The 144,179-nt window shown below is 40.3% G+C and overlaps 2 protein-coding genes across 9 annotated transcripts; both read right to left on the minus strand.

Annotated features, from left to right (window-relative positions):
• Positions 1-6,806: 6,806 nt before the first annotated feature.
• Positions 6,807-38,033, minus strand: SLC17A6 (solute carrier family 17 member 6). Of its 2 annotated transcripts, XM_059848153.1 has the most exons (13): positions 37,942-38,027; positions 37,864-37,866; positions 34,700-34,952; positions 33,707-33,825; positions 18,039-18,153; positions 14,921-15,008; positions 14,730-14,816; positions 13,694-13,836; positions 11,580-11,729; positions 10,178-10,310; positions 9,382-9,492; positions 7,821-7,948; positions 6,807-7,139 (listed from the first exon to the last, which is right to left on the minus strand). In XM_059848153.1, the coding sequence occupies exons 1-13, from the start codon at positions 38,025-38,027 to the stop codon at positions 6,807-6,809; spliced, it is 1,749 nt and encodes a 582-aa protein (XP_059704136.1). The 2 variants fall into 2 exon arrangements, with proteins under 2 accessions (XP_059704136.1, XP_059704138.1); XM_059848155.1 differs by lacking the exon at positions 37,864-37,866 and having other exon boundaries at positions 37,942-38,033.
• Positions 38,034-57,641: 19,608 nt separating this feature from the next.
• Positions 57,642-120,854, minus strand: ANO5 (anoctamin 5). 7 transcript variants are annotated; one of them, XM_059848295.1, is made up of 23 exons: positions 120,574-120,854; positions 109,558-109,602; positions 107,201-107,265; positions 100,771-100,818; positions 94,801-94,845; positions 93,672-93,785; positions 87,448-87,516; positions 86,193-86,477; positions 85,724-85,837; positions 83,209-83,324; positions 81,630-81,764; positions 80,281-80,386; positions 80,131-80,191; positions 76,961-77,112; positions 73,763-73,837; positions 72,093-72,315; positions 69,600-69,769; positions 68,923-69,020; positions 66,177-66,307; positions 64,422-64,627; positions 63,386-63,567; positions 62,240-62,345; positions 57,642-61,387 (listed from the first exon to the last, which is right to left on the minus strand). In XM_059848295.1, the coding sequence occupies exons 1-23, from the start codon at positions 120,716-120,718 to the stop codon at positions 61,166-61,168; spliced, it is 2,913 nt and encodes a 970-aa protein (XP_059704278.1). In that variant the 5' UTR covers positions 120,719-120,854; the 3' UTR covers positions 57,642-61,165. The 7 variants fall into 7 exon arrangements, with proteins under 7 accessions (XP_059704278.1, XP_059704280.1, XP_059704279.1 ...); XM_059848297.1 differs by lacking the exon at positions 109,558-109,602; XM_059848296.1 differs by lacking the exon at positions 94,801-94,845.
• Positions 120,855-144,179: the final 23,325 nt, after the last annotated feature.

Raw genomic sequence — 144,179 nt, forward strand, 5'->3', positions numbered from 1 at the left:
TGGAAAAACCCCATACATACATGTGTGTGCCAACCAGCATCTTCTATACATGCATTCATCAGATATATGTATACACACAATACATGTATATGTATACATATATACACACACAATATATACATATGTACACACACAATATATACACATATACACACACATATATATACACACACTATATATATATATATATGTACACACACAATATATACATATATATGCACACACATATATATATACAAAGCATATATACATATATATACACACATATATATACACACACAATATATACATATATATACACATATATGTACACAATATATACATATATATGTACACACATATATATACACACACTATATACATATATCTATATATACACTTATATACACACACAATATACACATATATATACACAATATATACCTATATATGTACACACAATATATACATATACATACACAGATATATATACTGATATATATACAGATATATATATATCTGTGTATATATAGACATATATATATACACACAGATATATATACACACTATATACATATATATACATATATATATACATATATATACACACACAATATGTACATGAATACACACATATATATACACACACACATATATATATATATATATACAATGAATACATATATAGACACACATATATACACACACAATATATACATATATATACATATATATACACACAATATATACATAATAATATACACATATCTATACACACAATATATACATGTATATATACACATATATGTATACACACAATATATACATATATACACACATATATATACACACAATATATCTTTTTATATATATATATATACACACACACACATATACATATATATATACACACAATATATCCTTATATATATATGCACATATACACACACAATTTATCCTTTTATATATATATACACATACACACATATACACCCTATATATACATATATATACACAATATATCCTTATATATATATACACATATACACACACAATATATACATATATATATACATATATATACACACCATATATGCATATTTATATATACATACATATACACACAATATATACATATATATATATGCATATATGCACACAATATATACATATATATACACACATATATACATACAATATATACATATATATACATATATATGTATATATACACACAAAATATACATATATACACACATATATATACACAGAATATGTACATATATATACATATGTATACACATGTATACACACACAATATATGCATATATATACACACATATATATACACACACAATATATACATATATATACATATATATACACAGAAAATATACATATATATACATATATACACACACAATATATACATATATACATATATACACACACAAACACTATATATATATATATATACAATATATATACATAAACATATACACACACACACACTATATATATATACATATATATGTGTGTGTGTGTGTGTGTGTATATATGTGTGTATATATATATATATATTGCACACCACATGCATCTCAGTTCATTTGGTGTTTCCCCCATGCAGGGTAAACTCCTTGTGCTTTATTGACTCTATGATCTGACATAATACCCCAAAAAACCACAACTGAGTAGAAAGTTGGCCTCACCTTTATTTGATTCAATTTTAATTCCACAAAGCAACGTTTACAAAAAAAGGAAAATATTGGAATTTTCTCGATTAAAAAACAAAAAAAGTTTTGTTGACTGCTCTGATGTTTACCTTGAAGGAAATCACCATGTTCTCCTCACAAACTCTTTTATTGCAGGCCCATTGGTGGCACCTAGCCAGTGTTGGCACACTCCATGGATTATACAATACAAACTCTAATTAAATGGCAACAATCCAATCTTAACAATGCAACACTTTAGCTTTTTGGTGCTTTCTCATCATTCATTTTCTCCTTCCAGGCATCATTTTTGAAGAGGGTGCAAGTGCAAAATGCCCAGGGCCCTGGCAGAGAAATGTGTCAGACACAAGGCTGGGTGCCACAGAATGTGGCAACTTCTGAGCCCACCTTAGCCTCAGGAGAGAGTGACCAGATATTTAAAACTCAACTTTTTTTCTCCTCACCGTCCCTTCATTCCAAACCATTCTGTGATTCTCTGTGGAAAAGTGAGGAATTTTTTCAGCTCTCCTGTAAGCTTCTCCTCAAGTTTCCTACAATGCTTTATTTCCTGTAATTTCTAATTTTTCTGTCTGACTTTAAGTCTGTTTCATATTTATTCTTCACCTGATTTCTTACAGATGAGAGCCTGTCACAGGTTAAACCCTTGCTAAAAATGGAATTTTGTATTGTTTTCTAACCTCTCACCTGTGGTGTTTGAAAGAAGTTGTTTTACCTGAAACAAAAATTGCAAGGATTATATGTTTCTAATGTTAAAATTTTACCCAGGAGACATTTGCCAACAATCTTTTTGAACATTAATTCCCAAAGATGGCAGATTTTATCTGAGCACTTGACTTAGTATAACTAAGCATGCAGGCTTCTCTAGGGGCTCAAAGAGAAAATAAATGTTATTCTTTGCTGTGCTTGGGGTTACAGCTGAGTGAAGAGCTAGAATAGACACACTAGCTGGATAGAGATCCATAGATAACTAATTAAAATATCTGATGGTAGTTCTAGGTCCTTTGATTATTTACTCTTAAATCTCCCAGCACAATGAAAATGATTAATGCAAAAGACGCAGATAAATTTCAAATAAGTACAGAAGCAGCTGCTGTTAAGGAGTGAATCTAGACTTATACCAGCCTTTAAACTGCTTCACAGCTTAGCAAGAAAGGAACAAAGCACTTCATCTCTCAGCAAGGCAGCAACTGAGGCTGTGATGTTATCTTTCTCACGGTACAGCTTTGAACTGTGACATTTATTCTGACTTTCACCCTCATTCCTATTCCTGGCTTCATGCTGAAAGAGAATTTAATTCATATTTGCAGATATTCTTTTGTAACTTTTATTCAACCTTTACCTTGAGGCTTTCTTTTTCCCTTTAGGCAAGTTTTTTTTACCATTTGATCAATTGAATTTCATGATCACTTTTGAAAGTAAAGAACACTTTATGATAGCTTTATCTCTGCAACAAAGAGTGTGTGTTCACAGAGGGATCCCACTGAGGGAGATTCAAATATTTTAAGACTTGTCAATTTGACTGATACTGTCTATATGGAATCATTTGAGGACATGAAGATGAACATCTGAGGTGTTATTCCAGCCCATCTAAATGCAAAGTTTCCTAACAATTGAAATGGAGCCTGGATTCCACCCTTTCCTTTTACTTACCTCCTTGAAAAGATAACCAAACAATAAATTAAAATGTGAGTAACAATTCTTTTTTTTTTCTTTTTTTCAATATAGTAAGTGAGCAAGGAGTACTAGATGGGGACCAGAACAAAATTGGTGACAAGACAAAACCATGAAGTGACTGTGAACATGGTCTGGTTGACAAACTGAGGTGATCCAAGGTTCTGAGACTTCCAGGAGGGGAGCACTACACCACACCTGTGCAACAGGCCTGCAGAGCAGCTCTCTGAACCTCTGCAGAAGAGAAACCTCTGAGAGCACAGCTCAGAAGAGGCTAAAGAGGTGTATTTTAGCAATGCTGCCTAATAAAAAATGAAACAGCAAGAGAAAAACATAAACCTATTTACTGGGAAGGAATACAGGGGTTTGGATGAAGGGTCATGTCCCCTCAACTCTCCTTTTCCCTGAAGCAGACAGAGCTGCTGATGCTTGTCTTTGAAGAACCCAATTATTTTCTCCATTTCCCCCTTTCTTCCTCCTCTGTCATGTTCCTGACAATTCCTCCCGTATTTTCACATGAACAGGAGTCTGTGAAGAAGCAAAAACCTTCAGACCTATCCTGCTCCTTCTTCTTCCCAAAGGAATGGATTCTTCTGCTCTACCATTGAAAGAGGAAGAGAAGGAGACAAAGCAGAAGCAGAGAGCTGAAATAAGAATGTGGAGATTCCCTGAGTGATGTAGCATTCATAGGCAATTTCTGGGTCCTTACTGAGGTGTAGCTGGCTGAACAGGGCAGTATCTAATGCCTGGATTAAAGTCTCTGTTCTACATAATTCAAAGGTCTCAAGCTAAGAAAAACACCCTACCTGTGTTTAATGAAAGGAATTTATTTAAATAATTCCAGGATAGAGAACCTGCAAGATTCTGAAAATTAAGAAGAATTGATTTTTATTTGAGCTGTCCATTCACCAGAATAAATCCAACATTAATTTTGAAGCCCTTACTTCTCCTCCTTTTGAATCTTTCAGGTGAGAAGCACTGGGCCTTCTGCTCTAGTTAGTGCTCTGAAGCCTCTTGCTCAGTTTGATGTTTCTGCTTTTCTGATTATTCTACTTGGTGAAAGAAAATTATTGACAGTAAATTTTCAATTTTGACCAGTAAATTTTGACCAGCAAATTTTCAATAATTTTCTAATAAAAATTTTATTAGAAAAATACTTATTATTTAATATAGGGTTACTGATTGCTGTGGGGTTTATCTAAAAAGTGGATGGAAAGGAGTATGTTTTCTTTAAGGATCCTTAAACAAAGGATCCTTCCACAAACAGCAATGTGTACCTTTTAATTTTCTGTCATCTGTGCCATTTTTTTCACTAGCACAGATTAATCTGTCTTTCCTGGGTTCACTGCATGTCTCACAGTGATCCTCCTGCTCCTTTCCCTGGCACACCTATGCCAGCCATCCTCTGAGAGCACAAACACCTTGAGACAGATGCCTCTCCCACCTCCCACCTGGAGGCAAGGACAGACAGTGTGAGAGGCTGGGTGTGGAGCAGAGCTCCCAGCTGGGAGACTCTCTCCATGTCAACAGCAGAATCTGTTCTGCAGTCACTGTAATTTTAGTCATCTACATTAAAACACGTCTAAAAATTACAAGAAAACTCTAGTGGTCCTTTTTATATAAAAGGATAAATAGAGCATTTTATTAACACTTTTTGCAGCAACAAAAGTGACACAGTCCACATCTTTTTCATTAAACACAGCAGAAGCTATGGTCACATTTTACATCACTTTGAGGCACAAAGCAAAATACTTCTTTTCTTAAGGTCAAGGTATGATTTGCATTAAAAAAAAAGGAGAAAAAAACAATCCTCAAGTTGTATATTGCGGTAGCAGGGTTTCCAATCACTAGCACAATACAATGAACAGACCAAGAATCCAGAATGGATTATTACATACAATAATATTCATTGGATTGAATTAAGAAATGGATCATTGTTGTCATTTTAGAGTATTAAGAAGTGGTCTGGTGTTGCTAACTTCAGTTGGTTCCGTTTGGTTCAATCCCAACCACCCCAAGTATATACAACAAGCTAAATGTTAAGAGTTAATATATCATCTAGAAGGTTTGCACTTCATAATGCATTGCACTTATTGCTTGGTACACTAATGTTGCAGTCACTGTTGAGTTATGCTCAAAGGACAAGCGTGGTGCTTGTTGGCTTCTTCCAACCCAACACTAGTTATTTACCACTTTGGTTTATTGTGAGATTTTATGTTGCTCATATTCAGCGTCCATTATTATTATTATTATTATTATTAGGTTTGATTGAAAGACAAATACATCTTTTATTTCAGGGATTTCTAAAATAACAACATTTTCTATAATTACAGTATCTTCAATAAACATATCTATGTATACAACTGTGGCACAATGTGTAAAAATATGAAAGCTATTAAGGGAAGAAATAGGGTTAAATTATTCTCTGTTTCTTCTATTGGTTTCAAAATATCCTGCAAAACAAATGCATCCTTTTTATAGGGATATTTGCTCATAGTAAACTTCTCTTTGGAATTTTGTAAAAGACTATATTCTTTTCTATGTTATATTGGGGTATTTTTTCTCTTTCTAAAGACACCAGTGCAAATTCAGAATATACTGCAAAGAATAGAATAATAAAGCTTGTATTTTGATAAAGGGGTATGCCAGGCTGCCTGAAAAGCCAGACTCAATATTTTATATCGTTTTTATATTAGTTGATAAATGCAGGGAAGAACATGACAATGTCTATAATTTAATGAGATTCTGTAAAAGCTAGAAATAAGGATTTGTGCCCAAACATTCAGTATAAAACTCCTAAATAATTCCTTTATTTATCACAGAGTAGCCTGCAGCATGTAATCACCATAAACATACAATATGCCCTATTTGTTCTTTGGGCTTGATACAATTACCAGCAAGGGAACTGGATCAATCCTCATCATCAATGCCTGGGACTCAGCCTTCCTTCCTCAAGGAAGCTCTTGTCCTAGGCTAAACACCCAACTCCTACATTGCACTGAGTAAATGTGTGTCTCCAACACAGCCTCAATACAGTGTAACAAATATATAAGTGCATTTTTAATGATCAAGTAATTTTGGCTTTCTAAAAAGAGCATTAGATGTGCCAACTCGGTCGCTTAGTTGTGCTTTAATCTGTAATTATGAGTCTTAGCTCTTGTATGCTGTAAAGTATCTACTTGCCTCTATAGTTTTGACCAGTAAACCCTTAAAACTCTAATGTTTATAGAACAAATATAACCTAATGAAAGTGATAACGTCACAACTCATACAGATTGCACTTTGATGTATTTTTTTTTTTTTTACAGTAAGACCTTCCTGTTTGATATGTGTTTACATGTTTATACCACATTTTATTTCTGTGTGCAAACAATCACAATGAATTGAATCACAAACACTACAAAATATACCAAATATTTAGGTTTGTTATGAATAATCTCTTTCCTTGTAGTTGTATGAGTCTTGTACTTCCTCTTGTACAAATTCCTCTTTTTTCTCCCAGCCATTAGGCCAGCCACCATTGACCTGGGTCGTAGCACCGTAAGACTTGGTGGTACCATAATTTACATAATTCTGAGTAATGTCCCCTGTCTCCTCAGCAAGTTCATCTTCATGAATAAAGCCACATTTCTCTTCACTTGTCTGTTCAGGGTCTGCCCAGGGCTGCTTCTCTCCTGAAGCAAATATGCCATAGAAGATCACACCTCCATAGTGCACCAGAGCAGCAATGAGGAAGACATACTGCCATTCTTCACGTGTCTGTAAAGAAGAAATTAAAGCAACAATGAGGAAGACATACTGCCATTCTTCATATGTCTGTAAACAAGAAATTAAAGCAACAGTGAGGAAGACATACTGCCATTCTTCACGTGTCTGTAAACAAGAAATTAAAGCAACAATGAGGAAGACATACTGCCATTCTTCACGTGTCTGTAAAGAAGAAATTAAAGAAACAGTGAGGAAGACATACTGCCATTCTTCACGTGTCTGTAAACAAGAAATTAAAGCAGCAATGAGGAAGACAATACTGCCATTCTTCACGTGTCTGTAAACAAGAAGTTAAAGCAACAATGAGGAAGACATACTGCCATTCTCCACATGTCTGTAAACAAGAAATTTGCCCAATCAGAGTAGCACATAGATTTGCCTAATTCTTCTGAGCTGCAAGATTTAAATCAGGGATTGAGGTTGTGATAGCACAGCTAAAACAGTCAGGGGTCCATTTCAGAAATGTTTATATCCATCTTTCTTTGAAAAATTTGTCAGCCCACAAAAGCACCAACCTAATGGGCATACAGTGAAGCATGCCTCAAATTTGCATCCCTGGATGCAAGTCCCAGACTCCAGCATGGATATCCTGCAAGTTGTATTATAGAAAGGTCTTTCTCCTTAAAGCAGTTGTATCAAACTGGAAGATTTGAAAATGGTGTTTCCATTTACCTTGTTCTTTGTCATTGCTCCAACAATTATAGGGCAAACCATTCCAGACAAGGTCCCGACTCCATTAGAAATGCCCATTAAAATGCTAGCATACCTTGGGGCAATGTCTAAGTGGTTGACATTGAATCCTGCAATAGAAAGGTCAGTGAGTGTTCACACCCAGAGCAGAGCAGCACTTCAGTTGAGAAAAGTGACATGACATTTTTACTCTAACGTATTTGGGCTGCTTAATTGCATTTCTTTATCCCTAAAAGACTTACAAGGCTTAAATATTCCTAGAGAGACTCTGGGGTTTCATTTCCTTGTAAAATATTTTAAAGGGATACCAGGTAAATTTTCTCCCAAAACTGCAGTTTAAGAAAACCCCAAAACCTCCCAGCAGTGTCTCTGTGGAGTAGGAGAACCCAGAAAATATTTAGGCAGGGAAAGCACTTGCATTTCACAGTCCCTTCCATGACCATTTCATGCTGAAAATAACATCTCTTATCTTCTCCCAGTACATAACATGTTCTTTTCCTATTGCCCACATTTTTCTCTCACATAGATCAGAAGTAGGGGGTTATTTTCTATTCTTCAGTGTTAAAATTGAGAAAAAATCAGTATCTATAACTGAATTACTAATTAATTTTGAAAGATAGTTACTTGTCCTCTTGCATTTTCAGCAGCACAATTCTGTTGAAAATGTATGCAGCAACTATTTAAATAATCTAAAGAGACAGAAGGAATTGTTTCCAAAATGAGTACTTAAATAAGTGAGAACAGAACCCAAATCTTAGGATACAGAGAGTATAATGGAAAGGTGATATGGTCAGCTGGGGGAAAGAGCAACACCCTTCCCAAATTGTACAAAACAAGAATGATTCCTTGCAGAATGCATGAGATTAAGGGCAGATTTACTGGAGGAGATTTTAGGTGTTTAGGTGTTTTTTTCATTTAGGCACCAAATGAAAGAGAGCCTGTCTGAGCCATAAGGAACCAGCATGGGAGAGGATACTGAAATCACAGTGGGAACACAAGGGGAGGCCAGGTGACTTGTGCTTGGGAAGGGGAAAGGGCTGATGAATCAGCAGGAAAGGGGGATAGCTGAACTTTTAATTCAGAAAAGAAATTCTAACAGTTAGGCCCCAAAATAATATAATACTAACAGGCTCCAGATTAATAAAATAATACAATATTAGCAAAGAAATAACCAGCATACAGTGGGAAAAAAATAAAATATTTGTATTTAAACAAAGATGTGTAAATTTAAGTATCATTATGTAATACCAATCTATTTGTCTTCTATGCTTGATTTCAAGAAGAATCTGTAATGTACATTAGCATCTTAATGAGAAGAGAGCCTAATTTGCTGCAATGGACATGGAAAAGATTGAACTATTTGAACAGAAATAATCTAATATAAAATCTGTAATACCAAGTGTACATTCCCTTATAATGATCATAAATAATGGGAATTCCAAAGTGAGTGGGCTTTTTAATTACTATGCATGAACAAAAGCAAAGATGGATGCTTTGTCTCCTTAGATAAAATAGTTTAGTGTCAATAGTAATATAATCTTACCAGATATGGCAAATCCACTAAAGCCCACAGCAAGCACTAAGAATGAAATAGCCACTCCTTTGCTGTGTGAATATCCCACCACGAGGAGAAGAGTTGCTTCCATCCCAAAACCTGGTGAAATAATAAATAAAACCAGACACTGAGTTACATTCCCTCTCAAGCACTGCAGGCCTTGGAATGCCATGATATTTCATAGGAACACAAATAAAACATTGCCTCAGAGTGGGATACAATCAGGTCTAAAAAAACCTCATGTTATTCCTCTCAAATAATATTTTTACTCTTTATATGCTAATTTATTGCCACTTTCTGTCATTTGTAGGATGAAAATAAATATTTGTGAAGTGGTTAGGTCATTCCAGTCAGCTCTCAGGGGTAACCTGCTGGTGAATTTTCCAGCCCTCACCACAGCTAATGTGGCTTTAACACCTCAGAAGTCAAGGATGTCATGTCAGGTAGTGGTCTGGGCTCTCTTAGTGAAGAGGGTGTTTAGAAGAGCAGCTAAGGCTGAGTAAATAGCTAAGAGTAGGCAAATTCCCCTCCAAGACCTCTAAATTATTATTATTATTATTAGTTATTTGGTATTTGGTTTTTCAAACACCAAATAACTCCATGGCCAATGAGAGCACCTGTGTTTTCTTTTATTTAGTGACTACATCTGCATTGCATAAAAAGTGCAGAAAGCATTGCCTCCTAAGAACACACAGCTGTGCAGTTTGTCTCTTTATTCTACACAGAACACAATAGGAGCATCAAATCCCTTCAAGAAACTTCTAAATAAAATAGAAAGGCTTACCTCCACAGTTCATTATCTTTCTCACATTGGTGGTTGAAACAATCTGCCTGCTTCTTAAAAAGTCAGCAATTTGTCCCCCAATAGGAACAATAATTGTCATCACTAAATGTGGCACAGCAGATAAGATACCCACCTAAAATTAAAATTAGAATTAGCAAAGTATAAACCATAAGAAAATTTTGATTCTTCATTTTCTGAAGCATTCAGCAGCTAATTAATTATTTTTGTTCAATGTCACATTCTGTGTTAAAACTTAAAGCCTTGGGTTGTGAAATGAACAAAACTAGTGAGCTGAAGTTTTTATTTTATTTTTTTAAATTTTATTTTATGAAGTGCAGTGAGAATTTTTAAGAACTTCTGATGCCATGACCCTTGTTGTTTATAGATTGTTTTCATAGTTTATATTTAAGCTAAAGCTTTATAGTGCCCATGTCAGAATCTTCAGGAAATTCCTGCTCAAAGGTGTAAAACTGAATTGCTGCATTTCTTTCAGTCTTTAGTGCAGCTTTGCAGCAAGCCTCACATGCCCAGAGAGGTTCCCTGTGGATCATCATCACGTGCACAATTTGCCTTTGGTTTCTTTGGACCAAGCTGCAAAGTGTATGTGGGCAAAAGATATGTCTGAAAAGCTTTGTATGCAGGGAAAGATAAAATACTGACTATCCCCTGGTGGTACTCAAAGTGCTCTGCACACATGGCAGAATCAGAGCAGTTCTCTTGTGGTGGCTCCAATGGATTCTGTGTGTTATTCTTATTTACCTGGCAGGTCTGATGCAAACTCCACACGAATCCCAGGGAGCCTCAGCACCCCTGCAGCTCACACTTTGCCTTTGCTCCTTTCTGGATGAGAAAGGGGGAGCAGCTCTCACCACATTAGGGGTGCATAGAGGAAGGTGACAAATTTATTACACTGTCCTGCCTGGAGCAAGATGGCCCTGCTTCGTGAAAGGCACCTGGAAAAATCCATCTGCCAGTGTTTTCTGTGAGCTTTGGTGGGATTCTGCAACCCCTGGGGCATCAGGGACAGGGTGTGGTGGGTCTGCTGGCACCTTTCTGACACCAAGCATGATCTGGTTTGGAGCCCTCAGCTTGCAGTGCAGCCCCAAGCAAATCATCACTAAATCCCACCCTGCCTGCACCTTTCCCTATCCCATCCTTTGTCATAGCTGTTACTTCACTTCTTCCTGCTGGTCAAGGAAACAGGAACTGGGATGAGTAAGATTTAAGGTGTAAATCCATTGGAAAGATTTGTAACACTTTCCTTTCCTATTCTTAATAAATCCTACAATGCTTTATTGTAGTAATACTACAACACTTAATACAATAATTCTTAATAAATACTGCAAATGTAGCTCTGATATTTACATAGTTAAGATAAAAGCGTCACATTCTTTTTACATACCTTGCTTATTTCAAATCCAAACACTTCCTCAAAGTAAGCAGGCTGACTAATTAGCAGCAAGTAAAAAGTCCAGCTTCTACAGAAGTTTGCAACTATTATTGCATAGACTGGCATAGATGTAAAAAATTTCCTCCATGGTGTTTTGTATTTCTGAAACACAGAAAGGGGATCCAGTTACCATGCTGGTCATTACCAACCATCCATCTTCCCTTTCCTCACCCTTTTGTTTTAGCTGTGGTTGGTCCAACAAGCACAACCATGCCCAGCATATAAAAGTTACCACAAAATGGAGAACCTCAGTGATGCTTAATTGTACCACAGCACTCAGGTACAAGTGCTTTTATGTCAGAGATATAAATATGTACATGGCCATAAGACAAAAACAGTCCTGCCTTTAAATAATAATGTCTTTAAAAGACAGTGTTGCTGTATGCAAGGAAACAGATTTGACACTAACTGCATGATTTCTTTCAGATTTACTGCAAACAGATATTTAAATCTGAATTGCAGTAGTCTACTTTTTTTTTTTTTTTTTTAATCAAGCCCCAGCTGAATCTGCTTGGTCAGTATATTTTTTTTGTTTGTATTATTGTATTTTTTAAATAAATTGCAGGAAAAAGAAAGACAGATGGAGAGCCCTGCTGAGTGCCAGCACCTGTCCACTAGCCCAGGCTTCCACCCATCTGTGTTGATCCAAACACAGGATTCATATCCAGATAAGGGCTTGAAAATCATTTCAGCAAGAATTCAGGCTGAATTCTTCTCCTGTTGATTTGAATACTGGTTTTTCTTCAAGAAAAAACAGCCTATAGATAGATATGTGCAACACCTTGTATACCTATTAAATTACACTTAAGTGACAGGTATGGATTAGGTGACTTAATTAATGAGAAGCCAGCCAGAAAATCTGACTTGATGGTATGGGAAGAATTTCAGCTTAAATGTTTTAGAGGCAACTAAACTATTGATACAAGATAATCACTTTGGAAAAAAGTGTTTAATTAAAAAGCTGTGGTAAAAAATAGAAATTGTACAGTCCAAATTAGAATTGTGTGGGCATCCTTCAAAGTAACTCGTTTCACATCAGGTTTTCAAAAGCATGAGCCCCACTGAAGGCTGCTGAATATCAACTGAGACAGGCCCTCAACAGCACCCAAAAATTTCAGCTATCAAAAAATGACTCTGTCATATTTTCAGTTCCGTATTTAATACTAAATCAAGTTTTTGCTAAGTTAAAAATTGTTAATTCCTGAGTTCCATGAGGAACCAGTGTTCTGACCAAATAGGAAATATAATGAGGGTCTGCTGGGAATGGATGCTGTATAAAATTTAGGCACATGAAGTGAGGCTTAAACAATTTTTTTTATTTTGCTGAGTGAGTGAGCAAACATGGAAATAGCTTCTTTAAAACTTTCCAGCAGTTACAGAAATAAGATGATTATTAGTTAGCACAATTGGAATGGTAAGTGGCTGGAAAATTCAGAGTTCATACATGGTTTTAGGTCATTCATGGCTCTTGAGAGCTAAACCAGTACAGAACTAAGATTGTGAGAGGCTTGATAACAAGTCTCCAGCAAAATGACTGCAATGATAGGAAATGCTCTGATGGATCTCAAAGCATGCTCTATTGCACCTTGCAGTTTTTCTGGCAGACAAAACATAAAATAATAAGGATGGGCATTTTCTGATGTTCTGGGGACCTCAAAAGACACAGAGCAGTGCTTTTCCTGCAGTTTGTTTTTAGGAAGAGGAAAACCTTCCAGAAATTACTATACAGGAATTAAACTGACTTTTTCAGTTCAATATAGAAGAAAAGTCTAAATAAAGTTGCAGTTTCAAATGTAGCTGTACCTCTTTTTTATCATTTGAAGCAGACAAAGAGGCACAAATTCCATTCCAGAAAAGCAGCAGCCACCCAGAAACCCACCAGCAGATTTAAGATCTTCCCATCCCCCAGGAACACACTGGTTCAAATTGCTCAAAATGCACTTTTCAGTCTTAAAGTGAGCGTTTGATTTTTTTTTTTTTTTTTTGTTCTTGTCTTTATTTGGTTGCTGGGATGTTTATTTTTTTTACTGTCTCATTGGAAAGCAGTGTGTGGGTAATATTCTTACTTCCATTGCACCTAGGAGGTTGGCACTCTCTCCAATGCTCTCTTCTATGTATCTCCTCTCTTCATCTGTGATTGTAGGATGCTTTGCAGGACTCTCATAGGAAACCAAAAGCCAAAACATGTACCAGACTATACCAAAGCTCCCTTTGGAACAGAAAGAAAGACTTTGAAAAGAAATGCACAATAAAGCAGCAAACAAGGAAGAAAAATCTGTGAATTGCAACAAATTTAAGTGGCAGTTGTTGCCCCTGAGTTCTCTCAGTAGAGATAACTCTGCAACAGAGAGTTTGGTCCTGTGAATAATACTTGTGCAAAATACCTGCAGAACTACAGCACAGTGAAGTAGTCTCTGCTTTGTTTGCAGAATTATTTCACTGCAAGTGAATATTCACTGATCTCAACATCAATTTGCACCATAAAACAGCTTCCATTTCATTTCACCAAACTGTAAGTGAGGGCACATCCAGCTTTAAGATGCTGATGTTTGATTACTGCACTAATATTTTTACCTGGAGAATAGAAGACCCTGGCAACTTTTTCAACACAGCAATGCACTTCCTGACTAGTTTATTAAATAATGCTTCCCCTAAAGTCACATAAATGCAGAATGAATTCCCTTGGGACATTCTTTTCTGTCAGTGTAGGTTAACATAACTGGTGGGAATAAAGTCAGGTAGGTCTTCAGATAAAAATCAGGACAACTAATTCAGGGCAGGCACTCTAAATCTGCAGTTTTATCAGTGTGAGAGGTGTTCATGTGAGCAGAGATACTACAGATCTGCCCAGAAGTCTGCATTGTGCTAAAAGTAATGAAGGTTTCAATGTGAGCTAGCTTTTCTTGTTTTATTCTCTTGCTTCCTTACACTCTCCTCTCTTTAAATTCAGTTCTCTCACAGTTCTTTCACCTAGACTGTATTTTTAGATTAGAAGTCCCACCTCTCTGGGGTTTTTTGTCCTCTCAACAGTAGCTTTTGCATGTTTAGAAAGGGTAGAGGAAGGGCACACCATCCTGGAGTGAGATGAGCAGAAATGCCTACCATACACATAGAACACAGAAGACCACCCCGTGTACTGCACCAGAATCCCAGCTAAAGGCATTGCAATCACAGCTCCTGCATAGGAACCTACAAAACAAGACATGGGGGTGAGCAGGGAGGGCAAAAAAAATCAGTTTGAGAACAATCATGCATTACAAATAGAAGGAAGAGAAAAATGCAGGGCTACTCACCACAAAAGGAAGTGGTTGCTAACCTACTTCTCTCTAGTGGGGGGGCCCACTTGCTCCAAATGCCATGGCAGGCAGGGTAGGTGACCCCCTGGGGAAGGGGGTGCCACAGGTTAGCTAAAGCTGGTCAGTCACTCAGTTAATTGTCTTTGCATGAGCTTCTGTCTTTAATTGCTATAAACAAGAGGTTGAGAATGCTCTGCAGCCTTACAGCAAAATCTGAGCACAGCCACTGAAAAACGCCAATATCTACTCAGGCTGGGTTTTGTGAATCCCTTCAAATCATTAGAGAGACTGCATGGAACAGATATAAAACATGTTTCCTTCTCAAATCATTAGAGAGACTGCATGGAACAGATATAAAACATGTTTCCTTTTCAAATCATTAAAGACACTGCATGAAACAGATATGAAACGTTTCCTTCTCAAATCATTAAGAGAGACAGTATGAAACAGATATAAAACATGTTTCCTTCTCAAATCATTAGAGAGACTGCATGAAACAAATATAAAACATGTTTCCTTCTCAAATCATTAGAGAGACAGTATGAAACAGATATAAAACATGTTTCCTTCTCAAATCATTAAAGAGACAGTATGAAACAGATATAAAACATGTTTCCATCTCAAATAATTAAAATGACTGTATGAAACAGATATGAAACATGTTTCCTTCTCAAATCATTAAAGAGACAGTGTGAAACAAATATAAAACGTTTCCTTCTCAAATCATTAGAGAGACTGCATGAAACAGATATGAAACATGTTTCCTTCTCAAATCATTAAAGAAACTGCATGAAACAGATATGAAACATGTTTCCTTTTCAAATCATTAGAGAGACAGTATGAAACAGATATAAAACATGTTTCCTTCTCAAATAATTAAACAGACTGTATGAAACAAATATAAAACCTGTTTCCTTTTCAAATCATTAGAGAGACTGCATGAAACAGATATGAAACATGTTTCCTTCTCAAATCATTAAACAGACTGTATGAAACAAATATAAAACATGTTTCCTTCTCAAATCATTAATCAGACTGTATGAAACAAATATAAAACCTGTTTCCTTCTCAAATCATTAAAGAGACAGTGTGAAACAGATATAAAACATGTTTCCTTTTGCTCCCCCTCCCCCTTCCAGGAAAGAATTCCAAATAATTGAAGAGTGTTAGTGCACAAGAACCAGAGTCAAAGGAAGGATGACAGCACAGATTCTCTCAAGTCTTTCTAATGCAGGACCCATTTATCCAACCCTTATTTTTTTTACCTAGCATTTAAAGCAAAATTTAGGAAATACTGTTTAAAGTGACACTGCTCTAAAACTAGAAAATAAGATCTATACCCACTTAGAAGTATGCTCCTAAGAGAAGTTTTTCACTCTGTCTTTAATGAACCTACTTGAGCATATAAAGTAAGTATTTAAATGATATTATTTGACTTGGTTTTAAACCAGCTACCTTTTAGGTCTCTCTTCAAAACCAGCCTTTAACTTAGCAATAGAAAAATGAAACATGCAGCGTTGAAATTTTCAAGGATGTTATACGAAATGTACAGTAATTCCTGACTAACATGTACAAATGTACACAGATTTGTGATCCAAAATTGTGGTATATGCATATACACCATATATGTGTTATATAAAAAAACCTGTATAAAGGTGAAAGGAAAGGGAAAGGGAAAAGGAAAAGGAAAGGGAAAAGAAGAAGGAAAAGGAAAAAAAGGAAAGGAAAAAAGGAAAGGAAAAGGAAAAGGAAAAGGAAAAGGAAAAGGAAAAGGAAAAGGAAAAGGAAAAGGAAAAGGAAAAGGAAAAGGAAAAGGAAAGTAAAAAGGAGAGGAAAAAGGAGGAAAGGAAAGGAAAGGAAAGGAAAGGAAAGGAAAGGAAAGGAAAGGAAAGGAAAGGAAAGGAAAGGAAAGGAAAGGAAAGGAAAGGAAAGGAAAGGAAAGGAAAGGAAAGGAAAGGAAAGGAAAGGAAAGGAAAGGAAAGGAAAGGAAAGGAAAGGAAAGGAAAGGAAAGGAAAGGAAAGGAAAGGAAAGGAAAGGAAAGGAAAGGAAAGGAAAGGAAAGGAAAGGAAAGGAAAGGAAAGGAAAGGAAAGGAAAGGAAAGGAAAGGAAAGGAAAGGAAAGGAAAGGAAAGGAAAGGAAAGGAGGGGAGGGGAGGGGAGGGGGGGAGGGGAGGGGAGGGGGAGGGGAGGGGAGGGGAGGGGAGGGGGAGGGGAGGGGAGGGGAGGGGAGGGGAGGGGAGGGGAGGGGAGGGGAGGGGAGGGGAGGGGAGGGGAGGGGAGGGGAGGGGAGGGAGGGGGAGGGGAGGGGAGGAGAGGGGAGGGAGAGGAGAGGAGAGGAGAGGAGAGGAGAGGAGAGGAGAGGAGAGGAGAGGAGAGGAGAGGAGAGGAGAGGAGAGGAGAGGAGAGGAGAGGAGAGGAGAGGAGAGGAGAGGAGAGGAGAGGAGAGGAGAGGAGAGGAGAGGAGAGGAGAGGAGAGGAGAGGAGGAGAGGAGAGGAGAGGAGAGGAGAGGAGAGGAGAGGGAGAGGAGAGGAGAGGAGAGGAGAGGAGAGGAGAGGAGAGGAGAGGAGAGGAGAGGAGAGGGAGAGGGAGAGGAGAGGGAGAGGGAGAGGAGAGGGAGAGGGAGAGGGAGAGGGAAAGGAGAGGGAAAGGGAAAGGGAAAGGGAAAGGGAAAGGGAAAGGGAAAGGGAAAGGGAAAGGGAAAGGAAAGGGAAAGGGAAAGGGCTCAATTATTTTTTTCCTCTATTAAATTATGGCAAATCTCTTATTCATTCCAATAAAAACATGGCATGGTCAGGACTTAAGATACAACCTTATGTTTTTGTTAAATATTTATTCTGTGATGCTGACCAACAAGTAACTGCTGAGAATTACACCAGCATAAGCCTCATGCAGTGTAGGAGTTCAGTGAAACATCAGTGCTAAATGCAGATCTCCTTTTGCCATGACACTTTACAGCTGAAGGAAAATCAAACAGCAATAATTCATACATTGAAATCCTTTCTCCTCAACATCAGTAATAGATTTAAAAGCATTTCTATCCTCCTTCCAGAGCTACAGTTGCTAGCTAAAGGCTACCAAACCCCATGGCATTGACTAGTTTTGCATTTTCCATACCTCCACAAGGCCCTGCAGGATCCTGACGAAGATGACACATCCATAGTGCACCCTGGCTGCAGATGGGATCAGCATGTTGAGGGAAGATGTCAGCAGGATAGCAGCACCAAACACTCTGCAAAGGTGGCAAAAAGGGCAAAGTGAGTGACTGCTGTGCTCTCCCAACTGATTTGTTCTGCATATGCTCATCTATCAATGTAGGTGTTCCCTGCATGTGTTCTTGATATGGGGAATAGTCTGACTGCACTGGAAAGTGTCTGTTCCATCCAGTGTAATAATCTGTCTGGTGAGACCCACACCTAACATGGATGTGTTCATCTGTTTAGCATCATTAACTAAAGAAATATATCACAGGAATAGATATTATAATGTTCTTTATATGGGGAATAGACTGACTGCACTGGAAAAGTGTCTGTGTAATAATCTGCCTGGTGAAACCCACACCTAACATGGATGTGTTCATCTGTTTAGCATCATTAACGAAGGAAACATGTCTTATGCAATCACAGGTATAGATATTATTCTGTTCTTTATATGGGGAATAGACTGACTGCACTGGAAAGTGTCTGCTTCCATCCAGTGTAATAATCTGTCTGGTGAGACCCACACCTAACATGGATGTGTTCATCTGTTTGGCATCATTAACTAAGGAAATATATCACAGAATAGATATTATTCTGTTCTTGATATGGGGAATAGACTGACTGCACTGGAAAGTGTCTGCTTCCATCCAGTGTAACAATCTGTCTGGTGAAACCCACACCAAACATGGATGTGTTCATCTATTTGGCATCATTAACTAAGGAAATATATCACAGAATAGATATTATACTGTTCTTGATATGGGGAATAGACTGACTGCACTGGAAAAGTGTCTGTTCCATCCAGTGTAATAATCTGTCTGGTGAGACCCACACCAAACATGGATGTGTTCATCTACTTAGCATCATTAATTAAGGAAATATATCACAGGAATAGACATTATAATGTTCTTGATATGGGGAATAGTCTGACTGCACTGGAAATGTGTCTGCTTCCATCCAGTGTAACAATCTGTCTGGTGAAACCCACACCAAACATGGATGTGTTCATCTATTTGGCATCATTAATTAAGGAAATATATCACAGGAATAGATATTATACTGTTCTTTATATGGGGAATAGACTGACTGCACTGGAAAAGTGTCTGCTTCCATCCAGTGTAATAATCTGTCTGGTGAGACCCACACCAAACATGGATGTGTTCATCTACTTAGCATCATTAATTAAGGAAATATATCACAGGAATAGATATTATACTGTTCTTGATATGGGGAATAGACTGACTGCACTGGAAAGTGTCTGTTCCACCCAGTGTAATAATTTGTCTGGGAAGACCCAGACCAAACATGGATGTGTTCATCTATTTGGCATCATTAACTAAGGAAATATATCACAGGAATAGATATTATTCTGTTCTTGATATGGGGAATAGACTGACTGCACTGGAAAATGTCTGTTCCATCCAGTGTAATAATCTGTCTGGTGAGACCCACACCAAACATGGATGTGTTCATCTACTTAGCATCATTAACTAAGGAAATATATCTTATGCAATCACAGGTATAGATAGTATTCTGTTCTTTATATGGGGAACAGACTGACTGCACTGGAAAGTGTCTGTTTCCATCCAGTGTAATAATCTGTCTGGTGAGACCCACACCAAACATGGATGTGTTCATCTATTTAGCATCATTAACTAAGGAAATATATCACAGAATAGATATTATTCTGTTCTTGATATGGGGAATAGACTGACTGCACTGGAAAAGTGTCTGTTCCATCCAGTGTAATAATCTGTCTGGTGAAACCCACACCAAACATGGATGTGTTCATCTATTTGGCATCATTAACTAAAGAAATATATCACAGGAATAGATATTATACTGTTCTTTATATGGGGAATAGACTGACTGCACTGGAAAAGTGTCTGTGTAATAATCTGCCTGGAGAAACCCACACCAAACATGGATGTGTTCATCTGTTAAGCATCATTAACTAAAGAAATATATCACAGGAATAGATATTATAATGTTCTTTATATGGGGAATAGACTGACTGCACTGGAAAGTGTCTGTTCCACCCAGTGTAATAATCTGTCTGGTGAGACCCACACCAAACATGGATGTGTTCATCTATTTAGCATCATTAACTAAGGAAATATATCACAGGAATAGATATTATACTGTTCTTTATATGGGGAATAGACTGACTGCACTGGAAATGTGTCTGCTTCCATCCAGTGTAACAATCTGTCTGGTGAGACCCACACCAAACATGGATGTGTTCATCTACTTAGCATCATTAATTAAGGAAATATATCACAGGAATAGATATTATAATTTTCTTTATATGGGGAATAGACTGACTGCACTGGAAAATGTCTGCTTCCATCCAGTGTAATAATCTGTCTGGTGAAACCCACACCAAACATGGATGTGTTCATCTGTTTAGCATCATTAACTAAGGAAATATATCACAGAATAGATATTATACTGTTCTTGATATGGGGAATAGACTGACTGCACTGGAAAGTGTCTGTTCCACCCAGTGTAATAATCTGTCTGGTGAGACCCACACCTAACATGGATGTGTTCATCTATTTAGCATCATTAACTAAGGAAACATGTCTTATTTAATCATATATATTTAATTTAATCATAATAATTTTCCTAGAAACACCCACTTTAATTTTCACACTAATTTCAACCAAATCTGATTGAATTCTCCACCCTCTAGAAACAAAATTAGAGTTTATCTCCAAAGGGAGTGAGATGGTCAGTAAAAGAGTTTCCTATGTGCTTTAATTGTAAGGAAGTGACACCATACACTTGCTCCTTATAAAGCCAAACAGAACTCACTTTCATACAGGCCAAAAGCATGGGGAAGAATTTTAGAGCTGGGGCTTTCTTAGAGACAAGGGATAATCAATCTGGAAACATACATCTGTAGAAACCAGATAATCCTTACTGCTGTTTTTTCAGAGACCACTCACTACAAAATTCTCATTTTGATTCCACAGCCCCCTAATTTGAACTAAAGCACATTACAAAGTCTAAATAAATGCATGAAGTGGTGATTCATGTTCAATTCCACTGATTTGACTGAATTTTTATTTGATTCAAATAATATCCACCTCTGGTAAGAGGAAACCTTTTCCCCAGCATTACTGTGTCTTTTTTTGTGTCTACAGCTACATAATGCAAATATAAATCTGATGACACATGACATCACAGTATCTGATGTGGAACTGATTTGACAGCAACCTCTGACCTCCACTTGTGTTCCTCAGAAACTGCTACAGTGCCAGAAGTCATGGAGAAACAGACCTTGGGCTAAAGATGCAGGGTGAAAACCCTCCTCAAAGTCACAAAATTCCACACTCTGTGTTTAGAATCACAAAATCTTCAGATGGCCAGCTGAGCTCGTGCCACTCTTATCTGACCCATATTAAAGGGCTTGGTGAGGAATCTTTGCTCTAGAGCCCCAAATCTCCTCTCCTCATTTGATCTCCTGCTCAAGTTAAACAACATTCAGCTGTCTGCACAGCACATTTCTGGCTTTGCTTGTCACCACGTTCAATACATTTGCTGGGACTGATTGTGCTGCACTGTGAGGACTGTTTTGATCTAAATTGTCTTCTACTCTTGATTTCTTTAAGCTGCTACTCCAAAACTACATGCACTTCATTTCCTCACAATTTCAAACCTCCTGGTGCTCACACAAACTCCAGTGGTGTCCTGTCCTGGTAGAATCCTGTGAAGATAGAATATTAAAAAATGCCATCTCTCCACAAGGATGAGATTTACAGAATTGTTGCAGTAGGTGAATGTTCCTTCAAGGAAATTCCCTCGAGTTTTTTAATCCTGTGGCTGCAATCAGCTTCTGCCTGCACCCAGCTGAAAGCTGTTTCCCAGAACTGCCTCTGCTCTCATGATTACTGAGAAGCTTTTCCTTGGTTCTGCTCCTTCTGGAGGACAAAGGAAGCTGGGACTGGAGGAATGATCAGAGAATTGCTTCTTCCAGATTCAGACCTTGTGTTTAGACACACAGCACTGGTGAATATTCAGTTACACCAGGGTGTAGATGATGAAATAATCCTGCAGCATCACTCGTGAGCCAATTCTCTCTCTGAACTGTGCTTTATAAGAATGATTTCCTCTCTCTCCCCCAAATTCTAAGGATTTAAAAGCAGAATAAGTTGGAGTTAAATTATGGTTCTTGCAAGAAATGGCTATTTTATACTTTCTGTGAGTCCCTATTAAAAGTGATGTCAGGCCTGGCTATTCTAGTGAGTCCATTTCCTCTATAACTCTTCATCAAGAGCAGATAAATCTTCCTATATTTGCTTTGTATCTCTCAGCACACAATCATAAATATCATAGGCATTTCTCCTTTGGGCTCTTTAATCTTCTTAGGTTTATTTCCATAAATACTAAATTCTACCTAACAAAATATTGTGATATAATGCTGTTTTTTTGTAAAACCTTCCTGGTTTATTGCTTTTAATATCTCACTTAAATATATTTATTATTATTTAGATCAAATAAAAATTATTTTGAGCTACAGTCAATCAAAATATATTTGAAGGCAGCTCACATTTGAATATATTTAGTTGGGAAATGGAACATTCTGATTGTTCCTAGGGCATTTCAAAACTATTTTGCTGACTCACACATCAAACCCTCAAATTGTGAAATTGTGCAATCCTTTTTTTTTTTTTATTTTCGCTTACATTTTTTTCTGTCTATTAAGCTAGTGATTTATGATCCTTTATGTCTAATTTCTGCACCTTGCTCAATTTTTCTACAAGGCCAACTCCAGCAATGGGTTGGAAAGCTCAGATTTCTGATGCTCTCATGGCAAATTCAATGTGTGTGTGGTTCCATTGCTGTAGCACTGGTGGTTAATGCTCATCCTCAGGCATGAGACACATGAAAACACAGTTTCCAGCTGGTTTAGGAGTGCTCCTTCCCCTCCACACCCCACTGCAGTTTTGCTGCTGTGCCCTTGGTGCCTCTCTCCAGCTGTGCTTGCACAGCTGGGCTCTGGGGTGAGCCCAGCCTTGCTGCAGGTTCAGCCTTGGAAACCCATGGGGCTGCACGTGCATTCTGAGGTATCCCTGAAAATCCATTTCATTCTGGAAAAGGCTTTAATGCCATGGCACAGAGTAGGAGCTTCAGCAGATTGGAGGTAAGCTCTGGGAAAAGGGAATTGCAGCACAGAGATAGAGCAGGTGAGACCAGTGGCACTGCCATAATTCTTGGTCCTTGCATGAGGATGGGATTAAAATGTCTCCAGCAGCCCCTAGCCTCACAAAAAAATTCCTTTCTGACTCAAAATTAGCAACTGTGCAACTACATCTGGAGGAAAATAAACACATACAGGAGAAGACAATAAATACAGCAGTAGTACATCAAGGAGAGGAGGAAAACCCCAAAAAATTCTGGTCCTCAAAAGTGACCAGAAGCAGTCCTGAAACAAAAAATTATGCTGTGTTTATCTATTTCTATTTCTATTTCTAGACTGAGTAGACTCAGCCCCAAAAATCAGAATCTGTGACTGATCTTCAGGGTTTTTGCTGACACTGGCCTCAAAGGTCATGAACTGTGACTTAATCCTCCTGCAATATAAGGAGTAATAACAGCAAAATTGTATTTGAATGAGAGACATTTGGGATGGGAGAAGAGAAAGGAAATTTGACAGCTCAGGAGAAGTGCTTGGAATGAGGTTGCAAGGGGAATGAATCTGTTTGGGTTCCAAGGCGTTTGGCTCATTTTTCTCTTTTAAACAGAAGAAAAAGAAGAGTATTTATAGATTTCTAATCTCTGCATCTGTGCAGCAGCACTGTTGCCATCCCCCCTTGTCAGGAGATTCCCATTCCATGAGCATTCTGCAGGGGGACAGATGTTGTTACACAGCTGGGAGCAGAGGCAGCTGCAGAAGGGAGCTGGGCACAGAGCACTGCAGGTGCTGAGTGCCACAGATGGATGGCATATCCAGTTACACACAGGACAGCTGAAAGTCCTCACCAGAGGCATCCTGCTACCCCAGGGACTGGAAATTGCTGCAAAAGATTCATCCAACCCCTTTAGGTGGGTATGTGGTGCAATCAATTCCTCATCTGAGCCTCCTGTATTTTTATTTATGTCAATTTTTAATGTATTTGATAAGTTCCACAGTTATTGATGTCTCTGTTCTCTGAATAAGCAAAGTCACCTTGAGAAAATGAAACTTGTAGAATTTGAATGAGTCTTTTCTAAAGCATATGAAGTACCTTAATTAAATTTTTCCTTTAAAAAAGGTTGAAAAGTCACTCTGTATATTTAAAGTTAATTTTTAAACATTTTTTTTAAATGAGAAAATGCTGTAGTTTGAAGACGTGTAAATATATGCTCTAGCAGTGAACTACTAACACAATTTCATTAAAATTCAAAATAATTAAAGAACAGTAAGTCTTGGTCACTTAAGACTACAAAACACCATTGCATGTATTTAAACAGATTTACACTGAAAAGTACAAAATATAGAAAGTATTCAATGGCTTCCATAGAAAATTAACTGAAAATTAATTCAGGACTGTAACTGAACAGTTTTTCCCTCCAAAGTGCCACTGATCATCTTGTCATGGAAGATCTATCTACTGAATAGGGAAGTTTGATTGTTTTTTAGTTTTCTAGGGAATTGTAGGGTGTGGGTGGGTGTGTGGGGATGTGTGTGAAAGCATTTTGCACCACTACAATGAATTAAATTCAAAATATTTCAAATTGGTTTATTCTGACTGTGAACAGGAACCTCTGGGAAATGTAACCCATGGTCTTTTGTGAAAAACCTCTGCTTTGACAATTTCCCATGAATATTGCTCATATTCTAGAGGATATTATTTCCATTGGATGAAGGATGTGGATTGATCAAATGCTTGATTTGTAAACAGTGATAAAACATTTTCCTGGTCAGAGCTACAAATTCATCAGGTAAATTTGTTGGGCAAATAGGGTGGAAAATAGAGAGGATTGAAAACACAAGCTTTCTTCTGAGGTTTTCCCAACCTCCTTTAAAGATTAGATTAAAAAATCCTGCCATCATAAAAGAAATGAAATTTATTTGTATTCAGGTTGGTGAGCTGGTTTGCCAATTTCCTCACAGAAATCACCAGAAATATGCTGAAGAAAGACTTTTACTTTGATTTTACCTACTTTCACCTGTGACACACCTGCAATGGGCAGCAGCACCACGTAGTCATGGTTATGTTGTGTTTTCACACAATCCAAACAATATTTTGCCTGAGAAGAACTGCAAGGCTCAGTGCTCTATTAAATGCTGCATTTTTCCCAGTAAAACACTTTTTTCCAGTAAAACACAATGTCTAGGAAGAAGCAAGACAGGACCTAACTGGAATGTCTGTGGGCTTGCAGCAGCTCTTCAGAATCTTTTCTTCTGTGAATGTTGCTGGCAGTGAGAGCTTGTGACCCTCTCCTTAACTTAGATTTTTCTTTCAATACAAAGAAATTTCAAGGCTTAACTGGCACATTTCCCTCCTGACAAAGCCTATCTCTACCTGCATCAGGTGTGATGAGGGCCTTCTAAGACTTTGATACAGAACATGGGCATTTTGATGACCTGAATTTCCTAGAGTTTGATCTGCCAGGTTGGAAGATTAAAAAATCCCAAAAGATTCATGAGACTTTTAGCAAAACAGAGGATTCCAGGGGCTGGATCAAGCACTGACTGAAATGCCATGCAAAGATTAAATCCAGGTGTATCAGCAAGCCAGAGGAAGAAGTCCTTCACATTTCTGCCTTCCTCAAACCCCACTGCTGCCACTGACTCTTACCAAACCCACAGTTTTCAGGCTGTGCCTTCCATTGCTTGCTCCCAGACCTGCTCTTTGATGTGTCAATGTGCATTTTATAAAAACTTGGGCACTGCTGGATGGCAGCATCACTGGAGGGGATGCTAAATGTAGAAGGGTCATTAAATACAAATGGTTGTTCTTAGCAGCAAGTGCATTACATTGTCCTTTCAGCAACAGATCAGTTTCCATCTGAGAAGTTACAAGCATTTGGCCTACTCAGTGGTTTTTCTTTTCCAACTTTTTATTTCATATTCCCAGTATATATCTTCTATATAGAGAAGACACACACATATATATATATAAGATATATACCCAGCATTTGTCTTCTACCCATGTTGTTTCATTTTAATGGTTTTAATCTCTTCAGTTTGCACAGCCTCAATCCTATTTTCTTTCTTTTGCATCACTAAGCAAATCAGGTCCTCTAGACCTTGCCCTGCTTTTTTCCTTCATTCATCTGCTCACCCTCCCAATCCTCTCTCTTTCCTGTCTGAATTCAGCTGGGGAATCTCCCAACCTGCAGTTTTCTTTTACACCTCATTATACCTGTATATGTCTAGATAAAGCTCTGACTCATTCCTTCTAGCTCATCAGCTTTGGGACAGCTTCCTCTTTAAATATGGAATCTGCTAAATAATGTTTCAGACCAGGACTGTCTCATTTAAACCACCTCACCAGCAGGCTGTTCTTCATCTGCCTCTGCTGATTTACAGATACAGAACAGCCTTGTCACAGCAATCATCTGTAGGTTTAATTTGAAAGTGTTTTCTGGAGGATAACTGCACTCAAAAGCTGGATATCTGTGCTGCTTTTTGGAGTGTTTTCTGATTTATGGGGCACATGTCCCAGCTGATTGTGCCAGGACTGCTCAGAGGCAGGGCAGATTCCTTCACAGCAAAATGACAGTGACATCAGTGTTTGTATGCAACCAACCTAAATAACATTTTAGTGCAACAAACCCAGTGTAGAAATTGTTTTGGACTGAAGCAACAAAGCCAATAGAAGTGATTAAGGATACCTGTTGCACAGAGTGTGTGCAGTTAAAGCTCAGGAGCATCCCTGGGGTTTGTTTCAGAGACAGTTTTATTTATTTATTCATTCATTCATTTGTTATTTTTATTTTTATGTATCTTTATATTTATATTTATGTTTCTGTACATTATATATTATATTATATTATATTATATTATATTATATTATATTATATTATATTATATTATATTATATTATATTATATTATATTATATTATATTATATTATATTATATTATATTATATTATATTATATTATATTATATTATATTATATTATATTATACTATATTATATTATATTATATTATACCATATTATACCATATAGTATCATATCATTATAGTTATTATAATATGTTTATTTTATTATATTTATTATATTTATTATATTATATTTATTTTATATTATTATTATTATTACTACTACTACTACTATTACTCTTGTTCTCGTTCTTGCTGTTTTTTATTTATTAGTTACCACTGTTTATGCAGTAAGGATTTGTGGAAACTCAGGACTAGAAGAGAACTGGAGGTGAAGTTTTTTGGCAGCATTGGCATATCTGATATAATCCTAATAAATAATAAGTTTTTTACCAGCTGGTTCTGAAAGGGGTGTCCTGATATGGGGGTTGGAATTGGGGGATCTTTAAAGTCTCTTCCAACCCAAACCATTCTAGGATTTTCTGAAGGTATCTGGTAATTTTATGAAAACTGTGTAGTGGATTTTATACAGATAATTTGAGCTTATTTTTTACATTCCTTCCTCCTCATCAATGGAGGAAAGATTTTAAAAAATAAGCTCAAATTTCAAACATAACCCTACTCCAGTAGTTATATCTCAACAAATTTGGAAAATTTTAGATTTAGTCCTGAAAAAAACAGTCAAGGATAAATTTGTTTCTCTGCATTTTGTGTCCTGAGGATTAATTCCCTCCTGTATTTAACTAGTTCCAAAATTCCTCATTTGCCAATGCTGTGTTATACAGCTGCTTCTCAGTACCAGAGAAAATAACACTTTAGCCTACCAGAATCTAGCAGGAGGGGCCTTGAAAGCTAAAAGTTAAGCAGAATTAATGATGGTGCTTCCAGTGTGGGCAAACATGAACTGTGCTCTGAGTGACTCTGAAAAGATAATTTTTGCTTGATAATAGTGGGATTTTTTTTCTTTTTTTTTTTTTCTTCAGCTGTTCCACATGAATTTTCAGCTGTCCTTTGTATTCATCTCCTTGACTGCAAGCTGTGAGGAGCCACTCCTTTGGAAGACTCACACTACCTGGATTGATTTTTTAAAAATTATAAACCTATCCTCTCACTTGTTCACTTCCTTTGTAACCTAAATACTCCTGATAATATTTCTCTTAGTCTAGTTGTCTTTTTCAGTCGGTAATCACTCTGAGAACCCTGTGGCCATCACACTTCCTGTGAACAGAGACACAGCTGTGCCAGGATTCTCCTGGGAAGCTGTGAGAAAGCTCAGAGAGAGAATTTAAAAGCAGTGAGTATCTCTCTTTCTGTAAGTGTTGCTGGTAGATATCATTCTGCAGAGTGTGCTATCTATCCACAGCTCACCAATAGTGTGAGAGAAGATTCCAGTCAGGTCTCAAATCCACCACAGTTTCTATAAAACTGCAGATTTCTAATAATAAAGTGCCTTTTCATGCCTCCTGATGGTGGAGTCTCTGTATCACCTCTGGCTGTCCTGATACCTCTTCAGTGATAATAACCCTGCTTGGGATGACTTTTACCCATGTTTAGATTTCAAATTAACTTAGCAGAACTGAAGCCATCCTGGGGAGACACTGTTTGGCTGTCCTGTGGCACAGACAGCCATTCTGACTTATGTCCAGTGCAGGCTCTTTCCTGATGACTCTGTTGACCCCTCTGCTGTGAACATCTCCCTGTGAAATGCTCATCCTGGCAATTGAAGTTTTCCTAAATGACAGACAGAATGCAGTGTTTTATTCTGAACTGGGTCTTTGATTTGCATAAAACAGCACAAAACTGGGGTTGTGCCATGAGTATTGGAGAGGTAGGTGAACTCAGCCACCCAAACCACCAGAGACAATGATCCACCTCTGCCATTAGAGAGGAACACCTCTTCCCAAGCAGCACTCCTTGGCTGAGCATGCCCCATAGCAGAATTGCTTCAATCTGAGCCTCTTTAACAACAGCCTGTGGCCAGAAGCCATAGTATAGCAGCTTTATTTGGCTTCCTTAAATCAAGATAGAGCAGGTTATTTTCATTCACATGTGTGTATGGGAGGAGGGGGATGTGTCTCTGTGCTCCCCACACTAAATCCTATTATGAGCCCTTCATGAAGCATTAATATGGAAGAGCTGACCTCCTGCCATCTAATCCAGTATAATAAGGGCTTGGATACATTATTAATTTTTGTCACACATCTGAGGCCCCCTTTTATCCAGCAAACCCCCCCCCCTCCCACCTAAATCCCTCGTTGCATCATTAAATGGTGAAAACAGCTTCATCATTCCTGACAGAAAAATGGAAGGACCCTGAACCATATGGCAGAGGGAGCAGCAGCACCAGTTCCCCCAGTCCCCTTGCTGGGAGGACTGGGACTCAAAGGAGTCTGCAGTGCAGCAGGGTGACAGAATCATCCTGGGGGTTCTGTGCAATATTGGCTTCTCTGCCTGGGAGCAGATGAGACCCACAGCAGTGCCAGGGAGCAGAGACCTGCTCAGCCTGCTGGCTTTGGGGCTGAATGGGAGCAGTGGGGTTGGCAAGTGCAGCTCTGGGGGGTTCCCCTGGCAGGGCAAGGTCAGCCCAAGTGCTCAGAAGTTCACAAGTTGGCACTGGTTTAATTATCCACTAATCCCCTGCTCGTGCTGTGAATTAATCATTGTTTGCAAATCAGAAAGCAGGCAATGTTCTAAAAGAATGGGACAATTTCTCTTTTTGCAATAGGGAAATGCAAAGAGGAGGACTTCTGGACATCTTTCCATTTGTATTTCTAAACCAATCCTTTACCTTGAATTTTTATGCTTGTTGTAATTAAGGCAGAGTCAGAGATTGTGATTTCACTGACGTGCTAATGACAGTTTCAGTGAAAATCTGTGGAGCTCTGGGACAGGATGCACTGACAGTTGTCTGAAATACCATTCATTTTATCCACACAAATAACCCTATCAGATTACTTGCTGGGAAGAAGGACTGAGCCTTTAATAACAAGAAGAATGGCACTTGAGAAACAAAGATTAATTTGAAGCGAAACATTAATTTGTATAATTTCCTTCATAATAGAATGACAATGATTGAGAGCTCAGCACAGATGAGAGATAATTACATTGCAGAGAAATGTAGTACAGTCATGTAGTTACATTTTTTAATGTGAGCACTGCCAGGATTTGAGCTTTGACAGATAATAGGAAATATATGTCATTACCACAGGGGATTTTAATTTTTAAAAAACTGGCATTCTACTCTGCCCTTTGGGTCTCTCTGGGTCAGAAGGTTCTAATGTTTGAGTGTGCACAAATGAGCTAAAATGGTTACTCAGCTTCATTGTATAAAAACCAGCCTGTGATTATTGCAGATTTACTTTTGAAAAACTGCTTGGCACATTCAGTCAAACCTGGTATTTCTGTTTTAAATATGTAACTGCATTGGGAATTGATTCTCTATTGCATAGTCTAACAATGCCCTGAATTTCAAAGAATCTTTCCTGATTTACAGTAAATGTTTAAACAGTTCACTTAAGAAATCAGTGAGGAAATGCTGCCACAGCATTTTAGGACTGCTTGTGGTAGGGCAAGGGGTTTGTTACAGATTTCCAGCATAAAGGATATTTAAAGGGTGTATCAGAAGTTTAAAATATAAGGATATTTAAATTATCTTAAATTATCTTGATATTTAAATTATCTCCCATACACACATGTGAATGAAATTTAATGATATTTAAATTATCTGAGTACAGTCTGACACCTTTCCATGTGTGTGTGACAGCACAGCAGGTAGTTTATGCAGACAGCTGCAATAGCATGAATGTGAAAGAGGGAATATGATTTCAATTTATTAAATTTCTAGATTATAAACAAAACATGTGCTTACTTATGGGACCATGCAGCCTAAAATTCACTATGGCAACAGCCCCTAACACTTGCTTATCCCTTATATTTTGCTTAATTATCCCTCCACTGCAAACATTTCACAATAGCTAAAACACAACTTCCATTATAGGAATTTAAAACCCAATGAGAAAGACTACAACATCATTTCTCTGGCTGGGCCAGTGGTGGGCAGCCATTATTGTCCCTATTCAAGCTTTTTTTCATTTGTATAGGTGTCAGTTGCTGATTTTTGTCATCTCTTTCCAGAGGACTGAAGCATACACTTACACCAAGCAATTTTTCCAGAGGAATTAGGATGCATACTTACAATCAGATCACCTCCTAATAATCTTTTTATAGACATGTATCCTGAATATACAGTTCTGGCTGTTTATTTCACAGGGCATCACTTTATGCTGTCATTTTTGAGGCAATTAAAGATCTCTGAAGCAATCTCTAATTTTTCTCACCCATACTACTACTGTATACTGTTTCTACTGTAGGTCTGTCTGAAAGTTATTTATCCTGAGGTGACCATTTTTTTCTTCAGCCACACTCTCTCCTTCCTCTCAGTCTCAAGCACACATAAGCCATTTTCTGTAGCAATTAAAGATCTCTAAAGCAATCTCTAATTTTTCAACACCCACACTGACATGAATGTGTCCAAATTACCCACAAAAATCCAAGGTCAACATCATTGGCTTAAATAAAGAAAAATACACATTCTGGGATGAATGTGAATTACTTTAGTAGAGCATCATGCTGGAAGCCTGTGATTGTTTCTAGTCCCACATGGCTCAAGATCCCTCTCACTGAGGCTCCTTTTCAGAGGGCTCTGATGTTACCTTGCCCTCCAGTGTCATCTATTGAACAGAATTCAGTCAACCAAAAGTTGATATTTCATCTGATTGCCTGCATCCTTTGGTACCCACAGGTTTATCAGCATTTCTGCATACTCCCCAAATGACTGATGAGATGTGAAGACCACAGCAAGTATCAGCAGTGTCCTCGTGGTGTCTGCATCTTTGAGAGGCTCATAAACACTGAAAAACATCACTAGTCCAGTGACAGACACTGGCTTGGTTGTGGAGAACACAAAAAGAAGAGAAGGTGTTTCATCACACCAGGTGGGGCAGACACCCCAGGTGAGCTGGGCTCCCCCCAGGATACCTGGGCAGTGAGATGCCCGGGAATGACACAGCACACCTGAGTCCTGGAGTGCTTCCACAGCAATAACATCTAACTTCACACACTACCCCTGCCTTAACTGGAGTCCTCCTCAGTTATTGTCATACATGGAAACGTTTGTGAAGAAGAGAAAAATCTGATTGCATATGGCAACTTGTGTGCTTCTACTACTGACTTTTCCTGGCGGTGTCCCTGCCATTGTCTTGCAAATCTCTGCAGTTGCATCCCTTTACTTCTGAATTGCTTCAAATGGCTTTGCTGATCTTGTTTGGGTGAATGAAGACAGCTTTTGATTCTTTGGGTCAGATTCTGCAGCCTTTACTCGACCAAAACTCCAATTAATCCTGAGGAGTTACAGACTGTGTAAGGATGCAAAAATTATTAAAGCAGGAAGAAAAGGTAAATTACCCTTTAAATGTCTGTTAATGGCTATCTGAAAAAGTCTTTTAGATTTCTGAACCATTTTCCTGTACACAGAAAGACAATGGACACCCCAGCTTAAAAATTATATGTTTTGATTTATTTGTTTTTAAGGGTAGGATATCAGTGCTTCCTCAGTTACAGAGCACCTCTCTGTTTGCAAATACTCCTTTCTACTGTAGATCTGTCTAAAAGCTATTTATTTATTTATATTTATTTATTTAGGAGAGCCTTTTTTTGCTTTGGCCCCACTCTCTCCTTCCTCTCAGTCTCAAGCACACACAAACCCTCCTGTTCATGAGCCTCTCTGCCCTTCCAGCCGACCTTTCATGCTGCCCACTCCTGAGAAGAGCTAAAGCTGTACCTGGCTGAGCCTAGCATCCATTTGCACTCAGTGCCGTGCTGGTTTGAAGAGTGGCACTAGGACCTCTGCTGCTTCTGCAAACCATGAGCCTGTGGCATTAAGCGGGGATGTGAAAGCCTCGTGTGTCTCGAATACTCAGTGGATCTAATTAACAGGTAGAATCGCACCCTGGGTGCTTGAAAAAATGCCGGACACCATAGAAACGAGTCCTTAAGTCCCCGGACCATCTGCACTTTCTTTTCATTGTGGAAGTCTCATTGAAGCATGTTTTTCGACCATTCTAAATTCATTTAAGCTTTAATTTAAAAAATCCCGCTGACGGTTTTCCTTTTCATTAAAACAAAAATCACAAAATTCTTTAATTCAGTGAGAGGAAAAAAAAAAAATAAAACCTCTCAGAGCTTTGATGAAATAATGACTCTTTGAATTTGCCTCTGAATGGATGTTGTTTGAATATCGTTGCCACAACCTCCTTAAGTGACTGCCTAAAGGAAAAGGAAACCAACAGGAGCTCTGCCCCGCAAGGCCGGGGGGGTGCTGGAAGGAGCACTGAGCAATATTGCTGAAATGTGAAGCATTACACCACCACAGCGGAGCTCCCGGATCCCTTAGGGCAGGCTTAGGTCCTTCCCTCCCTAAGCCGAGCCTTGGCAGGGGTTAAGTCGGGGGTGCGGGCCCAGCCCCTGGCCCCAGGTGCTGTTACCTGTTCGCTGCCAGCCGGGATGAGATGTACCCTCCGGGGATCTGCGTGATGATGTACCCCCAGAAAAAAGAGCCGTGGATCATGCCAACCGTTTCAGGATCCCAATTAAACTTCGCTTTCTTCCAAGGCGAGGCAGCGGGACAGAAGGAGAGACAGACAAGAGGAAGCTGTAATTGTGCCCCTGAGGAGCTTTCAGCCGCTGCGCCCTCCGAGGGCTCCCAGCCCCCCACGGCAAACGCCCGCCAGATCCACAGAAAAAACCCAGGACAGCGATGGAACCAGCACTGCCCGGGACCCGGAGGGGACACCGGAGGGGACACCGGAGGGGACACCGGAGGGGCCCGTGAGCCCCGAGCCGCTCGGGGCCGGGCAGAGCCGGGCAGGGCAGCGCAGACCCCGCGGGCTCGCAGGCACAGCCCGCACTCACCTCCTGCCCGTGCGGGCTGCCAGCCCTGAGCGATTTGGGCGTTTAAGACTCATCTGTGTTTGCCGCAGCTTTCTCACCACTCATTAAGTCGCTTTTAAACGGCTCTGGTCGTTTAACGCCTTTTGTCAAAGCCAATTCGACAAAAGGTGTTGTCAGACATTCCTGCAAAACCTCCCCGCCTCCTTCAGGACGAGGTGCAGCCGCTAACAGCCCCTTATTCGATGCCCTCCTTCTCCCATCCCCTAGGTTTATTTTAGGAGATATCTGGGTTTTTCAAGGCTGCGTGGGAAAGACACGGAGGGGGGCGAATTGTCCGCACAATAATACCGCAAACTGGGGCGAGGAAGTGAAATGGAAAAGTAGAAATAATCGGTAGAAATTGTTTCTGCCTCAGGAACGGGATTTCCGTCCTTGGAGGGGCCGGGCAGGGGGAGGGACCGGGGAGCATCGGGCTCAGGTGGGGGAATTGCGGCGGGACCATCCAGAGCCCGTCCCACCTGTGCTGAGGTGTTTGACTGCGAGTTGTACTGGGGAGGATGTGGGATTCACGAGGGAGAAGTTCCCACCTCTTTTATAATTTTTCCTCCTCGGTGTATGGTGCTGTTATTGACCATATCCACGATGGCCACTCCCAAGTTACACCGGATCCCGAAGGAAATGCAGAATCCCAGTCCGCTCATGATGGCAATGATGTACCTCCGGGGCAGCCCGAAGCAGGTACAGTCGCACAACGGGGCTTTCTTTTCGGGCACTTCCATGGGCTTCCCATCTTCGGTCAGCTCGATGGTGTCCCCGGGCTTCTGCCTCTTCTCTAGGACTCTGCCCGACACAAGAAGGGAAAGTCAAGGCCTGGCCGCCTGAAGGCACAACAATTTCGGGGAGCCGGAGGCTTAAAATTCACCGTTCCCCTCTCTCCTTTGGCTCGGAGATGGATTTGAGGATTTATTCCTCGCTTCCCATTCACCTTCAACTGTTCTTTAGCAATGACCTGTGGGAGTCTCGATTAGTCATCCCCAGCTCCCTCCGCAGCAGCCCAGGGAGGAGCTCTAGCTGGGAATTGCTCATCTATCATTAAAGACTTCTGCTGGAATATGTAGGGCGCACCAAGAAGACATCATCTGTAACCACTGCAGAGGCGCCATGTTGGGCAGCCAGGGGCACAGACACAGAAAAAAAAGGAGGTTTTCTTGCCTCCTGGAGGTTTTTTATTGCCTCCCGGAGGTTTTGTCCCCCCCTCGCTGTGCTAGAAGCACACCGAGGGGGTGATCTTGGTGAAGCGCACCTCGCTTCAGGTCTGCGAACAAAAGAAATGTCAAGAGAGAAAGACGGGAGGGAGGAGCGAGGAGGAGAGGGCGATATTGCTATTTATTTTAGATTTGCAAAATGGCTGTCACATGCAGGGAAAGGGAACACCAGCCATCCCCGGAGAAAGGCTTCCCCCAAGATCTCCGTGCTCACTCTGGGAGCGTGTGAGCGCCCAGCAGGTTTAACCATCCCCGAGCAGCTTTAAGCATCACCGCCTTGCCCTCGGTTTTACTGGGAAATTGTGTCTCCTAGAGAGCAACCTGAAGGAATCTGAAGGGAAATGGTTGTTCGCAGCCATTCCCAATCAGCTGAAAAATACCACGGAAGGTGATTTAGAACATTCAGATTTTTTTTTTTTTTTAATCTTTTTAAATGCAGCGTCGGTAGCAAGAAAAATCAGGTTTATAGAGCAGGTGTCCCGTACTGAATCCCTAAACCTTCTTCTGAAATCACTGAGATATTTAATAACCAGAAAAGCTAACCAATTTTGTCGTCTCGAGGAGCAAATACGTGACCACTTGCCGACACTCTGGACTCTACAACAGCTGCCTCCCAACTCGGTGTAGAAGTGTTTTCTCACTCGGAGGAGCATCTCTTTCAGGTTAACTCATCCGGCTGATAGGGCAGTAACGATTGGCAGAATAAGGCTTAAAAGGTTATCCGTGTTCGGGAGAAAATACAGGGGTTTTCCCCAAAAACTACTCCGCTGAAATTCTCCCGATTTTTCTTTTCTTGGCGTTTTATTTCCACGCTTAAAGATCGCGGCATTAAGAAATGTGTTAAAATTGTGAATAAAATAAACTACCGTGGGTTTGCGTTCAAAATTCGTTCGTGTGGATAAAGGGTAGGAGTGTTTTCTCCCTGAATGGGCGTCTTGTCTTCGGAAATAGACTGGAAATCAATGTGTAAGAGGCAAGAAAATGGTTTAGATTCTAAGAAAAGTAAACAAAGTACTTAATTGCCGTGAGGTGAAAAAGATTGTCAAATCACGCGTTTGTTAGTCGAGGTGTGAATTCAAACGGGGTTTTGCTGGAAAATACAAACACCGTTTCTCCATTATTCACTGTGTGAATTATTCACTATCATCTCTACAAGTCGCAGAAATAATAGTTTTATTTAAATGTTGTAGAGTTTTTAAGAACGAAAAAAACCGGCGTATTTCCTAAATTATATTTTAAGCAGTTATTCTGGATTATAATTTTTTATTATTATTAAATTTCAGCTATTGAAAGTGACTCAAATATGACCAAAAACCGTAGGAAATTGATTGCATTGTCGATGGCTTTAATTTTGCTTTTGGCTTTTCTTAATGGTACACTTCCTATGAAAATGGAAGCCTTAATTTTGTCTAGATCACTTCACTGATATGTCCCCTTCCCTTAAAATGGCAGCAGGAGTTGTGACTCATGCTGTGAAACAGCCTGGTGTCTGTGCCCAGCACTGCCGCATAGGTATGGAAAAAAGATTTTTACGTGACCTACCCTGGGCAGACAAATCCGCAGTTACCTTATAGCTGCAATTCGGGGAAAATAAAAAAACCAAGCAAAAACAAACCAAAAAACCAAACAAACATAAAAAAAAACCCAAACTAAAACAAAACAAAACAAAAAATCCAAACGAACAACCTCAACCCAAACCAAACTAACAGAACAGCCCAAGCCAAACCGAATATTTCGGGGTAATTTCTGGCCGACGGAACAATCGAAAATCGTTGGAATTTCACAGGCTATTCTCAAACACTGTGGCGATCACTAAAGTCACCAGATTGGATGGAGAACGGTGTGTGAACTTTAGTGCATGCACTTCATAGGTGTGCAAGAATCTAGGTTTATTTGTCTGTGCACAGGGCTCGACGACGATGGAAATGTTTGTTCTTTACACAAATAAATATACAGGAGTGATGTTTTTGAGTTGGCAATTGCAGCTGTATATAATTTATATGACAAGCAGATGCTGCTAAAGGCGGGTGGATAAATAATTAAAGACATTCCTCTATATGTTTCAGCTTCAGGAGAAAAAAAAATCGTTCGGATATCAATTATTTATACATCTCCATGTTTACCTTCATCTGAGGACGAATTTCACAAAGGACAAGACTAATCAAAACCAGAAATATTTTTAAAAATATATTTGTTAAGGACAGGGGGCAAGATCCTGCGAGTGCGTTGGGAAATTAAGATGGAACAAAAAAATACAGGTTGCTGCTCTCTCCTGATTAGGATTTCAAGATGGGATCCTGTTTTTGTGGAAGAAAGGTGGGGTAATCTTTTGCTGCATCTTTACTGACACCATCTACGAGTCAGATAGGGAAGTTACGAGGGTGCCATATTGAGCAGCTTCAGCACTAGTTTCCAGGCTCTAGATTATATCCAGCAGAATCAGAACAGCTCCCAGCCCTGCCACCGCTAAGCTCAAAGCATTCCACCTCCTGCAGCAACGGGCGCTTACGAAAAGCCTCCAAATTTTTCTGGCGAGTAGAACCCGTAAGAGATATCGGTCTTACCTGTAGAGTTGACCAAGCGATTTTCCAGCAAAATTCTTCAGTCCCTCCTTGCCGGGAGTCAAAATCCTTTGTTTTACCGACTCCATTCCTTTGGGGATGCTCGCTGGATAATGCTCTGCTCTGGATACGGCACCGCTACGAGCAACGATGGTTCATATTGGTTTAACCTCTTAACTTTTCGTCCTCATTCGGCGGCTATCGGTTCACCTACGGGTAAAGGGAGAGCGAGAGGCAGAGCGCGCGTGTGTGAGTGTGTGTGTGTGAGCGAGGTGGAGACGGCGTGCGGAGCAGGGGGGGGCGAGGGCGAGGAGCGCGCCTGTGTGCGGCAGCGACAGGGGCGGCGGGGCGAGCGCGCTGCGGGCGGCCCCGGGGGTTCCGCCGGCGCGGAGCTGCCAGGCACGGTCAGAAACTCTCCTCGGGCCGGCAGGGCTCGGCGGCGGCGGGCGGAGGCAGAGCCATGCCCGGCGCGGAGCGTTGCGAGGCGGTGCGTGTCCCCGGCGGGGGCGGGGTGCGCTCGCCGCCCTGGGCAGGCGCTGCCAACTCCCGGGAGCCGCGGCCGAGCCCCGGGCGGCGCCGAGCGGAGCCGCGGCGTTCCCGCTGCCCCCGCCCGCCACCCCTCCTTCCCTCGGTTCCTCCGTCCGTCAGTCCGTCCCTCCGCTCAGCGCGGCCGCGGCTCCGCTCCCCGGGCGCTCCGGCCCTTCAGCACCGCGGGCAGCGCCGCGCCCGCCCCGCTGCGCGCCTGGGACTGCGCGGGGCGCGGGAGGAACCGGGCCTGGCGCGGCCAGCCCCGCTCCCGGCACGGCGGGCACCGCCGCTGCAGCGCTGCTGGAGCGCCCTGAACACATCACACCCGCCATCTGCTCGGTACAGGTGCGGGTTTGTATAGGCACAGGTGTAGGTTTATATAGGGACGGGTTTATATAGGTATATAAAACAGGTATAGGTTTGTATAGATATAGCTTTATATAGGTATACAGATACAGGTGTAGGTTTATCTAGTTATAGGTTTATATAGGTATATAAAACAGGTATAGGTTTATATAGGTACAGGTTTATATAGGTATATAAAACAGGTATAGGTTTATATAGGTACGGGTTTATATAGGTATATAAAACAAGAATAGGTTTATATAGGTACGGGTTTATATAGGTATATAAAACAGGTATAGGTTTATATAGGTACAGGTTTATATAGGTATAGCTTTATATAGGTATACAGATACAGGTATAGGTTTGTATAGGCACAGGTGTAGGTTTATATAGGTACAGGTTTATATAGGTATATAAAACAGGTATAGGTTTATATAGATATAGCTTTATATAGGTATTCAGATACAGGTATAGGTTTGTATAGGCACAGGTGTAGGTTTATATAGGTACAGGTTTATATAGGTATATAAAACAGGTATAGGTTTATATAGATATAGCTTTGTATAGGTATTCAGATACAGGTATAGGTTTGTATAGGCACAGGTGTGGGTTTATATAGGTACAGGTTTACATATGTGTATAAAACAAGAATAGGTTTATATAGGTACGGGTTTATATAGGTATATAAAACAGGTGTAGGTTTATATAGGTACAGGTTTATATAGGTATATAAAACAAGAATAGGTTTATATAGGTACGGGTTTATATAGGTATACAGATGCAGGTATAGGTTTGTATAGGCACAGGTGTAGGTTTATCTAGTTATAGGTTTATATAGGTATATAAAACAGGTATAGGTTTATATAGGTACAGGTTTATATAGGTATATAAAACAGGTGTAGGTTTATATGGGTGCAGGTTTATATAGGTATATAAAATAGGTATAGGTTTATATAGATATAGCTTTATATAGGTATACAGATACAGGTATAGGTTTGTATAGATATAGCTTTATATAGGTATACAGATACAGGTATAGGTTTGTATAGGCACAGGTATAGGTTTATCTAGTTATAGGTTTATATAGGTATGTAGATACAGGTCTAGGTATGGGTTTATATAGATACAGGTGTATGTTTATATAGGTATAGGTATAGGTTTGTATAGGTTTATACAGTTATAGGTTTATGTAGGTATATGGATACAGGTACAGATTTATATAGGTATAGGTTTATATAGTTATAGGTTTATATAAGTATATAGATATAAGTATATATATAAACCAACACCTATAGGTTTATATAGATATAGGTATAGATTTATATAGGCATATAGATACAGGTATAGGTTTATATAGATACAGGTATAGGTTTATATAGGTTTATATAGTTAAAGGTTTACATAGGTATATAGATACAGGTATAGGTTTGTATAGGTATAGGTTTATATAGTTATAGGCTTATATAAGTATATAGATACAGGTGTAGGTTTATATAGGTATATAGATACAGGTAGAGGTTTATATAGATGCAGGTTTAGATTTATATAGGTATATAGACACAGGTATAGGTTATATAGATACAGGTATGGATTTATATAGGTATATAGATACAGGTTTAGGTTTATATAGGAACAGGTAGAGGTTTATATAGATACAGGTGTATGTTTATATAGGTATATAGATACAGGTAAAAGTTTATATAGATAAAGGTGTATGTTTATATAGGTATAGGTTTATATAGGTATATAGATACAGTTTATATGGGTGTATTTACCTCCATACCCACCTTTACTCACACAGCTTATTCCAGGCCATGTTAGGAATCCATTAGTGGAATCCTTCCACTGCTTTCTGGAAGGCATTTCATATTTTCCACCTCTTCTTTGGTCCTCTGGTTTCACACCTCTGGGCAGGCCCCTGGAACACTCAGTCTTGGTTCGTGTTGTTTGCAGCACTGGAATGAACTGAGCATATTCTGAAGAGAATTATTTTTCCTTTCAGAACCTAATAATAATAAACTTTTATCTCTTTGAAGAGAAGGGAAGATGCAAAAATCGGTATTTTTAAGTTGTAGCCATTATATGTCCCTTATTTCATTCTAAAGTTTCTGTAATGTGCTACTTAAAAAATAAAAATTGTGTTTTAAGCGAGTCCTTCTAATATTATTAAGCTCTTTCACTTGCCCAATGGGTAGCCAAATGCAATCTGTATTTTCAAAGGAAGATTCCCTGATGAAAACACGTGTTGTAGTTGCAGTATCCAAAAGGGAGCTGCTCTTTGGGTTTACAGATATATTTCTTTCAGATGTTGCCCTCTGCTGGGGGGTGAATGAAGTTTTACAGTGCCAAAGCACATTTAGACGAGACCAATTATTTTAATGTTGAAATTCCCATAATGACCCATCCACGTAGAATTTCAATAATTCCTTTCAACATTGTAAAAGAATTACAGAGTGCTAGAAAATAATTCATAGTAGTAGAAAAAAAATTATAAATAAACCACACGAAATGGAAATGTTGCTAATTAGCATCACACCACAGCCCTGATTTCTGCACCCCAGCAGCTGCTGGATGTGGTTTGCAGCACTGGCACTGCCATTGCAACCCTGGAAGGTTTTTTTTCCCAGAAGAGGAAAAGCTGCACAGTTACATAAGCACCTCTTCCCCGTGCCTCATGGCTCCACTGTGCCATTGCAGATGCTCAAAGGAAACCCACATTAATAGATTTTTCTGAGAGGCAGCAGGAACAGAATATTGTTTTGCAGGGGTGCATTAAACGGGATTGGATTGTGTAATTCAAGCCTTTCAGAAAGGCACTGAGTCCTTTTCTGAGCTGGAATTCGAGGCTCTAAAGCCTGCTGGGCTTTGTTTATTTATGCTGTGCAAGGAGCTCTGGCCCTTTTTTTGGAAAGCTCATCCCTGGCATGGCTTTGATGCTATGGCTGCTAAGTAGCAGCAATAGGTACGAGCAAAATAATGGCATTTAATAAAGAAATGATGACTGACTTGAAAAAGAGAAATCATTTATCACATCACACCAAAAGGGAGAAGAAAAGTCCAGATGGCACATTCCTGGTTGTTTCTCTTCCTAGAGCAGAATTAGATAGTCCTTAATTGCATAAATATGCAAAACAGCAAGCAACCCTGATACAGTGAAATTCTATAGTGACCAGGCTCTGCTGCTGAAGCAGTCTGAAATAGAGATTTTTTGTCTATCAGATGGCACATCCAGATATTACTGAGTCATGTCCTGATCAATCTCAGCTGGTTGGGCTTCACATGACAGCAGTGAACCAATCTCATCAGTTCCACAAGGCTTGTGCAGTCCTCTCAGCTTTTTAAACATCATATATTGAGTATTTAACCTTGGTAGAATGAGCCATTTCTGCAAGAAACAGCACATAACTTTAATCAAAATTGTTTATTGATAGTTATTTTTATAACCAACACCTGTCCTAGACAGACCACTCACAAAAGTGCACACAAACTTCAGGGAAATCACAATCAGCTCCTTCCTTCCACTGGTGTCAGAGGTAAAGGGAAGTAGGAAGTTATGCAGAATATATAAAAATATATTTATGTATTTATAAATATATAAATGTGTATATTAGATTTTTATATAATAAATAAATATATATTGGCAAAGATATAAATATAAAATATATTATAAATATATAAATATATATATAAATAGGAAGTTGTGTTCCAGTCCAGATAATCACTGCTAAATGTTCACATATTGACCAGGAGGAAAGAGATTCAGCCAAAAGTTGCTAAGTAAAAACTGTGGCTCTGAAATGGCTCTAACAATACCTGGGGATGAGATGGTGGAGTCCAAGGTGCTGCAGATGTCTGTGTTCTCCACACAGAACTGCAAACTTGTTGTTTCATCTGAAATCCTGCAATTAAATACAATTTTCTTCATGTCATTGGATTTTCTTTGGAGTGAATCTTTACCTGTCTTTTTATTTCTAGAGATAGTTCATTTTTACAAATTTTGAACTGAATTATTTCAAGAATTTTTTTTCAAGAATTTTTTTCAAGAATTTAACCTCTTTCAGTGGTGAAGAATTACAGGTGTGATTCTTGGCTCGTTTTTTCTCATTGCTCTGTATCTAATCCCAAAATTTTCTACAATAACCCTCAGAACAGTGCCTAAATATTGTATAGCTCTCTTAGAGAAGTTCAAAGTCAATACCCCAATATAAATCCCTTCTCTTTAAGTTTTAGTTTTCCTGAAGAAAACTACACAGTAAGCGAAAATTTTCATCATGGTACCTACCAGTGATTAAAAGATAGTAATTATTTAAATTCTATTTTTGACCTTATCTTTGCTGTTGATTCACTGCAAAATGAATTTTCTCTTTCCCAAGTGTCATGTAAGCAGAATTTATGAATGGACTTTTATATAGGTATATAGATACAGGTATAGGTTTATATAGATACAGATTTAGATTTATTGAATTTTATGATTCATTTGGAAAAAATCAGCAAAGATGTGTAACTTTAACTTCACAGGGTCATACATACAAAGCCTAAGAGATTTTGTCATTCCTGTTTACAGAAAGGTGACAGAACACTGCTCTCAATAATACAGTGCCATCTTCAGGGAAAAAATCATGTGCTCAAAATCTCAGTTATGCCATGAAACCCCTGTGTGTAACACAGACCTCTGGTACTGAGGATAGCATAAACATGCCTCAAAAATATGAATTATGATCTAATTATTGCTCCTGTTTATGGCAGCTGTCCACTAAACCCACTGGAATTTGATGTCACCTAAGAACAAAGCAATTTTTTACCTTCTTTGGGACTGTGGAACTGCAAAATCACACAGCAATGCCAAAATAATCATCTTGTTTACCAGGCCACCAGAAAGAAGGTTTTCTGGAAGAAGCAAGAGCTTTGTAAACTCTTTTTTTAGCAAACAGTTTATTGGAAAAAAAAAATCTATCATTAAAAGAAAAGATTGAAATAAAATCTTGTGCAGAATCTTGACTTGAGAGGCAGAAAAACGTGTCCAAAAGTTTGGTTTAAATCAGGAATTTTCTCATTCTCCCTGCAAATTTGCAAGGATCACTTCCTGAACAACTTTGGTGGGATTTCTCTTGTTCTCCTGAGTCAGGATGATTCTCTGCTGGACAATCCCTTGAAAAACTGCACAACAGATCACTTGAGGATTTAGAGAAAACTGCACAACAGATCATTTGAAGATTTAGAGAAAACTGCACAACAGATCACTTGAGGATTTAGAGAAAACTGCACAACACATCATTTGAGGATTTAGAGAAAACTGCACAATAGGTCACTTGAAGATTTAGATGTTGTGTCCATGAGCTGACACATTCAAGATGTGTCTATGCTGAATTTTGCATGCCCAGCTGTAAAGATTCCTGAATCCAAGTTGGGTTGACACCACTTTACAGATAATTTTGCCTTTTGGAGTCCTATCCATCAGTGTCCAAAGCTGTATTTCATGCCATGGGCTGTGCCTGTGGCTCCAGAGCCAGGCTGGGAGCACAGGTGGCTCTGATGTCCTGCTGGGGAAGGTTTTCCACCACGGTGTCCAAAGGAAGAGCTGTCACCTGCTGCAGAACTCACAGAACTTACTTCTGCTTCCTCCCAACCTGTGATATTCACATCTTTAATCCCCTGAACTGCAGGCCAGGTTGGTGACTGGTGTGTCACACAACACCCATGGCAGAAGTTGAACTGCTGGATCAGATGTTGGCTCTGCATTTCTTCAGCAGCACAATTATCCTTCTTATTCTGTGCCTGAAAGGGAACGTGCTTTGTGACACCCTTCACAGGGGGCCCAGGGTGAGGGAAGAGATGAGAATGTTGGCTCCATGATTCAGAAGGCTGATTTAATACTTTATGATATATATTGTGTTAAAATTATACTAAAAGAAGAGAAGAAAGGATTTCATCAGAAGGCTGGCTAAGAATAGAAAAGGAATGGATAACAAAGGTTTGTGACTGACAGAGACAGTCCAGACAGCTGGACTGGGATTGGCCATTAATTAGAAACAACCAGAGACCAATGTTGGCTCCATGTTCAGAAGGCTGATTTATTATTTTATGATATATATTGTGTTAAAACTATACTAAAAGAATAGAAGAAAGGATTTCATCAGAAGGCTTAGCTAAGAATAGAAAAGGAATGAATAACAAAGGTTTGTCTCTGACTGAGACAGTCTGGACAGCTGGACTGTGATTGGCCATTAATTAGAAACAACCACATGAGACCAATCCCAGACCCACCTGTTGCATCCCACAGCAGCAGAGAATCATTGTTTGCATTTTGTTCCTGAGGCCTCTCAGCTTCTCAGGAGGAAAAATCCCAAGGAAAGGATTTTTCATAGAACGTTGGTGACAGTGCTTGGACTGAAGCACGCTAAAGAATGGATGTGTCTGGGCAGAGCTCACACATTCACAGGCCCCCTCTCAACCAGATTGTGCATTTTTGAAATAAAAATCTGGAACTTCAGGGCCCCCATCACAGGGAAAAATGGGAAAATCCAGCAGGAAGCTGGATTTGCCAATATGAAAGTGGCTGTGGACTTTGCAAAGCAAAGCAGCTCTTCCACTGCTCCAGCTGTGGTTGATATTTGGCAGCTCAGTGCTTGCCAGTGGGGCTACTCCTTCCAATGCCCTTATTCAGGTGCTAGAATGTTCTTTCACTGCTTTGCCAGTGGTCTGACAGGCACCAGAAATGAAATGTGGTAGGGCACAGGAGTTTCACACATTTTCCAGGGCAGTTTCTAGTTTTAAACCAAACTGGAGGTAATTTGCCCAGGGATCTCTGCACCAACATAGATGATGAAATATTCTAAAGACATGCAACAAACTCCAGTCTTTGGGGTTTTTTTTTTTGTTGTTTGTTTGTTTTTTTAATGTAGGAGTATCTTGTGTCTAAGAGTGTAAATTCTTAGTGTTCATTCTAACAGAGCCTGGTTATCAGACATTCTAGCTCACCTTGAAACTGTTCCTTCAGCCCTCTAGTGGTAAAAGGACTAGGTAAACGACTAGAACTGCAGTCAGTTTTATGTTCTGTTGGTATTATTTCACTGTGGAAAAAAAAATCACTGGATGATTTGCTGCTACTATATAGGACTGCTCCACGGCTGGAAATTTTGCTGTTGTGTTCCAAAAAGATTAATTTATTTCCTCCATCCTGCCTTCCTTGTCTAAAACCTAGCTCATTTTTAGTATAAACAGATAGATTTTTAAAAACACCCCAACAAACTGATAAAAATCCACCCAGCAGCAAATGCCTTTTAAATCATGGATGTAATTATTTTCTCTTTTTTTTCTTTGTTTTTGGGGTTTTTTTTCTGTAGAGAAATTTAACAGCATTGAATACATTTCTCTTAAAAGTAAATGGAGGCTCCTATATTCTTCCCACATATTCCAGGAACATCTGTTCCCCTGAATTCCAGTGCTGCTCCATGAGTTGCCTGCAGAGGATCCCAAAGGACTGGGAGCCATCTGTCATGCTGCACAGACAGAAATGCACCCACCTCTGGGGCTCAGGCACAGCTCCCTCAGTACCCAGGGCAGCCCTGCAACACTTGGTGAGTGGGGTGCAATCACCCATCACAAAATTCAGCCAAGCATTTGTGACTGCAGCACGTTATCTATTTTTTATTAAGGATTAATATCATGAATCTGTCATTACATTATTATTATTATTCCGGGGTAGCCATCACTGGGTTGTTTAACAGCTTTTAGGCAAGAGTCAGTTTGGTCTCAGTGACAGTCAGGTCTCTGTTCACTGCATGAGAAACCTTGTGAGAAATGTAAAAATTGAAGACTATCATGGTGGCTTTTTATTGCAAGAGTTAGAAAATCAGAAGCAGTTTTATAAGGCTGGAGTAATCCTTCATTTTCTGTTGACTTGTCTCTTAGCAGTGTTTTAAAATGTATTAAGAAAAGTCTGGGGAGGAATTTCCATTGATTCAGATCAGAAACTGCTCTGATCTGAACAGGGCTTAAATCCACTGTGTGCTTTCAATTGCCAGAGCACTCAAAGAGATACCAAAAGCAGCATCAGATGGATCATTGGATCAGGGAACTATTCCTGGTGGGGGAAAACAACCCAAGAAAACTCACAACAGATATTTGGGAATAATTGTGCTTAGTACAACAGCTACTGCTGTCTGAGGTGGTGGAGCAGGTTCTGGGCTCCCATGTTGGGTCTGAGACTGATATTGCAACCCAATTTTGTCATTTAGCTTCAATGTGCCTCAATTTTGGGGGTTTATTCTTCTTTAGGATAAATATTGGTTTTTCAGTAGACTAACACAAAATAGAGTAAATGCTGTGTAACTGCATGTGGATTCTTTTATACAGAAAGTTGTTTCCCTGAGGAGACAGACTGACATATTAGAATCTACATCCACAAAAACAATTTACTGGTGGACCATTGTGTATTTTCATGTGCTAAGCCATAGCTTTTCTCTGTGGGAGGATACTGAGACAATGAGTAGAGCTCATTGTGGCTAAAAGTAAATAAGAATGTGTTTAGTTGATGCTTGGGGTTAGTGGAGTCTGTAGAAAGTAATTGTCATGCTTTCCCAGGAAAGAAATCTGAGGGAGACTTTCATCCATCCCATTTTTTCTTCTTTGGTTTCATCTCCTGACAGGCTGACAGTCATCACACGAATTCAAGGCTGAATGGAATTCATTTATTCTCTTGAATTTTCTTGGAATTAGCATCAAATTATTGTCTCCAGTATGGACCCAAACCAGGAGGATCTGAAATCTGTGCAGATTTCCCATGCCATGCTTTTACACCTGCATTAGATGACACTACCCCACGTTAGCAGTGCTGGCATGCCTTCAAATGACTGATGCCTTCATAAAAACACTCCCATCCTTGTGTTCATAATATAAAATCAGATCCTGCCTGTTCTGGGAGCACAGAAACATGGAATCATGGAATCATTGGGGTTGGAAAAGATCTCTGAGGTAACTGAGTGCAACTCAGAATGCATCTGACTCTCTGAGACCTCCTGTCCTCAGCAGCCCTGGTTTTCTGCTGTCCTGTCCTCACATCAGGAGCTGTGAGAACTCAGCCCTCCCCTGCAAGTTCTCCAAGGCTTTCTTGTCAGCAAACTTCATTTCTGTCACGTCACCAACATGCCTTTTCCTTCTTCCTTGTTGTGCCTCTTGTATTGTCCTTTAGAATCCTGCTTTTGGTAAAGGATTGTTTTGAAAATTGTAGGGAGCTTGTAAGGCTGGCATGTTCACATTTCTGCCAAATGGGACCAAAAGGGGTTCAAAAGTGCTCATGAAAGGAAATGAACACACACACACACACAAATGAGAATTGTAAGTCTCATTTTGTTAGAAAACAGGGCTGAACCCACCAGAGTTAGATGCTGCTGTGCTGATCTCATGTTTCATGAACAGCAGAAGTTATCTCTGATATTGCTGCAACTTTTGAGGGACATTAACAGCAGAAGCTGTCTCTGGTATTGCTGCATCTCTGGAGGGACAATGTGTGTGTCTTCTCTAATCCACAAGGCCTTACCTCTCTCAGAAATACTTCAGAAGTGCTGGGAACCTTCTTTGGAGAGCATGGCTGTGGGTTTGAAGGTAGAAATGTCCAAGTGTTCCTGTTCTTGCAAAGACTGTAGAAGATTTTGTGGGAACCAAAAGACATAAATGCTATTCTTGTTGACATGTGGAATGCTTCAGGTGTTCCTTCTCCCCCAGAAACATTAGAGCAGCAGATAAATTAGGAGGACAGGAAAATATCTGCTTTATTTAAGGGCTCTGCTGATGACCTCAAAGGTGGTTGCATTGAGGGAGAGAGGGAAGATGAGGATGTCACACAGACAGATTACTTCAGGACAAAGCACTCAACCCATCCTTTTAAAAATACCTGTGAGCTCTAAATGGAACTAAAAATATCAAGTTCTTGGTTCAGACACCTTTTCTAAAAGTCAGCATTGAGCTCAGATTTCATACACATTTCATTTTATAATCTGCTGTTTAAGTGTAAATATTTTACATCTATTTTTTTCTTCTTACTTGTTATAAATAAATCATCACAGATCTGGAAGATCAACTAACTGATTCCCCTGGAGAAAGTCTGCTGATTTTTTGTGTGACTCAGTCTCTGTGTGACCAGTTTAGGCATTTTTAGCTATTCCAGTGTTTCTTCTGTGGGGGAGGTGAATTTTAATTACCCTGTTTGCAAGACTTGGAAGTCCAGAAATTCAAGAGACTTGTGCTGAACCTTTGTCCCTCACCAGGCTCAAGGTTTCCTTGTCTGGAGCTGCTCTTTTCATCCTGAAAACCAGGACAAGCAATTCTATCTCTTGGTTTTCTTTCCAACAGCCCTCACCTTAACAGCTGACATCTGCTGGGCCTTTTATTGAATTTTGTCTGATTATTACAACTCATTCTGCAGTTGAGTCACTTTGTGACTCCTCTTGGGCCAAAGATTTGCTGTTGCTTCCCTTTCCTCCTCTTTTATGGGCAGTTCTTCCCTGGCTTTGTTTCTTTCCAGAGCTGGAGGAGTGACCAGCAGCAGCTCTTGGGCTGTCCCTGTGTGCTGTGAGGAGTGATCAGAATTCCCCTCAGTGCTGTCTTTGTCTGCTGGGAGTGTGATCCAGGGATCCCACTCTGTTTGCCTAAGCCAAATACTAAAGTGCAGGCAGAAAGCTCTTGCAAGACAATGCTATTTATTCTGTTTCAGTGCCACAGAAACTTCTCAATCTGTCAGAGAAACACCTGCTGGAAGGGGGAAAGAGATAAATGCCAAAGTCTCTGCTGTGTGTTCCTGCCTGGTGGAGCAAGAGGCACATCTCTGCATGATATTCAGAGGAATATGCCAAGGAATAATGTGCAAAGGAATTCGGGATCTGCCCATCTGTATGGAACTAATTTCAATGTGCCCGTGGCATTCTGCCAGCTGAGAAAGACTCCACAGAATTCTCACATCCTCTACTGCTCTCCTTTCAGAAGTAATGCCAGCTCCTCCAAAAATTGTCTTACCATGGGTTTGTCCTGAAGCCCTGCTGAGGTATTTCTTAGCTGCTTTATCCATGGAAAATGTCCATCATGCTCCAGCCAAGCAGAGATCAAGACTGAGACATGAATAAAAATGGAAGAAAAGGGAGGTTGCAAGCACAGTTTTGTTGCTCTTTGCAAGATGTCCTGAGCTCACACCTCAGGTAATTAATGCCTGCAACACCTGAGATGTTGAATTTAATTGTTTTCTTGTTCTCTCACTTAATATTTTCCTGCATTTCCACATTATATGTCTTGCTTTTTACATAATTCCAATAAAATCACAGAAAAAAGGACCCAAATTTTATGGCAGTGATTTGAATGGTTTTTTGCAAACATCATTTTTTTTCTCCTTATCATGATGGACTGAATTTTAGGTACTAGTTTTCCCTAGTTTTGTTTTGTTTTGATGTGTCTAGTAATTGGTCTGAGACTGCCAATTCATCCACAATTCACACCTGCCATGATGTTACATATATATATATTTTTTTTTTTTTTATTTTTTTTTCTGTGGATATGTTCTGGCTTCTGAAGTGCTGAACACATCAGAAGAATTACAAAGTCTAGATTTAGTGCCTTTACAACAGCAGACTTAATAGTTTTTGGCTTCCTGTTTGGAATAATCATGTAATAATTGTGGTGTTTGTGAGGGTCTCCAGGAGGAGGTGAGAGATGAGAATCTGACTCCTTGTTCTCAGAAGGCTGATTCATATTATTATATTATATTATATTATATTATATTATATTATATTATATTATATTATATTATATTATATTATATTATATTATATTATATTATATTATATTATATTATATTATATTATATTATATTATATTATGCTATACTAAAACTATACTAAAGAAAGAAAAAGGAGACATCAGAAGGTTTTACAAGAATGAAAAATAAAAGCTCATGACTGACTCAGAGTCTGACACAGCTGATGGTGATTGGCCATTAATTTAAAACAATTCACATGTTTGGCTAAACGATCTCCAGCCCACATTCCAGAGCAGCAAAACATGGAGGAGCTGAGGCTTCTCATCCTCCCAGGAGAAGAAATCCTGGGAGTTTTTCAGAAAATATCACAGTGACAAACTACCAAAGCTCTGAAATAAATGCATATCCCCAAAGTGAATGGCTGGAAAGCAAGTCATCCCAAAAAATCCATTCTGTCTGTCCTGTTCTCTTTCCTTCCAAATCCTTTTTTACTATGAGGCCTCACTGGCTCATGAAAACACCTTTCCCTGGAGGAATCCTATCTTAAATAAAAGTCTCCACTGAATCCATGTGTTAAATCAGTCTCATGTAACTGAGTCACTCCTGGTGCATTGAGATGTTCTGCTTTCACAGACACATTTCCTTGGCAGGATTCCCTCCTCTTTCCATTTGTGACAAGAATATGAATCCCTCTCCATCACCAGGACACACCATAAATCTTTGGGAGGCACTTTGGGAGCTGCTTAGCCTTGCACCTGAGTGCTTTTCCCATCTTTCCTTCTCTCATCTCTTGTAACTCGTGTAGAGGTCTCCAAAGGGTCCCATGAGTTGTTGGCTTGCCTTTCAAAAGCTGCCCTGTGCTCTCCAGCACTCCTAACAGATTTCAAGATGATCCTCATGAATCCTGATCCACTGAAAGGGTGGGTGACCAGTCACAGAGCCTGAGGGAGGTGGAAAAATATCACCAGGGAGGGATGAGAGAGGAGGATCCTCTCTTCAATCTCTCTGAGGCACAGAGGTGGTCAGAGAGTGCAACAAACCAGCCAAGAAATATGACTTTAAATACAGGACTGTCTCCTGAGTGCCAGCACTTTGGCAGGAAATCTCACAAACTATTCACCTTCAGGAATTCCTCTCCCATACCACAGGCAGGTTATCAGCCTGAGAGCAGACCCCCCCTGAGCTTTTTGGAGGGGGCTGGAGGCAATTTCTGTTTCACATATGTGTTCCTGTTCTTTCAAAGTGCTCCATGCTTCATCCACCCCCCTCCCCTGCAGCAGGATAAAAAGCAGTTCAGAGACCCCAGCAGGTGAGGAATGTCCCTTTCTCAGCACAAGTGGGATGGCAGATGTCCCTGTCAGCTCCATCACCCCCTTCTCCAGGCTCTTTCATATTTCACTCCTTGCTGTTTCACAAAAGGTTACAGGGACACAAATAGGACAACATAATGTTCAAATTTAATGTAATTCTAAACAGTTGGGAATATTGCTAAACATTGGGGCCCAATTTAATACTCTTAATAAACACTTGACCAAAATGCAATTCCATTTTTTTGTTACAAAGTGAGCACGAGCAGTAAGTTTTTCTTCCTGCTACTATTAAAATACCTGATACTTCTCAGGATTTTTAATTATTAATTACTCTGAGTTTAACTCTCCAGGTAATCTGAATAGGTCATATTATCTATATTATTATATCACCATGTGCACTTAAAATCTGTCTGATACTATGGTCACACAACAACTCTCACATGGAAGTGTCTGAGTGTGGTAACTCAGTCTTGCAGAACAAGATGAAAGACTGAGAATTGCAGGAAGTAGTAAACTTTTTGTCTTTGATGATAACAAAAAATCATTGAAACTTCCATTCTTAATATTTTAAAATATTCCCCAAATATATTTAATAACCATTTAGAAAATTTCCAAGTATTCAAAGCTTTTTTGGTTAAAAATCTGCTGATACAGATATTTGTTTCTAATGAAGAATTCTACTCTAGAAAAATTTTGTTAAAATAACAATGATCTGATGTCACTCTCTTATGCTAAACAATATCAATCATTTTTCAGGTTAGAGGCTTAATTATAAAGTTTCAAAATGACTGAATTTTGTGCATTTCTGCACCAAATATGCACCAAACAATTGGCATTTCTTGCAGAATGGAGAAGCTTGCCAATGCAGCCTCATGGGAAGTTGTGATTGTTCTCACCACAACAGGATCTGAAGTTCCCTTGTTCAGCATTTGGCCCATCCTCATCAGACACCTCAGGCCTGTCAGAACCCAGGACATCCCTCTGGCTGCCCTGGGGGACTCCAGACCCTGGCAGGAGCTCAGAGACCTTGGCACAGAGTCAAAGACTCCTGTGCCTTGGATTTTAGTCCATGGAAATAATTCCCAGCTCTGTGTGAAGAGTTACAAGCCACAAGGGTTTGAGTAGAATGACAGTGAATTTATCACAGGGTGAAAAAGTAGAATTTTGGGGATTTAGAATGGGAGTTCAGGAGGCAAGAGGGAGGAATCTGGGTGTGTCCTGTCCTTCTTCTTCTTCTCTTCTCCTTCTTCTCCTTCTTCTCTTCTCCTCCTTATTCTTCTTCTCCTCCTTCATCTTCTTCTCCTCCTTCTTCTCCTCCTCCTTCTTCTTCTCCTCCTCCTTCTTCTCCTCCTCCTTCTTCTTCTCCTTCTTCTTCTTCTCCTCCTCCTTCTTCTTCTTCTTCTCCTCCTCCTTCTTCTTCTTCTTCTCCTCCTCCTCCTCCTTCTTCTTCTTCTCCTCCTCCTCCTTCTTCTTCTTCTTCTTCTTCTTCTTCTTCTTCTTCTTCTTCTGCTGCTGCTGCTGCTGCTGCTGATGCTCTGTTGGTGACACTTCTGGATTGGTTTAGAGTACAGACAGACTGTCTAACACAGGTGATAGGAATTGGGAAATTATTGTAAATAAAGCACAGGTAGTTCTTAGTATAAAAGCCAACAGCACCCCAAGGGCAGGGACTGTGCCACAACCCGACCTGCTGGACAGAGCTCAGCAGGGCAGAGAGAGAATGGAACAGATAAGGGAAAATAAACAACCTTGAAAAGCAGAACTGACAAATCTCAACTTCTTCTTTGGTCATGGGACTGGGAAAAAAGAGACTTTCTAACACCTCAGGGTCATCTCACACCAGAGACCTCGACACCTTGCTGCCAGGACTGTCTTTGTGCCCAGGAATGAGCTCAGTCCCTGCAGTGACAGAGATGTGACAGGCAGGGATGGGTGGCGTGTGCACAGGAGAGGGAGCTGCTCTCTGCACCAAGAGGGGTCTGGGTGCTCTGGGGGGACATTTGAAGCAGAGTTTGTCCAGCATTGAAAATGAAGGATTGCTTGGCAGTTAATTTCTTCCAGGTGCAACAGCAAAGAAAATCCTGCTTTTCCCTTCTCAACAGAATCAACCTTTCAGATGCCCCCTTCCAGTTCCTGCACTAACTGCTAACACCTGGGTCTCTTCTCCCAGGCAAGGACACCTGCTGACAGACTAACATTTACATTTAAAGCTTTCTTCTATACAGCTGAATATTTAAAATTTCTCTACAAGTGCTGGCTTCAAGCCAGTCTGGTGCCTCAGCTTTTCTGTCTTCTCCAGTTCATGAGGCCTCACACTTGTGTTTATTCACCTTCCTCCTTCTGAAGATAAAGTAATTTATAACGACTTCAGATTTCCTTCCTATTTTCAGTGCCCTGCACGTGTTCAGCACACAACCCCAGCACTGAATTTATAGCAGAAGTGTGAAGCAGGCTCTTTGCCTGCTTTGATTTCCTCTACCCATGTCACCTCCCTCAGCTCTAATCACAGCAGTGACCCCATTAACTAGATCATCATCTTTTTACCAGTCCCACAGAGAGTACTTTTAGTTGATGAAAAAGTTGGATGTTGGTACCTGGTGACTCAATAGATGGTGGCATTTTCTAATTAAAGCACAAACCATTGTGACAGGTGGGTTGCAGCCACAGGATCATTTGCTATTTCCACCTAATTGCAAACAAAAACCCAATGAAAAAGCATTTATTGCTTACCATAAAACACACAGGATCATTCTCCTTTGGTCAAAATATGAGACTTTTTTGCTATTGCCTCCTGTGCTGCTTCTGAGAAAGCTAAAGAGCTGTCATTGACACTGTGTGAAAGGGGAAAGCAGAGAATCCTTCCTGACTGCAATGCATTAGTGGCTTGCTTAGAGCAGCAGGAACTCGAGATACCTTAAAATTAACAGATTGCTATTACTATAGATAAATCTCTTGGCCTACCTATTTCATCTGTTTGGTTTTTTCCCCTGGATCTTTGTTACAGAGATTCTGAAACCTTGGCCACATCTGAAAACAACAGTACACCTTACACTGGGATAGATGGAGACAGAATTTCAGCTGAGGAATAATGTGTAGATGCCACCCCCAGGGACCAGGCTTACCTGTAGCATTACTGTTTGCTAGCACTAGTAATGGGCTCCTGTCAGCAGAAATGTTTATTTGAGATAACCTGACAGCACAACTGTCTGCTGTGAAGAGGTAACATGGCAGGGAATCTGCCCTTCCTCTCAGTTTTCCATTCTGTCTGGAGTACTTCTATTCCTTTTTGATAAACCCATTAAAAGAGCTGTTGAGCAAGCAGTTCTGGAACATTCCAGCACTGTTTGTATTACACTTCCCCAAGCACTAGCTGAGAGAAATAAGCATGGGAGATGCAAGGATCTAGGAGCCATCTGAGCCAGAGCTTTTCTACCTTTGCAGCTTTTCATTGCTGAGGATGGTGAGGGCCAGGCAGAGCCACAGCATCAAGGGTTTCAGACTGTGGTTAAGGAAGGGCTAGCATAACAACAAGGCTCATTTATTTAATGCCTCCTGATGTCAGAAGCAGTTACTGTGGCCTCTGCATCTTTCAGCACCCAAACTGAACTGCTGAACAGTGTTGGATGCTTTGAACACCCAGGGGCCAAGCAAGGTCAGCCAGTGATTTAAATACAAACGTTTCTGACAAGCCAACAGCACTGGTTTGTTGAGGAGTCAAAAAGAATAATTAAAAAAAAAAAATTCCACCCTTATCAAATGGTTCAGAGTGAGTCATTTCTGCCTGAGAAAGCATAGTCACTAATTATTGCAGGGGAATGTGCGTATGCACCTTCCAAAAATTGATATGGCTGCTGAATTTCACATCCTACTCATCATCTCCCAGCAGATTTCTCAGTACTTGCTCAGAAAAAACCCTTCCTGAGTTGCATCTGAATGATGTAAGTGTTGTGTTAAGACAATGATTATTTAAAACCAGGATGAGATTTAATTTAGCTGCTCCTTTTTAAGGACGCCAAGGCAAAAATTAATATGACCACCCTTAGGAAGGCAGACAGGCAAGAAAAAGTAGCTGTGGCTTAATGAGGTTGCACAGTAATTCATACAAGTCTGGCAATGATTTTGTTATCCTTCATATGGCAATGATCATCCTTTTTCCCCTTTTACTTCTTTCCATCTGTTTAGGGAAGGAAGGATTTTTAAAGGAGTCCTTTGTGAGGGCTCTCTTAACCCCCTCTGGACACAATCTCTTGCCACACCAGATGTTAGTGACCCCTCCCCTGTGCCTCCCAGCAGTGTGGCCTAAACATTTAACAGTAGTTTCAGAAAAAAATGTTTTTTTTAAATTAATTTTGAACATTTTGAGGAATATTAGACAAGATTTTATTTGTTTCCCAGCCTACACATCTCAAACAAATTGCAGACTTCAGATGCTGGCATATTGTTTCTCCCACATCTTGCTGTTCTTTCCCACTAATCCACTGATTATGGAATGGGTTACTTATTTTTCTACTCCTGTAAGACAACATTATTTTACACCATCTGAGATGCAAATGTTGGGAAAATGTCTTCTATTTCAGTGCTCCCTATATATTTTTTACTTTGTATAGAATAAACATGGACTTATTTTTTAGAAATACTCTTTGAGCTGGAGAGATCATATAGATTCAGAAAGTAGAATCACTGAATTGTGGTGCACAAGTTAAATGAAGGAATGAAACACTTTTGAAAGGTAGTTACTATTTCTAATCATGTGGAGAGCCAGGTGTGTACCAGAATTTCTTCTGGTGAATGTCTTCTCACAAGCTACCATGCTTATATTATATTATAAAATGTATTTTGGCTGACATTGTATCGCCAACTAAATTTTAAATTACCCATTTACTACAGGCCTTGGTGGAGGCAAGGTTTAACCTCTAAGAGCAAAGCTGGAATGCACCTGAAAACTCACAACTTTATATATAAACGTCCCCTAGATCCTGCATATCAACAGCACCTTCCTTCACCTTTTTTTTTTCTCCCTTCTCTCTTTCTTTTGCTACCATTTTCTTCTCCTTTTAATGTTTTCTCATTTTCATACTTAATTAGGTACCCTATCTCACCCCAGTAGTGAGCACAGCAGTGGTTCCATATTATATAATTACTCCTTGCTTGTTTTGATCTTTTCTTCTTCTCTCCTTTTTCAATACAGAGAAGATTCTTTAATTCATCTTATACCTTTCTTTAATTTGCTTAAATTGCATGTGCCTTAGTTTGCAATGCAAAGTTCCAAAGGAAATGTGGCAGGTGACCCTGTTCCCAGAATCCTGACAAGGTGATATGACAGGAGAGGTGACATGCTGAGATAAAACAGCTGTTGAGAGCAAGTCAGAAACTTCAAGCCAGATTCCCTCTGATTCAATCCAAAGCCCTTTCCTGGTCCCACAAGTGACTTTTAAGAAAGAATAAAATATGTACTGCAAGACTTGCCCAGTCCCTTGGGAAAGCTTCAGCCCTGCCATGTTTTCCAGGATATGCACTCCAAGCTATTTCAAGTGCCTGCATGTGAACCACTTGTGCTGTGTGTGGAGACTCCATGTGTGACTGAGAACTTGAGAAGCCACCTCAGGTCCTGGCATTGCAGGAATAAAAACTGTATCCAGATAAGGCAGGGAAAAGCAGCCTGGCTGCAAATGGATCTGTATGAACACAACACACATTGTGAGTTGCAGAAATCTGGATGAATATTCCCTTCCAGGTACTTCACTTCTTGGCATTTTCACACACAAGTTGACAGCACATTAAAAATGAACACAGCTTTATTTGCTAGATTTAGACCTTATTAAATGTGCATATTAAATGTTAGCAGAATGTTTAAAAAATTTATTCTGACATTAGTGTATCATATATATCAGCAACATACATAGCAGACAAAACTGCCACTCAGATTACACAACAGTACAAGTCAAACAAGTGGTACATGTAGAATAGGCAGAACCTCCATCTATTTTCACTCCATTCTGCAGTCAGAAACTCCATCTATTTTCACTCCATTCTCTTGCCTCAAACCGACTGCATTACATAAAAAAGTAAAAGCACAGTAAAAAAAAATCTAGGAAAAATCCGATAGTGTCTCAGAGTAGCACTCTTCTTTTGCAGTCCTTTGCTTAGAACATACCACCCTAAACCTTCCCAAGGTAAACAACCTAAACTTTAATTGCAAAGAAAAAAAATAAAAATCCCTGATTGTATTACACCTGAAAGGTCAATTTTGTTTTGTGTAACTAATTCTAACAAGGCAATCTATTGTTGCTTAAATGACAGTAATTGCAACACAAAACTTTATTCACTTTGGTTAAAGGACACTTTTAGACACTGAATCACATCAAAATAAATTATTCTGACAGTTAGACTCAGCACATCTCCAAACTGACCAGGCCTTCCTTACTTTTCTCACTGTTTAAGAACACCTCAGGAAACTCATGTGAACCATTATAAACACAACCATACTGATACCTTTAGTCAAAATACTGCTTAATGGCAAGTAGAGGCAAACTATCATGTAAAAAGGTGCCAAGACTAATTTTTTATGTGCTATTAGCTTTCAGTATGACAACAGATTCTCTTTTCAACAGTTTCTATATACAAAGAAGTAATGCTACAAAGTGTAAGGACTTGTTTTTAAGATACATATTTCTTTCAAAATAAGCTGATCCCAGGGGTTTTTCCACTTTCTATTGCATGATACAACATACACAAAACATCTGTATTGCATTAAATAGCAAGTCATCTTAAAAAAGAAGTTTGTAGGAAGCACAAAGTAGGAGTCAAAAAATCAATTCAAATTCAGGGTCTGCGTATCAATGCTGTATCCCAAACACATGTATTTCCTTATTTTCCTCCATCTTGCTCTTAAATAGCATTATTCATCCAAAACACATCTATTTTGCTGATATCTTTTTAAGGGCAGTATATTAGGACACTTTATTACTTGAAGAAACTAATCTTCCATAAGCAGAAATAGTGCATCTAACGCTGAATTTCCAAACCCGTTTTCAGCTTCAGTCAGGTTGTACATTTTGCACAGAAATATCCTTTTGCATCTCACCACCTTTCTGTTTGAAGCATCTGCCTGCACTGCAAACAGTAACAAAGCCACAACACCTCAATTAAGCAGTTTAATTAACAGTTATATGTGCAAGATGCAGCACATTGTGCAAACTGTGGTGTTTGATATGTGATTACGACCGATGGCTGATTCTCTTCTTTGGCTTACACATTAAGCAGCAGAGCTAATTTATTTACACATGCATTCCTCCAACAGATCCATCACTTCAAATATATATGAATATTCAAGAACATAAATTGCCAACAGGCTTGACTGATCAAGCAACCTTAGAGAATGAAGGTGAATAACTTACAGTAATGAGAAATGCACATCGGCATCGAGTCCTTGACTCAGCCAAACTGTGGTGTGTGCTCGAGGTAGGCACTTCATCCTTCTGCTAATAACAACAGCTCCACTCAGGACATGGATTTAAAACCCTTACAACATTAAGGTTACTCACCAAGTACTCCAAGACACAGGTGAGGCTGGCTAAAACCAAATACCCCAAGTTGTGGCGGCAGTAAACAGTACACCATTCACTGATATGGAATACAAATCTCAATTTCTGTGTGTATACTTGCGAGGAAGTATAACTTTCAAAGTGCAAAGAGAGCAACATTTCCTAATCTTGTCTGCCTTGTGTATTCAGCATGAGAGAACTCAAGAATCTGGTGTTACAACAGTCTGCAGTCTAGGCATGAACTGCTCTCCAGCAGTGCACATGGCACTGAAACAGAAGTGTGCCAAGGCAGGCATGGCTTCCTAACACTGAACAGCTCTGTCTGCAGGTTCACAGTAGCTAATGCCTGCAAGCACATTTTGGAAACAGGCACTGCCCTGCAGAGATCATTTTCAAATGCAAAGAAACAAGGCACTGAGCATGGAAGCGTTGATATGTTTTAAATATACAGCAAAATCACAAAAATGCCTACCTGCTTCTAACTAGAAAATGAGGGCACATTCTTAAACAGCTGGAAGCTAGTTTGGACAACAGGTATTACATATTTATAAACTCAGTAACTTTGTAGAAAAGCCTCCTAACAAAAAAGACAAGAAAAAAAATCCTTCCCAAAGATTCAAAAGGAGAAAAAAAAACCCCAACAGAACAACCCCCAAGCCTCAGGATACTAAGTACAAGGAAAATAACAGCATAAACATACATTATTTGGCATGCTTAAAATCTTTTGGATAAAAATCCAAGAGCAAACCATTCAGCTAAATCAACTGGTATGGTGGTCCAGCTCCCAGTGCACTGCCATGGAGTGCAGGCACACTCCACAGCATGCACTGAGGAGAGACACACAGCTTCAGCCCTTTGCTGGCATCCATTGAGAATCCAAACAAAGAAATAAATAAACAAGCAGCTTCAGCCAAAAAAAAAAAAGTCAAACATACATAATCTTCCAATGACAGTTTTTGAGAACGAGAAATTAAATAACTGTTATTCTCCAAATCATACACATAATTTCAAAACCCACTGCAATTAGGTGATTCCACAATATCTGCATTTAGAGAGTAAACTCTTCAATAAATTTAGTATCTTTAGGAAAATAAATTATGGCTTTTTTTTCCCCTTCACTATTTTTTTATTCCCTTCACTGTTGTATTAACTGAATTTTGTGCCTATAAATAATTCCAAGCGGAATTAAGCCAATACATCTTTAAAAATCAATTCCTTCTATAAAATGTATAGAAGTTCAAACCAATGCTTCATAAGACATAGTGAATATAAAAGAAAGCCCCAAACCTTAATCCTTGTATCAGGAGTGTTCTATTTAAATTACCACAGAATAAAAACAATAATTTTCAGCATTTTCCACAGCAGTGGTCCTCTGTGGTATCCTTTTCAGCCAGCTGGGATACAGCCTGGAATGTTGCAATTAGCAACAGGGAGAGGGCTTGGTGGTAAATGACCTTATCATGTCCTATGAGCCCTTTGAGGTTAACAGTCCCTATACCAGGAGTCCAAATTCTAGGATTACAAGATTACATTTACTATTCAAAGACATGGGTAAATAAAAACCAGTGCTGAAATCATACAGTCCAGTAGATTTCCTAAACTTTGAAAGCTCAGTAAAACTTTAAAAAAAAACCTCTAAAATCTTTGGACTGAAGAGAAGAGATGAACTCTCCTACAGCTTTCACCATGATGCATACTGAGCAAACCACAGATAAAAAAAGCTAGGACAAGCTCAATCCCAAAACAGCTGGCTTTGGTTACATTGCTCTGGATAGCTCCATCCTCCCTTCCGTGGCGATGAACTCTTTCTCTGTGGCTCGTTTATCACCTTGGCACAGTCTCTCCTTCAGTTTCTCAAGTTCATACTCATGTAGGATTTTTTGTGTTAAATACTTTTCACGTTTTATCTTGGCTTTCACGTCTGCAGGAACATCAGGGATCATCCATGCTACAAAGAATTTGACGATGAATACAACGTGCTAAAAAAACACCAAAAAAACAAAAAAAAAAAACCCTCATTACCAAAAGAAGCACCTCTTGATTAATCTGACACCAAATAGGTCACTTTTTGTTCACAAAAAATTACATTTCATTTGGCTGTCCTGGAGCAATACACACCAAATTAATGTATATCTAAGATGTGCACAAAGATTAAAACCCATCTTCTTATGCAGAAATTTCAATTCCAAACCATTAATGACTTAGCAAACCCAAGAGGAAAGTGTCAGGGCCTGAATCTCAACCATCACTCTAACTCCTCTGTGTGGCTTGTTAGAAAGTTCACACAGCTGTGCTGATAACACTTAGCTATGGAGAGCTGATGAAACACAGCAGGAAAAGTGATGAGATTAGCACTTGAACTACTTACTCCTTTTTCCCTTCATAACTTGCAAAGCAGTGGCTTAACACTGATGTGCCAGTGATCCAAATTATTGATTTAGCTGTTTTTAACCAATATACACCACTGCAAAATGCTGTCTGGATTTTGAACACAGTCATCTCACATGGAGCTCCTTAAGGAAAGCAAAAGGACTGTAAGTGCTAGTCCTGGTGGCTTTCATCTCTTACACTGCCATAAAGACCTTTTTTATTTTTCTGATTATTTTGATCAACATTTGCAGTCTCCTCAGCCCGTTTCACTTTTCCTACTCTGAGGTCAGCTTGAAGTTAAAAGGCCCAGTAACAGGAAACTTTTAGGCCATGAGTACTTGGTATTATCTAGGGAACAAATTATCTTATACTCCCAGCAATTCTATTTCCTGTAACATTAGTAACTATCTAGACAAATCACAAGGTAACAATGTCAGAAGGAAATTTTATAGGGAACATACCTCCATAATGATTATAAAGGCCAGTTTTGCAGCAAGAATGTGCCAGAACTGCATGGTGTGTAAGTACCTCTTCTCATGGTCTGGAGGATATCGATAGTCTCTGTACCTGCAGGAATGACAGACATGCAAAGGTGAAATGTCACATTCAGCCTGGGACAGATTACAAGCTCAGTGACACTTACAAGCAAGTACAGCTGTCACTTAAGGAACCTTTTCTTGTTTTAAATGGTCTGCTTCCTTTTGCAGAAAAAGGTTGCCTCTCAATTTGTTTCTATCTTGTGTTTGCTTAAACACCCTCACACACAGAGCACCAGAGCAGAGATGAGCATGTGTGATGTGAAATTTGGTCCACAGGTTACTTGCTTTTCAGGCAATGCTCAAATAACACAGGACAGGGTGATGGGATGGATCACAGGGTAATGGACACTGAATAAATGTGACACTCATGAGCAGATTATGGCCTGGACAGATGCAGAGCTTCATGAAAGGACAGACTTGAGTGCATGTTCTACACCACTAAACAAATGCAGCTGTTTCCAAAAGTGCTGGGGAGGTTGGTTTGGGGGGGTTTTGTTTGCTTTCAGATTTTTTCATCCAATCAATACTTTTATTTTACCCTTTCCAAAGTTCTTTTGCAATTATTCTAAAATTTCCAATGCTAGCAAGAAAGGACTACTTTCTAAATGAAAGCAGGATAGGTCTGATTTTTTATTCAATCAAGCAAAATAAGGATTGATTTTAAATACCATATCTCATTTTCAGCTTTGGGATCTAAACATCTCCTTTATTGTGCTTTCTTGCCCACTTATTCAGCCTAAAAATCTTTGAACATATAGGCTGAAGTTTGCAACTTTAGGGACATAAATCTCCTTCCTCGCTCAAAAATCAATAGTGTAATTAAGTAAACAAAAAATCCAATGAAGAAAAAACAAAATGCAAGTTAGCAATGAGACTTCTAGTGGTGATTTTTTTCAGGTGATTGTTTTTGTTACTGGCTTGATCTCTTACCACCTCCATTACCTTATCAATAGTCTAAATATTACCTCTCACACTTTAGAATGATGAGAATAACATCATTTATTTTCTAATGGACAACTTAGATCTTAATTGATTTTTATGCTGTATTCTATACAAAGTGACACCAACCTGCATATGACAAAATTTTCTGGATTCTCTTTAGGTTCATTTCTCTCAGGAAAATCTGAGATTAGAAACACTGACAAGCTGTTGTTTATGTATCCAGACATTGGTGAGTCTTCATTTTCAGAATAAGCATAGTAGTAAACTAAACGAGGAATCATATCTGATGTGAAGGCAACAATGAAAGCCTGAAAAGAAATTGGAAAAAGAAATAAAGAAACTGACATATAAAATTTGTGAGCAGATTTATAAAGGTATTGTGGCTCTGTGACTCTGGCATGACCCAGAATCTTTTAAGAAAGGGTGAGAAGCATGATTGGGGCACTTCATCTTGGTAAAAGATGCTGACTGCAGCCTCAGCACATTTTTCCTGGAAGCTTGAGGTACTTAAGGTGCTGAGGTATGGTGCTACTATGGCAGTACCTGCCAGAGGGTTTTGTTGCCTGAGACACACTAAAAAGAGGCACCTCTTGTGCTCAGCAGGCTGCTTTACAACATGTTTCCAATGAAATACTGGCATAGCATTTAGCTACCAGTTTATAAAAAATACTTGGAGCCACTGGTCCCACAGGGGCACCCAGAAGCAGAGCAGAATTCTCACTGAACAGACCTCATAGCAACAAGGACAAAAATGCATCTGACCCACAGGATTCATCCACCTTTCCTGTCCCCTACAGTTCCCTCTGGGCAATCAGTGTGCTTCATCAGACTAAGCTTCATACTGGCTTATGCCATTCCAAAAGGCTGGAAAACACACACAACTGAATGGAAGATTATGGCCAATAAAATGTGGATCGGGAGCTGCACACTGGACAAGCCAAACCACTAAAATGGTTTGATGGTATCTTTGTAGGTTATCATGATCCAGTGTTGATGGAGGAGAAAAAGCATCAGCTGGTTTTTAATTCTTCACATTTTGAGTACATGGAAGAATCAATGTTGATGTAGCACAGCCCAGTGGTTTTGGTTCTCCAGCCTGAGATTTCCCAGCTAATGCATCACATACCTAAGTGAGTAAGTGAATAAATATTAACATACTTACATTGGTGACAACAGACAGGATGGCCATCCCATTGAGGATTTCCTGCCACACTCCTATGCTATGTGCTTTTGCAGCCACAGGTCTTCTGTACTGAGTGGTCAATTTCCAGGAGTCTACACGAATCTCCAGGATATTATTCATCAGAGCAAGAAGGGGAGCCAGGGGAAAGGATGCCACAAAGAGAGTAATGAATCCAAACTGAATGACTGCAAGAGAGAAAAACAATGTGTCAAAATCTGCCCTTCCAGAAGCATCCTCAGAGTGATGGGGGTCTACCACTAGCAGACAAATGGCAAACTTCTGCCAGGCTGCACAAGTCATCTTCAGCCCTGGCCTGAGCTAAGTGACAATCAGCCCCAGTCCCTTCAGGTGCCCTTCAGCAGCACCCACAGAAATGAGCATTTGGATCCTGTGAAATGATGCTGCCAGCAGGGCTGGATACCAATCCTTTCAGGGTGCTGCAGTTCTCATATGAATGCTGTGTAACTGTAGAGGAATTGGGATGCATTCATTAATCAAATTTCTCAATTGTTATCAGGCCAGTTTTGTTCTCTTGCATCTTGTTCTTCTTTTACTTATCAACTACACACCTCACAACCTTATCTCCACCTATTGTTACTGATTTAATCAAAACATTTGTAACAATTCTATATGCAATAGTTCCATTGGGGAATGTTGACATTAGTTCAAGAATTGTGAACAGAATATACAAATGATCCTTTCAGTTGATACCAAAATTAAGGATCTCAGTACAGAGTGTGATAATCATCAATACACATCCAATACTGCCACTATGTTTCAAATAAAGGAAATAGAACTTTTTTTTTCTGGTTTAGATAGTATATAAAATAAATTCCCATACACCCGTCATTCACTCTTCCACCATTTCAGTGGTAAGTTCTTCACCTCAGATAAGCAACAAAATTCCTGCTAGCTCAGCAGCCCTCTGACAATGCTGGAGCATAGTTCTGATTCTGGAAGAGCAAGGACATGGCTGGCAACAGTGTATTCTGAGTGTATTGGTTTCACAAGACCACAGCCCTGTATCAAATTAAAGTGATACTAACACTAGCATCTCTAGAGCACTTCAAACTATTTCTGCAGAAATAAAACAATACAAAGGTTCGTTTTTTAACAAAATGTATCCTTGTAATAACTTCTTTAAAGTATCCTTTAGATTTAGCTTGGCTTCAGTTTTGGTTTCAGTTTCTCAGCTTTTGCAAAGTGCTTTTATAAGCTGACATGCTCACTTTGCCTTTGCAAATATATTCCCTTGCCCACACTCCCTCTGCTGGACTGAAGGGAAGCACTGATCAGTGCAAGACTAAAGCTGAAGGGATTCTCCTCTAGCCAGTTAATAGATCTCATGTCTGCAGTACCCATCCTTGCAGCACATTTGGCACTCATCCCATACTTAAAATTTCCACTGACATCAGCTAAGAATATGCTTTGGAACAAGAAAAGAACAGACACAGAGGCAGCTGGCTGCACTGAGAATAATGCTCCCCATTCAAATGAGGAAAACAAAAAGTCTTTGCAGTGTTTCTGTGAAATTCACAGCAGTTCAAGATGCAAAGACAGCTTTTTTTTTTTAATTGGGCTGACCTATTTAATGATTCCCAGCAGTTAATAGCTCTGTTATGCAGACAAAAGTGGTGGCATCAACCCACAACAATTAATCGAGAAAATGTTCTTTTGGAAGTGTCAGTACAAGGTGTCCTGTCCTCAATTCCAAATGTGTAATTTTAAACTTACCCATTTCTAAATATTCATAGAACAGGCCTAAGGCTCCAAATGTCTGCAGATCATGGTCTTGCTCCCAGCGACTGTACAAATTTTCAGGATTATTTCTGGCTTTCCGACGACCCCACCAGTTACAAATCCAGCTGTGTATGCAGAAAAACAGTCACAATGAGAGAAGCAGATCAGACTGGCTTGCTTGGTTAGAGCATGGTGCTAACAACACCAAGCTTGTGGGTTTAGTCCCTGTACAGGCCATTCATTTAAGAGCTGGACTTGATCCTTGTGGGTTCCTTCCAACTCAGAATATTCTGTGAAGTCAGAATGACAGAATGACTGGGTTGGAAGAGACCTCCAAGACCATCGAGTCCAACCCATGCCCCAACAGCTCAGCCAAACCCTGGCACCCAGTGCCACATCCAGGCTTTGTTAAACACCCCCAGGGATGGGGACTCCACCACCTCCCCAGGCAGGCCATTCCAAAACTTTATCACCCTTTCTGCAAAAAACTTTTTCCTAATATCCAACCTGTATTTCCCTTGGTGCAGCTGGAGGCTGTGAGCTCTGGTTGTGTCAGTGCTGCTGCAGACAGAGCCCAGCCCCAGCTGAGCACAGGCACCTTTCAGGAGCTGTGCAGAGTGATAAAGTCACCCCTGAGTCTCCTTTTCTCCAGGCTGAGCACCCCCAGCTCCCTCAGGGGTTCCTCACAGGGTTTGTGTTCCCAGCCCCTCTCCAGCCTCGCTGTCCCCTCTGGATGTGCTCAGTGTCCCAAGGTCCTTCCCAAACTGAGGGCCCAGAACTGGGCACAGCACTCCAGGTGTGCCCTCCCCAGGGCCAGGTACAGGGGCAGAATCACCTCCCTGCTCCTGCTGGCCACACCATTCCTGACCCAGGCCAGGGGCCATTGGCCTTCTTGGCCCAGGGCACTCTGCTGGCTCATGTCCAGCTGGCTGTGACCAGCACACCCAGGTCCCTTTGTGCCTGGGCACTGTCCCCAGCCTGCAGCACTGCAGGGGGTTATTGTGGCCAAAATGCAGGACTGGGCACTTGGACTCATTAAACTTCATCCTACTGGACTCTGCCCATCCCTCCAACTGTTCCAGGTCTCCCTTCAGAGCCCTCCTACCTTCCAGCAGATGGACAAATGCTCCCAGCTTAGGATTGTCTGCAAATTGACTGAAGAAAGACTCAATCCCCTCATCCATGTCATCAATAAAAACACTGACCAGAGCTGGCCCCAGCACAGAGCCCTGAGGGACACCCTCAGGTGGGTGCAGCACCCTCACCACCACTCTCTGGGCTGGCCATCCAGCTCTGAGCCCAGCACAGAGTGCTCCTGTCCCAGCCCTGGGCTGCAGCTTTTCCAGGAGGGAGCTGTGGGAGACAGTGCCAAAGGCCTTGCTGGAGTCCAAGCAGACCCATCCACAGCCTTTCCACATCCACTGGTCATAAAAGGAGACCAGGCTGGTCAAACACGACCTGCCCCTCCCAAACCCTGCAGGCTGGCTCTGATCCCCTGGCCATCCTGTAGGTGCTGGGTGATGACACTGAGGATAAACTGTTCCATCACCTCACTGGTACTGAGGTCAGGCTGACTGGTCTGTAATGACCAGGATCCTCCTTCCCATCCTTGTTGTGCATGGGTGTCACATTGGGCAGCTCCCAGCCACCTGGAACCTCACCAGTGAGCCAGGACTGCTGGAAAATGATGGAAAGCGGCTTCCCAGGCTCATCTGCCAGCTCCCTCATCCCCCTGGGGTGGATCCCATCTGGTCCCAAGGATTTATGAACATCCAAGCAGCTCAGCAGTTCCCTGACTGCCTCCTCCTGGATCACAGGGGCACCATTCTGCTCCCTGACACCATCCACCAGCCCAGGAGCACAGCTGTCCTGAGGATGAGCTGTCTTCCCACTGAAGGCTGAGGCAAAGAAGGCATTAAGCACCTCTGCATTCTCCTCATCTGCTGTTATTAGGTTCCCTCCTGCATCCAGTAGAGAACAAAGGTTGTTCTCACCCTTCCTTTCACCATTAATATATTTGTAAAAGCATTTTTTATGATCCTTTACAAATGTTGCCAAATTTCGAACTGAGCTTTGGCCTCCCTAATTTTTCTCCTACATGCCCTAGCAACCCCCATAAATACTTCCTGAGAGACCTGACCTTCCAAAGCTGATACATCCACTTTTTATTCCTAAGTTCCTTCAAAACCTCATTGCCCATGCAGGCTGGATGTTTGCCTTGTTGACTCATCTTTGGGCACACAGGGACAGTCTGTTCCTGTGCCCTCAAGATCCCCATTTTGAAGCATGTCCACTTTTCCTCGACTCCTTTGTTTTTAAGGGCTACTTCCCAAGGAACTCTCTGAATAAGTCTCCTAAACAGGCCAAAGTCTGCCCTCTGTAAGTTCAATGTAAGAGTCTTATTGGTGTTCCTCCTGATTTCCCCAAATATTGAGAACTCTCTAATTTCATGATCACTGTGCCCCGAGCAGTCTCCAACCACCACACCTCCCACCAGCCCATCTCTATTTGCAAACAACAGCTCTAACACAGTCCCTCCCCTTATCTGAGCAAGCTTCTTAGTACAACATGCATTTACAAACAGGGCTTTCACAAAAGAGACTAAAAACCTTTATGAAATAAGCACCAGAATTTGTGCTTCATTTACAGAATTCCTCTTATCTTCCTCACATGGCAATGACCCCTCCCAAGAATTTCCTGTGGCTAAGAGATGGGCACCTCAGTGTCAGAGAGAACTTACGGAACAATAGCCTCTTGGATATTTCCCCAGATCTGCTTGCCAGCCATCACTATGGTGAGCTGTGTCGTCAGTTCTATCAGACAGCCTGCAGGATCACACTGGAGGAGACAAACTGAGTGTCAATGGACATGGATAAAGGCTATCACCCAGATAAACTGTATTCTACTACTGTATAAATGCAAGAAAGGAGAGCTTAAAACTTTTAAGGACAGTACTTGATTTCCACATGGACTGCCAGCTAAGCCACTCTCTCAGGAAGGGCTTTAAGTGTTACAAGTGTGAGACAAAACACACACCAAAACACAGCAACCCTATGAAGACAGAGTAATTCAGAGGTGCTTCAGCAGGATCTGTGTGCAGCACACACCCCTCAGGCAAGATGAATCTTTTGCACTCTCAGCACCAGATTTTTTTTTTTTTTTAAGACACAAGGTGAGACCCACTGGCATTTCAGGAGAACTGGGATCAAGAAAAGCTTTATGATTTTTCACTCTTGTGACTGACAGATTTTCACTGCTGGTGTTGCCCTGGCTAGCAACAGCAGGGAAGAGTCATTGGAAGCATCAGCTTTAAGATAGCCAGCTGAGGTCCAGCTCAGTTCAGACCAAGCCTGCAGCTGGAAATTTATGACTGTGCAGACTGAAGGGAACAATTGACCTTAATTAAGAAAATCTTACCTCTTCATTTCGCCAGCGATTAAACATGTACGTGTAGGCACCTGGGTAACCAACAAACTTCCCTTTGAAGAAGGCCACATAGAAGCAGGATGAATAGTAGTTGACAAACTGGAACAAAAACATTTTCATAGTGAGCCTGTTCTCATACTCCACGTGAGTTCTGGGGATCTCTGTGAAACCAGAAAACAATAATTTTATGTTCCTTTATTCCCTTTAAAAGGATACAGATTCACAAATACTCATCATGCACAGTGATCTTAAAGGAAAAAAAAGAAAAGAAGAACACCTACAAACACTTCAGCAGATGGAGTTCCTGCTTTCAGACACTCTACCCTTACTTTACAATGCAACGTTTGATGCAGGCAGGCAAAGGACATTCATATTTAAAACCCCTATAAAATTTAATTTCTGCTTCTTTGTCCTGTCCATTAGCACTTGTCCATCCCCAAATGTTACACTATTTTAGGAGATCTGAGATGAATCTCAAACAGTAACTAGAAGGATCTCCTGCAGTATGAAGATTTCACTGTTGGCAACACCTGATTATTTTTTTTCTTTGTGGTAGAGAAATATGCTACAATATTTTTTCCCCAACATACTTCATGTGTATATCATTAAAATCAGCAGAAGCTGCATGGCCCACGTGACTCTGAAAGACAAGGCCCATAAAGGGCAGAAGAACAGGGGCATCTTGAAGCTACTGTAAATCACCAAACCTTTGCTTAGTCTTTTGCAGCCTTTTGCTGCTCACTGTCTATGACATTTATATTTCTGAGTGCAGCAGGAAGCCCTAAGCATATTATTGTCAAATGTCCTGTTAAATGATAACATATAACCAATTCAAGTTGGGAAGTAGCATAAGAAAACACAACACAAACATTCAAGTTCTTCTGAATTGGTGAGCACCTGGCAGATGTGTTGAACTCACCTGCCTTATTGTAAAGTTGTTTCATATAACTGAGTAAACTGTTTCCAAGCTTGGTGTAAGTTTGCATGCCAGAAGAACATGAGGTATTTACTGGGAACCTGATATCAGAGTCTAGGACAGAGGCAGCTCTCAGGTGAGGCAGTCTGCCTAGCTTGTTGCTCCCTAAAATATTTTTATTTTCAGTGAGTGGTTAAAATATTGATGTGGGGCACACAACATTCAGAGCACCAGAGGCAGGTTATACTTGCTTGTCTGAACACCAAATCTGGCCTAACCATTTCAAGGAGTTCAGAGTGAATAAACTGTGGGCAGACACTTCTGGCAGCCCAGGCAGCAGTCCTCCCCACACCAGTGAACTGTTATGCCCTCCCAGGTAGTGCTGCCACTTGAGAAATTATTCATCCACACTTGCAAATCAGCAAAGTAACACTGCTGAGCCTTTACACTTACAATTCTTGTTCCTCAAGAAAGAAAGATTGAAAAAATTATGATTTTCTGTTTGTTTCTGTGTTTGTTAGGGGCAATTTCAGTTACTACTTGCTCTGTTTCAGTTTGGACTGATAAGAGAGATAAGCAATAGAGATCACAGAGATGGTCCATGGTAAATGAAAATAAACCAAATGCAGCATCCCTTTAAGATTCTGCAAGGAAGAACTTTCAACTCTTGACTTGACTTTCAAGATCTCACAAAAAAAAGATCACCCAACTGTTTTTATGACAAGTGCACAAACTGCAAGCAGCTAATATTTTCAGCTCCCCTCCCCAAACTGAATATATTCTGCAATTATTTCTTTCTATTAAACACCTTCAGGGACTTCTATCTCTAAATCATTAAGAACAAATAAAATGAAATAATTCTTTTTTAAAGAAATGTCTAAGAAGGGTTCTCAGGAATGGTATTTCCAGCATGCAAGCAGGAGTCAAACATAAAATACACTACAGCAGTAGGCACTCTTTCTGGGCCCCCAGCTCTGCAGTGGGGGTACTGCTGTCCACAGCTACTGCCACAATAACTCATCTTGGGCACAGTTTCTCATCCTGCTCAAACTCTGCCTTCCATCTTTGTAACTCCAAATCTGTACAGCCAGAGCTAAAGAAAACAACACTCAGAAAAACATGGAAAATGTACTATCCCATCCCACCTTTTCCCCCAGACTAACAGTCATGATTATTTAGTTTTTTTTTTCTTGTAAAGATAGCTGTGATTTATTTTTTCAGATATATTTGCAGGATTTCTAATCAAAATACTGCTAGTTCAAGACAGTCTATGATCTTGCTTTGGTGACTCAAGATGATTTTTAACTATGCTCAGGTCTGTGATTGTCTCTGTAAACAAGCTCTAATATAAACAAGCACTATATGAAGAGCAACTAGGTTATGAGAACTACTGAAAAGCAGGGAAAATGTTCAGTATGGCTGTGGATACTCCTGAGTCACTGCTGCAAGCTACCATGAGCTGTAGAGCTCCCACTGTGCCTGAGTTGAGAACAACAGCATGGAACACCTCGATGGTGTGAATTTCCAATGATTCCTTCCGAGTTTTGCCTTCAAGTACCCCTGCTTACCCATATCAGTAATCCAGATGGCTATTCTCTCATAGAAGAAGTTCAGTATCATGATGATGATAAAATTGAGGCAGGAGGCAGTGACTGAGGTTGCCAGCTGAGGGGTCAGCACGCCGCTGATGGGCTGCAGGGTCTGCGTGTTCTCCATGAGGCTGGCGAAGGCAGCGTACACCGCGAGGCGGTACACGATCACAGCGATCATGCTGGCTATGATCAGGGACACCTGCACAAAGGAGGGACACCTGAAATACACCTGCAGCCTGGTGTAGCTATACACTACAGCTATATGCATGCAGCTTTAAAAACAAGATGTGAACCATCGTGCTTTATGTTTTTAAAATTTTGTTCTTTGTGGGTATGAGCTCTGCAGTGCTGAAATGCAAAGCACACAGGCAAAAATACTTTGTTGTATGATATACATTAAAACCAGCAAAATTATTTTGTTAACATAAGAAAAGCTGACAATCTAATACTGATATCTGAGAAAGTGCAGAGAAGTATGGACAGGAGATGGAAAGGACAAGTTAGATTAAACTGCCTGCTCTGAAACTCTGCATTCATTGTTGTGAATTCTTTTTGTTTGCCTTACCACAAGTTTTCTGCCTGTTAACATCGAATAAGTCACAGAAAAAGTTATCCCCATGCTAAAATATCCAATCAAATAACTAATTAATTCTTGGGTTTCTGTGGTTGAGATGACCCCCAAGGTATTAGAAAGTCTTTTTTTCCCAGTCCCATGACCAAAGAAGAAGTTGAGATTTGTCAGTTCTGCTTTTCAAGGTTGTTTACTTTCTCTTATCTGTTCCATTCCTTCTCTGCCCTGCTGAGCTCTGTCCAGCAGGTCGGGTTGTGGCACAGTCCCTGCCCTTGGGGTGCTGTTGGCTTTTATACTAAGAACTACCTGTGCTTTATTTACAATAATTTTCCAATACCTATCACCTATGTTAGACAATCTGTCTCTACTCTAAACCAATCCAGAAGTGTCACCATCCCAGGAGGAGAAGGAGGAGAAGGAGGAGAAGGAGGAGAAGGAGGAGAAGGAGGAGAAGGAGGAGAAGGAGGAGAAGGAGGAGAAGGAGGAGAAGGAGGAGAAGGAGGAGAAGGAGGAGAAGGAGGAGAAGGAGGAGAAGGAGGAGAAGGAGGAGAAGGAGGAGAAGGAGGAGAAGGAGGAGAAGGAGGAGAAGGAGGAGAAGGAGGAGAAGGAGGAGAAGGAAGGAGGAGAAGGAGGAGAGCACATGCCCAGATTCCTCCCTGTTGCCTCTTGAACCCCCATTCTAAATCCCCAAAATTCTACTTTTTCACCCTGTGATAAATTCACTGTCATTCTACCCAAACTCTTGTGGTTTTTAACTCCTCACACAAAGTTGGGAATTGTTTCCAATTAAAATCAAAGGCACAGGTGGTTTTGACTCCATGCCAAGGTCTCAAATTGCCCAGGGCAGATAGAGGAATGTCCTGAGTCCTGACAATTAATGACAGATTTCCAGTGCTCTTTTTAAAAAAAAAATTATAAGAATTGTAGTGCACTTGAAATGACGGCATGAAATCTGCAGAACAGTAATAAAAGCATGTGTTATCATCAGGATTAAAACTAATTTGTGTTAATGTGATGATTAGTAATGAACACATCTCTGGTACATGTCAAAATGATGATTCACCAAGGTGCTCACCCAGAACAACACTGTGGCTCCTGAGATGCAGAATCGCACAGCCTGGCTAGTTAAAGGCAAATAAGGCTCCATCTCCTGAAACAGACAAGCACAGCACAGTTCAGGTTATTCCCACATCTTACTCTAACATCAAGCAGCACACAGAGCTCTCAGCAGCTGTGTGAAAAGTGCTCACATCCAAGGGAAACCATCCAGAACCCTGCCCCTCTCAAATGGCAGACAGAATATAATTTTGAGAGTGCTGGGGATGGGGTGGGTGGGGCAGGGGAAAAAGATCAGGACAGAAGTGGCCACAAAACTGCTACAAGAAAGTACCTGGAAAGAATGGTTAAACTTTTGCAAAATCAATCAGTAGCTAAAGGAAAAAGACCAAATTCCTGAGATAAGCAGGTCACAACTATTACTGTAATGCTAGGTTAGCTGTCAAACAGCTCTGAGTCCACAACAGGACTCCAGTTTTATCAATTCTTCATGCTGAGATCCCCTAAAATTGTCATTTGGATGTACCAATCAGACAGTGCTTTCCTCCACTCCTTCAATTTTATTTGTTTTTTCAGTTGAAGTAATGGCTATGAATGTAGCTGCCAGGCTCTGCTGCAGCACCAGGCAACTAACTGGGTGATGCCAGTATCCCCAGACAACACATGAACAATTTTCAATGCTCACATAGCTTGTGCAACCAATTCTAGTTCCTAAAATATCAGAGTACATGTTCTATGAAAGAATCCTCTCTTTAAGACCTAATGCCAGTGGAAGAAGATGTAGTGAAAAAAACCTGTATTTGACACATCTGTGGGACAAGAATGCTTAGACTCCTCTTGAGCAAAGTGGCATTGAGTACTACAGAAACTGCAATCCCAAATGTAATATAGGCAGTAATGTGCAACGACAGAGACTAAGTTTGAATCAAATGTTTCATTATTTATGTAGATTACAATTCTGTAATTCCATTGTGATCAGCAAACCCAGATATTATCTATGATCTAGTTAGACAGTTTAGCACCATGAACAAGTACTTTAATGACAGCCTCAAGATCAGCAATTTTGGTTTCAGTGAAATTAAAACTTTGAATCACAAATAATGAAATAATTTTCTGAGTGAAGCAAAACCAGCTGTGGGAGACAAAATCACTGTCCTGTACCCACATAGACTTATTGGTTCTTGCAGAATTAACTTATCTGAAAGCACTGGCCTTTCATGTGTTCCCTATAGGACATGCTCTAAGAGAAGGAAATTACTATTACCTGTACAGGTTAGCCTATAATTAATTGGGTGCTGATAAGGATCACTGATAAACCCTGCTGCAAAAAAGCCTCTGAAAAACCAGTGAGACAGTAAATTGAAATGTCATAATATAAAGGCTTGTACAGTCATTGGATTTTATGGCAATTGTTAATGCACACTTCCAAAGTACAGAGGAGAGCAGTATCTCACACTGAGGTAAGAGAAGTGTATTACAGTCCATTTCTACTTCCTAAATAAAGTTTACAAAACCCTATCTCACCAAAGGGATTTGGATCAATCTTCTCCCTCAGGACAGTGTACAAGCTGACCTAAGACTCTGGCTGTGCTCTGGCAGAGCAGCCTCTCCTCATCAGGCTACAGGTTTTGATCCATGCTGTACACAACCAGTGCTAACCAGCCAGCCCACTACTGCCTGTCCTAACATGATCACCCTCTCTTGCAGAGCACACAAGGGCCAGCACCTGCCTGCAGGACAGAGCTCCCCCTGCTCTTTCCCTCAGCTGCAGCACAAGCACTGCAGTCTGGCAGGGTTTGGGCCCTCTGCAGCCATGGAAGGGTGTCACTGTCATATTTTCTGAAAAACCCCTTCGCCAGGATTTCTTCTCCTGGGAAGCTGAGAAGCCTCAGAGAAAAATGAAAACAGTAATTATCTGATTTGCTTCTCCTGTGTTTTGTTGTTTTGGAATGGGGTTTGGACATTGTTTACCAACAGGTGATTGTTCCATTGGTTTCATGTGAATTGTTTTGACTTAATGACCAATCCTGGTCCAGTTGTGTCGGGGCTCTAGAAAGAGTAATGAGTTTTCCATTATTATCTTTTAGCCTTTTGTCTGTACCTTTATTGTTTAGTATAGTTTAGTAAAACATTATTTTATATAAGATAGTAACATAAAATTATAAATTAACTTTCTAAAAACATAGAGTCAGATTCATTCATTCTTCTCAATGATGGGGGACCCAAAAACTACCACAGAAGGGGGGGGGGGTTTGAGGCTGAGCATACACAGGGATGTAAACCAGCAAATAACACATAACTGGCAGGCATGTGATTGCAATTAGTAGAGCTAACTAATGAAAATTGATTTACCTGAACATGTTTTCCTGAACATGCAGAAAGTAATGCTTCAGCAGAGCTACACTCTCAAACACAGTGCACTGTTTTCAAAGAGCTCTGTGCAAGGTACACAGCACTAGTTACAGCAGCAGAATTAATGCTGTGTGTGTGGAGAGGGAAAAACTCTCTCTCTTAAGAAATAAAATTAGTATATGTATTTCCTAATGATTAAGGAAACAAGCCCTGAAAGACAAGGCTATTGTTTTTAGAACAGACTCTTCCCACCTTCTGGCTAAGGTTCTATCTTTCTTCTGAAGATTGTGTTATCTTAGTATACTTAAGACTAGCAACAATAAGCTATTTATATGCAATTCTGTGAAAGGGAAAAGATGATTTAAAAATACATCAAATGGGTGAGGTAGATAGTGTGATGAAATGCAACCAACTGATCCTGAAACTTATCAAATAACTCCTACCTAAAATAAATCTAAATGAAAACAATTAACATCTAGTAATTATATAGAGTGTTTAACAGAGTTAAGTAGGTCACTAATTGTATCTCAATTACATTCAAGAGAAAGGACTTTGGCCACCTTCATCCCTCTGGTGCTCCCCAAACAAAGTGGTTGTGAATCAGAAGCTAAACCACAGCTAGACCAACTTATCACTTTAGATCACAGTGACTGCTCCTTCATATGTTGTGTAGGGCTAAGAATGAGTGGTTTTAAAGGCATGAAAGTTTCAGAGACTGCTCCCTGAATTGTGAAAGATGCAGTAAAAAAAACATAAAAGCTATAAACCTTGCCCTTATTTTCCTAATTTAATATATCAATTTCCATGTTACAAAACTTTCAGCATACAACTGGATTTGCACACACTGAACACAGCATGTTCATACCTGAGTTACAGGATTTTTCTTCTTTTGGGTACATTTTGCCTCATACTCAGGCCTCAGCTGGAGTTGTTGCTGTTCCTCTTCAAAATCAACCAAATCCCATTCGTATTTCAGTCTTGCTTGCCGCCTCTTCCAAAACTCCAAGAAAAGTGTAACTGCAATTTGCAAATGTTAAAATAGAGTCAAGGAAGTGAACACGTTCATGAACCAATTTAAACATCTGCACTGGCTTTTTTTCTCTGGTTTATTATTACAGTGTGACTCACTTATTTTTACTGACTACCAAGTATAGTTCACAGATAAGACCACAATAATTGAATTCCAGAAGTGGATGACAAGGAAGATGCCAAGATAAGATAGGGGTATTTCCATGGTAATGGTGACCATGTTCAATTACCTACTCTGTGTTGCAAAAAGCAACATGGAATCAAGAAAAGAACCTGATAATTCAATTAATTACTGTGTATAAACTAGTAACACATAAATATTACAACAAATAAGCAGAACAGCTTTCAAGTATTACAGTCAAACATTTCTGTTGCTTTTTGATGCTTATTTGATATCATGGTGTCCTAGAGTGACTTTATGATACTGAATTGTATCCCCATTCAATTGTTTAGCCCAGTGTGGCATTTACATTCTCTGGAAAAATCCCAGGATTTTTCTCCTGGGAAGCTGAGAAGCCTCAGAGAAAAATGAAAACAGTAATTATCTGATTTGCTTCTTCTGTGTTTTGCTCCTTTGGAATGTGTTTGGAGATTGTTTATCCAACAGGTGATTGTTTCATTGGTTTCTGCTGGGAGTTGTTTTCATTCTTTGGCTAATTGGGGCCAAGCTATGTCAGGACTCTGGAAAGAGTCATGAGGTTTCATTATTCTTTTTAGCATTCATTAAGTATCCTTTCTCTATTCTTTAGTATAGTTTAGTTTAGCATTCTTTAATATAATATAGTATCATAAAATAATAAATGAGCCTTCTGAGAACATGGAGTCAGATTCATCATTCCTCCCTGCCACGGGGCACCTAGCAAATAAAATAGCTCAGAAATAAGTTTTGTGCCTTTAAAGATCCAAGAGCAAAGGGGGGGAGAAGGAAAAAGGGTAGAAATTTTTCGTGGCTGTATTCAAAAAAACAGAGGAAAGAGCTTCAGCTCTCTCTGTGACTCACGGGCCATGCTGTCTGCAGCACGGACAGGGAGCAGGAGAAAGCTCTCCTTGGCTTTTAGTTAGTTTTTTCAGCAAGCTGAGGCAGAAAAGTCCCCCAGACTGTGGCTTTCCTTTTCCTTGTAGCTGTATGAACCTGCTCTGGACAGAAAACCCAGAAAAACATCTGGAGCTCTCACCTGTGGCCCACTGGGGGGCCCGGGATGCAGGAGGGACTGGTAAGAGACAGTGAGCTGAGCCACAGCCCCTGAAAAGGACTGTCTGAATTTGCCACCTCTTCAGAACAACAAGAGCTTCCACTGTTTAATATCATTCATTTCTCCATGTTTGTGAACACTTTGCTTGTTGAATAAATAGTTTTTTTCATATTTTCTCAAAGGAGATTAATGTCTCCTGAACTGGTGAGGGGAGGGGCCACTTGAATTTGCTTTCTAGAGGGACCCCTTTGGAGGTTTCCTCCCAAATTTACCCTAAACCAGGACACATAGTCATTTTAAAGACAGTGAATGTCTGATGATTTTTATACAGTCAAGAGTTGGGCTGGCCTAAGAATTTTATAAGACATTAGAAGGAATTGATTTCATATATAAACAGCTGTAAAATTTACAATACTACGTAACATCTTAAGAGCCCTTAATAAATTACCTTAAAATGTAAACATTTTGTAATCTGACTGTTCTTATCTGAACTGGGGAAGTTTTATGGCTTAGACAAACACAGGAAAGCTTATCTTCTGCAGTTCTAAACTCTTTGGCTGGTACTTCCTGAATGACTAATCCGTGTCACGCAAATGCTAGTTTTTAGAAACCAAGAAAAGTTTAGTAAAACAGCCATACAACAAAAACCTTATTAGATTTTGAATAATAATTCTGTATGAAAGAAGTGACTAGATCCTCTAATAAAAAATACACAGATTTTCTAGTAGCACATATGAACCTTTGTGAGTTAATAAAATATCTATATACAAGTTGAACATTTAATGATGGCATTTCATACAAACAGTATGAAACGAGAACTGTATTTAAGGAAATAAGAAGCAATAACTAAGCTATCCAGAATTTATAAACCTTCATAGAGTTGAAGAAAAGAACATGTATTCAACACAATGTTCTTAAAAGTCTGAAGAGGTATCATTGGTATGAAACTATGATTATAGATGTTGTGGTGTTGTGGGTCCCAGGACGAGGTGAGAGATGAGAATTGACTCCAAGTTCTCAGAAGGCTGATTTATTATTTTATGATGTTATATTAAAAATTATATATTAAAACTATACTAAAGAAAGAGAAAGGATACAGACAGAAGGCTACACAAGAATGAATAATAAAAACCCGTGACAGAGCAGAAATTCTGACACAGCTGGACTGGGATTGGTCATTAATTAAAAACAATTCACATGCTGGGTAAACAATTCTCCAAATCACATTCCAGAGCAGCAAAACATGGAGAAGCTGAGGCTTCTCATCTTGCCAGGAGAAGAAATCCTGGCAATGAGATTTTTCAAAAAATATCACAGTGACTTATAGAGGCCAGAAATCCACCTGTTTCCGTGTCATCAAAACATACTACAGTGCACAAAGTTCACTGGAGTAGATCCCTAGGAATTTCCTCATCCCAAAAGTACAGCAGTGATGGACCACCATCCATCCAGTGAAAGGGCACAAAACCCCCCACTCCCTCACTGGGACAGTGCTGATGAGAAGGGCTGAACAGAGAGGACTCTTATAGGGGCTGCATAATGTTGGACCCCTCTGGTTACTAAGGGAAGAATCAAATGTTAGCAGTTAAGAGTACACAATGCTTATGGTATTCTTATGGCATCCTAGATGCTGCTTGGGTTTTTTTAAGTCTTAATTCCTCTGTAACTTTAAATTATTTTCACTCATTCATCACATCTGAGGCAGGATACTAAGGTGCAGCCATTATTCCCCTTCTTCCCACTTCCAGTGTCCCTCAGCAGCTTGGCCAAGATCTCCTTATTGCATGACATAAAACTTATCACACGTACTCACCCCATATACCCATGAAAATGGCAAAAAAAAGAGTTGCCACGTTGTCAAACAAATGGGAATACTGCAAGAGAAGAGCCAGGAACAGGTCAGTACCAAGACAGTTTTCAGGATGAACAAAAAGGAGCAGGGGCTGCAGAACCAGACACAGACCTGTGAGGACTCGCAGGTGGTGTTCAGTCTCCAGTATTCACAGTCTCGGTCACAAAGTGGGCACATGATGATCTCTCCTCCAATTGCAGGGTCACAGATTTCTTTGCTAAGCAGGAAAACATTGCAAAGTATCTGTTTCCACAGCATCTTAAAAGCTGCTTTATGTTATTTATTTAAAAAATGAATAGGAGCTTCATTTGTTCAAAGCCCAACATCTGCAGCTTCACAGCAAAGATGCCACCTCTTGTCACATTCACTGGTATTAACCAGTGGCTGGTCAGGGCAACCCAAGAATGAAGCTACAAGGAGCAGAATTAATAATTCCCTTGGTAAGTGCTCTTTGGCTCTACCAGAAATGAATCAGGAGTCTGTCAGGAGCTGTACTGTACATGCACTGCTTTCAGGCAAGATACAAACCATGTTATTTCTCATCAAGTTAGCAAGGACATAAAAACACCTTTTCTAAAAGCAGAGAGACCACTTCAGCTTTGATATCTGCAGTAAAATTTCCTACTTCAATTTAATGACAGTGGGTAAAATTTAGAATTCTATGATAGTCCTTCAGTATCCAGAGAAATCTCAATATTTTTAACAGTATTCCCAGATGAATTCTTAACCTAGCTAAAATACAAGTCTCAAAATTACATTATTCAACCTAGCTAAAATACAAATCTCAAAATTACATTATTCAACAGAATAGATGAGAATTTTAACCTGTTAGTCATCTTTTATAGTTAAAACTCAAAATTTTATAGAAACCTTCTTACAGAAAACAGTCAGCAACGAGAAGTCAACTCTCTTTTTCTCTCCCCACCCCCAACCCCTGAATACAATAAATCTTTGGACTTCTGATAAAAGAAATACTATGCTTACTAAAAAAAACCACCAAATTGTGGATTCTAAGATACTGGATCCCTCTTTGCTGGGAGAACACTGCTGATCTGGTCTACTCGTGCTTTTGGTTAGTACAAATGATGACCTACACAAACAGGTCAGACTGCTGATTAAATAGACAAGCTTAAGGCAACAATAAACACTCAAACAATTTTGAGAGATCTAAGGGGACCCTCAGGACTTCATATAGTGCAGCTTCTCCAACACAGAAAGCTATCAAAATATTGCTTTTCACCTACAAGTTGAGTCTTACTAATTGATAGTCACAAGTTCTGCATTAGTGCTCCACCACCTTTATAGTCAATAAAGACAGCTGAAGAACAAATTTGTCTGCTCTGACAAGCTTTAAAAGCTTGTTACCTGTTGAGTGACAAGAAGAATAAATTTTTTTTGGCAACAATAAAATTTTCACGTTGCTTAGCTTTTGCCCAGGAGATTTTCAATGTTATACTTACCTGCTCATATTTTCATCCATTGTAAACAAGCCATAAAGAAAACAGATTAAGCCAACAACTGCTGCAAGGAATAACATCTCAGTGTAAAATCCCAGCCAGGCAAAATAGATTCCAATCTTTTCACCATAGTACTTTCTGAATACAAAAAAAAAAAAAAAAAAAGCAATTAACAGGAACACAAAGCAAAATTTAAAACTGTAGTAAAGCAAACTGGCCAGAGTAAAAGTGAAATACTTGGCAAAATTCACTTTTAACAGAAGAGTAAATGCATTGAGGTACTGTGGAAAATGAGGGCTGAAAGTGGCCATGAGAAGTTACTCAAGCTGTAAGAACAGGGTGAATGATCAGGAAATATGGCCTCTTTTGTCCCTTTTTAACTCCTAGCAGAAACCATCATTAAAATCACTCTTTTCTACAGAATAGTGTAGGTGAAGATTTACTTTCTGATTTTTCCAAGGGGTTACACAAATGAAACAGCACAACAGTTCTGACCATATGGTTAAAACAAATAGGTAATCCACAGAAATACAACCACTTGTGTTACAAACAAGGAACTGTAACCTGTGAACAAAGCAACATTCTGTTGTATCACATCAGCTGAATCAAAGAGATCTAAAGAGAGTTTAAATTTGGGGTTAGAACTAAGAATCAAACTTCCAAACTGATTTTATCAGTATTTTTTCAAGTATGTGTTAAAATTTCAACATTTGAAATAAACCTTTAGCATTTTTTTTGCAGAGATTAATTAAAAAATCTGAGGTAATCTATGTATGTGATTCTATAACAGCTGAATTATCTGTAATAAACCTAACCTGAGGAGGACTGGCTAGATGGAAAGAGGCTTGATTTGAGATAAAGCATTTTGCCACCTCTCAGTAGAAAGCTCTGTCATGTCCTCCCAGGATATAGTGCCCAGTTAACATCCAGCTCTCACTGGATCTCAAAAGAGGCAAAGATTTCCTGATGCCTTAAGTTTTAGCTTTTATATTTTTCAGATTCTCTGTTGCTTTAGTGTGTAGCTCTGAGCATCATATTAAGCAATGATAAGTGCTCTTCACAGAGCAGGTAGATAAAACAATCCTTTTCCAGCAAGGGACCAAGGACAGCCTATACAAGTCTCAGGCCCAAGAGCATAAAAAACCTGGGCTGAAGAGTGAAAACAAGAAGGATGGGACTTCATAACCTAAAGCTATAATTGGAGAAATAACTCCCATATGCTAACAGACCAGAACTTATAAAAGTTAAGAGACCCTGTGACCGGTCACGCATTTTGGGACCATTTTGGTTCCTCTTGGATGTATCCCTGGCTGGGCTCTTGTGCTGCCCAAGGTGGACCCATTGAGGCCTTTTAATAAACACCTACTTTGTGTAGCCTCTGTTCTAGGTCAGCCTTCTCAAGGCATCATTCCAGCAGGATCAAGCTAGAGATGAATATACACTGTATAACACTTTTGAATAAACACCTACTTTAACTCTGTTCTAGGTCAGCAGCATTCCTAGCAGGATGAAGCTACAGATGCATGCAGATGTATGACAGTGAAAAGCAAGGGCACACAACAAGCCCCAGGCAGGAGCTCACCTGATAAGGACCAAAGGCTGCTCCTTGTAGAAGCGCAGGAAGCGAGCCCACTCCATGTAGAGCGTGTACCTCTCGCTGTCACAGTTGGGGTCGCTGGCCTTCTTCCAGTACTGGCACTGAGAGCAAAGCAGAGCAAGGGGAAAACACCTCATTGTCACTCTTGCACTGAGAATGACACAGGGACAGGCAGGAGGCAGGAGTGTAGAAAGAGCAAAGAAGCTTTATTCAAGAAAACCACACAGTTTTTATAGAGTGACACAGTACAGTCTATTTGATTGGCTAACGTGAAAAATGTGAATTATATGATTGGCTTTTTGCAAATATTCAAATGAATATTATATGTGTTGTGTTAGAAAGTTATGCTGTATTAATTTTCTTAAGTAGTGTGTTAAATATAGTTTTAGGTTATAACATAATGTTAAAATGAAACTGTGCTATGTAGGATAATTTTTTAAAGAGAGGACTCGCACTGAGATAGCAGCTACAGGACACCTCAATCTTTCAGAGATAAAGAATTTATTGCTTCCTTATCAGGAGAAATGAACTTCTTCCTGCCTCACTCAGCCATGAAGACGCCATTAGGATTCAGAGGAAGAAGTTGACACTGCCCAGACATAATCCTGTGTTTGAAATGGAATTGATGCACCATGGATGAGGTGTATGAATGTGCACCAGGCTGTTGCTTTTAAGGATTAATCCTCTGGTAACGTGGGTCCTTTTTTGGGGCTTATTTTGCCCAGAAAGAGGTACCTGGACTGTCTGTAACTCTTTGTTTTTATTGTCTCATATTGTCCTAATTCAAATTGTCCAAAATTTTTATTACTCTAATTATATTGCTATTTTTATAACCATTTTATTACTATTAAACTTTCAGAATTTCAAAAACAAGTGATTGGTGTTTTTCATAGCTAACTAACAAAACCATCTTCCTCACACACCATCCTTGAGAAGAACAGACAGACAAAGTAGAGAAACACCACTGCAGATAGTTTATACTTAACAAGTTATCACATCCTTACAACTCCCTAAAATTTCTCCCAGGCTGCTGTGAGAAACACTTGCAGTTTCACTCTCTCTGTCCCATGACATCCAAGCCTCATCAACAGACCCAAATACTACACTGAAAGAGACAAACACAATGATGATGCACCCTCCTAAGACTCTGGTGTTGGTCATTATCAGGTATCTTAACTGTCAAATACAACAAAAATTTTGGAACTTCATCACTTCCTAGAAATTAAACAGTGTAAAATAACCCCAGTTTCTGACAGCTTTTGCAATTTTATTTTGTGCCACAGAACTCCGCTTGTGTGGCACAAAATAAAATTGGTTCTCCTCTTTTCTGAATGTCTCTCACTCACAAAGAAAAGCATGAAAATTGGTTTCTAAACAGGAAGCAACCAATAGAAGTTTAAGTAACCTAAAGTTTGTATTTTGAAAATATTCTGAAAGATTAAATAATTATCTTTAGATAAAGATTTTTAAGTGTGTCCCATAAGTTTTAGAATTTTTTTCATAAGATTTCTTAGCATTTAAAGTTGGTTGTAGTCGTATAGAAGAGATTCTTGCTTTTTACTGTCTGTGGTTTTGGTAATCCCAACAGTATAAAGTGCCTCCCAGCCTAGACTAGCATTCTAGATCCTAATCAGCCAAACCTTCCTCCTGAAAACCTAAGGAATGTCCATTCGCTCAATTTTTTTTTCCTAAGGAAAATTAAGTATTTTCAAGCATTTTAAAATATAACTCTACATACAGTATTTAAAAATGTCTTATGGTAGAATTCAGAGTAAGTTCACTAAATCATAGTGACATCTGAAATAACCTTTAAAAACGCAGAGAGAATTTAAGATTTAAGCAAAAAATTAAACATAACATTGAGGAGGAAAAACATTTTAAAGCCAAACAACCCATGTAAAACACTAACCCATCTCTCTCTTGTTTTCTCCATGGAATTTCAAGACTAAATCCACACATGTCATATTAAAAACTAAACATAGTATTTACCATCTGAACCATTTGTACCCAAGGGTCACTGGGAGATGGACAAGTCACCATCCCACACTGAACTGGCAGGGTTCAGGCAACTTATCTGACTTCAGTCCCAAAATGGTGTGATCCCAAGAGTTCTCTAACTACAGTATGAGTAGTGTACACACACACTGCTGAATGTATGCTATTGCAGGGGAAATTCATTCCTTGTTATAATCTAAGGTACGACTGCCTGGTCTGTGCCATCAGCATTACAGGAATATGATGGAGTAAGTCTCTAAAGAAATGATGTGACTGACACAGAATCTAAAAGCTTATCTGTAGGAAGAAATATTTCAGCACACAAAAGCCAAATAGCAGGGCTGACAGCTATGTCTTGTGTGTGTTATAAAACAGAATCAATTACTGGGACAAATTGAAAGGTTTGAGTGTATTTTCATATCTCCTGGAACAGCAAATGTCACAGTAGGTAAAAGAGTGCAAACATTGGGAAATGCTCAAGGGAGCAGAAAGCTGAAATACTTACATCATGAAGAGGATAAGCAGCTGTATAGGTGCCATTGTTCAGCAGTCTCTTAATCCCAAATTTTTTCTTCCCTTCTTCTGTTCCGTATGGGCAACGTGTGAGAATATAATTCACCTGAGATTCAAGAATGAGAACTTCAGACCTTTCCTATTCTAGGGGCATTAAACAGAAACTTTTAATAGATGTGCACTGTGCATAACCTGCAGGAACAACATGCAAAAGCAACAGGCATTTCTTCAGAAGGCCTTATCTCGTGTAAGAATACCGGGGGTACAGTTGCCTTGTAGACACCAGAAGATCAGTTCCAACAATTATTCTATATTTCTAAGCAAGATGCACAGGTACCCAGGCCTCTCTGTACTTACCTCAGTTACCATGGTTTCTATACTCACTCCTTCCTTACATGAATATTCTGATGGGGCCATGTAAATGTACCTGTAACCAGAAGTAGCCAAATTCCCATACTTACTATTCTGTTTCTCATGGAAGGTGAGAAGAAAGTGCTCTCATCATTAATGAGGTACAGCTCCTGCTTGTCCTTGCTGAATGGTGCTGTGAAATAATCTGGTTCAGGGTGCATCACCTTCTCAGGCAGCCTCAGTGGGAAAAGCACACAGTCCAGGGGGTTCTCCACCATGGGGGGAATGTCATTTTCCCTGATGGGAACTTTGATGTTCAGCACTTCTGCATACGTGATCAGAACCTCCCATGGTGCATGGATCTTCACAAAAAAAATCTTGCCATCTTCAGACTCCTGCTCCAGAAAAGTTAAATCAGACATTAGACCAAACTCTGTTTTATTGAAAGATTTATGGGAATATTTTTTATATAAAATGTATTGCCTTTTACATAGTTTTAAAGGATTTAAGAATGAAGTAGAAGGACTTTCTGTGTGCGTGTGTATATATATATATATATATATATATATATATATTTATTGCAAAGCTTATCTGAGTAGTGGGCTGTTCATAAAAATAACCTCTGCACTACTACAAGCTCACAAAGGCTTTTCAAACTATGTTAATCTCATACACTGAAGCCTGAAAATTCTCATGACACTGGAAACATGAAGAATAATCTTGTTACAGGCCTCATGTAACATCTATGTTCTTCTAGTGCTGCTCTGCATTCACAGTAGAAGTTGGCAAAAAGAAGGGTTTTTAATATTGCTCAATGAATTCCCTACCTATGGATGTTACAGAGCCTGAACTTCACCAAGAGTTATTTTACTCAACTCAGCCTCTGGCGTGCTGACTCCATCAGTCAAAATCACACATCCTCCAGTTATTACAGCCAACAGTACCACTGATCAAACATCCTCAAGGTCACAGGGTCCTTCCTCACAATTACAACATCCAGTGGGCATAACTAACTCATTCACTGCCTTCCAAACTTGTTACTCATTGTTAGGTAGAATTAAAATCAGGGGTAAGCACACTTCCCATTTATGTGGATACAAACCAAATCACAGCTATTTTGCCTTCTTGTTATGAAAGCAAAAACAAAAGCTTCCTCTTGAATCAAAATTATTCTGCTTCCACAGCTCTTATCAATGTATCTGGAAAAAGCACTCAAACGAACATATTAACCTAGTTTCCCCTAAATTAGTAACAGTCCACTGAAATCCATGAGTATGATTTATAATTTTTCTCCGAGAAAGAAAGTGGTTTCTTGATTTCCAAGTCCTATTCTTTTTGGTCCTAATTTTTCTTTTTTTTTTTTACCTTCTTGTCTTCTGTTTCTAGCTCCAAACCAGCCTTTTGCAGGTTGCTCTCAAATTCTTTTCTCCTTTCCTGAAGAGAAACAAAGACATTTTAGTAACTGATGACATTACCGATGACTCAGAGGGTTTCACTTCTCTCAGCTGCCCTGATGACAACCCCTTAAGGCTTTGTGACCTTCTCAAAGCAAGCAGACACAAACCAGTGACACACACCAGGCCACTTTCTAGTGAGGGCCAGCTTTGTGATGGGAAGCCACCAGGAAGGGCACTGACCAGCCCCAGGGCACCCACTGGCTGGGAACAGGTTTGCTCTGGGCTATCTGGCTCATCAGAGAAGCAACTGATGTCTTGTGTCTTCAGCACTTCTGACTTCAGGAGGCTGCTGTGTGGGCTGTGGCCAAGTTTAGCTCTATTTCCAAGAGAAAGATGGAAAGAAAAATTCTGGAAGCACGTGGAAGACTGAGTGATTCCAGCTTCACCTATTTACCTCATCTATTTCTTTTGTATATTTAGTTATACAATTACACCCAATACAGACATTCAGGTACTGATTACAGACTATTCAAACAGTATTTCACAAACATCACTGATAAGACCAACAAACCACTGCATGTGCTTAGCTTGCATAAAGTCAGCATGGGCTTCATGCAGAGATAACAAACCTGCCCATGGCAGTGTGTGGTGGCTGCATCACTTGTGTGAGCTTGATATTCTTCTTGAACTCTTTTTTTTAGCAAAGTAATTCCTAAGTCGTGTCTTTAGGTAAGAACATTTTCTTCCTCTCCTTCTCTGTATAATTTTTGCTGCTATTGAGAGATTGTATTAATTTCCTCTTAATTGCATAAAATTTGCTGAAGAACTGCCAGAACAACAATAAATTCAGCCAAATATTGAGCCCTACCCTCTTTAAAATACACAAGCTAGACCACAAATTTATTTCTAGCTAAACCCTGCCATGCTGTCTAATGTTTCTTCTATTGAAAAGTCTTAAATTACAGTTTTCAAACATACTCAAAAAACCCCAAAACACAATAGTTTTCAGGCAGTTTTCTTTTCCTGCATGCCAGTGAAGAATAGGCTGCCATTTATGCATTTCAGTTTGCATAACTTACTCAGACAAATGAATGCAGACTGAAGAACAGCTTTCATAGCCCTCAGATGTTTTCCTGTGTTAGTGGCCTCTCATTTTTGTGTGTCACATCTGATTTTGCCAAATATTACTAGATATTAAACTAGACACTGGACTATATAAACTTGTGAATATGATAACTCCTGAGTTCTAGTACATGCTGTGGGCAAAAGCAATTCCATGCACTATTTTTCCTACAAACCTGCCTAAATGCACCTGTATAAACATGCCAGAGAACTCTGGTTTGCTGACATGATAATCAGATAGAGAACAACACAATCAAAAGGTGATTTAAAAAGGTATGTTAAGATGCTGTAGAAAAGCTGACATTCAAGCCTAATATCCAAAGCTACATGCTGCTCTGGATTACCTTTTCTCCTAACAAAGCATGCTGGTGTGTATTCTTTCTCCAGCAAATGCTGAAGAGAGCCAACAAGTCAGCTCAAAGGCTTCTCTGCCAGTAGACACCAGCCAGCTTCTCTTCAGCTGTGCAGCTCAGGAGCAGACAGAGCCAAAGGGTCTGGCCCCACAATACACTTAGTGTGACAAACTGCAGTGCTCTAACAGAAATTATGCTCTTTGAACCACCTTGCTCTTCTCCCACAAGCCCCTCCTGAAACCCTTGCAATGTTCTATACTTTCCAGTTAATGGGAAAAACATTTTTAAAAGGAAATCAATCTGCTGAGGGAAAAAAGAAAAAAAAAATCCTCCCCCTTTTCTTGCCAAATATGGATTTCTTCATGTCACCATCAAAGGCTTAAAATGGACAAAATGTATCCTTGGACCAGAGCTGGTTGGTTTTAATCTGTACTTAGAATTTTAAGCCTACTGCCCCAAAGCTGATGAACTATCCCTGGTGCATTTATTTCTGACTCTGCTGCAGATGCCAGTCTGCAGTCAAAGAAGCATGAGGGAAGCTCTGTAAGTCATCACATCCACCATTTTATGTGGATATCTCACATAATGTGGGATAAGCACAGACTAACTTTATCATCTAACATGTGCTGGGCTGTAATGAACCATCCCACTAAGATTAAAGCAAGATCCAAAGTCCAGCAGTACGATCATGCCCAAAGCAAATGCAACACTGCATAACCAGGGAAGAGAGGTAACTTCTATAAACCCAGTTGTGATAACAATGCTGGCACAACAAGAGGTAACAGTGCAGGTCCAGCTCCTGGTGAGTCCCTTCTGACCCAGCATATTCTGTCATTCTTTAACTCTGTGAATTCCTGGCCCTGCACAAGACACTCCAGGAGTCACACTGTGTGCCTGAAAGGGCTGTGCAAATGCTTCTTGAACTCTGCCAGGCTTGCTGCTGTGACCACTGCCTGGGGGAGCCTGTTCCAGTGCCCAACCACCCTCTGGGTAAAATAACCTTTAGTTCCCAATAGCCAACCTAAACCTCCCCTGACTCAGCTTTATGCCATTCCTTTGAGTCCTGTCACTCATTGGTCTGAGGGAGAAGAGACTGGTACTTCTCTCTCCTCTTCCCCTCACAAGAAAATTGAACACTGTGATGAGGTTTCCCCTCAGTCTCCTCTTCTCTAGGCTGAACAAACCAAGTGCCCTCAGCTGCCTCTCATAAGGCTTCCCCTCAAGACCCCTCACCAGCCCCGTGGCCCTCTTTTGGACAGTCTCTAAATCTCTGTCTTTTTTTATATTGAGGTACCCAAAATGAGACACAGCTCAGAGCAGAGCAGGACAATCCCTCCCTTGCCTGGCTGGTGATGCTGTGCCTGATGCCCCCCCTAAGACAGGGCTGGCCCTCCTGGCTGCAGGGCACTGCTGACTCACTGAACTTTGGTGTGGGTCCCTTTCAATGCAGCATGTGATGTGATTCCTTCTGCAACTACCAGCCAAACTCCTGCAAAGCTGTGTGGTGTGCTCTGAGTTCAGAGTGAGCCCAGCTTTCAGCTCCTCCTGCAGACCTGGGGGTGCAGCTGCTGACAGGGCTAACAGCAGCAACAAGCATCTGATACTTGCTGCCCCTGGCTCCCTAACTCTGGCCTGGCTGCTACCTCTAAGAAAGCAGAGGTTTCTGTCTGAGGTGATGAAAACTGGGAGAGGAACTCAATGAAATTTCCTTCTGTATCTCTGTACCCCACTGGGGACAGAGGGACTTTGCTTTCACTCAGCATAGGAGTGGAGTTACTTTGCACAGAGATCTATGAGTCCTAAGGCTCTGTAGTTCTTGTGAAGGAATATGCTCATGGACAACAAAGACTAAGTCGTGGTCATACATCAATACTTTGTTAGATATTTTTATAAATTCCATTTATTTTTTCATGTTCACATACATTTCATATGGTGGTGAAATATTTCCATGTGTGTTAAAGGCTTGAAGGAATATTGCCTCAAAAAAAATCCTAATTCTAATTTTTGTTCAGAGGCCTTTGTGGTTTGGATTTATTCATGTAGCTTCAAGTTCAAAACAGCATTCCAGTTGAAACTGGAATGTATCTGGGAATATCAAAAAAGGTAAAAATTGTTCAGCATGAAACTAAGGGAGAAAATGAACAGACTGTCTCATACATCTGTATCAGGGATATGTTGAATCACACAAAGAAGTTATTCATCCCATTGTTAGAAATGCAGAATAAAGCTGTTTCCTTGAGACTAGGAAACAAAACCCTTTGTCACAGCTGTTACTCTCCTCACAGAAACACTTCTATTCTCAGCTGTTCCATTCTACTGCACCATTGTGCTACTGTAAAAGAAACATTTCTTTCTATGATAACTGTACAATAGCAAGTGGAGTGGATGTCAGACAAATTCCAGAGGCTGCAGTTCATCAATATTTAAATCTTGATACCACAAAGACAACAGCACAGTACTTGTATGCTAAATAGTCTGCACTAATTTATGGCCATACTAATTGCATAAAGATCTATGGTGAATATAATTGTAGGGTATATGTAAATGCCCCATGAACTGTGTAAAAATAAAACTGATATCTCCATAACAGTTTGTTCAGTGAGCACAGAGTTCATCTACAGGGTCACTGACCTTCCTCCATGAGGCCATAAACTCTTTTGCAAGGAACAGACATACACAGAATTAAATACCACAAGACTATATGTGGATGTTTATGCCTTTTGAAAGACAGAGATATTCTCCTAGGAAGTGCATTTTTATGTCAAAGAGGAAGGAAACATTAGCTACTAACTCTTGGGCTGTTTCCCATGTGAATCCTTCAGTCAATAATGATACCCATGGACATGTGCTCTGGTCTGGCAAAGATTCCTACTACCCCCTAATGAGCCATAAATCAGTGAGAAGGAAACTGCAGCACACAACATGAGTGAGTGACTAGACTGGCCATCTGACTCATTTTCCTTCCCACCTAAACATAACTAAATAGTACTCAATTCTACCCTAATTTTAAATAATTAAAGGATAACGAATGGAAAAGTTTAAGAGTTGCTTTGACAAATTTTGCATGGGTATCTTTCTTCTCTCTACACTGAGTGGCATTTTCTTCCTTATTTTTGAAATGTATTTTGTTTCAGGGGAGAAGAAAGCATCTAGCTAGGAGTGTAGCCTAACAAAGAGTCAGGGTGAGTTTGAAAAAGTATGCTTGTATATAAACCTGTGGTATCATAGTTATCAAATAACCTGGTCTCCCAAGAAAATTTTTGGAATGTGGTTAGCTGAGCAAAGCTGAGATGCTTAATCTGGGAAAAGCATCATACAGAGACAGGACAAATTTTTGGATTTTTTAGTAAGAGTAGGATATAAGGGCTGTGTTCTATGCTTGATTGTATTTGGATGCAAGGACAGGCAGCAGTAGTTCTTAATGGAAACTGTATTTTCTTCATAAAAGAGTGAAAGCAATATGCAAATTTTTTAACAGCCTAATCTTGCAGTATTTTTCCAAAGGAAATTTGTATTTTTAATTACAAAATAGTTCAATATGACAAGATTATAATTGTTCTTTGCTTCAAAAACTAATAGTTTTGATCATGATTTTGTCATAAGCATTGGTGTAATTAGTTTTTTCAGACACCCTTATCTTTCAGAAAAATATGATTACTTGAGAATGTCATTTTTTTAGTGCCTCTCCCCTTTTTAAATTTTTTTGATCATGAATAAACTTTGGAATTATATTTTGGAGAGACTAGTTTGTAAATGTAACCTCTCCTGACTCTGAAAGAAGGTAGTTAATACAGAGAAAAAACAAATTTAAATACTAATTTTTAAAAAAATATTGTGTTTTGTATAAAATTTGTTGTCTTGACTGCCTCTCATTATCTTGGATTTTTTTATATAGCTTGAATTTATGTTAGCCAAGTGATTGCTCATGTGTCAGTGTGAGCATGTAACAAAGAGGTGTCCTTAACTGATACCATCTGACCTATTATCACCACTCAGGCAACTGGGTCTTGCTGGCAAGTTCAAGGTTAATCACTAACTGGCATTTGAGAGAAAGTTTGGTTTTGTGCTCTGTTACATAGGAGGACTCTTCTCAAAGCCACTTTAAATATTCTTCTAGAAGAATGAACACACAGATGCAGACAGTAGGTCAAACACAGGGAAAAGCTCCAGGAGGACATGCTGTGTCTCAGAGTATATTGTAAGAAAAGAGTCTCAAAAGTATTAAAGAAAAACTGCATTGAGTATTGAAGCTAAGAATCTATTTCTCCTCTAACTACAGTCAAAGAGTGTGAAAAATTAGGCATTGTTAAATCTTGTTTGGATGACCTTTGCTTATTTAGAAGAATAATCCTCCTTCATTTGAAAGTATTTACAGGTGCAAGTATTTACAAATATTTCTCCACAGTCTTAGCTAGACTGTTAAATGAAGAAGCAAAATAATTTGGATTACTTTGCTCCACTGTATAATATATTGCTCAGCCTACATAATGAAGAGTGATCAATTCAATAAACACAGACACAAGAATTTAATAAAATTGGATCCTGACAAACAGTAAATTACACAGAAATGTTCATACACGGGATTGCTTTTCACATAGTTATAGATTTTTTTAGGTGAATTCTATTCCAGATGAGTCTAGTGACCCGAAAGGGTTAGTAACTGATATTCATCTTATTATAAATAAAAATTAAGAGGACTTCAAAAAGACAAACTTACCAACTTTTTTTCCCATTCCTTATTAAGATCCTCCACATAGGAGAGAACAAAATCAATTCTCCTGACACCATCCCTGAAGAAAATAGAATCTTTGCTTTGATGTCTTTTATCAATCTGCAGAAGACACAGGAATATGAATTAAAAAAACAAGCACTGCTATTTCTCTAAAATATCAGAAGGCAAAGAAGTTCCCCCATATTGCCACCGTTCTTCAGTTTCTTTAGAGCTGAAGATATATCTGGGCAAGTTTTAACCAGGGCTACATCTAGTTTTATTTCAAAATTAACTGCATATGTCCGCAAGCATTACATGTAAATAACTGACACAGGAAAAATAAATATATATATATATATATGTTAGTGTTGCAATACTTGTGAATACTTGAAGCAGGTAGAAAAATGTAAATTCATGCATTTTCCTCTACATAACAACATTCACGAAATCAACCACCACAGAGACATATGTCCCAGCAATGACCACACAAAAATAGCTCACAAAAATACAGGGGTGATGTTTCAACATTGAGTATTTACTTTCATGGGAAAAAAATACACCTAATAAAAGATACAAATGTAATGGGGTAATTAGTATTCCAAGTGATCTATTAAAGGTCATCTTTTAATTTAGCAACATGCCAGAATGTCTTAGTAACAACATCCACCTCTTTCACTATTAGGCCACAATAATTAATGTTAGGCAAAGGAAAGACTGTAACCCCACTCTCCTAGGGAAGTTAACTCATTAGGTAATATTGTTTATTATCATATCAATATTCAGCTCTATCAAATCACATACAAGACATACAGCAAAGTGCTTTCCATATAAGCAAATATTTAGTTTAAATGTAACTGTACTGAGGAAGGTTGCTGTTATTTTTCAACCACACCTATCAGTGAAAGTGTATTTGTATAGGGCTGAACTGGGGATTTATTTTATTAGAGTAGGAACAAAGCAGAGTATTATGTCTCTGTCTTTTCCCTCTCACACCATGCAAGGATGCATGTGTTCCCTGAGAATATTTATTTGTAACTGTGACCCTTGCTCCCAGTTAACAGAAGGCACCACACAGTGAAGCACATTATTACTGCAGCATACAAGCCACTTGCAACAGCACTGATCACTGCTTTACCCTGAGACGTCGCTTCAGGAACAGATTATACTTCCTTCCACTCTGCTGGAATAACCAACAAGCAGTTAGCAGGCCCACTCTTTCTCTTCAAGAACCAACTGCTTCAAGCACATACACCCCAACTACAGTGAGTAAGAAATCCATGTTCTTTAAAGCTAGGAATAGCCTCCAAAAATCAGAAAAGCACAATAATATGATTATCATGTCTTTTCTATTAAAGGCAAAGCTGGGCTGGAATCTGTTTGGACAGTAAAAATGTTTTAAGACAATGATTTCTATAATACTACTTGCTATCACTTCCATACTTCAGCAGATTTAAAAAAGAGCAGTAAGAAGTGGCTTTGAGTGTAGAGCAAAGGTTCCAAACCACTGGCTCATGCATAGTGCATGCATGCTTCTGTAACGCTCAGGTCAGACCCACTGGGACATAAAATGACAAATGGCAACCTTGTCATTCCAGAGCTGACAAAATTACAAGTAGTAATATCCACATAATTCATGTGTTTATCTTTAAATAGGCTGAAATTAAATAAAAATAATTGAAAATCCTACTGTTCCATAGTGTTGCACAACTTTATGCATCTTCATTAGACACACTGGTAACTGCTGAAATTAGGCACTTGAAGCAGCCATGCATTAGCCAGAACTCCTGTGTTCCTATCCTAGCCCTTGGGGAGCTACAAAACACTGTTGCAAATCAATGCAGCACAAAAAAAGCTAAAAGAATTTACTTCCTGAAAATGCTGCCATCCGTTCTTTGCCTTTCCTCTTCAGCAATTCTGTTAAGGTTTTTTGTTGTTTATCTTCTTGAGAAATATTTACAGCAGATCAATTAGAATACTTTGTACTCAGGACAGCTACCTCAGAAATGCTTTTGCTTCCAAATGCAGTACCTCTTTAATCTTTCATGATTAAATGGCTCACAAAAATCATGGAAACCAGGAGCAGAAAAGAAAGAGCATTTTTCTATTCTATCTTGTACTTACAGGTTTAGGTCTTTCTTTGCAAATATAATTGTGACTACATGCAAACTGCAAGTTCAGATACCAAGTGAATCAAGTTCAAACAGTGCATAGAACCATGCTAACATCTGTATAGAATCAACAGTATTGTAATTATTCAGCCTTACAGCAAGTAAACCCCAAAGTGCATTCTAACAACTTACAATGTTAGCAACCCCCTCAACCACTGATTAAAAAAAGACAGTGACTTTCACAAGCACAGAAATTGTTCTAGTGCACTAAATTCATATACAGAAAGAAGAAATAAAACAATAAGCAATAGTTACTTTGATAAAAAGCTCCTGCTGAAGGAGCACCCCAAATTGTTTGGGTTGCATAGTTATAATTAGATTATTCAATACAACTGAAGAAGTATTTTATCTTTACTGCTATCAAAATTTGGTCATTTTCTAAGATGTATCAGAATCCTCAGTAATTAAAGGTCTGACTACCAACTTAAGAAGATGCAGTAGTCATTGTCAGATCTGCTAATAGAAGGGGAACACTTATCACTTCTCTCTCCTCCTGGAGATCATCCTTTGAGACACAGGATTATTCACTGTGGATAGTGACAGGCCTGCTTATTAAACCCATAAATTATTCCTTTCCATTTTGCTCCATTTGGATTTCACAAGGAGAACGAGATCAGTCTTGCACATTCATGAAGGTTTGTGCATACATGTGTGCCTACAAGTTTAATGCATAGAAAAAGTTGGTAATTTGCATTGATTCTATCAGTGAATCATTAAACATTTGTACATCTTATTTCTTAACAGCTCTTTCCAGAACTGCATAAACGCAGTTAGTGATCCTTGACAACCTGCACTTATTAAATGAAGGTACACCTCATCACAAAAAATATTCTGAAATGTCTTCCTCCTGCAATACAGGAACCAAATTAAAACTTCCCAACACTGAACAGATAGCAAGGTGAAGCTTTTTAGTAATTAAGTTACAATGAGAACTACAGAAGAGATGGAGCCCTGAGGCATATGGTGAAAACTCAAGAAGCAACAACCACAAGTCTCAACAGGAGAAATTCCTACTGGATGAGAGGCTGTGGTTGGGTGGGAATGGGTACAACAGATTGCCCAGTGACTCCATCCTCAGAGATAACACAGCCTGATTAAGCTAGGCCAGGACTGACCTGCACTGACTGTGCAACCTGATCTATGTTTGAAGCCAGCACTGCCTTGAGGGGCAGGTCAGCCATCCAGAGGTCTCCCCAATCCAAGTTCACTGTAGGATTCTGTGCAATCACATCTCTGCAAACATTCAGCATTTACCAGGGCTTTCAAAACATCAAATAAATCCATCAACAACAAAGCAGGTTACAAACCCCACCTGTTCAAAACACAAATAATGCCCCCCTGTTATCCTGTAACAGCTTTCCAGACTCATTAGTCTAGTTATCTGTCTAAGAGCTGTGACCACTCAGCTTGTGGACAGATGTGTTAATTGAATGCTATAATGATCTATCACAAAGAGATAAATTTTCTTTTCATGTGGCATAAGTGCAAACTAACAGGATTCATATGGTATTATATTGATAGTTATAGTTATTCTCTATTTGATGATTTCTCTCTAGACACCCAGCAGAGGCTGGGGTATTGGACCATGTCCAACCAAACAATCCTCCAAGTACCTAGGCTTGCAATCCTCACCTCAGACACAATCCAAAGCCCTGCAGTAGGAAACCCTGACTCAACAGGACAGGTGACAGGAGAGACAGAAATATGAGTCTCCTCGAGCCAGGTCTCATAAGCTCTTGGAGATATATTTCACACCCAAGATAGCTCAGCTACCTCAGAAGGCCTAAAATCAGCAGGATGGCTTCTGTGGTAGTGCTGGAAACAAAAAGGTTTTATTAAAAGGCAAAATAACAAACTCTTTACAGAGAAAACCTGAGCCAGGGGCAAGAGGCCCTCCTACCCTGGTAAAACACCTCACAAAAGCCATTGGTTCCTTTGCTCTCTTCTTTTTCTACTAAATTGCTCAGGAGGGACCTTCTGGCTCCTGCCCAATTAGCTCCTTAAGTCTGAGGTGAAGTCCCCCAGCTCCTATGAAATGTCTTTTCACCTAACTGAGGAGAGAAACTTCTGGGCTTATTTCCTTTTTAAGGGGACAAAGGGTAATTTTGTCACTCTGTCAATAAGGGGCACGTTCCTCTAAGAGAACAAGATGTCTGCAAGGAAACAAAGCCCAGCTGAGGATGTAGAAGGCTGTCAGAGCCCAGGGTCTGTCCTGCCTGGACTGGCTTGGGCTCGGGGTGTAAATGCTGGCTGGCAGCCCCACACAGACACAGATCCACCCAGACTCAGCGCTGCTGAATGCCTGCTGAGGAGTCCTTGGCTCCACAGGTGCCTCTGAGACATTCTCCAGGGCCAAGGCAAACACTGAGGCCCAGGGAGCTGGAGAGGCAAAGCAGCTGCTGCAAGTGGCACAACCACCACCCTGGCACACAGAGTGCTTCAGAGGAAGGGCTGCGGGCTGAAGCTGAGCCACGGGCACCCTGCTAAATGGCTCTGTGGCCTCACTGCCCCCCTGGCACACTGACAGTGGGCCCTGGGCAGTGTGGGCAGCTGTCCCATGATGGGTTAGTGGTATCACAGAACCCAAAACACAAACATGCTCTGCAGATTATACCTTAATTATTTAATCCTGTATGTTTTTACGGGACTCTGAGGGATTTCTATTTCTGGTTATCCATCCAACAGGAAATGTATCCTTTCAGCTCACTCAGCACAGCTCTCACCTTGGCATTGATCTTCCTCCAAATACACTCTGCTACTAAACATCCCAGCCCTCTCTATGTCCACGCCTCAAAGACAGGGAAACTTGTCCTGGAGCAACATTATTCAGTCAGAAAACTGCAAGCTCCTTATTTTCAGAAACACCCTTCCCAAATGCAGTGCCTCAGACCTCAAGGTGTCCCAAATGTCCAACCCCACAGAGAAGGGACTGCAGGTTCTGACCTGAGCACCCTTCCACTTCTGCTTTTGTAGCTTTGATCTTTTTTGTGGGAGGGTGGTTTAGAGCACATTTTCAGTACCAAAGCAGTAACCAATAGCAAGCAGAGATGGAGGAACACATTAGCTTCATTAATTACAGCACAGGGCAGCACCTCTGGCTGTGACTAACAAGAAAGACTAGATGTTACATTATACCATGGAATGGTTTTTATGATCCCCCAACAGCACATCAAGGAATTACATTATCATAGTCATACATTACCAGGCAAAAAAACTATCTGAAACTACAACATTAAACTGATTTATAACATTTTGCTGGCTTAAAAGATACAGTCTGCAAACAAAATATTTATTTTATTAACTGCATACCTTTGATAATCACACAGCAAGTTGGATGTAAAACAGACACTGTAAAAACCCCAAAGAACTACATTAAAATGCAACTAGGTAATTTATGAATTAGCAATCTACAGCAGAAAAACTTTCAGAGTACAAAAATGGACAAAAATATAAGGTTTGAAAGCTGAATCGAAATACAGAAAAATCTCCATAGCTGAAAAAGCAGGAAACATTCAATGGCTTAAAAACAAAGTGATCACCTTCATTTAGATCCCCAGTTTGCATGGAATATTCCTATAGTCCTCCTTTTCACTGAATTAAAACATGCTACAGTAAAACCACATGGCTTTAAGTGCTGCGACACAAAATATGAACATACATATTTATACATATATATGAACTTAAACATAACTTTATAACTACATATCTAAATTATAGAAATGTATTTCCAAAAGTAAAAAGTTCCTGGAAATACATTTACAGAACATACACAAATATCCAGGTAACTCTCCTGAAAATCCAAATGGCATATTTGTGGTTCATGCACTCAGCTCCCACTTTACCAGAGACCCTTTCCATGAAGTTCTCATCATTCTTCTTCCTTGAAGGAATCCACACAACTGAAGAGCTCACTCACTCTAAAGACGTGTATTAGCAAGACTCTTAACACCACCCATCCCAATTTACACTTCATGCAGGTTATAAGGTTGCACACAAAACTAAAACCTTTCCCATTCAAAGAAACACAAAATCCCGTGTATTTCTTGCAGCTAAAACTTGCAAGCTGCTTTTATTACCTTCACTCATGTTTCAATTCTGAACCCCATTAAAATCTGAAAGCTTGAAAACATGCATTTCAAAGCAGTTTGAGACACCAAGATATTTGCACTGAAATATAAATGCACATAAAAAGCCTCTCAGGATAAAAGAATACATTGACCAAGAACAGAACCAAGAAAAATGAAAAGTAAGCTAGGAGAGCGTACGTGTTAATGGAAGACACCAGAGCCCAAGGTAAGCAAGCAGACAGTTTTAATACACCTCAGCATGTACTTCTTCAGTTATTTCAAATGACTTTTTGTGCTTTTTCTACATAAAACAATAATGATTATTTTAATTTTCTGATATATTTGAGAATTTATATAGTTATCTTGTCTGTGAATTTCAGTAAGCGGCTATCCTGAGCCTTTCCTTATTATTTACTACAATGAAAAAAAGAGGCAACATATTACAAATGATGTCAGTGTTTGTTTCTTGCTCTTTAAAACATGTTAAAGTATCATGCTGACTCACAGAACCCTCAGGCCATCATGATAAAAAGGAAACCCACATTTGTTAATAACACCAGAGTCAGAATACATCCTATATCCCATCAAACCAAAACAATGATAAAAAAGCAAACTTTCCAGTTTTCTCCACCAATCTCAACTTTTCAATTTTGTCTATTATCCTTTTGATTTATTTGAATTTATCTCTTAAGTCATCTCTAGGAATAAATGCAAAACCACATTCATTTTTATTAACTAGAAAAAACTGGTTTTAGAAGGATGGCATGCATGAAACTGGAAAATTTTCTGGTGAGGGATGTTTTGGCATACTGTAATAGAAGACGCCACACAAATTCATGCAAGGAAGCATGAATACTTCTCACTGCTTACCACTTGATGTTCAGGGATGAGTAAAGTAGTCTCAGTGCTGTTTAGGCCCTGCCAGTGGCACCACGGGAAAAACAATGCTGTTAGCGATGATGCAAAGGCTAATTCAGATTTAAAAGTAAAGGCTAATTCAGAAGAAACAGTGTAGCTCCTGGTGTAAGCTGCTGAAAAGCTCTTCTGAGTGACACATGGATTTTCAGTCGAGATAGTCAGTTTAAACCAACCTGTATTCTGCAGAGCAGGTTGGTCTCTAGCCTACAGTACCAACTTTTATGTGGTCCATCCTGATTTTTAAGCAGTAATAATTACAATTTTTGGTAAGAGTTAAACAGTATTACTCATCATTTCCATTAGAAAAATACAGTCTAAACAAGCTGGTACAGATTATCATTTATGAACTGGTGAAGTGCAACTGTTAATAGTACTCTTATTTTGATCCCAAAGAGAGAAAATGTACACAGCATAGATGAGTGGGCATTCAGAACAAATGTGCTGCCCCTTACTTGGCTGGTTTTTGACTACAAACTGAAATTATAGAGTGTACACTGAATGAAAACAAATGCAGAGAGCCAAATCCTTAATCTCACAGTGTAGACAAGGTAAATTGGTACCAGTAATTGCAGTTACACCTAATGAGACTACTGAGGGCTTCCCAGATTCCAGCTCTGATCCACACCTGATTTTAATTGTACAAGACCTGAGTGCTCACTGTTTCCTGTATGTTGATATGGAGGCTGCTGCAACATCCTCAGGCCAGACTCCACACAGATATGACAGGAACACCAAGAGCAGATCCTCTGCAGAGCACAGCCACCCTACACACAAGGCCATCAGCTCCCTGGGGCCTGGCAGCACTGATGGGCTTTGAGATCAGGTGCTGCTATTGCAATGAATAATGGCCTACAATACCTCAGCAGTTTCTCAATATCTAATTCTGTTAGTCAGTATCTTACCACACTTATGTTTTGTCTTGCTTTTGTGGGCTTTGAACACAATCCACAGACAGATTTAAACAGTGCAACCAAATTATGAAAGTCCATTATGAAAATGCAATAGCTCTCTGTGGAATTAAATTAACTTTCAATAGAAGCAGAATATTAACAGCATTTTATTATTATTATTATTGCATCATTTACTGGTTTAGAGTTGTAGAACTACAGAAAGTTTATTACCCCAAATGCAATTTTCATAAAGTACTGTTGATTAGTTTTTAAAGAATATTTTTTAATTTTATTACAATTTCTCTTGAGAGAAATCACTCAGGTCCATTCCTGTCCTGGTTACACATCAAGTAATACACACATCTTCACATTCTTTTTGAATGATGCCATGTCTGGGTAGTTGCTTATCTAAGTAAGACAAACATGTCCTTTTCAGAATGCAGTAAAATAAACAGAAAGATCAATCTGTTTTTTGGCAGAGAAACAGTGCAAATATAATTAGCAGCACTGTGCTCTTACCATAAGGTAGTCTGAACTGGGTTTAGAGGTCTAATCCTCCTGCCACTGATGCTACTGGAAAAATTTGCACTTTAGTAGAGAACTAAGGGCTGAGACACTTAAGTGGGAAGTTTTTCTCCAATTATCCACCATAAATACTTGCCATGGAAAGTCCTGTACAATCTTAACACTGCTGAAAACACAGCCTTGCTTTTCATTGCTGCCCTGCGCTCCTGACCTCTGCACTGCTCAGATTCCCCCCCATCCACTCTGGTACCCTTCCATCTGCTTTTATCCAGCCTCTCCATCCTCTACTCCTCCCCCCCACTGCTCACCATCTCTTCCATGGTTAGATGGAAATACAGGCTTCAGCCACCCACTGGTCCTTACTGCCCACACTGCTTCAGAGACAGAATTTTACCACATCTAGTGAAGCACAAAGCTGTGAGGTGAAGACACACAGCTGGCAAAGGCCTTTGAACTTCCCTATGCATTCTGTTAAATGCTTTCCTGTTGGTCATGGGATCTTACCCTGCTCAGTGTAACTGTCAGAAATTAATTAGCTCAGGTCATTAGGATTAACTATTTTTAAACTGGTGCTCATACCTTCTCCTGCACATTTCAAGCACTCTGATAGAAACACACTGCTTTTTCATGATGTGCAAAGTCTGTGTACAGCACAAAGGAGCTCCAGCGTTGGTAACACATGACATGCAAAGCATGAATCAACTCAAATAATCCATCTGACTCTGTTGAGATGAAAACTGAGAAAGCTGGCAATGGTGGCAGTAGAGTTGGGCTGGTCCCTCTCACTCTGGAATCCACTCTTTTAAGTCTTTTATGCACTCCAGCTCTCCCCAAAATAGCCCTCGTGTTTTTGTTAGACTTGGAAGAAGTAACTTTTTTATTTCTTTCTAGATTTTGAAACCAATTCGGTCCATCTCTGCAATACTAACAATGGTATTTTATGTTTCTCTACTTAAAGATTCATCAGTCTGAATTAAAAAATGGACAGGTATAAAAAGTAATGCACAATGTGATGGTGTTTCTTCAGAAAAAAACCCCAACCAATTAATTTGGAACACCTGCAGCACCTGCTGCTCTGAAGAAAAGACAACCTATAAGTCAAAGTGTAATTGTGGTAAAAATGCATTGCTTTAATAAATTTGCCAATTTACTTCTGCTGACCTGGCTTAAATAAAGACAGCTTGTTCACAGATTTTCTTATGAGCAAGTTACATTATGGAAAATCCTGATTAATTTTTAGTAAGCATTTTCTTGGTGTGAAATTAACAGAAAGGTAAAAACTTAATGTATAAGTGTGCAAAATCAATTCCTCTCTCTCCACAGGTAGAACAGGGCACAGTTTTTGCAGTCTTACAGAGCAGGGTGATCACCTGCCTTCTGTGAGGCTGAGTCCACATGCACACCAAGCAAACATCTCTAATTACTTTGTGCTTCTTAACTGGAATAACAAATAGTCCTCTGTATAGATGGACCTCTACAGATGCTGATAAACTCCAAAGTGGTAATTCAATTTTGCATAAAAGTTGTACTAATTTTACATTTATTCCATCTGAATGGCCTGAACTTTTACTATTAGAAAATGTAATACAAATTCAAATTTTTAACCTTTCCTCCAATCTTAAAACAACTGAGTGATCTTCTTTCCTCTTAGGCACAGGAATTCTGTTTTGTCAATGTGTTTCCTCTTCATTTTTACTTATTAACCTGAACAACTAATTACAATCCCTGAGCAGACAAACCATCGTATATTTTTCTAGTGTGCTTTCTGCACAAATAGAAAGCACAGAGGAAAAAACAGTTTCTCAGGTTCTATTTCATTCATTTTCCAATTTGCTTGAAAGGACTTTCAGAGGCATTTATGTATTTCTTGGAACAGGAACTCCTTAAGGACTGATTCAGGTAGATCCTACACAGGGATTCACTGAAGACAGTTGCCCATCCCTAACAGAAGTGGCTGTCTCTGTATTACTGATTTAACAAGGACAAAATTTGAAGCAATCCCTACTGCAGAACTCACTTAAAAATCCCCCCATTATATCACTTTTTCTTCCCCTTCTCCTGGCTGCTGTTTGTGGAAAACATCTCCTTGCCTCCCTGCATGACAAAGCATCTAGAAATTATTTATGCTATAAGTCTTGGAATATGAAAAGCTGATGAAGTCCAAGTGATCTTATTTCTTTTGGTCCTGTGGGAGATTTAAGAATAAGAAAAATGAGACTCAAGAAGAAGCAGTCAAAAAAAAATGGAACAAATCTAGGGTGAAATAGGCAAGAATGCAAAATCATGAAGGACAAAATGCACCACTGATTGCTGCTCCAAAGCTTTTTGAATCCTGGACCTCATCCAGCTTTTGTATATCAGCTGGCAGGCTTCACTAGAGACTGTTCTTCACTTTTTGTTTTACTTGCACCATTCCTTCTATGCAAATCACATATTCCTCTGCAGATTACAAAAGAAAGAAAGAAAAAAACAACCGACCACTGAACTATGGGTGGGGAATGTTTCTGCTCTCCATATTAAATCTAGATTGATTTTTCCCCTCCTCTGTAGCTCAATCAACAATAAGGCCTTAGCTTTTTCTCTGTGCTGCTGACAGAAGCATACCCTTGCAGGATGTTATGTCTTTTCTCTTCTAAAAGAAAAGACAGACTGAGCATAATGAAGTAGTGCCCTGAATGGAAGTTTAACTCTTTCCCAATGTTTTTTTTTTTAATTAATTCTATTTCTGTTTTAAAATTACTTGACTTAAATTGGTTTAGAAAATCCAAATATTCATATATTTTAACTGCAGATACATTGTTAATTGACAAGAAAACGACCAGCCTATCACAGAAGTAAAATCATTTAATAGAGAAATGTGCTATCTGTAAAGCCAAGAACAAAGTATATTGACCTGAGCTCAGAAGGGTCTTGGTGAAAGAGAGAGAAATCATGCTGGGATAGAAGATCCTGCTGAATTCCTACAGGAATGCATCACAGATGTTAAAGGCAACCTAGCAAAGAACTGAGTGAAGTGAAATTTTTCCAGTTTATACAGAAGATAACTGAAGCTGTGACAACACATGAAGGAGAATGGTTGGCATTATATGAAAAAAAATCCCATATATATTAAGGGCTATCTTACTATTGCATCTAATTCATAGAAGTACTTTTAAATATAGATTTAACCTGAATTCTAGGACATTAATCATCAAGAACTAAGCCTGTCATGGCTGATAAGAGTGTGAAACCGGGCAAAAAGATCAAGAATAACTTGTAACTTTCTATCTGGCTAATGCACAGAAAGCAAAAATCAGATAAATGACAATGTGAGGGTTCCTTGGGTAGGACAGGGCAAAGCACAGGAAAGTACTAACTTAAATGTAAGCAAACATCAGATAACCATCTGATCTGCAGAAACAAACTAAGGCCAAACAAGCTGCCTCAGAAGGAACAATAAAAACAACAAAACTCCCCAGTTACCAACTACTTACTGATATTGCTAATTTGACAATCACAATACTTTGTGATATTTAATAACAAAGTATAAAGAAAAATTATTATGTAAGGAAACGTAAGTAGAGAAAAAGAGAAAAGGCTGCATGAAGTTACCAAGGAGAGATTTTGAGAGGATAACCAGATAAATTTTTCCCAGACATGAATGTGCAGAAGATCAAAGCCTCCTCCTTTCCCACCTCATCATGAATCTTTCATCCTTCAAACAAGGTTCAGATCCCACTTCCCTACACATATGACACACGTTGCACTCTTTGTCCCATGCTTCCTGCCTTTTCATATGTCCTGAGTCATGAACTGACTTCCTCCAATCTTTGGTGAAATAGGTCATCTCCATCCACTCAGATGTAAGCAGCTCAGAATCAGCTTATCATGGTATGATGGCCATTACTCAGTGAAGCATTTGATATGGCCATTCACTGAAAATTTTCCTGGGGAAAAAGATGATTGCAACTCCTACAACCGATTCAAAAGGGAATAGGGTGAACATATGAACAAGTTTTAAAATGGAACTGGTAAATTTATTAAAACATTGGGATGATATGGCTGAATGCTCTAAAAAGACAAAGATCTGTGTAATCTAGGAAGCCTTTCTGAGTTCTGTCTTCATGGGACCCTTTCCAGATTTGGTCTTCACATGTTTTATTTTTAAGAAGCTCAGCAGAACAGCTTCAGTTTTTCAACACTCAATTCAAGAGACATTATTTTTGATCAGTGCTCATGGTCAGTATGAGATGACAGAACAGTTATTTCTTTTCCTATCTTCCTCTAAGCATGTAACAACAATAAAGAAATCAGACAATAGGAATGAATATAAAATACCAATATAAAGATGACATTTTCAAAGACAGTTTCTCAACTGAATACTGGCCACACAGTGCTGCCTCTTCAAGACAATGTGTACTCTACACATTAAGCAATGAGGAACCTTGAAAAAATTTATAGCTGATGTTGCTTTTCCTGTTGCACATAATGAGGTACTCTAATAACTCAAATCTTCATCTGCTTTCTCATGAATCTTGCTGCACTGTCACAAGGTGCCTAGAGCTGTGGAACTCTAGTGTGCCTTGACTTCCCCAGCAAGCCAGCAATATGATATGCAACACAAATCAAAGTACCTGGCTTGTGCAGAAACAGTATGTTCTTCATCAAAACATGTAAGGCTCGTGTGATTCTCATTTCAAGACTCATACAGGAAACACCATTAAGCTCATACTGTTTTCTACCACTACTGTGTTGTAGCACTAACACTGGTAAGTTTATTCTGAGACTCAGTGAGTGTCATGTCATATTCATGGCTTTGCTCTTTCAAAACAATACAGGAAGAAAATTGTTACATGGATAAAAAGGAGGTATAAGCCAACCTAAAAGAAATACTAGTTTTGAAACAGAATTTTCTTTTTCACAAGAACCCTTCTTCTTCCCTCCTACCAAACAGTTCATTAATTAACACCATTCATGCTGTACCTTACCTCAGAGCTGCTTGGAATTTCTGATCCTGCAGTTGAAATAGTTTCAGGTCCATTGCAATCTTCCCCTAAAGAACATTGAAAAAGAGATTCACATAAACACATCCCTTTTTTAAAAATATTGTTGTATGTGAAAATGATGTGGACCTTGAAGGCAAGGAACTACGAACAAGTAAAGGATGGAAAATAGTACTCATAATACATAAAATCTTCAAGAATGGTTCTTTGGAGGAGAAAAAATGCTGCAAGACACAATCTACTCAGTCTGTACTACCTTGGTGTAACCCTGCATTCACAGAAACGTATTTTTAACTGTGACAGAAAAAAAAATCTGCTGTCATCACTTATCTTTCTTGTCTCAAATGTCTGCTAGGTCTCAGAGGCTTTCAACTCAGAGCTTTGCTGCCTCAGTTATGGAAGTCCAATTACCTGTGGAAGTGTGTGCTAGAGACCAAATGAGGGTGTGTTTTTTTGCTAAGCAGTCAATGATGCATAACCTCAAGATTACAGATGCCCATGTAATGGAGGTATGACAACAGGATCAAAAATAGTAATATGAATTTGATTACTCAGCTTCTTGTTCAAAAAACAAACCCCAAAAAAATCCAGCTCCAAAACAGCAACTGAAAAAATAAACCAAACAAAAAAACCTGCCTTCATTTTAATGACAGTAGTGAACTCCAACATGACTTTCCCACAAATACAGTCATTTCACCAAAGACACTGTTACTAAAATGCTAATGCTAAAGGGAAAATCTATTCAGTACCTTCATCATCTTCAACTGGATCAAGACACTGGCTGGGTTTGTGCCTCTGAATTCACACTGCCACCAGTTTCCCTTGGAGAACAACTCTGAGCCCATAAGCTAGGCTCCTGCTCCAAGAAGGTTTTTGTAAACAACCATCTCTGCTGATTAGGCAGAACAGTCTCTTCAATCAGGCACCTGAATCACTCCACTGGAAAAGGATGAGCAGGTTTGAAAATAGCTGATCAAAAGCTGGACTGTGCACTGCAAAATGGTGTCTCTTTCTTTCAGAAAAGAGGATTCATCTTACTTCTTTCTCCATTAAGGAAGCATTGCTGAGTATAGCTCAGACTGGACAGACTTACACTGGAGCACTGTCAAGACAACTACAGTTACATTATTCCTGCCAATAAAACAAGCCTACTTTTCTTTTTGTAATCTGCAAATATTTGATGTCAAAAATTGCATCCAGGCAGAATATAAAGTGTTTTTTAAAAAAAATATAATAAGCTACTTAAGTACAGCTTGAGAGCATTTTGTTTCCTACAATTGTTTTCTCTTTCAAAGTTCACTTACAGAAAATGGTCTCTGTAATTTTTAACTATACATTTGATATGATGAGAAACCAAGCAATGGTATGTAAAATACAACCAATAAGTTTCTGAATGCAAAGACAGTTAACACTGTTGCATGTTATTCTGCTAAAGCAAATTACACCTGGAAAATCTGCATTAGTAGATCCACTGTGAACACCAGGATAAAGAATGGGAGCACCCCTACCACGTCCTGCTACCTATGCTGCATAAAGCCCTTGGAGGCAGGTGGGTACTGCAGACTTGGCCAAAGGTACCAGCCTAGGGTCCAGGAGTAGAAACCCAAATATTTTGTCACACAACCCTCCTTTCCAAGCCAGAAACAGTCTGGCATCTTGTCCCTGCAGCAGGAACATTCTATTTTCTATACTGCTGAGGGAACTTGAACTAATTCAACGGCCTGTAACAGCCTTTGGTGGGGGGGGGGGGGGCAGGGGGTGGTGTTCTGGATTTTATCCTCTCTGTAATTGTGAAAGTCTAACCTCAGAACAAATATAATTCAGAGTTCCACATTTTAAGTGCTTTCTCGGTACCACAGCTGATTACTTATGCAACTTGTGGAAGGAAATCCTCTTGATATCTCTGTTCCACTGGAATAAACCTGAATAACCCTAGAGCAGCACACGAGAAGGTAAAAAGAGAATGCAAAACATGTATTAACTGAAAAGTACAACACACTCAGTATGTCCACTCCTTGTAAAACATGTAACCAGATTCCTGAACATGAACAGCACAAGCAATGCACACCCACATCATGTAGGAAGGGGTAAAGAGGCCCCAGCCCAGAAGTGCACCAAGCACCATGAATGTAAATGCACAATTAGACCTTAACCAGGAGAGCTGCCAACAGATAGCCAACAACTGACTTGCAAATCACATTGCAAAAGGCCTGGCTCATATGTGATACCAATGACTCACATTAACTGGAGACTGATTTGCAAGAGGCTCCCAGCAGGAAAAAAAATAAAAAAGGACAGAGGAAACAGACAAAAGCAAGGTAAAACATGGGTTAGTACAATACCTTCTGACTGTGATGGCTTGAACTTGGTGAGAATCGCAATGTCATCTTTGAAAGGAAAAAACACTTCAGTAAGAACCAGAAGTAAAATTCACTTCAACATGAACCCATTTCAGAATTCTCCTCTATCCTTTACAATACAGCCACCATATAAAGCAAAAGAATAAGCCCTGGACTGTAACCTAGACAGAAAGCATGGCACAGGCTCCTCTTGGAACACCAACATTCACCTTTTCACCCAGGCACTTTATTCAGCAACACAAACAAGGATGCCACCTTTCCTTAGCAGCAGCAGGGAGGACCATAATACTAGTCAAGGAAGTGCTTTTAAAATTCTTCATGAAATAACTGCTTCATATCTAAAGATGGGAGTAAAACAATAATATTCTGATAAAATTCTGTATTTAAGGGTATGTCCTTGTTCTTCGACACTACATGCTTTTATGTATATAAATAGACCTAGAAATATCTGCACACCAAAAAAAACAAACAAGAACACTTACTAAACTAAGTGGCTCTTTATTATAAAATTTCTATTAATAGCAGAAACTCTTTGAAATGTTTTTTGTTTAAAACCAACTCCAGTACAACTCCATGACTATTAAAGCCCACTAAAATATTTCAGAAATGCATCATTTTAGTATTTGTTCAAATCACTGGCCTTCATGGGAGTGCACATACCCTACCCAAAAGAAATGCCCATTTCCCAATGTAACTGGTGTCTTCACCAGCCTTACAACTCTTCACACAGCTATTATGTGTAACTCCTTAAACACATGTGCCTTGGCATTGTGCATGTTACTGTAAATAAGCAACCTTCTTATGGCCTGTAATTCTGCAGTGTAAGGCAACATATGCTGTCCCAAACTACACCCAACCGCAGGGCAACCTACTTAGAAACTTTTGGTATGCCACCCCTAAGAATTACAGACTTCAATTTCTACTTCAATTACAGACCCAAATGATGAGAACAGCAGTAGCTCACAACACAAAGTAACATTCAGTACTGGAGAATATAATCAAGATTGATTTAATCTCTTAAAATATACATACTTTACTCACAAAACAGGTACTTGCATTACTATAAACTTATGATTTCTGTAACAAGCATAAAAAATGGCTTCTTGTGTAATTAAACAATCAGAAATTCTACAATACTTCAAATTTGTTCAAAGTGCTGGAATCACTTTGGTTTTCTTTCATGGCAAAACTGATGAGTTAGGAAAAGATAAAAGTGCATGTGTTCAGTGCTATTGCAAAAAAGTAACAATGACATTGTAAGCCAAGGCTTCCCACAGACCCTGTTTTCTGATAATAGCTGCAGCAAGGTGAGTGGTGCCAAAAAAGGAACTGCACATTCTCTGGGAGAAATGCAACGTGTCACAGGTCATGTCCTGGCCACAACAGCAGTGCCCCAACCTGTCACAGGTCATGTCCTGGCCACAACAGCAGTGCCCAGGCTAGGCACATAAAAGCCCAGGAGAGCTAAGCACAGGACTTCTCACTCAACTATTGGTGCATTTTGAAGAATGGTTTCAGCTTTGAAGAATGTTTTCAGCTTCCAGCACTGTCCTAGATGGAGAAGAAGCACACTCTGGAGGACACTGGAGCCTGGTCACCTAAACAGGATTATGGAGAAATATCTGCCTTGCTAGGGAGAGAAGGGATTTTAGCCATACTGGCATGGCTGGACTGTGCCACTCATCTTCAAAAGCCAATGAAAAAATCCTTGGCTTTTATAATAACTAGCACAGTCACAGCCATGGATGCTCCAGGCCCTTTAACTGTACCCTGGAAGATGACAATTCTTTCACTTCAGCACCCTCAGTAAGTCCAAGTCTGCTGGGAGATGGCAAAGAAAAAAGCTTGGCTGATGATGCTGCACTTGAGGTACAGCTGGGCATGGTACAGCTGCTGTGCAGATGCTGCAGTCTGGCACAGTTCAGAGCAACTCTGCATCAGAAAACAGAGCAAGAGAAGGCTCTTAAGTTTTCATTTCTTCCAACTTCTATAGCCCTGATTCATCTGCACCAAGTACAGCTCGTGACAGATCGTTTATACCACTAAAAACATTTACATATTAGGTGCTTCCAAAATCAGGTGGCAGATGAAGAGACATTTTTAGGGATCAAAATTTGGTTTACTACTAAAACCAGAAAATCATCCGCATTTGCACACCTAAGATCTGTGACAGAGCTATTCCAAAGGAAAAGCCACAGACAGGATTCTCATGGGGGTGTTGATAAACTGCACTGTTTAGCAGCAGTAAGACAGCATGACTATTGATTCTGCTATTTCAGTATTGTTTCCAAAATTCTGCTTTCAGTTATTTCCACAATTTTCACAGACACAATAACAGCATCTTTTTCAGCCAACCAAGCAAGGAGCTTTCAGACCATTGACACTGTTCTACAACTGTCTGACACACTGGCATATTAGTTCATACACATGCCTATCCCTAGAGCAAAATTTTGATGGTCCAGGTAAAATGAAAACAAACAAATAAACCAATCCTAACAAATCCTGAAATTTACACTGCAGTTGTTATGAAGTACCCATTAGGTACTATGAAGAAAATTCCCAATATCCATCTTTAACATGCTATGAAAGAAAACATTATTCCTAGATGTCTTGGAATAATAATAATAATAATAATAAACTTATCTTAATAAACCCCCCTGACATTATTCAATGACTGGGCCTGGCCAACAGGAAACAGAAATGAGTCACTGCCTCCAAACAAGCATCATGATGACTATTGCAAGTGCTTTACACTTAAGGAAAGCAGATTTACAATGACTTATCAACTAAACTGATGCATACTCTGATCACATCCTCCAGAGCTGAATGGAGTTGCCACTGGGAACTGCAAACCCACCCAGCTGACTTTTAAGGAAGCACAATAAGGTTATTACTCCAGCTGGTATTGTCTGAAGAGTAGTAACTGTGCTGCAGAGCCAAAGGTTCAATCCTAAAATGATGTGGTGATTCATGCACACAGAGATGCTTCTAAAAGTTTAAAACTATTTCACAATGAAGCAGTGAACCATTAACATTCTCAGTCAATCCAAGAAAATCTATTTGGAATATTTTAAAAGAATCTTATTAGTCCCTTAAAAAGAAGAAGATTGCATTCAAGTGTAGGCTGCTTCACTGACATATTAATTTTCTTCATATGTTTTATTATTAAACAAGGACTTCCAGAGAACAGGTATTTATCAACATAGCAGAAGTAAAAGAAAAATAACTATTTTACATAGGCATAAATATTTGGAAATCTGTTCCTAACAGTAAGAAAATCTCATATAGCAATTGGAAGACACGTAGTCCTAATCTCCAGTATAGTAACTGGGTGTTTTAAATCAAAATGGGACGTTTATCTTCAGCCACCTCCCTTTTAAAGAACCACAAAACCACCTCCCCTTCTGATTAAAAGCCACCAGGATAGCAAAAAAGGGAATACATTAAACAAAAAGAGAAGCTGTGCAAATCTTCTCTTATAATACAACCCCACAAGCATAAGGTTGTAACAGAGAACCTGAATGGCATTTTAATGTAATTCAGGTAACAACCATCACTGTATTTTATGTACCAGCACAGGCAAGACTCAAAGCATTCTGTGAGCATTCAGACCTCCCCAGTATCATTGTTCTGCAGAATGACACACATAAACTGATTCATAGGTTCAAATGCAGTTAAAAAAGAAAGCCCAGACCAGGAATAGTTGGATAAAGTCAGGTATTTTTAAACTGCATGGCATTCACATGTTAGAGGGACTAGAATGACAAATAAATCTCAGCAGAACAGGGTGGCAGAAACACCAGACTGCAGGAGTTCTGACAAATCATGAAGCACTAGGGCTGTGCTTGTTTGCCCTTAAGAGTATTTATACATTCAGGGCCAGATTCCATCAGCACTGTCTGACTGCAGAGGTAAGCACACAGCCCCAGCAATGGCCCTGCCCATCCATGAAAGTGCCAGGTGCTCTTGCCTCTCCTTCAAGGCACGATGAAGAAAGAGGAACTGCAGGAATGGTTTTCATCACAGCCCAGTGGAACCACTTCAGGAAGTGTGAGGCACAGACTTGCTTTCCTAGTGTGTCCAGAGTTACACTGAACACTTCACAGCATCATTCACTGCTGCATTTCCCAACTTCCACTGAAATCACTGATGGAAACCCTTAGGTAACAGTCTCCAATTTCTTTCCATGTTTGCAATACACAAGTGTCCAAAAGCAGTGGAGGGGACAATGAACTATTCCTTCTGTGCACTCACATTACATTCCTACCCTTGTATGAGAGATCTTCTAGAGATGTTGTAAATGAAAAGGGATGCATAAACTAGGAAACTAATGATGCAAATACAGCAATATTTTTTTTTTAAAATCACCTCAAATTTAATGTCCTCTGGTGGTATTCCTCAATTTCATGTTATCCACACATCTAATTTCAGATGGTCAATTTAAACAGCAAATTTTTGTTCCTTCTGGTTCTTTATGCTCTACCTCACTCAGCACTTTTCTGGTTATGCTTCCAATGAAATGCATCATTGTAAATTTTGCTACTGTATTCACCAAGTATTTAATTTTCTCACATTACACAACATAAAAATATATCAGTATAGGAAGATGTTTTATAAACAAATGCAAGATTTGCAAGACTTACAAGAATTGCAAGATTTGGCTTTTTTGTCCAAATTACTTTAAAAATGAAGGAACATCTTTGGAATTCCTATACTCATCCCAAAGAGAAACTGTTCCTATCAATCAAGAAAATGATCAGGGCAATGGGCCATGGCTTCCACTGCCTAAACTTTTTTTAGGTAAGCATTAGTCAATTAACAGAATTGAGGCAGACAAAGTGGTTTGAAGAACCAAGTGGCCTGAAATCCACATCTGCTAGCCATTACTTGCTGGCATGGTGTATTTCTAGCACACTATAAATGGTACAAACATAGACTCTCTGATTTCCTACCCAACAGTTAAGACAACTCCTTTGAATAACAAAACCACAGGGCCCTTTCTAATTTAGGGCAAGTACAGCAAATGAAAGGACAATCATCTGCATCCTGGGGTCCTGCTGTTTTGCCAAAGGCCTCAAATTTCACATTTACCCTTTAGAGCCTGGTAAAGAAGATAAGAATCCCTTGGGATTTCCAGTTAGAAGAACTGCCCTTCATGCAAAGACATATTCACTTCCTAAAACAAAGTGTTTGGAACCTGACCATGTCTACTGGTCCTCACTGAGAGTCACTGGTGAACAAAGGCATGAACACCACAGCTTTAACAGCTTTAGGTTTCAATAAAAAACATATATCTGTATAGTAAAATCCAAGTAAACAAATCCAAACATACTCAGCTCCTCCCCCACACAGTGTTTAATCTAAAGCAAAATGTTATAGTTGTTACAAGAAAATACACAGTGTGTAACTACACACAAACTTCAATCTATAAATAATTTCTGACATGTTATTCAACTTAAGCAACAACAAATAACTGTAAATCTCTCCATAACTATGTTATAATTGCAAGAATTGTCCCTAGCAATACAACACAAGAACCTTCCTTTCCCCCTTCTGCATTTATACACGGATGCACGTGGAAAGCTATCACCACATATAATAAAATTACTGCTAGATAAGAAAATACAACCTGGTAATCACACTGCTCTTTGGTTCAATCCCCAGATCACAATAAAAACTAGTGCAAAAGTTCACTGCATTATTACCTCACCTCTTAACATCTGATCACGTTTTCACATTACCCATGCCTTCCTGATAACATATTTAGGTTAGATGACTATTTGTCTCCTCCACGAGCATATGCAACTCATTGGTTTAAAGATACAAAATATGAAGACATGGTATTTGGGTTCTTAGTGGTTTGGTTTGTTCTTCTCTTTGGGGTTTTTCTTACAAATTATAGGCCAAGAGTTCTCAAGCACAATTTTTGTAGCACATTTTCATCAATGCCCTTTAATCTTACCCTAGTGTTTCCTTGTATCACAGTAATTATCAAATCTTTGTACATAAAGGTTAAAGTGTACTTCCATTTTATAATACAGTTATCAGTTTATTTCTGTAGGGAACACCTCAGAACAGCACAGCACACCAGGCAATGCCTTAGCAGCAAACTGATGGAGACGGAATCACTGAGAGAACATCACTCTGCCTTACACAAGAAGAGATGTTGGTGGCTTTCTTGGTGGTTATTTGGTATTCACAATCCAGAATCTCTGTCCCACTGCTGAGCCAAATCATTCCTCCAGGAACTACTGTGAGGGAGAAACAGCTGCAGAGCATTTCTTTCATATTCTGAGCGAGAAGTTGAAATTGTAGGCCCCTTGTTACAAACAGACTAAAATGCTTTCACCTGTGATGGCAGAACCATCACTCAGTTCAGCACCTGAGGAGTCTTTTTCAACTTTAAGGATTCTATGAATCCACCTTTATTTCCCAGCTTCCCAAAATGTGGCCTGAATATCCCACATAATTGCTACTGGATTTAAATGGCATGAAGGGTACTTAATCCTTCCGTTGCTACTCACTGAACTGCAGACAGTGAGTTTAATCTCATATGCAGGGTGCTCACCTAAAATGAAAATGATGTCCAAGAGCAGGGGTTTTTTTAACTGACACAATATTTGGAGAAAAATCCATATTTAACAGCTGCAGTGGAATGGGCTTGACATTTTCATTTTCACATTAAAAGGGCCACAGCTATACAGTGATATGATACAAGTTGTTGGAATGATTTCCCAAAAGCAGGTTTTCCTACTACAAACAGGGGTTTTCTGTTTCAAAGAGGTTTCACTTCCAGTAACCAACCTGTGTTTACACTGTGCCCCTGCAGTGACGCATGGCAGCCAGGAAAGAAATTCCACTCAGAAACCACACACTGGCTGGGCTAAGAGAGTATTTTCTCCCCTGTCTTTTATATTATGAACTATGTCTAAACTTCTTGGAGCTTTTATTTCATTACCTAGGAATGAACTATCAAACAGTTTCCTCTTAACAAACCCTTTGGTTTAGGCCTGTGGGAACATGATACCCCATTCAACGTTTCCACAAATAGATCAGAAATTACTACATTCACCGTGACAGTAATTAGAGACAGATGCAGTTCTGGACTGAGGCCTGTATTTTATGTTACTGGTATGAATTCTGATCAAATAAGTTCAGTATCATTTTCTTAAAGAACAGCAGGATTTAGCCCTGAATGCTGAGGTATTGCAAGATGCCAACACAGTGGCACAAGCACTGTAGTGGCACAAGTACCATTGCCTTTCACCAATGTTTGTCCACCTTTCTCACAGGGAAACAAGCAAGATGACAACCAACCTAAGCAAGCATTTGAATTAAGATCACTCACAGTGTTCTGAGTGCAAAGCAGGCTCCTGGAGTTCTGGAAGAGAAGCTATGTGTATAAAGGCAGCATACTTCAAATCCTGGCATGGAGCCAACAGCAAGCTTCCAGAAAACTTGGATAAATCCCACAACACAGCTACTGCAGCATTAACATGCTGGGGGAAAAAAAAGCTACTGAAAGTGAATGTAGACACAAATAATCCTAGCAACATATTGCAGTCTTCTTCCTCTGAAAGTTAAACTCAATTCTGCAAGTTCATTTTCCTTAGACTTTCATATTTGGGGTAAATGACACACACCTTCCAACAGAAAGCAAAATCACACAAACAAAATTGGAATTTTTTACCTCACACAGATGTAATTCACCAGGAAGCTTCCTTCAAGGCAGAAGCTTTGGCACATAGGCTCTAAACAGGCAAGTTAAACTTTCTGTTGCTGGTAGACAGTTTTGCACCCCATAACCTGTTCCCCAGCGTTCAAGTTCAATGAAAAGCAGTAGTAAACCAGAATTAACTACACACATACTGTCCAAAGAGAAACATGTCTTTAAAGAAAATAAGTAGCAGATGTTTTCTCTCCTGCCTCGTTCCTGTTGACATACACAGGCCCTGCCTGTACACATCAGACATCTAGAGCCTTAAGAGGCTTTTCCTAAAAGGCACAAAGTATATGTTTAGAGCTATAAGAAGTTCTGCCTGCAGCATATGTATACCATTAACTTTTCTAAACAATAATTTAAGGAATTTTCTGGGTTTTTTTTAACCTTGAGAGACTTTCAGGCAACAAATTAACATAACTTTTAAAAAGCCTACTCACTTCACCCCATATTCAATTTGTTTCTGCTTAAGAAAAGTGGTTAATTAACAAAATTGAACTGAATTAGAATATGATTTTGTACAGAGAGTTATGTGCTACTATATGGCAAATCCTTCTTAACCATCCTTGCACACTGAAACCCCTCAAATCTCCTTATATTCCCTATTTATGACTATAAAAATCCCACAAGGCTCATGGGAAAACTGAATAATGTGGAATGAAGTTTACAAATCTGACTTCATAGAATCATTCCCTAAATAGGAATATTTTGTGTGTTCTGTAAATAGTTTTCAGTCTCAAAGTACTTCAGGAGAATAACCCATGGAGAGAGCAGCTCAGCCCTAGTACTGTTCATTGCTCCCAGGCAGTGGGATGGGCGATGACTCAGGTCTCTCACATCCCCTCTGGAACAGGGTGGCTGGCCAAGAGGCTGTAATATCCATCTGCTCAGGTTCCTGAGGAGCTGCCAGCTCCATCAGCCCTTCCAGAGAGGGCAAACCTTCGTCTGACACTTGCCTGCCTCCCCGCAGCTGGACACCTCTCCTTGCTGCCACTACAAAGAGCTTCTTTTGGATAACTTCACAGTCAATATTGCCATGATAACTCTCTGAAACAAGACTGCCAAATATTTTGAAAATCATGATTTGCTGTTAGTGCTCGAGGTGTTTAAAACTATATATGTTTTTCTAAAAGAGACAGTGCAGTCAAGTTGTGAAAGAGAACAGATAACCCGAGAAGCCAACAGAGGGACTTAGTGGCTCTTTCCTGCTTTAAGATTTTCACTTCTAGGATGGATAGCAACCATTATTCCCAAAAAAGAAATTTTTCAAGGTTAACATTTTCCTTTTTTAAAAAAAACCTATACTGTTTCATTCTGAAAATATCAACATGCTCTCTTACTTCTGACTGTTGATTCACGTTGCCAGGTGAGGTGCTGATAAACACACACTTGCATCATGTTATTTCACAAAATCTTAACATGAGCACATTTATTATAAGTAATGACATACCACACTGACATTGAAGTGGAAACTGTAACATGGCTACAGCAAAAAAAGCAAGGCCCCCGACACAAATCCACTGGCTGCACATGCCCTGCAGCAGGGTCTGTCCGAAGGTGAGGGGTGACAGCACATCTGGGATGGGGCGAGGGGGAGAAGGCTGCTCGTCCCTTCCCGAGCGAGGTGGGGTCTGCTCGCCCCTGCCCGAGCGAGCTGGGGTCTGCTCGCCCCTTCCTAAGTGAGGTGGGGTCTGCTCGTCCCTGCCCCAGCGAGCTGGGGTCTGCTCGCCCCTTCCTCAGCGAGCTGGGGTCTGCTCGCCCCTTCCTCAGCGAGCTGGGGTCTGCTCGCCCCTTCCTAAGCGAGGTGGGGTCTGCTCGCCCCTTCCTCAGCGAGGTGGGGTCTGCTCGCCCCTTCCTCAGCGAGCTGGGGTCTGCTCGCCCCTTCCTCAGCGAGCTGGGGTCTGCTCGCCCCTTCCTCAGCGAGCTGGGGTCTGCTCGCCCCTTCCTCAGCGAGCTGGGGTCTGCTCGCCCCTTCCTCAGCGAGCTGGGGTCTGCTCGCCCCTGCCCGAGCGAGGTGGGATCTGCTCGCCCTTGCCCGAACGAGGTGGGGTCTGCTCGCCCCGTCCCGAGCGAGCTGGGGTCTGCTCGCCCCTGCCCCAGCGAGGTGGGGTCTGCTCGCCCCTGCCCGAGCGACGTGGGGTCTGCTCGCCCCTTCCTCAGCGAGGTGGGGTCTGCTCGCCCCTGCCCGAGCGAGGTGGGGTCTGCTCGCCCCTGCCCGAGCGAGCTGGGGTCTGCTCGCCCCTGCCCGAGCGAGCTGGGGTCTGCTCGCCCCTGCCCGAGCGAGGTGGGGTCTGCTCGTCCTTGCCCGAACGAGCTGGGGTCTGCTCGCCCCTGCCCGAGCGAGCTGGGGTCTGCTCGCCCCTGCCCGAGCGACGTGGGGTCTGCTCGCCCCTTCCTCAGCGAGGTGGGGTCTGCTCGCCCCTTCCTCAGCGAGGTGGGGTCTGCTCGCCCCGTCCCGAGCGAGGTGGGGTCTGCTCGCCCCTGCCCGAGCGAGCTGGGGTCTGCTCGCCCCTGCCCGAGCGAGCTGGGGTCTGCTCGCCCCTGCCCGAGCGAGCTGGGGTCTGCTCGCCCCTGCCCGAGCGAGCTGGGGTCTGCTCGCCCCTGCCCGAGCGAGCTGGGGTCTGCTCGCCCCTGCCCGAGCGAGGTGGGGTCTGCTCGCCCCTGCCCGAGCGAGGTGGGGTCTGCTCGCCCCTGCCCGAGCGAGCTGGGGTCTGCTCGCCCCTGCCCGAGCGAGCTGGGGTCTGCTCGCCCCTGCCCGAGCGAGCTGGGGTCTGCTCGCCCCTTCCTCAGCGAGCTGGGGTCTGCTCGGAGCCCCCTCGCAAAGGCAGCCTCAGCCCCCGGGAGCCAGCGCCCACCCCAGCGGGTGCTTGGGGGAGGCTCAAAGTTTGCTGTCCGGCAGAGGGACCTCTGTATCTGCTGTGTCTTTTAAGATAAAAATCAAGCGGATCCTCGTGTTTTTTTGTTCGCGGCAGGGCGCTGATACGAGACCCTTCATTTTCAAGATTGATTTGAGGATTATAAAGATCGAATCACAGCTGGATCGTGCTCGTGGAGAAGCGGTTTTGTTCTTCTCAAGTGAAAGCCGAAAGATTAAAAGCTCGATGCGGGAGAGGTGAGGGTTCACTCGGGACAAGCACCCTCTCTCAGACTCCGGCCTGCAGACCCCAGGCAGGAACCAGAGCCCCCAGACCCCCACACCACGCTCGCCTCCGCTCCCCGTCCCCCCGGGGGGCAAGGGCGAAACAGAACCACGATCCCCCCTCCCCGCCCTCTCCTACCGTCCGCCGACAGAGCCATCTCGATGAGGGTCTCATTCGCTTTCTTCCCCAAGCGGTTCATGGTGGCCGCCTTTCCGCTGCTGCTGCCGGGGAGCGGCCGCGGAGCAGAGCGGTGACTCAGGGAGGCGGGGGCCGCCTCATGCATGCGCACTGCCCGCGGGGCGGAGCGGGGCCGAGCGGGGCCGGGGAGCCACCGCCCGGCGGGAATCACCACCCGGCGGGGCCGAACGGGGCCGGGGAGCCGCCGCCCAGCGGGAACCACCGCCGGCGGGGCCGAGCGGGGCAGGGGAGCCACCGCCCGGCGGGAACCACCACCTAGCGGGGCCGAGCGGGGCCGGGGAGCCGGGGGAGCCGCCACCCAGCGGGGCCGAGCAGGGCCGGGGGAGCCGCCACCCAGCGGGGCCGAGCGGGGCCGGGGGAGCCGCCTCCCAGCGGGGCCGAGCGGGGCCGGGGGAGCCGGGGGAGCCGCCTCCCAGCGGGGCCGAGCGGGGCCGGGGGAGCCGCCTCCCGGCGGGAACCGCTGTGAAATACCAAGTTGTGTTTCCTGTCAGCTACTTACAGGCAACGTGTGTGTTTGTGATTATATGTGTGGAAACCGACCATGGGACAGTTATAAAGACGAATTGTAATAATGACCGAGAAAAGTAAAGCATGGAAGAATGCCTTTGAACCTATCCTTTTGTGAAATACAAAGCTGTGTCAGCTACATACAGGCAATGTGTGTATTTGTGATTATATGTGTGGAGTCCGACCATGGGACAGTTATAAAGATGAATTCTAATAATAACTGAGGAAAGTAAAGCATGGCAGAAGGCCTTTGAACCTATCCTTTTGTGAAATACCAAGCTGTGTTTCGTGTCAGGTACATACAGGCAATGTGTGTATTTGTGATTGCAATATGTGTGGAGTCCAACCTTGGGACAGTTGCGAATTCTAATAAGAACTGAGGAAAGTAAAGCATGGAAGAAGGCCTTTGAACCTGTCTTTTGTTTTCAATTAGCCTTGGTTGATTTAGGAGCATTTGAATTAAAACGTTAAGGATGTTGCTTTTTGCTTGTAGTCAGGCCTTAAAGAGTGCTGCAATAATAACCCTTTTTTGAAGTATAATTTTAGAATATTGCTTGTATCCTTGAAACTAGAGTTTTGGAATATATATAAAGGAAATATGCTTATCTCACACCTCAACAGACCAGAGAAAAACAGCTTGAGAAAGGAAGATGAAAATCATCTCAAGGACTTATAATTTCGACCAAGGGAAGCTGGACATCACTGCTGTGAGAGTTATAGTCCTTGTAATTAAAAAGGTGGACCCACATCAGGGGAGCTGGACTTCACCAGATGGGATTCGTCTTTATTCTCATGGAAACCAGGACCAACATCTTGGAAACTACCACCACCACCTGAGGTTCTCCTTTGGGGATGTACAACCTGACAAAAACTAAATCGCAATAGTGTATAGAATTGTGACATAAAAATTGGAAAATAGAAACTGCTGATGAGTAAAAATTGGAATAGAAACTGCTGAGAAAGCTTAGGAGTACCCCTATAAATACCTGTAAGCCCCAACTATCAACGTGCAGTTGGAGGGAAAACTCCCCCACTGTACCCAGCGCTGTGTTGCTCATTCTTTACCATATTAATTAATAAATTGATTGCTGCTTGAATATTGGCATAGTCAAGCTTCTTATTTAAAACACTTTGTTTGCAATTAACCTTTATAAGTTTTAAGTTGATTTAGGAGAATTTGAATTAAAGCATTAAGGATGTTTTTTTTGACAGGAACTTTCTGCTTGTAGTTAAGCCTTAAAGAGTTTTGCAATAATAACCTTTTGAAGTATTATTTTAGAATATTGCTTGTAGTAAGGATCTTCAAAACTATAGCTTTAGAATATATAAAAAGGAATCATGCAGCTTGAGAAAGGAAGATGGGCATCAGCTCAAGGATTAATAGCCTTGACCAAGGGAAGCTGGACATCACTGTTATGAGATTTATAGTCCTTGCAATTAAAAGGTGGACCCACATCTGGAGACTGGACCTCACCAGATGGGATACTCCTTCCTTCTTTCAGAAACCGGACCACCACCACCTGGTGTTCTCCTTTTCTGGAATACATCCTGAGAAAAACTAAATCACAATAGTGTATAGAATTGTGATGTAAAAATTTGGGACAGAAACTGCTGAGAAATCTTATGAGTACCCCTATAGACACCTGTAAGCCCCAACTATCAGTGTGCAGTTGGGGGGAAAACTTCCCCCACTGTACCCAGCGCTGGATTGCTCATACTTTACCATATTAATTAATAAATTGATTGAATATTGGCCTAGTCAAGCTTCTCATTTATAACACCACCACCCAGCAGGAGCAGCCCCCAGTGGAAGGGTGGCAGGGCAGGGGCTCTCCTGGCCTGGACAGGACAACCCCAACAATTCAGCAGTGTGCCTGAGAGCAGGGTCCATGGTATGTGTGACCTGGGCTCAGCTGTCCTGGCTGTGTCCCCTCCCTTGTGCCCCTGCAGGAGCAGAATGCACCTGGATGCAACACATTTCTTGCTCAGAGGTATCTAAAACAGCCAGCAGCCCTCTGTTAGCAATACTGTTCTTATCACAAACCCAAAACTTAGACCCACGTGAAAAATGTGAATTATACGATTGGCTTTTTGCAAATATTAAAATGAATATTATATGTGTTATGTTAGAAAGTTGTGCTGTATTCATTTTCTTAAGTAGTGTGTTAAATATAGTTTTAAGTTATAACATAAGGTTAAAATAGAAGCTATGCTATGTAGGATACTTTTTTAAAGAGAGGACTCGCACTGAGACAGCTGCCACAGGACACCTGAATCTTTCAGAGAAAGAGAATTTATTGCTTCCTTATCAGAATGAAACGAACTTCTTCCTGCCTCGCTCAGTCCTGAAGATGCCGTCAGGATTCAGAGGAAGAAGCTGACACTGCCCAGACAGAATCCTGTGTGTGAATGGAATTGATGCACCATGGATGAGGTGTATGAATGTGCATCAGGCTGTTGCTTTTAAGGGTTAATCCTCTGTTAACGTGGGTCCTTTTTTGGGCTCATTTTGCCCAGAAAGAGGTACCTGGACTGTCTGTAACTCTTTGTTCTTATTGTCTCGTATTGACCTAATCTCAATTGTCCAAATTTTTATTACTCTAATTATATTACTATTTTATAACCATTTTATTACTATTAAACTTTTAAAATTTTAAAAACAAGCGATTGGCATTTTTCACACCCATAAAAGCTGCTATGAAGAAATTTAACTCTTAACTCGTGAGGCTCCATTCACAGCTGCTGTCCCTGCTCCTGGAGCTGCTACCATTGCCATGTCTAACAGTTTCTTATTGCTTCCTTCAGTCATCTGAGACAATTTCCAACAGTCTTGGTTCAGTATATGTATTTACTACATTTTTTTGTTCATTAATATAAGCTCAGGCCTTCTTTCAAATGAACTTCTTGTATATTAATCTTTACTACCTGAGTAACTGTTTTACACAGCAAGCTGACAGGGAGTTTTGTTACTTGGGCAACTGTAACACAACAGCACTTTCATGACCAATAAGAATTAATGGAATTCTTAATAAAGAGTTAATCAAGTCAGTCAGCTGAGTTGCTGGGCTTGTTTTCAGATCTATATACAGTACTTACTAAGCCTTTGTTTGTGCAACATAACTGCTTCAAGGAGTATATTTTTAGTCAGGAGCAAGACCTAAAAATGTGTCTGGTTGCTCTCCAAAGCCCAAGATGTTTAGTTGGGGTTTTAATGTCCCAGTGCAGGATGGTGGGAACAGAGAGGATGGGCTTGGTGCACCAAAGGGTGCCCTGAAACAGCCTGTGAGTTCATACAGTGCCCCAGATCACAAGGCTCTGTTCAAGAGCTGCACTTCTCAGCCTTTAATTTCCTCCTAGCCCTACATATCTTGGATAAATGCATTTATGCCCACAGAAGATGCAATTGGAGTTGCTATTCAACAAGAGCCAGAAACAGCAAGAAGTGCCATGGTCATTGCTCAGTTTTGCTCCTAATTGCACTCTTGGTGTTCCCAGCTCCACCCAGCAGCAAACCCAACCATACCTAAAGCTGTGTGCCTCAGCCAGAATGCCAAGGCAGATTTCAGTGACCCTTGTAATTGCACAGGCTGACAGTGTGTTGAGCACTGACTTTGTGCAAATTACACAGTGGCCTGTGGTAGAGGTGGGACAGAAGGGTGCTCCTCCAGAATGAGGAATCTGTGGAGGTGCACAGGAGGTCTGTGCAATACCCAGTGTTGAATTTCCTTGCATGTTCAGAGTTTAACCAGCCATTGTCTGACTCGGTGGTTCACAGTTTGCCCAAGCAATCTAGGAGCACACTTCCTTCCAAGGGCACACACCTTTTTTCCCTCCCACTTTCCAGGTTCAATCTGAATAAGGAATGCTCATAGGTATTAAACCAAATAATCATGTTATTGGTTTGGGGTTTTGGGGGCTTTCAGCTCCACAAATCACTGCAAGCAACAGGTAAGGCCAAAAGAAAGGAAGAGATAGCAAACCACACAATTTTATTCCTAAAATGTTAATACAGTAGCCAGGTACACCATAATATTTCTGCTTTTGGAATCCAAACACTATTTCTAATACAGAAACCAAAAAATAAAAAAATACTTAGAAAGCTGTGGGTAGAGGAAGGAAGCCTCACCAAAATTGCTGGCAGTGAATATACTTAGTATATTCAGTGGCAAAGGGCAATCCTTTGTGCTAAAGGAGAACAAGTGGTTTATATCTCTTATAAGCCTTCCATTTTTCCATTCCATTGATTGGCTTTTTCCAAACCATGCAACTGACTTTTAGGCCTTCACATAAAAAAAAAAAAAACCCAAAAAAACCCCAGAAAATTGGTGGGACTGGAGGGTAAGATTTCAACGATAGCTCAGTGCCTATTGTTGTCTCAGGTAGATAGCCCAAGGCTGCTCAAAAGAAATCCTATCATACAACCTGAGATGCCAACTCTAAAAATTCTACTTAGAGGGTTATCTAAAACTTTTGGCACTGAAGCACCTGTGAAAACATAACTTGAGTTTTTTGTGAGAGGTAGCGGAATCAGTGCCCATGTTCTCCACCAAGAAACCCTCATGGTTTGATGCTGGCCAAATGCCAGGCACCCACAAAAGTTGCTCGCTTGCCCTTCCCTGCCATAGCTGGGCAGAGGAGAGAAAAAAAATTAATGAAGGCTTCATGAGTTGAGGTAAGGACCGGAAGAAAATACTCCAAGGGCAGAACAGCCTCAACTTAGAGGTACAAAGTGCATTTATAATTAAAAAAACAGAGGAGGAAAATGAGAAGTAAAATAAGCCCTTAAGACACTTTTTCTTCCCCCCCAGGCCCCTCTCTCCTTCCCACCACAGCACAGGCAGACAGGGCATGGAGGTTTGGTTTGGTTCACCACCAAGATTTTCTTCCAGTTCTCAGGGAGAGGAGTCCTTTCCCTGTGAGGCCCTGGGGTCCCTCCCACAGGAGACAGTTCTCCATTAATTTCTCCAGCATGGTTCCTCTCTCAAGAGCAGCAGCCCTGCCACACCTGCTGCAACCTGAATTCCCCCCACGGGCACACAGTCCTCCCAAACCTGCTGTGCCATGGGTCACTGCCACGGGGTGCAGCCCTCCAGGGACAGGCTGCTCCAGCCTGGAAGCAGGGCCCCTCTCTCCACTGGGTCTGCCACTGGATCACACTGGATCTCCTCCAGGCATCCACCAGCTCTGGCCTGGGCAGCTCCCCAGGGGCTGTGGGTGGATCAATCTCTGCATCCCCCGTGGATCCCCATTCCCTGTGGGTGGATCAATCTCTGCATCCCCCGCGGATCCCCATTCCCTGAGGGTGGATCAATCTCTGCATTCCCCTGTGGATCCCCAGGGGCTGCAGGGGCTCAGCTGCTTCACCATGGTCATCACCACGGCCTGCAGAGGAATCTCAGCTCTGGCACCTGGAGCACCTCCTCCTCCTCCTCCTTCTCCACTGACCTTGGTGTCTCCATGTTGTTCCCCTCACATGTTCTCACCTCCTCCTCCTCTTTTCTAACTAGAAGCAAAAACTGTGCTATTTTGGTTTTATTTTCTTCTTAACTAAGTCATCACAGAGATGTTACCAGGCTCTCTCATTGTCCCAGTCCTGGCCAGCAGCATGTCCATCTTCAGAGCCATCAGCCATTGGCTCTGCTGGACATGGTGGAAGCTTCAGCTTCTGTGCCCCCCCTGCTACCAACAGCCAGGCTGTGCAAACCAGCACACCTGGGCAATAACATCTGTTAAAGTTTCAACACGTCTGAAGTGTGGGAGATCACAGGACAGCTGCTGGGAGTGGAGGGGATCAGCTGCCACACCAGCCAGGGCTGCTGTGGGTGTGCAGAGGGAGCAGCCAACTAGGCAGGAGGCAGGGATGGATGAGGGACCCTGCAGTCCCTTGGACTTGCCACTGCAGAGGAATGTAATTTATTGAAAGGGAAAGCCCAAGGGGATTCGCAGCTTGTCAGTGTTTAAGTCTGTGAAAAATATGTATTTTATGATTGGCTTTTTGCAAATATTAAAATGAATATTATATGTGTTATGTTAGAAAGTTATGCTGTATTCATTTTCTTAAGTAGTGTGGTAAATATAGTTTTAGGTTTAACATAATGTTAAAATAGAAACTGTGCTATGTAAGATACTTTTTTCTAAAGAAAGGACTTACACCAGATAGCAGCCACAGGACACCTAAATCTTTCAGAGAAAGAGAATTTATTGCTCCATTATCAGGAGAAATGAACTTCTTCCTGCCTCGCTCAGCCCTGAAGACGCCGTCAGGATCCAGAGGAAGAAGCTGACACTGCCCAGACAGAATCCTGTGTGTGAATGGAATTGATGCACCATGGATGAGGTGTATGAATGTGCAACAGGCTGTTGTTTTTAAGGGTTAATCCTCTGTTAACGTGGGTCCTTTTTCGGGCTTATTTTGCCCAGAGAAAGGTACCCAGACAGTCCATAACTCTTTGTTCTTATTGTCTCGTATTGTCCTAATCTCAATTGTCCAAATTTTTATTACTCTAATTACATTACTATTTTTATAACCATTTAATTACTATTAAACTTTTCAAATTTTAAAAACAAGTGATTGGCCTTTTTCACAAGCCTGTGCTCCGCAAACCCTTCCTGCACACATTACTTATTTTGGGATCTGACTCTTGTGTCCCGTTCCACGCAGCTCCTCAGGGAAACCCAGCAGCTCAAACACCACGGGCAGGGGCTCAGAACCACAGCAAGGCTTGCTGATGGAATTGTGAATTTGTGTATCGAGAGACACAGCAATTCCTGACGGTATCGTGAATTTGTGTATCGAGAGACACAGCAATTCCTGACGGAATCGTGAATTTGTGTATCGAGAGACACAGCAATTCCTGACGGAATCGTGAATTTGTGTATCGAGAGACACAGCAATTCCTGACGGAATCGTGAATTTGTGTATCGAGAGACACAGCAATTCCTGACGGAATTGTGAATTTGTGAATTTGTGTATGGGGACACAGCCGATTCTTTGCGCCTGCTGCCGCTCAGCCCTAAATCCATCAGGAAACGGAAAGGGAGTGTCATAAAGGGCCGTGGTGAGACGCGGCAGAGTGCCAACGCTTCTCAAGGGAAGTAAAAACTTTACAAAGTATGCAAAAAGTTCATCGTTAGTCACCGCATTTTTTTCCTACGTCATCCCTCTTCAGTCAGGTGAAATTGCAGAAGGCAGCGCAGACAGCCACAAACGCTTACGGTGTCTAAGCAAATAGATGCCTTTACAGAAGCTGTTTTTCTTGGCCGGAGTTACACACAGGGGCAATAGCAGAAGTGAAACCGAGTGCTCGGTTTGCGGTGTCCCCAGGGGAAGGAGAGCGCCCGGGCAGGGCAGCCCCGCCGTGCTGACCGCGGGCAGCGCTCGCTCCGCGCCCGCCCCGGCAGCGGCAGCGCCTCGGGGGGACTGCGGACATCGGGAGACCCGATGGCAGCCTGGACCCCCTTTGGGAACAGACAGGCGTTTCGGTCCTGGAATCTCGCAGTTACACTGCCTTAACTGGATGGCCCGGTTTACAGCTGCCAGCAAAGCCTTCTTAAAGTGAACTTCATAAACTTCAAAGAAACCAACTCATCCTCCACGCCCCAAAACCCCCATCACCCTGAACCTCCCCCACCCACCGCTCAAAAACACCCCCCAACAACAAAAAAACCTCCAAACCAAAACCAAACAACCCTCGGATAAAACCCCACAACTCCCCCAAAAAACCAAACCCCAAAAACCAACCAACCCCCAAAACCCAAAAAGCCCCCAAAACATAACAAAACAAACAAAAACAAACAAACAAACTCCGAACCCCAAACAAACCCCAAACAAACGAACCCCAAACCCCCAAACAAACAAACCCCAACTCCCAAACAAACAAACCCCAACCCCAAACAAACAAACCCAAACACCCAAACAAACAAACCCCAACCCCCAAACAACACCCAAACCCCCAAACAAACCCAAACGCCCAAACGAACAACCCCCAAACCCCCAAACAAATAAGCAATAAACAAAAAGCCAAAAAACAAACAAAAAACCCCCAACCCTACAAGAAAAAAATTGCTTTGATGTGTTTTGGGGAGTCGAGAGAATGAATCTCTTTGTTGCTGGTAGAGAGATCCTTAAGGGTGGTTGAATATGTACAAAATCAGCAAAAAGTATCAAGTGTGAGGCTTGATACTTCTCTCGTCATGTCCCCATGGTCGTTGTTCCATTGATTTTGCTAAACTGCTGCTAAACAACATAAATGAAGTTCGGTGTTTATTTGTGATGGGTTGTGCACTGATGTAGGTACACTCACAGAATAGGGCGGGGTTGGGAGAAGGCCACTCCATCAGTTCTGGCTCTTCAATTGCAAGGTTAAGATAAGAAATTGCATTACCTTGCTAAATTCCCGTGTCGTTCTGGTGGAATCACGAATATTTTCGCTGGCCCTTTTATAGTCAGTTTGGTTTCTCAGGGTTCAGTGCCCTCTGGTGGTGATGGTCTTTTCTCCTGTGGCAATAGGGATGCTGGCTCCTAACACTTCATTTTGGTTTTTATCTGCTGTTTCTCGATTATCCCAACCTGATAACTAGCTTGAATAAAGTCAAATTACAGTATTTTTTAACACAGGGGACTAGAGAGTGAGTCACTGGCGTGTGAAAGTTAGAACATTGGAAGGATGCAGGGAGCTCAGCAGCTCTAGCAGAAATATCAACAAAATCAGTTTAGTTCAGTGTGCATTAACACCTTAGACAGCAGAGCAGAACTGAATGCCAAAGATTCCATAAAAATAAAAGAGAATGAAAAACCTACAGTTACATAAGATACATACAAAATTCTGTAGTCACAAGAAAATTTTTTTAACCACGATTTTTTGTACACAGCTTTTAATGACTTATATGTTATATAATGTATAAGTCTCTCATAAATGCCCATTTAAAACTGTCCTTGATTACATATTTTATTACAACGTGTAATAAATGATATCAAGAGATCAGCTTTTTGGTAAAAAATTCTTGAAAAAGGTAAATCCCTCAGTGTGCATATTAGGAAGTTACTTCTTGCAATATTCAAGCACAACTTATGTAGCTGGCAGGCTGGTAGTAATAACAGAAATAATTGTACAAGTGATTTCCTATTCATAAGGACAGTATTGAGTGACCCTGTTCTTCTCTGCTGTTTTTAACATTCTCCAGGAGGAGATGAGAGTTATAGCAATAGTTATAATATGAGCTTTAAGAACATTATTTCACATTTGCTGTTATAAATGACTGTTAAATTCTGTATGTTTCATAGACCTATATTTGGTCTTCAAAGCTTCCATTGGTTGCAGTGCACATATATAGCATTCCTATAAAAAAACATGAAGGAAGCATCCTTTCCATGTTGGCTTCTTGGATATCAAATTATCAAGCTACATTCTCTTTTCAGCTCACTTTCTTGAGTAGACTCTTCAGTTTAGCTGCAAAGCCTTGGCTGAAGGTTTTCATCCTTTAGAACCTCATGCAGCTTCCAAATTTGACCTTTTTTTGCCATCAGTCCCATTCTCCTTGTCCAATGCAAAAGCAGAGACATGAAGCTGCAAAGGCCTCTGTGTTATGGAGTGGTCTAGTCAGAGGTTTACAGGCAGCACTTCTAATCAGAAATTAGTGGAGATGGATGGGCCAGGGAAAAAAAATGCAATTTTCCATGGGGATTAGAGACGAGGAGAAAATAGCATTTCTAAGAGCAAGCAAGATGAAGGTGTGAGGGCTGTCTGTCCCAGGGAAGCCTGTTGGATGGTCAAAGAGAAAAAGGAAGGTGACTAAGGTCACCTGAAATGACCTACCCTACCCAAACACACAGGTTTTCCCAGAAGCCTGGGGCTGTGCCCTGGCTGATTCCACCTCCTAACACAGCTGCTTGCTTCAAGGACCTGCTGTGCTGGGCTGGACCCCTGTGGATGTCAAAACTCTGATATATATATGCTGGCAGGCAGCAGAGAAGGTAAATTAATTATGATGATGGATGATGTCAGCCTTGATCCAGTTCTGCTCAATACAAGTCTTGTTTCTCATTCTAATAAAACTGAGGAGTGGAAGTGTTGTGGTGATGTCCTCAGCAGGACAAGGAGAGAGATGAGAATTTGACTCCAAGTTCTCAGAAGGCTGATTTATTATTTTATGATATTATATTTTACTGAAAGAAAATGCTATACTAAAACTATACTGAAGAAAGAGAAAGGCTAGAAAGGAATGAATAATAAAAACCCGTGACTGACCAGAGTCTGACACAGCTGGATTGGGATTGGTCATTAAATTAAAACAATTCACATGCTGGGTAAACAGTTCTCCAAATCACATTGCAGAGCAGCAAAACAGGGAGAAGCTGAAGCTTCCCAGCTTCCCAGGAGAAGAAATCCTGGCAAAGGGATTTTTCATAAAATATCATGGTGACAGTGGAAGCTCTTGCTTGCTGCAGCCCTTCAGTTTCCTTCTAATTTTGGCAATTTCTCCATGCAATTGTCTAAGGTACAGTGCCTGCATGGTTTCCCTAGCCAGAGCTGAAACCTATCCCAGATCCTGTCTGAGCACTTATTTCTTTAAATATATTTATATCTATACTTATTTTTATAGATATTTACATTTATATTTATAGTTATATGTTTATAGTTATATTTATATATTTATATTTATACTTATATTTATAATTACAGTTATATTTATGTTTATATCTATAATTATATTTATGTTTATGTTATTTTTCCTTTTATTTTTATTATTTTCTTTGTTTATGTTTATGTTTTTTTTTTTTTTTCTTTACATGACAAGCATCCTGGAGCAGCAGGAGTCATTAAACACACAGGCACCCTCAGCCACATCAAACAGAATTGGAAGCACGGAGCAAAAAGTAAGGTGGCAAATTAAAAAAAAAAAAAAATCTAAAAATCAGTACTTTAAGATCAGAAGTATGAATAGTAGGATGAAATCAATATAACCTAAAAATTTATGGATGAATTTTAAACAGAAAAAAACAGAGTGTGTGAGGAATGGAGTGAAAAAGAATAGAAGCAGTAAATAAGAAAAATGTAATATTAAACTAAAGTGTTAATTTAAAATTTCAGGGAATACCTAAAAGCCTTCAAAATGCAAGGTGATTCATCTCCTTTCAAAGAGGCCTACCAGTGCCATCAAAAAAATTTCTTTTTTCTGTTTACCTGACTTCAGGTAGGAAAGCCAAAGTGTAACACAAAGAGGCCAGCACATAATTCTGCAGCATCTGTAGAGCCAATTTGCCATTTGAACATTTTTTCAATGGCTGCCTCTCAGAATCTTCATTCTCCTTTGCTGTCACTTGGCTGAACACATTACAGGAGCCATGGATCTCTAATAAGAGTCAAATCTCTTTCCTTGAGATCATTGCTACTGTCCATAATGCAGTTCTTTTCATGAATTGTAAATTGTGTTGTTCAGCAGGAGACAAACTAGTTGGGCCTTCTAACTATTCCCCCTTGGATATCCATTCAGTTGTGTAATAAATGAGGAAGAGTCTCATTTGTAATTTTCTGTTTCTTTCATTTTAAAAGTTCTACTGTTTCACACCAGTTCAAATGTGAAGAGAGGCAAAAGGATTCCATGGTAGTTACTGACTGGATAAGTTCTGAAATTTTAAAATCCTCGAGTCTTGCTGTGTTAGTTGTTGAAGACTTTTCCTGATTGCTGAATTCCTTACTTATCCTGTACTTTTGGATGATTTCCTTCGAGTTATATCTTGAGGTAAGTCAGGCTGCTAAAATAACTGGTATTAGTGTACCTGTCAAATGCTTGAGATTACTGGGCTCACCCTTATCTTTGAACATAAAAGATGAGCAGACAGGTACTTGTTGATAGCCTGATTGTACAGGAGAGAGAGTGATATTTGTGTGAACTGGTAAACAAACTGTGCTTTGTTAATGTACTGCAAGCATGTTGGTGGGTGTTTTTCAAAAGCTCCTGTTGTTTTTTTCCCCAATCTAGGACTTTAAATCTGGTCTTTGTGGTATTTTTGGGGTCCTCAGATGAGGGAAGGAAATGAATCTGACTCCATGTTCTTAGAAGGCTAATTTATTATTTTATGATACTATATTATATTAAAGAATACCATACTAAAGAATACAGAAAGGATACAGACAGAAGGCTAAAAAGATAATAATGAAACCTCGTGACTCTTTCCAGAGTCCAACACAGCCTGACCATGATTGGTCATTAAGTCAAAACAATTCACCTGTTGGATAAACAATCTCCAACCACATTGCAAAACACAGGAGAAGCAAATGAGATAATATTGTTTTCCTTTTTCTCTGAGGCTTCTCAGCTTCCCAGGAGAGATATCCTGGGCAAAGAGATTTTTCAGAAAATATGATGGTGACAAGTCTTCATTTTTTTCTTTTTATTTGGATCAAACCTCAGTTTTCTCACTGTTCTCCAGCACAATCCTATAGAGCTTCTCAGAGACATAGTCTGGGCTTCACACTTTTAAACTGTGCATGGATCAAGAAATGAGCTAGGATAAAACAGACAGCACTTTTTGGCTGGGCTTTTAAAACCAGTCAGTTGCACAAGGAGTCAGTGATCACATTTTGCTCCATGCTATTCTGTGGGTTCCTGAGGAAGCTACAGGATCAGGATTTGCCAGTATAGTGGGCTGATTGTGGTTCTGAATTCACTCATCCCCTGCCCCATCTGTTCCAAAGGCTGTGTTAGAATGTGACATTACTTAGGAGGGGTAACACTGGCTTTCCTGAACATTCCTACATGAATTAAGGCAAATGATGCCACTTTATTTTTCAGTTTAAAGCACATCTGCGTGTTTTGACAAAAGTCTTGAATTATATGAATATTCAAGGCCATTTACATTTTGATTTCCAAGCAATCTTTGGAAATAGATGCAAAGCCTTGTGTCTGTTAGTGTCTCTAAGTGCAATAGTTCTTAGCCCATTTTTGTCTGATGTTCCCCTAAAACTTGTCTGACTCAAGTTAATGGAGTAAGTTTATTTAATCTCTTCACTGAAGCTTTTGAGGAAAAGTTTCATAAAAGTTGACCTTTCAGTAATAAGTCTGTGCCTTCTGATGTGATTTAATTTTCCTGAGTCTGACACATTGAAAACTAAAATGGAATGACATTTTTTAGAACTGTCAGTGATTGCTGCTGTTATCAATCATTAGCCAGTGAGGCACCATCTTCATCAGCTACCTTTGCCTTGGCCTGCCTAATTTCACCTTTTTTTCCTCATTTCCTTTGTACTTTCACAAAGTAATGACATTCTTAAGCTTCATCCCTCTGTTTCTATTTGTAAAATTGATTTCCTCCCAACACATTTCCTGTCATGCTCAAATGAAAGCTGAAACAGGAAGAGTATTTCTCTTTTACCTTGTATGTATGAACATCCATGTTATTTTACAATAATATTTCTGTGTTTTATTATCTCCATACTGCAGCCCTTAATAAATGCTAATGGTCTGTGACTGCATCACTGTTTTTCTATCTGCTTGCCCCAGAACTTACATTTAAAATCTTTTTTTTCCTTCTTCTGCTATAATGCTTTTGGTAGACATCTCATAATCTTTGTTCTGAGTCAATTTTCAAGATCCAGCCTTGCTGCTAAATTTGGGCTTATATTCTCCAAAACATTGCCACTGCACATGTTTTCAGGGCTAACAGCAGCTGCAGCATGTGCTTTAATCAATCTTTTTTAACCCTGATCCTTTTAGCAGTCTTATCAGGTAGTGGAGAATTGATTATTGCTATTGCTTTCCTGTGGTACATCTTACTGAACCATACAAGAGAGCTTCCTCCTCCAAAGAGCAGCAACTTTAATACAGTCCTTTCCTGAAGCATGGTCAGTCTCCTCTGCTGCTTCATGGGCACTTTTTTGTACACTTTGAGAAACCCATTTCACCTGTGTTCTTCCACTATTTTTTTTCTTGTTAGTGTCATTCATTGTTTTTAGGGCTTGGGATTTTGTAATTCTTTCTATTGCTTTTCTCTCACAAGAAATTCTTGACACACAGTTTTGTTCCTCACTGTGTTAATTTGTTGAATCAAGTGCAGTGACCATGACTGCAAGCTGTGTGAGCAGCTGGATTTGAAACTTTACCTGTGTGGATTCCTAACACTGGCTGGTTTTAAAACAAATAAAAAAACCAGACCCAGACAGGGATAGGATAAGCATTGCCATCAGCTACTCTTCCAGAGCAGTTCCCCTTGTCAATACTCATAATTAATTTGATTGAAACAGTCCAGTGATGATCTACTGATTCACGTTTCAGTGACAAAAGTATTAACATCAGGAATATTATTCTGTGTTTTTACACTGTACACCTCAGCAGTTGCTTATCTAGCAGGCAAGGACTGTCATGAAATAGGGTCTGGGGTGAGTGGCATGAAAAATGTGCAGAGACTGTCCTCAATTGTATTTCATGTTATTTCACGTTGGCCAAGTGAGCTTGGCTTTGTGCAACAAATTGTTTCCAGTGATACATTTCAAGATGCTGTCGTTTTGCCAGGGAAATAAGTTGGGTGTTCAGCAGGATCTGAGCCAAATCCAAACAAATTACTTGGCTAGGACCCTGGCCGTTTCAAAATGCAAAATAACCAGCAGGAACCATGAACAGGAAGGGGATCACAATTGCCTAAATGCTACAGTCCCTAATAGTGATGAATTTAACTCCTGTCAGAGTAACCTGACCTAAACTTTGTTTTTCTTTCCTACCTTCTTTTGTACTTTCTTATCCTAAAACCTGAACTACCTCATGTACAATTTAATCTCACCCAGTTATAGAAACCTAACCTGTTCTCCTGCTAATTCCCTTCTGATTTTTCCCTCTGGTGAATTCAAAAGGCACTGCTTTGATGTGGTCTAGTCAGCCTTGGTCTTTAGCAGCTTTGCTTCTAGACTACCTTCCAGCAGTCCTGCTGTGCTGTTGGCATGACAAGAAGACTTTTCTTCTGATGGCAAGAGGCTTAAATAAAAATCTCTTCCAGTACAGAGCCTGAATGAGACTTAGATACCAGAGCTGGCAAGGAAGTGATTCTTACATGTGATGGGCACACTCAAGAGCTGGGGCTTGTTAGACATATATGTCTAAAATACACACTTAGATGTTGAAAGTGTAGTTGGAACAAGGAAAAGGGACAGGAAAGATAGAACACAGAACAAGGTTTTAATCCAAAAGTTTCCTCTAATTGAGACATTTTTTTCATTATTGTTTTTTCTGAATATTTCAGAATGAAAATGTTTTCCTCTCTGTATTAAAAATATGATCTGAGAAAAACAAGTTCTCTCTCTACTTTCCTTCATACTTTACAGCTTTTATTTTGTTCATTTCCTGTCACAGTCTCACAATTCTACATAGAGGGAAATTATCTATAATCCCAATAATGATTCAAGTAGGTTTGCTACCATATCATGTACAGTGTTTTATGCAAGTGAATCCCAAACTTTTTTTACCAAGAATTCCTCTGGTATGTAAGCCAACTTCCCAGAGCCTTCTTTTTATCTGTTCTCTCTTTTCATCCCACTGGTGCTGCCTAGCTCTTCTAACCCACCTTCAGATCCCTTCCCCTTCCACTGGATCCTGAAATCACCTTCTTTCCATTCCTCCCTGAGCAGACCTTCCCTCCTACCCTTATGGTTTTTTATCACTCTCTTCCCAGCCAGCTCAGAATATATTTCCCTCTTGGAATTTCAGTGCTTTTCCCTTAAGAAGGGGATGAGGGCATGGTATCAGTAAAGGGTTTTTCCTGCTTCTGGCCTTCTGCTTTTTTTGCAGAAAAGCAGACACCTATTCTGCCTTTTCCATCCTAGCAAAACTAGATTTCCTGCTTTCTGAAACAGAGATTGATGGTTCAGGGGATAGGTGCTGTCACAGCAGTCTCCTGGTGTCCAGCATTTACCCTGGGGGTGGAGGATGCACTTTATGTCACCTTTGAATGTCCCTCTGTCTCTGTCTGCAAGCATTTGAAATTTAAAAAAAGTTTCAAATCAGACTGCTGTGTGTTGTTGCTGATCCTGTTATCCTTTGGTCCCAACATATTCCCTTTGGAAAGTATTATAATTTCATTCAGAGGGAAAAAATATTTATCCATTTGAACCTAATGGTGGTGCAAAATCTATGGACCTAATCCCAATATGTTCAGTTTGCCCATTTTCAGACAAAATTTGCACTGAAGTTAATGGCTCAAGGTTTTTTGTTACTGTTATAATGGCATTGAAAAAGAGAAAAAAACTTGTCAGAAGCATTTCTTTTTAGATAGCAATGCATTTCTTTCTTAGAGGAGGAGAATCACCTGGAAAACAAATATAATTGAGAAGATCTTTAGGCATTACAGGCCTTACACAATGAATAGAGATGCTTTTCTGTGAGGGTTTGATATGACAAGTTAGAAATAATTTTCATTGCTTTTAAATTAGCTTCTGACACTTCCAGAGCTTTTGTCTTGTGTTTAAAAAGCAGAAAGAAGAACACTGTCCCTGGAATAAGATGCTATCCTATGTAATTTCTTTCTTCTTTGCTTGCAATCAATCATTCTTTCAGGGATGCTCATCTCTGGTGCTGCTCCTTGGCTGCCAGATCCTTCTTGCCATGTGATACCCATGGCTGCAGCTCACCATGAAATGATCATCCAATCTGCTAGGTGCAGCCATCTGTGGATAGGGTCTGGTGTCACCCACATGTTCTATGAAAAATCCTTTCTTTAGGATTTTTTCCTCCTGAGAAGCTGAGAGGCCTCAGGAAAAAAATGCAAACAATGATTATCTGCTGCTGTGGAATGCAACAGGTGGGTCTGGGATTGGTCTCATGTGGTTGTTTCTAATTAATGGCCAATCCCAGTCCAGAGTGTCTCAGTCACAGACAAACCTTTGTTATTCATTCCTTTTCTATTCTTAGCCAGCCTCCTGATGAAATCCTTTCTTCTACTCTTTTAGTATAGTTTTAATATAATATATATCATAAAATAATAAATCAGCCTTCTGAACATGGAGTCAACATTCTCATCTCTTCCCTCATCCTGAGACCCCTGTGAACAGTGCAACAGTCTGGAACATGGTATTTTGATTTGATTCAATGTGGGGAAGTGTGTTCTTCCTTTCCTCCATTGTTAAATGCTTTCCAAGAAGTATTTGTGCCTTGTTCCTGGCTCTCCTGGCACACAGCAGTGTAGAAGGGATGGAGCTGCCCAGCAGTACCTCATGCAGCTCCCTTGAATTGCTCCTCCTGGACACAGACTAGGTGGAAAGATGCACAAAGCTCTCATTTGGGGAAAACCCAGCTGCATTTTTTGTGTATGTTTTATCCACCATTTAGACATTCACTGGCTTTTTTTTGGATTCAGACCTGAAATAACAGACATCTCATTCAAACTGAGAGCCCAACTTCATTTTCAAGGGCTAATGTCAATCACTTAAAGTTGATTCTTTTAGTAAGAAGTTTGCTATTCTTGAGACCTTTTTATTCTATAAAAATGATTGCTTATATTCTGACCAAAACAAGAGAGAATTGGTAGAAGGTTAATTATGCAACACAACGACAAAAATATTAACTTGGCAACAGAGAAATGCCAGATCAGCAGAAATTAGGAGTTAGAGCTATTGCTTGAGAATATCTCCTATTCCATGGAATGTCTTGCTGTTAAACATGTTTTGTTCTACAGACTTGTTAACACAGTCAAGATTAAGGAAAGTGACTCTAATCCACTGGTTTGGGCATTCATCCTGTGTATTCAAAAACCAGCTGTGTTTTTCAGCCCCACAGGCACAAAGGTTTAGAATAGCAGGAGTGAATTATGGATGACTACAGCACACTCCCAAAAATTACATTAGCATATGTAATACAGAGAGGGGTAAGTATAATTGCAGTAGCTGTACACAGCAAAGTGTGGGTGAGTCAAAAAAGGGTGAGACAAATGCTATTCCTGCTGCATAATCTTTGTGTGCTTGGAGAAAGAGATTTCAGTCTTCTTTTGATTTATATAATTTTAATATTTGCCTGGCAGCATTTTTTGCCAAAACCCACTATGTAGCACAGATGTGGGATTAATGATCAATTCACATTAAGCCACAGGTGAAATCTAGGATTCAACAATTCAGATTTCATATGCTCTGAAATGCTTACAGACTGAATAAAAACTCTTTGATTCCTGCACAGGGTAATATATTATGTTCTCAGTGACTGCAGGTTAGAATAGTAAAGATGACCAACAAGGTTGCCAGGACTATATGATTGTCAGGGAACCAGGGACTGGAAAATAAACACATGAGAAGAGGAAATTTTTTTTAACCATAGTAGAAAAATGTCTTAGTGAAGTTCTCAGCCTAGAATAACTCTGGCTTTTTGAGGCTTTTATTTAGGACATATTTAAGTCCTTCTAAGAAGAATTCTTCAGTTTTTAATTTAAGCTTTAGATAAGTTGATTGCCAGCCCCTCTGTGTACACAATGTCCCTCCATTATTTGTTTCTTGGTGTAACAGGAATATTCAGCAACACTTTCTTTGGAAAGGGAAAGCCATTTTGTCAGCAGCAATCCATCTTTTGAATACTGACTACATCTAAATGAGAGACTCAGTGGTTATGGCAATTAACAAATGCTGCTGGTGATCTAATCCTGTAAAATTTGATGCACTTTTGCTTTTCTAAAATTTCTATTTATCAGCATATGAAAGGAAGCTGATATCTATACATAGCTCTATAAATGCTCTAGTGTCTGGGGTCAGTTTATTAAACCTATGGTGTTTCCCATCTCCATTGTCCTAGCCTCTCTGTTTTTCTCAGAAAAAAAAAAAAAATTAAATTCAGCCTCATCAGTGCTTAGCTCTGTGTTTAGTTACTTGTTAGCTAGCCTTGTGTTTCATATTTTATAATACCAAGATTTAGTTATGCACTTAGGTTGCATAACTCCCTGACTCCAATTCACCCTGTTTTTATATTTGCCCGAGTGCTTCTATTGTTTCTACATCCTGCTTATACAGGAATGTCCCCTGGCTTCTTTGAGCTGGAAGAAGGTTATTCATGAGCTTAAAGGTGATAGAAATCTTCTTTTTCATCTTTCCTTCTCTCCTCTCTCCAGCCTTCTCTCCTTCTCTCCTCCTTCTCTCCAGCCACTGTGATGCATTGGTGGAGTGATTCTGTGAATATCAAGTGTACAAGTTGTGGGGTTCAGCCCCAGTGTTTCCTTCTCAGAGTAATCCAGCTGCACACAGTAATCTTGATGAAATTAATTGCTTACCAGAGCAGGAGCTGTGTGCAGTGCAGGGCTCTAGGCTGTGTCACAGCACTACACTTACTACTCATTCTGTAAACCAATCTGCTGTATTCTTTTAACAATGGAAACGAAATGCATCATGCTAAAATCAAATCAATGCCATCCAGATCAGTCACCAGGGGTCTCTTGATCTCTTTCTATCAAGGCTTTTGTTATTCAGACATTCCCTACAAGCTGTCAAATGGTTCTACTCAATAACAACCAATAAAGTAATCACCCCTTAAAAATTTCCCCAGGGAATCTTCTTAAATTGAACAGGGAGTAATATATCTTGTAGTGTCAATAATGCTGAAAATGTCAATTTGGTTGGTGCTACTGTGTGCCTCCTCAAGTCATATTCCAAATGCTGTTCTGGGGAGAGGACTTCTACTTGAATTCACTCTGCTGCTCCCTGCCTGCAGCACCAGTTTCAAATCCGTGGCAAGGGCTATCTGAGATAGGCTGTATAACAAAAGAGTGTTCTGGTGACCTGACTGCTCTCTCAACCTTTTAAATCCAACTACTGATAGCAATGCTCCTAAATTAAAATATCAGTATCAATAATGTAATTTTTCTTTATTACATAAACTGGGTAGAAAAAGATTTTACAATGCAAATTTAGTCTATTAAGCACATTTCTGTGAATAAATTATACTAGATGTTCTTTTAGTTCTTGTTAACACAGTTGTTTTTTTTTTTTCACGGATGTCATTTTTGGGCATTAAAAAATATTTTTTTCTCCTGCTGTTGTGAAAGAAGAACTGCAAGTACTGACATTAAACATGTTGAGAAATTTGTTCTGTTCTTTTTTTAATAAGGGAAAGCAGTCCTGCCAAAATTAAAACCTTCTGTGACTTAAATACTTGTTTTACTGTATTATTTCTTAGGTGCTTGATATCGTCCTATATAAACTAATTAAGGGACTGTTTCTGAAGTTCCAATTGCCTAGTTATACTCTATAATCATGCTTTTATTTGTTAATTTGTTAAATAATTTCTATCTACAGTGGACACAAACTGACAGTCTTATGTGTGACTACTAAAATATGTTTTCAACATAAATTTGTGGATGAGATAAAAAATGCTAAAAACTTCTGATTATGAGATGTTCATTTTAGGGTTTGCTTGGGCACCAGAGCAGACTGGAATTGGTGCATTTTTTTACAATGAGGGTGAAGAAACCCTGGCACAAGTTGTCCAGAGGAGGTGTGGATGCTCTGTCCCTGGAAGTGCTCAAGGCAAGGTTGAATGAGGCTTGAAGCATCCTGGTCTAGTGGAGATGTCCCTGCCCGTGGCAGGGCATTGGAATGAGATGAGTTTTACCATGTCCTGTCACCTACATGTTCTATAAAAAATCCTTTCCTTAGGATTTTTTCCTCCTGAGTTGCTGAGAGGCCTCAAGAACAAAATGCAAACAATGATTCTCTGCTGCTGTGGAATGCAACAAGTAGATCTGTGATTAGTTTCATCTAGTTGTTTCTAATTAATGGCCAATAACAGTCCACTTGTCCAGACTGTCTCAGTCAGAGACAAACCTTTGTTATTCATTCCTTTTCTATTCTTAGCCAGCTTTCTGATGAAATTCTTTGTTCTACTCTTTTAGTATAGTTTTAATATAATATAGATCATAAAATAATAAATCAAACCTTCTGAACATGGAGTCACCTTTCTTGTCTCTTCCCTCTTCCTAAGACCCCTGCAAACATTGCCACAACATCCAGCCCAAGCTATTCTATGGTTCTATGTCCCAGGCTGGTCCCAGCCCATCCCCATCCCCATGGAGGTGCCCGATGCCCAAGGCTGGGGCTGCCCCAGTGCCCTGCTTCTGGCTGGGATGGTAGGGCTGGGCCAGCTGCCAGGGGTCCCCATCGGGCACCTTGCAGACAGAACAGGTGTTAGGTAAACTCCTCTCCTCGCAGGCAGAACACTGGAGCAAGGAAAAACCATTTGCAGGAGAGTGTGAGCGTGGTGCCAGCTCTCCCACAGCTGGGTGAGCCCGCCAGGGTTGGCACTGTCACCTGTGGGGATGGACACGCTGCCCTGGGAGCCACTGGAAATCACAGAGTGGGCACAGACATAGCCAACCCTGCACAGATGTCGTGGTTTAACTCCAGCTGGCAACAAAGTACCACAGAGCTCTGGCTTGCTTCTCCCTCCAAACCTGTTTGGATGAGCAGAATTAGGAAAAAAAGCAGTGAAACCGGTGGGTTCACTTTAACAACTGAAACAAAGTAAAATATAATGTAATAATAATAGTAAAAATAGTGGTTAAAGGGGGATGGGGAAGAGAGAGAGAAAACCCAAGAAAGACAAGTGATACACAATAGCGTTACTCCTCACCTGCTGATCGATGCCCAACTCATCCCCAAACCTCAGCCAGCCCCACCCCCAGGTAAGTCCCCAGTTTATATCGTGGGTATGGTGTGAAGTATCCCCTTGGACAGCTCAGCTCAGCTGTCCCGGCCGTGCTCCTTCCCTCCCTCCCTTGAGACAAGATGCGATGCTGAGAAATCCTTGACTTACGTTAAGCCCTACCTAGCAACAATAACAGCATCAGTGCGTTATTAGCATTACCCCCATACCGAATCCAAAACACAGCCCTCTACAGCTGCTAGGAAGAAAATGAAGTCTGTGCCAGCCGAAAATAGCGCAGTATTTGAAGGGAAAGCGCCGAGAGCCCCTCGGTGAGCGGAGCGCGGGGGAGCGGGAGCCGGCAGGGCGCGCTGTCAGCCCGCGCAGGTTCCCGTTCTGCCAGGGCTTTTTCCCGGGAGTAGCTCCGTACTTTGGGTGGTCCTGTTGAGTTTACAAACATCGTATCCTGTCGGAACTCAGGGCATCCTTCTGGGTGTTCAGAGTTGCCGGGACCCCTGCCAGGGGGCTCAGAAACCCTGGCACACAGCCCAGAACACCTGTGGGTTTGATTATGATCCGTGGAGCAAATTACCAGCTTTGTATAAAGACCTGAAAGCTACAGAAGTTTAAGTAGTGTCGTAATAAAAATATTACTGGGTGAAAAAGTAGATTTTGGGTTTTTTTTAGAATAGATGGAGGGTTTTGGGCATGTCCAGCCTTTCTTTTTCTTCTCTACCTCCATCTTCTGCTGTGATGTTGGCACTTTGAGATTGGTTTAGAGCAGAAGCTCACTGTCCAGCATAGGTGACAGGTGTTGGAAAGTAATTGTAAACGTTACACATAGTTTTTAGTATATAGAGATCCTAACTTGCCATCTTCCAAATTCAGGCCACTAATGACTTTATCACTTAATACAACTATAGCAGAATGCTGGTATTAGTTTATCCCAGTGTGTGTGTGATAAACATGTGTGTAGGTTAGATGAGTGCAGTTCTTCTAGGCAAGGTATCAGATACTGTCTGATACCTTGTCTAGAAGGTATCAGACAGTAGGTCTAGAAGGTCCAGAAGTATCTAGAAGGTCTGATCCCTTGTCTGGAAACAAAATGAGAAATCCTAGAACCAGGTTGGTTTCTGTGAGCCAATGTATTTCTGTCATTGACTCAAGAAGATCCTTAGAGATCTGTTAGATCCATAAATCCTGTGCTTTAGCCTATTGGTTTTTTCTTTTAGAGTAATAAGTTCTTAGAGATTTGGCACAGATGGAGATGCCCAAGTCTCTTACAGACTTTAGACTTTATTAATATGATTAGGCTCCTATTGTGCAAAAATTGAGAGAAAGGAAAATCTGTGCTCAAATAAATAATCATCTCCAAAACTCAGCAGTTTGCTGAATGTTAGAAAATATCTGGGTAATTTAAAAAAAATACTTATTTAATGGAA

The sequence above is a fragment of the Haemorhous mexicanus genome, chromosome 6 (genome assembly GCF_027477595.1).
Source record: "Haemorhous mexicanus isolate bHaeMex1 chromosome 6, bHaeMex1.pri, whole genome shotgun sequence".
Taxonomy (NCBI): Eukaryota; Metazoa; Chordata; class Aves; order Passeriformes; family Fringillidae; genus Haemorhous; species Haemorhous mexicanus.

Coding starts and splice junctions, on each gene's coding strand:
- SLC17A6 (XM_059848153.1), bottom strand. CDS start 38,027: ATGGAGTCGGTAAAACAAAGGATTTTGACTCCCGGCAAGGAGGGACTG. Junction 18,154..33,706: donor TCCCGGCTGGCAGCGAACAG/GTAACAGCACCT, acceptor CCACCTTTGCAG/AGTGTTTGGTGCTGCTATCC. Junction 14,817..14,920: donor AGCAACCACTTCCTTTTGTG/GTGAGTAGCCCT, acceptor CTTGTTTTGTAG/GTTCCTATGCAGGAGCTGTG.
- ANO5 (XM_059848295.1), bottom strand. CDS start 120,718: ATGCATGAGGCGGCCCCCGCCTCCCTGAGTCACCGCTCTGCTCCGCGG. Junction 87,517..93,671: donor AGGAATGGGAAAAAAAGTTG/GTAAGTTTGTCT, acceptor GTTTCTCTTCAG/GAAAGGAGAAAAGAATTTGA. Junction 77,113..80,130: donor CATTTTCATGGGTATATGGG/GTGAGTACGTGT, acceptor TGCAAATTGCAG/TTACACTTTTCTTGGAGTTT.